This window comes from Lepisosteus platostomus, unplaced genomic scaffold, assembly GCF_059453375.1.
Source record: "Lepisosteus platostomus isolate fLepPlt1 unplaced genomic scaffold, fLepPlt1.hap1 Scaffold_30_H1, whole genome shotgun sequence".
NCBI classification, from domain to species: Eukaryota; Metazoa; Chordata; class Actinopteri; order Semionotiformes; family Lepisosteidae; genus Lepisosteus; species Lepisosteus platostomus.
The window spans coordinates 47379-185412 of NW_028291658.1; the positions used below are offsets into that span (position 1 = coordinate 47379).

At 45.7% G+C, this 138034-nt stretch overlaps 1 protein-coding gene and 50 non-coding genes across 51 annotated transcripts; 14 read left to right on the top strand and 37 right to left on the bottom strand.

The window, feature by feature from the left end:
• Window positions 1-2276: 2276 nt before the first annotated feature.
• LOC148634702 (uncharacterized) lies at window positions 2277-8018 on the bottom strand. The gene is made up of 10 exons (XM_088623623.1): window positions 5908-8018; window positions 5550-5684; window positions 5297-5431; window positions 4982-5047; window positions 4418-4509; window positions 4170-4296; window positions 3955-4075; window positions 3364-3422; window positions 3142-3256; window positions 2277-2576 (listed from the first exon to the last, which is right to left on the bottom strand). Exons 1-10 carry the CDS (start codon window positions 7894-7896, stop codon window positions 2560-2562), a joined length of 2856 nt encoding a protein of 951 aa, XP_088479749.1. The 5' UTR covers window positions 7897-8018; the 3' UTR covers window positions 2277-2559.
• Window positions 8019-19389: 11371 nt separating this feature from the next.
• LOC148634703 (U4 spliceosomal RNA) lies at window positions 19390-19531 on the bottom strand. The gene has a single exon (XR_015933451.1). It is a non-coding gene; the product is annotated as a U4 spliceosomal RNA (small nuclear RNA).
• Window positions 19532-19761: 230 nt separating this feature from the next.
• Window positions 19762-19878, bottom strand: LOC148634704 (U5 spliceosomal RNA). The gene has a single exon (XR_015933333.1). It is a non-coding gene; the product is annotated as a U5 spliceosomal RNA (small nuclear RNA).
• A 5125-nt stretch (window positions 19879-25003) lies between these two features.
• Window positions 25004-25075, bottom strand: trnag-ucc (transfer RNA glycine (anticodon UCC)). The gene has a single exon. It is a non-coding gene; the product is annotated as a tRNA-Gly (tRNA).
• A 5719-nt stretch (window positions 25076-30794) lies between these two features.
• On the top strand, window positions 30795-30876 carry trnas-gcu (transfer RNA serine (anticodon GCU)). Its single transcript has one exon. It is a non-coding gene; the product is annotated as a tRNA-Ser (tRNA).
• A 4245-nt stretch (window positions 30877-35121) lies between these two features.
• On the top strand, window positions 35122-35195 carry trnai-aau (transfer RNA isoleucine (anticodon AAU)). The gene has a single exon. It is a non-coding gene; the product is annotated as a tRNA-Ile (tRNA).
• A 7754-nt stretch (window positions 35196-42949) lies between these two features.
• On the bottom strand, window positions 42950-43021 carry trnag-ucc (transfer RNA glycine (anticodon UCC)). The gene has a single exon. It is a non-coding gene; the product is annotated as a tRNA-Gly (tRNA).
• Window positions 43022-45265: 2244 nt separating this feature from the next.
• On the top strand, window positions 45266-45407 carry LOC148634709 (U4 spliceosomal RNA). Its single transcript, XR_015933425.1, has one exon. It is a non-coding gene; the product is annotated as a U4 spliceosomal RNA (small nuclear RNA).
• A 4403-nt stretch (window positions 45408-49810) lies between these two features.
• Window positions 49811-49881, top strand: trnag-gcc (transfer RNA glycine (anticodon GCC)). The gene has a single exon. It is a non-coding gene; the product is annotated as a tRNA-Gly (tRNA).
• A 6128-nt stretch (window positions 49882-56009) lies between these two features.
• On the bottom strand, window positions 56010-56150 carry LOC148634711 (U4 spliceosomal RNA). The gene has a single exon (XR_015933412.1). It is a non-coding gene; the product is annotated as a U4 spliceosomal RNA (small nuclear RNA).
• Window positions 56151-57442: 1292 nt separating this feature from the next.
• LOC148634712 (5S ribosomal RNA) lies at window positions 57443-57561 on the top strand. Its single transcript, XR_015933289.1, has one exon. It is a non-coding gene; the product is annotated as a 5S ribosomal RNA (ribosomal RNA).
• Window positions 57562-58197: 636 nt separating this feature from the next.
• On the bottom strand, window positions 58198-58361 carry LOC148634713 (U1 spliceosomal RNA). The gene has a single exon (XR_015933279.1). It is a non-coding gene; the product is annotated as a U1 spliceosomal RNA (small nuclear RNA).
• Window positions 58362-61206: 2845 nt separating this feature from the next.
• On the bottom strand, window positions 61207-61370 carry LOC148634714 (U1 spliceosomal RNA). Its single transcript, XR_015933460.1, has one exon. It is a non-coding gene; the product is annotated as a U1 spliceosomal RNA (small nuclear RNA).
• Window positions 61371-63176: 1806 nt separating this feature from the next.
• Window positions 63177-63295, top strand: LOC148634715 (5S ribosomal RNA). Its single transcript, XR_015933284.1, has one exon. It is a non-coding gene; the product is annotated as a 5S ribosomal RNA (ribosomal RNA).
• A 639-nt stretch (window positions 63296-63934) lies between these two features.
• On the bottom strand, window positions 63935-64104 carry LOC148634716 (U1 spliceosomal RNA). The gene has a single exon (XR_015933473.1). It is a non-coding gene; the product is annotated as a U1 spliceosomal RNA (small nuclear RNA).
• A 5262-nt stretch (window positions 64105-69366) lies between these two features.
• On the top strand, window positions 69367-69483 carry LOC148634717 (U5 spliceosomal RNA). The gene has a single exon (XR_015933366.1). It is a non-coding gene; the product is annotated as a U5 spliceosomal RNA (small nuclear RNA).
• A 230-nt stretch (window positions 69484-69713) lies between these two features.
• On the top strand, window positions 69714-69855 carry LOC148634718 (U4 spliceosomal RNA). Its single transcript, XR_015933459.1, has one exon. It is a non-coding gene; the product is annotated as a U4 spliceosomal RNA (small nuclear RNA).
• Window positions 69856-70605: 750 nt separating this feature from the next.
• On the bottom strand, window positions 70606-70722 carry LOC148634719 (U5 spliceosomal RNA). Its single transcript, XR_015933362.1, has one exon. It is a non-coding gene; the product is annotated as a U5 spliceosomal RNA (small nuclear RNA).
• A 198-nt stretch (window positions 70723-70920) lies between these two features.
• LOC148634720 (U5 spliceosomal RNA) lies at window positions 70921-71037 on the top strand. Its single transcript, XR_015933332.1, has one exon. It is a non-coding gene; the product is annotated as a U5 spliceosomal RNA (small nuclear RNA).
• A 523-nt stretch (window positions 71038-71560) lies between these two features.
• Window positions 71561-71677, bottom strand: LOC148634721 (U5 spliceosomal RNA). The gene has a single exon (XR_015933351.1). It is a non-coding gene; the product is annotated as a U5 spliceosomal RNA (small nuclear RNA).
• Window positions 71678-72068: 391 nt separating this feature from the next.
• Window positions 72069-72185, bottom strand: LOC148634722 (U5 spliceosomal RNA). Its single transcript, XR_015933354.1, has one exon. It is a non-coding gene; the product is annotated as a U5 spliceosomal RNA (small nuclear RNA).
• A 391-nt stretch (window positions 72186-72576) lies between these two features.
• LOC148634723 (U5 spliceosomal RNA) lies at window positions 72577-72693 on the bottom strand. Its single transcript, XR_015933301.1, has one exon. It is a non-coding gene; the product is annotated as a U5 spliceosomal RNA (small nuclear RNA).
• Window positions 72694-73084: 391 nt separating this feature from the next.
• LOC148634724 (U5 spliceosomal RNA) lies at window positions 73085-73201 on the bottom strand. Its single transcript, XR_015933363.1, has one exon. It is a non-coding gene; the product is annotated as a U5 spliceosomal RNA (small nuclear RNA).
• A 391-nt stretch (window positions 73202-73592) lies between these two features.
• Window positions 73593-73709, bottom strand: LOC148634725 (U5 spliceosomal RNA). The gene has a single exon (XR_015933373.1). It is a non-coding gene; the product is annotated as a U5 spliceosomal RNA (small nuclear RNA).
• A 391-nt stretch (window positions 73710-74100) lies between these two features.
• Window positions 74101-74217, bottom strand: LOC148634726 (U5 spliceosomal RNA). The gene has a single exon (XR_015933371.1). It is a non-coding gene; the product is annotated as a U5 spliceosomal RNA (small nuclear RNA).
• Window positions 74218-74608: 391 nt separating this feature from the next.
• LOC148634727 (U5 spliceosomal RNA) lies at window positions 74609-74725 on the bottom strand. The gene has a single exon (XR_015933302.1). It is a non-coding gene; the product is annotated as a U5 spliceosomal RNA (small nuclear RNA).
• Window positions 74726-75116: 391 nt separating this feature from the next.
• On the bottom strand, window positions 75117-75233 carry LOC148634728 (U5 spliceosomal RNA). Its single transcript, XR_015933318.1, has one exon. It is a non-coding gene; the product is annotated as a U5 spliceosomal RNA (small nuclear RNA).
• A 391-nt stretch (window positions 75234-75624) lies between these two features.
• LOC148634729 (U5 spliceosomal RNA) lies at window positions 75625-75741 on the bottom strand. Its single transcript, XR_015933364.1, has one exon. It is a non-coding gene; the product is annotated as a U5 spliceosomal RNA (small nuclear RNA).
• Window positions 75742-76132: 391 nt separating this feature from the next.
• On the bottom strand, window positions 76133-76249 carry LOC148634730 (U5 spliceosomal RNA). The gene has a single exon (XR_015933374.1). It is a non-coding gene; the product is annotated as a U5 spliceosomal RNA (small nuclear RNA).
• Window positions 76250-76640: 391 nt separating this feature from the next.
• LOC148634731 (U5 spliceosomal RNA) lies at window positions 76641-76757 on the bottom strand. Its single transcript, XR_015933372.1, has one exon. It is a non-coding gene; the product is annotated as a U5 spliceosomal RNA (small nuclear RNA).
• Window positions 76758-77148: 391 nt separating this feature from the next.
• On the bottom strand, window positions 77149-77265 carry LOC148634732 (U5 spliceosomal RNA). The gene has a single exon (XR_015933375.1). It is a non-coding gene; the product is annotated as a U5 spliceosomal RNA (small nuclear RNA).
• A 390-nt stretch (window positions 77266-77655) lies between these two features.
• Window positions 77656-77772, bottom strand: LOC148634733 (U5 spliceosomal RNA). The gene has a single exon (XR_015933303.1). It is a non-coding gene; the product is annotated as a U5 spliceosomal RNA (small nuclear RNA).
• A 391-nt stretch (window positions 77773-78163) lies between these two features.
• On the bottom strand, window positions 78164-78280 carry LOC148634734 (U5 spliceosomal RNA). The gene has a single exon (XR_015933305.1). It is a non-coding gene; the product is annotated as a U5 spliceosomal RNA (small nuclear RNA).
• A 391-nt stretch (window positions 78281-78671) lies between these two features.
• LOC148634735 (U5 spliceosomal RNA) lies at window positions 78672-78788 on the bottom strand. Its single transcript, XR_015933343.1, has one exon. It is a non-coding gene; the product is annotated as a U5 spliceosomal RNA (small nuclear RNA).
• Window positions 78789-79179: 391 nt separating this feature from the next.
• On the bottom strand, window positions 79180-79296 carry LOC148634736 (U5 spliceosomal RNA). The gene has a single exon (XR_015933347.1). It is a non-coding gene; the product is annotated as a U5 spliceosomal RNA (small nuclear RNA).
• Window positions 79297-79690: 394 nt separating this feature from the next.
• On the bottom strand, window positions 79691-79804 carry LOC148634737 (U5 spliceosomal RNA). The gene has a single exon (XR_015933361.1). It is a non-coding gene; the product is annotated as a U5 spliceosomal RNA (small nuclear RNA).
• Window positions 79805-80195: 391 nt separating this feature from the next.
• Window positions 80196-80312, bottom strand: LOC148634738 (U5 spliceosomal RNA). Its single transcript, XR_015933367.1, has one exon. It is a non-coding gene; the product is annotated as a U5 spliceosomal RNA (small nuclear RNA).
• A 391-nt stretch (window positions 80313-80703) lies between these two features.
• On the bottom strand, window positions 80704-80820 carry LOC148634739 (U5 spliceosomal RNA). The gene has a single exon (XR_015933356.1). It is a non-coding gene; the product is annotated as a U5 spliceosomal RNA (small nuclear RNA).
• Window positions 80821-81211: 391 nt separating this feature from the next.
• LOC148634740 (U5 spliceosomal RNA) lies at window positions 81212-81328 on the bottom strand. Its single transcript, XR_015933312.1, has one exon. It is a non-coding gene; the product is annotated as a U5 spliceosomal RNA (small nuclear RNA).
• Window positions 81329-81719: 391 nt separating this feature from the next.
• LOC148634741 (U5 spliceosomal RNA) lies at window positions 81720-81836 on the bottom strand. The gene has a single exon (XR_015933350.1). It is a non-coding gene; the product is annotated as a U5 spliceosomal RNA (small nuclear RNA).
• Window positions 81837-82227: 391 nt separating this feature from the next.
• On the bottom strand, window positions 82228-82344 carry LOC148634742 (U5 spliceosomal RNA). The gene has a single exon (XR_015933299.1). It is a non-coding gene; the product is annotated as a U5 spliceosomal RNA (small nuclear RNA).
• Window positions 82345-82735: 391 nt separating this feature from the next.
• On the bottom strand, window positions 82736-82852 carry LOC148634743 (U5 spliceosomal RNA). The gene has a single exon (XR_015933327.1). It is a non-coding gene; the product is annotated as a U5 spliceosomal RNA (small nuclear RNA).
• A 6759-nt stretch (window positions 82853-89611) lies between these two features.
• LOC148634744 (U4 spliceosomal RNA) lies at window positions 89612-89753 on the bottom strand. Its single transcript, XR_015933465.1, has one exon. It is a non-coding gene; the product is annotated as a U4 spliceosomal RNA (small nuclear RNA).
• A 1376-nt stretch (window positions 89754-91129) lies between these two features.
• On the bottom strand, window positions 91130-91203 carry trnat-agu (transfer RNA threonine (anticodon AGU)). Its single transcript has one exon. It is a non-coding gene; the product is annotated as a tRNA-Thr (tRNA).
• A 1563-nt stretch (window positions 91204-92766) lies between these two features.
• On the bottom strand, window positions 92767-92839 carry trnav-cac (transfer RNA valine (anticodon CAC)). Its single transcript has one exon. It is a non-coding gene; the product is annotated as a tRNA-Val (tRNA).
• A 15127-nt stretch (window positions 92840-107966) lies between these two features.
• trnas-aga (transfer RNA serine (anticodon AGA)) lies at window positions 107967-108048 on the top strand. The gene has a single exon. It is a non-coding gene; the product is annotated as a tRNA-Ser (tRNA).
• Window positions 108049-118371: 10323 nt separating this feature from the next.
• Window positions 118372-118443, top strand: trnag-ucc (transfer RNA glycine (anticodon UCC)). Its single transcript has one exon. It is a non-coding gene; the product is annotated as a tRNA-Gly (tRNA).
• A 5128-nt stretch (window positions 118444-123571) lies between these two features.
• On the top strand, window positions 123572-123688 carry LOC148634749 (U5 spliceosomal RNA). The gene has a single exon (XR_015933329.1). It is a non-coding gene; the product is annotated as a U5 spliceosomal RNA (small nuclear RNA).
• A 3136-nt stretch (window positions 123689-126824) lies between these two features.
• On the top strand, window positions 126825-126906 carry trnas-cga (transfer RNA serine (anticodon CGA)). The gene has a single exon. It is a non-coding gene; the product is annotated as a tRNA-Ser (tRNA).
• A 2203-nt stretch (window positions 126907-129109) lies between these two features.
• trnat-agu (transfer RNA threonine (anticodon AGU)) lies at window positions 129110-129183 on the bottom strand. The gene has a single exon. It is a non-coding gene; the product is annotated as a tRNA-Thr (tRNA).
• A 374-nt stretch (window positions 129184-129557) lies between these two features.
• On the top strand, window positions 129558-129639 carry trnas-gcu (transfer RNA serine (anticodon GCU)). The gene has a single exon. It is a non-coding gene; the product is annotated as a tRNA-Ser (tRNA).
• The last annotated feature ends 8395 nt before the right edge of the window (window positions 129640-138034 follow it).

Sequence of the window (138034 nt, forward strand, 5' to 3'; positions counted from 1 at the left end):
GTGTTTTACACACCAGACAGGCCCCCAAACCTCATACAACCTTACTGTAGCTGTGGCCCATTTCTTTAATTTTTTATGATTTTCTGAAGATTACACTACAGGTAATACACTGGGACGGGTGGGTCGTCTTCATGGCTCAATAGCATTTCAAATACAGCACCCACTCTGCTGAAACCAAGTGTTTTACACACCAGACAGGCCCCCAAACCTCATACAACCTTACTGTAGCTGTGGCCCCTTTCTTTAATTTTTTATGATTTTCTGAAGATTACACTACAGGTAATACACTGGGACGGGTGGGTCGTCTTCATGGCTCAATAGCATTTCAAATACAGCACCCACTCTGCTGAAACCAAGTGTTTTACACACCAGACAGGCCCCCGAACCTCATACAACCTTACTGTAGCTGTGGCCCCTTTCTTTAATTTTTTATGATTTTCTGAAGATTACACTACAGGTAATACACTGGGACGGGTGGGTCGTCTTCATGGCTCAATAGCATTTCAAATACAGCACCCACTCTGCTGAAACCAAGTGTTTTACACACCAGACAGGCCCCCGAACCTCATACAACCTTACTGTAGCTGTGGCCCCTGTCTTTATTTTGTAATGAGTTTCTGAAGATAACACTACAGGTAATACACTGGGACAGGTGGGTCGTCTTCATGGCTCAATAGCATTTCAAATACAGCACCCACTCTGCTGAAACCAAGTGTTTTACACACCAGACAGGCCCCCGAACCTCATACAACCTTACTGTAGCTGTGGCCCCTGTCTTTATTTTGTAATGAGTTTCTGAAGATAACACTACAGGTAATACACTGGGACAGGTGGGTCGTCTTCATGGCTCAATAGCATTTCAAATACAGCACCCACTCTGCTGAAACCAAGTGTTTTACACACCAGACAGGCCCCCGAACCTCATACAACCTTACTGTGGCTGTGGCCCCTGTCTTTATTTTGTAATGAGTTTCTGAAGATAACACTACAGGTAATACACTGGGACAGGTGGGTGCTATTCATGAGTCAAAAGCTTCATCACAACATCTGAAAATTTTAGATTTTACATTCTTTTTATTTCCCATGTTTCGTTTAGTTTTTTCCTAATTTCACATTTTAAATAAGCTATATCTGTAATCACAATGAAGGTGTGGTATGCAGTCTTGATGATGTGACTGTGTAACCATCAGGCACGAAGGAGAGAAAAACAAAAAACTCCAAAGGAGAAAAAAAATCTCTGGGGGTCCAAGGCCTGATGGTTGACCTCCCCTCCAGGTCCTGGTTGTGTATGACAAATAGTTACTAGAAACAGTTCACATGCACAACCATGCAGATTGACACGGTGAATTCTATTTCATATATTATGTGAGACTAGATGTTAATGTTGAGTGTGTCCCATCCACTGGGTTGAGCAGTACAGGATCTTGAGTTTTGTAGGCTGGGTTCCTTGCTTCAGAAATCCAGGAGGATCCCTTGTCATGGGGGACGGAGCTCAATATCAACCAAAGGCACCGAAGAGAGAACAGTGGCAGGCATGGTGTGGAGAAAAAAAAAGGGTTAGACACAGAAAAAACAATTGCAACGTGGTTGTCTACTTACCCACTTGATATCTATGTTTCTGCACCTCCTAAAGAATTAGATCACTTGGGATAAAGAAGACTACAGAGACGATGTAGAAGACTACAGCATTGTTAAATATGCTTATAGGTATGGGGCATCCTTAAAAAGGTCTGACATATATTTCCACAATTTAGGGGCTGTGTGCCTAAATGCTCTGCTACGTGCTTGCTATTGTTAACATAATCTGTTCATTGATCTAGACAGCATCCTACAACTACCTTAACCTTACTGTAAGAAAAGTATCACTTTGGTGTCTAGGCTGTTCTTTTTCATGAGTCTCCACTCCTGGAGATGTACATGGTACGATATTGAAAGCCAGTGGGGTTCGGACTTCGATGATGCAATTGTGTTTTATTGTTCCGGTTAGAATCCTTTTAGCACTGTGCCCTGTCTGAAGGTAGATAGAGTACTGTTTTGGAAACCTAATAAAAAGGAATCACCCTAGATACACTTCTATTTGATAGAAGCCATTTTTCTTTGATCTTTCTCACAACGGAGTGGAATTTCTTGATTAATCTATCTTACTAGGATGGATACAATTTTATCTGGAAATCTTTCACATAAATCATGTCATGGTGACATACTGTCGTTTTACATTTCTTTGCACTACTACAGTGATGTTAACAGTGTGTAGTGATCATATTTAAAAGGGACTGTGTTGTGTCATGATTAACTTTTTTACTGTTTTCATACAGACTTTGTTTGGTTTCTGGCAATAGATAACAAATGGTTTCTAGTGATTTTGTGTTCTAGTGTTTTTCATTATTGTTTGGCAAAGTGTACGAAAGTTTACTCTTACCCAAGATAAAATTTTTGGGGGGATATTGAAACTTGTACTTACGTGTCTTTTGGGGGTGAATTCTGCTGAGAACACGTTGACAGTCTTCTTGAGTTTCCAGCATGTCTTTTATGTAATGCTCGGGAGTAGGGGGTGGATGCTCACTCATCAACAGTGCCTGAAATATAAAACCGTAAGAAGGGTTACGAACTGCAAAGGATCCAAGGAGTATAAATGGGTCACAAATCAAGATCTAGGTATTTGCACAATTTTCCAGATCTCTCTTAATCAAACTCCTTTTTTCTTACTTTGTGTTTTTACAGCAAGACGTTATATTGTTTCTGTGCTAAATGGCAAGCTCTTTTAGGTGTTCATGGTTGTGTCTTTGTTTCTATACTATTGGAAAGAAACCTAGTAAGTGATTTGATGCATCCATGTCTAATCATTAATCTGACACAGTAATTCTATCTTTGAGATGCCTGTGTCATGTAATAAATTGCACAGATTATCAGTAATCTTTTATGTGTGCCTTCTTTGGTGTGTTTTTTGAAAAGTTATCTCTAATTTATAGAACCATTAATGCCAGAAGACAAGCCTGCAATCCAAACTTCTTAACAATAACAAACAATTATAACGTCCACTGAAATATGTCATCCTACTGTATGTTTCTGCTGAATCTAAAACTACATGTCCTGCTTAAAAAACCCTTTCATAGTGATAGTTTGCATGCAGAGCATACTCACCAAACTGGGGTTGGCAAAATGTACATATCCATGTTACTTCATTCTTTGCGCTTTCATACTCTTCTTTTGAGATGCACAATTCATGGAACCAGTTTTCACAACTGTCACACTGAATCTACACGGACAGTAAACCTTATATCAGTTCAGCTATCACCTTTCACTGGCATGTTTTGTTATTATGTGCTTACATTACACATACAGATAGAGATGATGTTCACTTACCCAGTTTGTCTGCCGCACTGGTGTTTCTCCACACATCAGGCACATGTCCTGGAGAGGAGCTATAATAAACATGCCAAATAGACTGATTTTTCCAATGTTATCTACAGATCATTGTTGCATAATTGAAGACAGTTTGATAGAGACCTTTTCGTATGCACTTTCCTGATTAGGTGTTCTACTGCTTCTTAAACCGCACATTGTCATGTCTCAGAATACTCCTGTCAACACCTGTTACCCTTTTTTGCGTCAGCGTGTGTTGCTATGATTTTAAGGGGGCACATGATAACACAGCTATCATGTTTCAGTTTGCTTTGCTTCACTATGGGCAATTTAGACCCACACTTTTCCCAGACAATGGTTGTGTCAACCACGACGAAGGCCAAAGTGTCATTGAATTTTAACTGTGTGAAATGTGATTTAATTAACTTTTCATCACTGTGTTATATAGTACAAAAAGAATACCCAAATGAGTTCTGCATATAAATAAATTGAGAATCTTTTTCATCCAGACTTGTTACAGAGAGAGAACATGCTTCAGGAAAATAATATACACCAAGAAACGTAGGCAATGAGGATCAAATGGTACAATGCCTAAAGCCTCAAGAATTCTGATTGACAGGTCTTCCCGCAACTTTCTCATTTCTTTGGCACTGCTGTTTATTTCGATATATGTTGGAATATCCGGGAAATTGTTAATGATGTCTGCGCCCATCTAACAGACAAAAGTTTGTTTCAATTATTTCCCTAAAAATCTCTCATACAATAGTTTTAAGTCCAAAATTTAGGCGTGGAAAGGTTATGCTGACCTGCATCACAAAGACCCCACAGCTTGAGGCATCTGCTTGCCTGGTGTGACCAATCACGCTTGGGTGCCAGTTGATATTCAACCAGTCTTCTTTTCCTAGGACATTCCTTCGCATCTTAAAAAAGTCCCTGTGAATCAAAACAATAGGTTATTGATAAATGAGGAAATATTTGTCATGCTGAACTTGAACCTGAAATGTATGTGTGCCCCTGCAGAATTTCACCACGAAACTAATGCTTGATTTCTTACCTGAACCTTTTTGCCGCTGCAGTGGAGTCTCCCATCTCATCACTCCCCATAGGGTCGACCACAAAGACTTTCTGGGATGGAGCATACAGATACTGCAAGAAACAAAGGGCCCATCATCAGACATGAAGTTGCATTTAATGTGGGGCCAGACACACAGGCAGTTTCAGGAGTTTTATGTTGTTTAAACAAAGGTTTTTAATATTTGAATATTTTATATATATAATATTTATATTTATATATTATTTAACATTTAATATTTTGCAAACCTCGGCAAAGACAGTCAGGAAATGACCTAACAGTACTTTTTTTCCTACATGACACTTTGACTTGTTTGGTTGTCTGTTCATTACACAGCAGTATTCACAATAATAATTTAGGAAAAGTGCACTGTCACCATTGCCTTGGACACTCACTATCAATGTCCACCTTTTTTAACAGGAGAGGAACACATACATTGTGACTTTGTAATTTTTTTAGATGCAACAAGGATAATCACTTGAACTGTAATGGTTCCAGGTGTAATTATAAACCTACGCTGTTTTGGATTACCTGCACCACACTTACCAACAATTTCCAGTGGACACCAGTGTTAAAAAAGCTAATAATGGCTTCATAGTTTTCAAAGTTGACCTGTAATGAAAAGAATGACAAGATTAGTACAACAGGCTGCCTCACAGGGATGGTGTGCTACCTTTGAATTTTGATTTCTGACTATAAAGGTAGTTTCTTTAGGCAGCACCATGGGCACAGTTGTGACCTGTTTTGATTGCTTGTAGCTCTCCTTGTTTCTCTATTGATAAAACAATCATCAGTTAGTGAAAAACCATGTTTGCCCCCTCACTAATGTAATCCATCAACATTTGTGTTTGATGTCCTTACCTTGGACAAACGTTGTCTAGCCATGCGCTCTCTATTCCCACTCATGATTACACCAGTTGTGTAGTGGTTCATTAGGAAAACCTTCTTCCCCAAGTCCATGGATTCTTTCGCTACTTGAAAGTAACACTCAATGGTCTTATGGAAAAAGCAAACACAATTGAAGAAGATGTGATTTCACGCACTCACACACATTTGATTACACAAAAGCTCAGAAACCTTAACAAATGCATGCAATCAAACACTTTCATCTTACCTCGCCTATGAGCCACTCATCTGGTTTCAGAGACACAAACTCCGAGTGTCTGAGAATATATGTGTCTGCACTGTGCATGGATGGCAAAACTGCAACCACTAATTCACTCGGATTGATGTTCCAAAGGGCGTGTACCTAAAAAAGATTTACCAAGCCAAAAGCATACACAAGAGATCACTGGACCTAACATAATGAAAATTGAGATTACACACCACAAGTATAACACAAGTATGTCAACAAGTATAACAAGTTAGAGAGAAACGACAAAGAACACCTACAGTAGTAGAAGATGACATTCATAAGCTCTGAAAAAGAAGTGAATGTCCACACAGAGAAATATTTGAAATACAAATCCTACCTTCTTTTTGAAATCTGTTTTCTCTTTTATAAGTTTTGAGATGGGGCGTGCATCACAGTGTGGTGTGATCACTTCAGCCATGCCCACGGCAGCTTGCTTGGGTGACACTTTCCTTTCTTCTTTGTGCTGCCATTCTTTATATTCTGTGGTTCCTGCTTTCCCCTGCTGTACTTGCAGGCCGTTGCTGTCATCTGGCGATTTTTCATTTGTTTCAATATTTCTATTGCTAACTTTTTTTTCCTGTGTTCTCATTTTTTTGGGGATTGGAATTTTCTGTGGTGCGCTGTAGAATTTATTTTTTGTTTCTTTGCCTACACCTGGTGCTCTCTTTGCCCATTGTTCCTGTGCATGTTCATGACGTGTCTTAGTGGTGATCAATGGAGCCGTCAAAACCTTTTTGGGGAGAGCATTTTGGATTATATGTTCTCTGTACCGGCCTTGGAGGGATTGTCTCATTATCGTAATAAACTCTGCTGGCCTCAGTTTCCTCCTGTGCTGAAGTATTGAATGCTTGACAATGCCAAACCAGGTCTCAACATGACAATTAGTGGCTCTTGTTTGTGCTACCTCTGACATTGATATGTCTTTTTTGCTGTCTGAAGCATATCTTGCCAGGTCACCCAACAAAATTCCACTCCACAGTGGAAATAGTGCCATGTATCTTTGCAACAGAAATCTTATTATGTCTTCACAGAAATAGGGGTTCACATTGTGTTGTGTCCCATAGTCATCATGTCCTTGAGCTGATATGCTGTCTTCATAAATACCTTTGAACTCCACAGCGAAAGGAGAGCGGCCCAGGCTGCCTCTCATTTTTGGGTACAGTACCTCATCTGTGTCTTTGACTTCTGCTTCCTTTTCCATCTGGTCTGGTGTGGTTGTTTGAGAAATGTAAGCGTTAAGGAGGCAGACACTAGATTGGACTTCATTTGTGAACCTCCTGCTTGAGAGTACAATACACATGTGTTTGAAAACATTTCTGGCGACACTCAAAGTTGTGCTGTTTTGCAGGATGGCAAAGGAAAATGTTGCAAAGTCTCGCAGTCCTTTGTCTGTTGTTTTTTTACTAATTGCTTGAGAGACAGCCTTTATGACATGGGCAGAGCAAAGGTGCAGAACAGTGAACATCTGAAGTTCTGTGTACTTAAGTTTGCCTTGGCAGACTTTCATTGCACGATTTAAGTATGCATGGATGGTGTCCCCATTGAAGGCAAAAAGAACACTGTGAATCAGGGCCCAGCTGTAGTCAGTTTCTACATGCTGCACTCTCTTGGTAGTACATGTTGAGATGTCAAACATGAATTTCCGTAGCCAACGTTCTATACTGACAATGGTGTGGTCAGTTGTCAACATTTCAGACACTGGTAATGGAGGCTTTCTTTTTCCACCTCCAGGTAACGTAAGACTGTAGTACAAAATTCTTTTGTTCTCCGATGGAATTTTTCTGACTACCCCTCCTGTTGCATCCAGGTAAAGGCTGACTTTCTCCTTCATCTTTAGATGGGCAATAAGAATTCGCATACTCTGTTCTGTGTAAAGATAGGCAGCAAATGTGTCTAACTGCAAAATCTGTATATATCCTGGGAAATGGACAATGTCGAAGTCGCATGCTTTCATATATTTTTGTGCCATATGTAATTCAAACACTGGATCATAGTGAATGCGTTTACTGTTCCTGAACTCTGATGAAATGACTTTCAGGACATTCTGTGTTAGTGGTTTAGATAAATTGCCTGCTGCAATTTCAGCAAGCGGTGTTCTGCTCAGGTTCCTGTAGTACACATTGCTGATTCCTTTTGTGAGGGCACGGGCAATCTTTCGACGATAAGGCTGACGTGCTTGTCGAAATTTTGTTTCCCTTTTACTGTGCTGTATTTGCCCTGCTCGTACAACATCAATTGTGATGTCATCATTGCCCATTGGTTTGTGTCTTGTTGTCATAATGTATTTTACATTGCAGGACCTGAAGGTACAGACTGCTTTTATCATCAGAAAGTTTTTTTTTTTTCTGCTGTTCTCTTTCCTGATGTATTGGTATTTGAAGGCTATTGGGCAACAAGGATTTATCTTCCTGAACTCGTTATATAAGATCTGGGTCCATGGTCGTCTTAGTTTAGATGTACCTTTTAGAGATGCTATTTTTCTCCATTGTTCAGCCTTTAAACATACTTGGAAAGTTTTAGGCACAGACATAATCTTTCTTAATCCCCTTTTATCCTGAGGTGATGTCCCAGATGAGCTTGCCCCCTGGGAATATTCACTGTGCTCTTCAGGCTTTTTTTCTGATTCTACACAGATTTTTTCTCCCTCTAACATGTCACCACTGTCTGTGCTGCCGTGTGCTGCCCATGCATCTTCTGTATCTTCTGATGAACTTCTGAGCTCTGTGTTGCCTTCCAAACTATGTCCCTCACTTTGACTTGAAATATTGACTATAGATTGTGTACTGTCATCTGGTTTGGAATCCCTACCAATACTCTCCTCTTTCTGCGCCCTAAGCACTTTGGTTCTTAGTTGTTTTCTATCTTCATGCCAAATCACTGATAACCATTTCTTGTTGCTGGGGCATTCCTCTCCAAGGAGTCTGTTTGACAGTGTTGACCACATACTGTCATTCCACCTAATTTTTTTTTCGAGTTTAGAAAACTTCAGAAATTCGTTGATCACATTCCCTACTCCACCAGCCCTTGACCACAGGTCTGGCCTTCTACTCCTCTGTCCTCCTTTAACATGTGGCATTGCCAGCAATCTGAAAAATAGAGAACATATCTGAATGGACTGGAAACATAATTGAAATTCAATGCCCAATGGATGTTAATAGTGTAGGAGCGCAACAGATGTACAAGTCCATTAAATGGTTTTAGTTCTGTGTTTAATTTTACGGGCCCTATATTTTGATATAGCATCAATCACAAAACAGCATTCTGTCACTGTCACAACCACCAGCTAGCGGAGAATAACTCACAAAAGAACTAACCACTACCAGCAGCGGGTTAATTATAACAAGCACCGCCGCACGTGTTAATCCATCAGCACACACTCTACTGTGCGGCAAGCAGCACAATTTTAACCATCCAAACCCTCGGTATTGAGTCTTCTCTTTGAGAGCTCTACCTCGCGTTTACTCTAAATCTCGCTTACTGGTTACTGATCTCCCTTTTGCCTCTCGACCTTGGGCCTTGCCTTCTGTTTCGGATTGTTTGCTTCTCTCTGTACTTCCTGGATTTTGATCTACCTTTCGCCGATCGACTATGATCTTGCCTGACGTTTCGGATTGTTCTCTTGTCTCAATAACTACTTGCTCCTGCGTCTGCACAGGATCTGCATACCTTTTCACTGAGGATTCCTGGCAGCCACCACATAAAAAAAAAACTAGAAAAGAAGTATGTGTTTCTTTTAAAAAAATGTTTTTAAAGAAGTCAACATATCTGGGTTGTGTTTGCAAGATTTTTAAAAATTGCAAAGTTTTTGTGGGTATGATTGTAAAAAATCAAATCATAACTGAAGAAGGCTCCATGGTCAAAACATTGTGTTTTCTTTCTTCTCTTTTCAGCATGGAATAAATCTGATTACTGTATTGACCATATACATTTTCTTGCATTAGGACTTCATATTCTGCATACCTCAGCTTGCTCTCCATGAGACACACAGACAGGGAGAAAAGCTGGGAGTCAGAGCACAGGGTCTGCCATTGTACAGCACCCCTGGAGCAGCTGGGATTAAAGGCCTTACTCAGGGGCTCAACAGAGTAGGATTCCTCTGTCAACCATGGGATGTGAACCAGCAACCTTCCAGCCACCGGTGCAGATCCTGAGCCACAGAGCCACTCCTCCGCCTATTGTGCCAATTCTTTAAAATTTGTCCAAAAAGATGCAATTTTGAAAAAAAAAACTGTTGTAAATAACATCAGTGGCTATTGAAAAGTACATAGAAAAAAAGAGACAAGTTAATAAACTTGGAATGACTACTTACAGCTCTGGAAAGATCGAAGATAGTGTTTCAGGTTGTTGTCCTTTAATTGATCCTCAACCAAAACAGAAATCCTCAACAGTCGAACAAGTCCATGTGATGAAAACCCTTATGCTCTTTAAATGGTTTTTAATGGATTGTGCATCTGTACTTAATTTTTTTCCACTCATAAGCTTTTGGATGAGAGATTCTGACCACTGTATAAGATCAGAAGCAACAGAAAAAACAGGCCTCTTTTCTGCTTATTTAACACACTCCTAATGCAAACAACACATTATGAATACAATGGAAAGGTTGCACCCAATGGGATCAAGCAGCTTAAAACATATGTTCTGGGGACAGGAAAGTTGTTATAGAGATAAATGGTATTCATGAAACAAATTATGTAGCAAAAAACTTTGCCAAAAGTCACAACCCATTTAACATATGTCTGACAGGTTAAATGAGTTTGATATCTCTTAGGTTTGAAATGCACTCCAACGGCTGTATGATGCAAGCTCAAGAGTCAAAAGAACAGTAGTGAACTACAGTTCTTACAATTATAACAAGCAGCCGTGTGCTCTTGTGAATGATCTACATCATACACCCTTACAGACTTGGAAGTTTGCACAGTTTGTAGTCTTTCTAATTCAAAATTGGTTAAGTGTGAAATAGACGGAATGGTTTAAATAACCAGACAAAACAAATAGTAACAAACATTCCTTACCTTGGTCTTACATGGCACAGTTTGTTTATTTCAGGCTTTACTTTTTACTTTTAAATCCCTTCTAAACGAAACATGTCCCATAACTCCCTATGTACAGGGTGAGGCCTATTTATAATTTAACTTAATCTTTAAGTTGTTAATTCCTTACAGGAGCAAGCAGCTTGGAGCATGCGTTCTCAGCACTCCACGTGCCACATAGAGAAAGGAAAACTTTTTAATGGTGTTCATGTACATTACAGCTACATGAGTTAAGCTTTTGAAGGCTGATTTGTAGAGAGGTAAAAACAAATTAAACTGGTTCATGACAGTTCAAGAGAAAATTTTTATATTAAACTCTCTCTCAGATATCAGAGTATGCCAGTTTGACTGCTGTAAAAGTATTAAAAAAATAACAATACCTCTTGGTTATATTATATTGCGAAACCCAAGTGTAACTAATATTTAACAAGTAATAGTTTAATTCCATGCTGAAAAGAGAAGAAAGAAAACAAAGTTTCGGCCATGGAGCCTTCTTCAACTGTAACCCTTGAAGAAGGCTCCACAGCCAAAATGTTGTGTTTTCTTTCTTCTCTTTTCAGCATGGAATTAAACTATTACTTGATCCTTTGCAGCCTACACCTGCTGACACAGCTAGCCATCTGAACTAATATTCAACAGGTTCCACTCACATAGAGATTCAAAAATGCTTTATTATCATGACTGTTAAATCACAGAGTTGCCAAGGCCAATACAACATCCAAAAACATCCACAAAGAAAATACAACATAAGCAGATATTCTGCTACAGATTATTGTCTATGTGGCATTCTAGTTTGTGTTATGTTTGTGTACTCCTGTGGTTTTATAAGTGATTTTTCTAGTTTTTTTCTGTGCTGTGGTAGATTTAGAAGTGTGTTATTTTTGTTGTGCTATACTTCCTCCTCTGTATGCAATTGCATTTGACCTCAAGTACAGGCAGCAAAGCTATTATCAAACTTTGGTTTTGATCTTAACATCATCAGAGGGGTTACTGATTTCTGAACAGACTTAGAGTGTGAAAGTCAACAATGTATTATCCAACAACAGGTATTGTTTTACTGGTTCCCCCAAGGATGCATATTGTCTCCGTTACTCTTTGTCCTGTAAGCAAACACCCTCAAGAGCTCTCACCACTCCAGACACTTAATAAAATTTGCAGACGACTCTGTCATTGTTTGTCTGCTGCAAGTAAATGAGTGTAGCTATGGACATGTCAGATGAGTATGATAGGAGGTGTGAAGAAAACTTCCTGAAGACAAATGTGTCCAACATCAAAGAAATGATAACAGGTTTCTGGAAAAAACCCATACCCCCACCCAAACCTAAAGGGGGAGAGAATTAGCTGAGGTGGTAGGAAAAAAAATTAGTAGTTGTGAAATGTTCTGAACCCTAAGTGAAATTTCAAAACAACTTAAAAAAACAGGTCCAATGTGGACATGATCCTCACAAAAGGACAAAATTGTCTTTATTATAAAGGCAACTTAAGCATTGTAATGTTAATGATTCATTGTTGATCTTCTCCTATCGGTCCTTCCTCAATTTGTTTTAATTTTCACTCTGATGTGTGGTTTGGAAATTTCAAGAACCAACTGGGTTGTCTTGTGAAATTATGTCCGTCTATTGTTCACTTGTTCTGCGTACAGCAAAATACATCTGTAACGAATCTTCACACCCCTTGTCTAACTAGTTCCAAGTTCCAACCAACTACAAAACCAATAGATTAAAATTCTGATTCATAGCTGCAGCCATTTCCTTACTTCATACTTGATTTCTGGGCTATTTTTTATATGCATGTTATTGGTAATTTATGTATGTTATTGTTATTGTAGACAGTAGTTAGTACATCACATTCAAACACTTTAAAAAACAACCTTAGGCCTTCAAGGCTTGAAAATATAGAGCTCTAAAATATTGGAATTATTTGAAGACAATATCAGGAGTGCAAGTGGCAGGAAAGAGATGAGCACAACATGTATTCTTATATTATTTAGTATGTTGTTTAAGAATAAAATAAACTGTGGGAAGACTGCAATAACAGCAATAGTACAATAAAAGATGAGAATAACAGTGGAAAAAAAATTACAGGATTACTAAAAAATAAGGAACTTAAAATGCAATCCAACATCAGACAATACTGATAACAGGGAAGAAAGTGCAAGAGACTCAACAGCTGAGGAGAAGGGGAAAATATCACATTGAGATAAATAAGGAAAAATGGGTCACAGGAAAAAATTAAATCAAAGAGCAAAAGGGAAAAACATGGAAAAGCCAGCAGAAATTCTAGCACCAGCACAAAAATAAGGGGACAAAACAGAAAGAATACAAAACAACTGAACAAAGGAACAAGACATGGAAGAAAAGAAAGCCCATGCATTCATGAACCTACACCAAAGAAAAGATAAAAATAGCTTATCTCCACAAAGAGTTAAAACCCATCGTAACCATAAATACTGTAGGGAAAAAAAGTCCCTAGAAAAGCTGTGTCCTGTTTTCTCTGGTTATCTCACCTTTTGGAAAGGGTGATTGTATGCAAAACATTAATGCTAAAACCTGTTTACATATACTGTATCTACCTTCCTGCCTGGGCAGATGGCAGATCCACCACATTCACTTCTGTCAGACCTACCCTTGTAATCCATTACCATGAAAAACTCAAATCAGCCCAGGTCTGGAAACAATGCAAAAGGAGACATACTGTATGGAGAGAGGACCCAGAATCCCCCCTGTAGTAGACTGCTACTGGGCAAGGGGTAAAAAAAATAGAAAACCAACCTATTCCTTTTTTAAAAAAACCCTAGAAGCAGGCACACAGGCGAGCTCAATTTCTAACAACACATAAGCAAAAGAGGCATCTATAAGGGCAGGTGACTGGAGATCTCAATAAGAGTCAACACAAACACAAATGATACAAAAACCAACACAGTCTTCCTAAAATAATTTATGTAAGTATTTTCAAACCGCTTATACTTTCTGAGTACGCTAAAAAAAATCAGTTGTGGACTGTACCTCTTACCCCACATTGAAAGTTTGTATATTTGTTATTTGTTCAAAATAGAGCCTATTGCTTTTTAGAAATCAAAGACACAGGTCACTATTTTTCTGTTCATTTAAAGTGTGTGTTGAGTGCGTATGTGGTCAGATATGTGCCAGCTTCATATGAAGTCGATCTGACTTCTATTCAGGACACTGTATTTGGCAAGCTGCCAGTAATAGGGTATTGAAGATACTGGTGAATAGCTAGCCCAGGTTACTGTTCACACAAATGCTCCGGCAGTTGTTAGGGTCAGGTGATCAGTCCTGGATTCCAGGCCAAAGGAAAACATCCGTACTTCAGGATGGGGTTGAGTATTTTAAACTAGGCTCATCACTAGGCTCATGCAGTTATGTCACATGATGTGGCTGTTTACCCTGTCTACGCCACAGGCCTTTTGTAGTTTAAGGGTATGGAGTTAGTATACTTGCTCCAGCTTTGTGTTTGGGAAATCCAAGGGATATTGGTTGTTTTTTATAGACAATTCAACAATGTTCTTTTTTTAAGACTTTGTACCATACACCGACCCAAGTGATTCTGGTTTAGGTAAGCCAAGGGACAATGATCTTCACATTACCAGGGGGACAGTGGGTGGACAAGTCTCCCCTAAACAATGTATCTTGTCAGATTATGATGTCAGTCCGTTTAATAATGTTGTTGAACTCCCTTCAGCCAAAATACAGAGGAGCCCAGGCCCAGAATGTTACACATACTGACAGAGAGTGATCTCATTATGTGTGTCATGATGGTGCTGTCTGGCTGTCCTGCTGGTCTGGATGAGGGGTGCGTAGTGTGGTGCAGGTACCTGTCCCATCCTGCTCTTGGTCCAGGTTGGAGGGTTGCACCGATTCTGAGTCTTGTTAGCTGGTATGGATTGGTTTGGGGGTGTTGATACCAGAGTGGTCCAAGAGGGGGGTGCAGATGTCTCGGGGGCATTCTTGTTTTTCTATGACTTCACGTTGATTCTGTTGGTTCTGAGTGTCTTGGTTACATACGCTTGTGTGTATAGATGAAAAAGCTATTGAAGAGCACCTCATTCATCTCGGTGGAAGTTCCCATGTTCAAAAAATCCTAAAAAGAGAATTAAAGTTTCACACAACAAAGCATGACTGTGAAAGGTCAGGAGGCCTGACACTTGCACAAGTGCACAACACTTGATTACAGTCAAAAAATCATGAAGCCATGAAGACGACCCACCTGTCCCAGTGTATTACCTGTAGTGTTATCTTCAGAAACTCATTACAAAATAAAGAAAGGAGCCACAGCCACAGTAAGGTTGTATGAGGTTTGGGGGCCTGTCTGGTGTGTAAAACACTTAGTTTCAGCAGAGTGGGTGCTGTATTTGAAATGCTATTGAGCCATGAAGACGACCCACCCGTCCCAGTGTATTACCTGTAGTGTAATCTTCAGAAAATCATAAAAAATTAAAGAAAGGGGCCACAGCTACAGTAAGGTTGTATGAGGTTTGGGGGCCTGTCTGGTGTGTAAAACACTTGGTTTCAGCAGAGTGGGTGCTGTATTTGAAATGCTATTGAGCCATGAAGACGACCCACCTGTCCCAGTGTATTACCTGTAGTGTTATCTTCAGAAACTCATTACAAAATAAAGACAGGGGCCACAGCCACAGTAAGGTTGTATGAGGTTCGGGGGCCTGTCTGGTGTGTAAAACACTTGGTTTCAGCAGAGTGGGTGCTGTATTTGAAATGCTATTGAGCCATGAAGACGACCCACCTGTCCCAGTGTATTACCTGTAGTGTTATCTTCAGAAACTCATTACAAAATAAAGACAGGGGCCACAGCCACAGTAAGGTTGTATGAGGTTTGGGGGCCTGTCTGGTGTGTAAAACACTTGGTTTCAGCAGTGTGGGTGCTGTATTTGAAATGCTATTGAGCCATGAAGACGACCCACCCGTCCCAGTGTATTACTTGTAGTGTAATCTTCAGAAAATCATAAAAAATTAAAGAAAGGGGCCACAGCTACAGTAAGGTTGTATGAGGTTTGGGGGCCTGTCTGGTGTGTAAAACACTTGGTTTCAGCAGAGTGGGTGCTGTATTTGAAATGCTATTGAGCCATGAAGACGACCCACCCGTCCCAGTGTATTACCTGTAGTGTAATCTTCAGAAAATCATAAAAAATTAAAGAAAGGGGCCACAGCTACAGTAAGGTTGTATGAGGTTTGGGGGCCTGTCTGGTGTGTAAAACACTTGGTTTCAGCAGAGTGGGTGCTGTATTTGAAATGCTATTGAGCCATGAAGACGACCCACCCGTCCCAGTGTATTACCTGTAGTGTAATCTTCAGAAAATCATAAAAAATTAAAGAAAGGGGCCACAGCTACAGTAAGGTTGTATGAGGTTTGGGGGCCTGTCTGGTGTGTAAAACACTTGGTTTCAGCAGAGTGGGTGCTGTATTTGAAATGCTATTGAGCCATGAAGACGACCCACCTGTCCCAGTGTATTACCTGTAGTGTTATCTTCAGAAACTCATTACAAAATAAAGACAGGGGCCACAGCCACAGTAAGGTTGTATGAGGTTCGGGGGCCTGTCTGGTGTGTAAAACACTTGGTTTCAGCAGAGTGGGTGCTGTATTTGAAATGCTATTGAGCCATGAAGACGACCCACCTGTCCCAGTGTATTACCTGTAGTGTTATCTTCAGAAACTCATTACAAAATAAAGACAGGGGCCACAGCCACAGTAAGGTTGTATGAGGTTTGGGGGCCTGTCTGGTGTGTAAAACACTTGGTTTCAGCAGTGTGGGTGCTGTATTTGAAATGCTATTGAGCCATGAAGACGACCCACCCGTCCCAGTGTATTACTTGTAGTGTAATCTTCAGAAAATCATAAAAAATTAAAGAAAGGGGCCACAGCTACAGTAAGGTTGTATGAGGTTTGGGGGCCTGTCTGGTGTGTAAAACACTTGGTTTCAGCAGAGTGGGTGCTGTATTTGAAATGCTATTGAGCCATGAAGACGACCCACCCGTCCCAGTGTATTACCTGTAGTGTAATCTTCAGAAAATCATAAAAAATTAAAGAAAGGGGCCACAGCTACAGTAAGGTTGTATGAGGTTTGGGGGCCTGTCTGGTGTGTAAAACACTTGGTTTCAGCAGAGTGGGTGCTGTATTTGAAATGCTATTGAGCCATGAAGACGACCCACCCGTCCCAGTGTATTACCTGTAGTGTAATCTTCAGAAAATCATAAAAAATTAAAGAAAGGGGCCACAGCTACAGTAAGGTTGTATGAGGTTTGGGGGCCTGTCTGGTGTGTAAAACACTTGGTTTCAGCAGAGTGGGTGCTGTATTTGAAATGCTATTGAGCCATGAAGACGACCCACCTGTCCCAGTGTATTACCTGTAGTGTTATCTTCAGAAACTCATTACAAAATAAAGACAGGGGCCACAGCCACAGTAAGGTTGTATGAGGTTCGGGGTCCTGTCTGGTGTGTAAAACACTTGGTTTCAGCAGAGTGGGTGCTGTATTTGAAATGCTATTGAGCCATGAAGACGACCCACCTGTCCCAGTGTATTACCTGTAGTGTTATCTTCAGAAACTCATTACAAAATAAAGACAGGGGCCACAGCCACAGTAAGGTTGTATGAGGTTTGGGGGCCTGTCTGGTGTGTAAAACACTTAGTTTCAGCAGAGTGGGTGCTGTATTTGAAATGCTATTGAGCCATGAAGACGACCCACCCGTCCCAGTGTATTACCTGTAGTGTAATCTTCAGAAAATCATAAAAAATTAAAGAAAGGGGCCACAGCTACAGTAAGGTTGTATGAGGTTTGGGGGCCTGTCTGGTGTGTAAAACACTTGGTTTCAGCAGAGTGGGTGCTGTATTTGAAATGCTATTGAGCCATGAAGACGACCCACCTGTCCCAGTGTATTACCTGTAGTGTTATTTTCAGAAACTCATTACAAAATAAAGACAGGGGCCACAGCCACAGTAAGGTTGTATGAGGTTCGGGGGCCTGTCTGGTGTGTAAAACACTTGGTTTCAGCAGAGTGGGTGCTGTATTTGAAATGCTATTGAGCCATGAAGACGACCCACCTGTCCCAGTGTATTACCTGTAGTGTTATTTTCAGAAACTCATTACAAAATAAAGACAGGGGCCACAGCCACAGTAAGGTTGTATGAGGTTCGGGGGCCTGTCTGGTGTGTAAAACACTTGGTTTCAGCAGTGTGGGTGCTGTATTTGAAATGCTATTGAGCCATGAAGACAACCCACCCATCCCACCTGTAGTGTTATCTTCAGAAAATCCTAAAAAAATAAAGGTTCCATAACCCAAAACAAAGCTGGGAATAGTCAGATGACCTGCTTAGTGTGCAAAACACTTACCTGCAGCATTGTGGGTGCTGTGGTTTAAATGCTATTGGTTTGTGAACAGAATACCCCTATCCCAGTGCATTGTGCCATATTAAATAAAAGCATGAGAAAAAGAGATTCAGAATGCAAAGCTGTGTCAGTGTTCTGTGTAAAAAATCGGTTTGAACATCATGGGAGCTGTTTTTAATAAGATGCTGAGTAAAGAATATTTTAATCTTCCTGCTGTCAGTAGTATTTTCAATATAGTTGACCCTTACCTGAATGAAAACAGGGCGTAAAGGTAGGGTTTCAGAAGTCAAACAAAGCTTTATTCCCGTGCTTACAGTCTGGGTAATGGGAGACTGCGCTGTTCTGCTTCCTATGGTCATATACGGGTTTTTCGCACGAAGCGATTTGAACAGTATTTCTCGCGTTGTGAACGTGTGCACACAGCGGTCCCCCGGGTTCCAGTTCGTGCGTAATTACGCATCGATGAAAAACCGGAGGTTTAAAAAAAGATAATTAGCTCACTGATAGTTTGATGTAAAGAGTGTGGAAATATCCACAAGTCGTGGTCTTTAAAATGCATTTGGTTTGACGGCGTTCTGTGCTTCCATTGCGAAGATATGGACAAAAGAATATTCGTGCTTGGTCAAAAAAATGTCATAAAAACGAAAAAGTAAAGGCTGAGAAAGCATCCACAATGTATTTTATACACAAAACAAGCATTCTCGCAATTCTAAGAGGTTTCGTGAAAGCGCTACAGGCGTGCCAAAATCGTTTTCGAACTTCGAGCTAACTTTACCCCGGTGTAAAACCGTTACATTGAAAGAATGCTTCTGGCAGGTTCAAAAAGGGACCCTTGTTAATTGGAGAAATCAATGATTTCGAATGAATTCTGTATGCGTTAAAAGACAGCTATACACAGAAAACATGCAGGACACTGCTCATGATGTTTCCCGAGCCGAAACACAGTGCGTTTTTCCAAGCCATTTGACAAAGCCCACCCACTGAAAACTGCAGCAGATCGTGTAAAGACGTTCAACTTTGTAACTACTGCACGCACAGGAAGCAGAATAAATTCCTCTTTTCAAACTGTCAAAGGTTTGCTTTGCGAACGCTGCAGGACATCGCACAATCTCTTTTGAATGGGGACAAACGATTTCTTATGGGGCGCAGTAAGTACAGACGTTTAAAATGCTCCACTCATGCCGACGATGCAGCATGAAGAAGCGCAACCTAACGTTTGACAGACAAAAGCCGGGCGCCCTACGAGCAATATGAAATCAAACTGACAGCACACGGCGTTTCGCGCTGACTCAAAAGTGATCTCGACAGACGCTGTTCTCTGCATAACGCTGAAAGAGCTAAAGAGCGTTTCTGTTGAGACGTAAGAAGCTTGTTTCTTTCTACCATGATGTTACCATGACAAAATCTGTCTTTAAACACCTTGCTCAGTCTCTGACGAGACTGTCGAAAATTGTTTTCGCCGATTGTATTGCAAACCGGCGGAAGCGGGGTATTGGGAAAAGTTTTCAACTAGCAATAATCACGCCTCGGCTATACCTCACAGGCTACGATACTGCCACTGCGCAAAGCTGACGGTTGCCAGGCAACCGCGGGGATCCTATGGAAATCGTTATCAATCGTCTCATGGCATGTCGTTGCTGTAACGCTTCATATTTGCGGCCGGACACTTCCCGCCCTCCAAAGAAAAGAGCGCCAATCAGACAGGCGGAGACCGAGGACTCACAGAGCAGACGGCCACAGTCGCCATAATAAGAGCGATTGTGAGCGATTTTGTTTTCTCTCTTTGACCAGCCCAGCTGCGCCCCACCCGAAGGCAGGGAAGCACAAAAATTGTATGGAACTCATTCATGCTCCTCTCCATGGAAATCTTTAGTAAAAGGCAAAAGATTTGTACGAGATGAAGAGAAACCAGAGTGCGTGGCAGCACAGCTGCAGGAGCCCAGGCCGCCTTCAAAGCCTCTGCCCTGCCGGTCGTGGTTGGCAATGCACCTGGCCTTACAAACGAGCCAGTGGGGCCCGTTCAGCTCCGGGCTCATCGCCTGCGGCTCTCGGCTTACCTGGCAGGGGAGATACCTTGATCAGCCTGTAGTTGGAGTAGTTGGATTGTTTTCTTGTTTTGTGGAAGCAGTGTTTGTTTTGCAGTTTGAGATGGCAACCTTTGGATCCCGCAAGAATGCTGTACGTTTTGAGCTTTTGGATGACCTCTTCATGGATCGTATGCAGTTCAGCAGAAAAGTGTTACAGAAGGAACTTGGCTTTGAACCTCGGCACTTGGATTTCATCTTCGCTCTCCCAGGTCAGAAAGCATTTGAGGTTGTTTTTGCTACCTATTCTCTGTTTGAACAATGTGTGGATGTGTTTGAGGCAAAAAAAGGGAAAGTTCCTGCCCTTGAGAAGATCAACTTGCAGCCTCTGACACAGAGAGAGAGGAAAACGGTGCATGTTGTTATGTTCTCGGAACTGGCAAAGACGGAGGACATTCACACCTGGCTTAAGCAGTACTGCACCGTCCACCATGGAACTGAGGTTAGAGATGTTGACGGTATAAAAACAGGAGCAAGGAAATTCGAGGTTCGCTTGCTACCGGACAATGTAAATGGAGGCTTAAGGCACCTGCCCTCTACAATCCGGCTGGGCGCCTGCAAAGGCTATGTTTTTTATGTGGGACAACCAAAGGTGTGTCGGCGCTGTGGTGCTGTGGGACACCTGGCATCGTCCTGCACTGTGAAATGCTGCAAGACCTGTGGCAAACAGGGACATTTAGCCTCTGACTGTTCAATGCTGCCAAAGTGCAATTTATGTGGTTCGGAAGGACACGTTTTTAAGAACTGCCCTCACGCCTACGCCAATAAACTCAAAATGAGAAAGGATGAGGCAGTGCTTGTTTCAGCCAAACCGGCCCGAAAAGCCAAAGCAAACAACAAGTCAAACAAAGAACCCTTGTTGGACAAAGAGTCTCAGCCTCCAGCCAGGATCAGTCCTGCTGTGGCTCCGGGGCCGGTGGAAGAGAAATCCACTACGCTCCCACAACCGCAGACTGCACCAGACAAGCACGAGGGTTTGAAAACCCCCGAGAACAGCGAGGACCCCTCCCCCACTCCTGCTCCTCAGAACGAGGGCCAGTGTGGGGCCCCCCGGTGGAGCGGGTCCAGCGACGATACCCAGGATTCAGCGGAGCTGCTTTTCTTAGACTCTGCAAGTGCTACAGATGCCCTCCTCTCCTCCATCCAGTCCATCACGGAGGATCTGCAACAGCTGGTGGGTGAGGGGGAAGAGGAGACTGGTGCATCGGCTGCACCCCTTTCCCCTCAGTGCTCCCAGGAGCTGGACTTGAGGAAAAGGAAAAATGACTCTGTTTTCTCCCCGAGCGAGGAGGAAGGAGAGCATGGCGATGGGGACAGCTGGAACCCCTCCACCCCTCCCTCTACCCCCTTCCTTGAAATGGACTCCGTGAATGCTTTTACTGCTGCCACCCTGATGAAGGCTCATTCAGAGGATGGCTGGCAGGAAATTGGTAAGAAGAAAAAGAAAAAGAAGAAGGTAACAGGTGAGACCGAAGAGAAATGTGTTTTGTAAAGACTGGTTCCACTTTCTTATGTAATATGGATCTAAACATAATATCTCTTAACACCAGAGGTATCAATGACAGAGTTAAATGCCAGTCTGTCTTTGATTACCTCCAGCAGAGAGAGGGAGATGTGTTGATGTTGCAGGAGTGTGCTTTAGCCTATCAAGAGAGGTATAAAACCTTTGAAGATAGGTGGGATAAAGGGCCTTCTGTTTGGTCAGGGGACAATAACAACAGAGCCTCTGGCGTGGCCATTCTTTTCAAAGGATGGGCTTTCAAATTGAAAAGTATTCAGAGGGTCATAGATGGCAGGTTGCTGTGTGTGGATGTGGAATGGGGGACCGTTAACCTGCGGCTAATCAATGTGTATTGTCCTACTGACGTGGGAGGAAGGGTGGAGCTACTCAAGGCACTCTCTCCCCTATTGTTAAGTAGCACAGACGTGATAGTGGGAGGGGATTTTAATTGTATCTTAGAGCACACAGACAGGCAGTCTAGCTCTCCGATAAAATTGGATTCCAGCTCACTGGCCCTGCAAAACTTAGTTCAAGACTTTAAACTCTCAGACACATATAGATGTATATATCCCACAACAGCAGGATATAAATGGTCAAGGAGGAATAGCAGCTCCAGAATTGACTATTGCTTTGTCTCAGAGAGAGTGAAAGTTGTTGGGGTCACTCTTCAGCCTGTCTTCTTCTCAGATCATCAGGCTTTAGGGTGTAGAGTGGAACTCAAGGGCGGGACTGTCTTTGGCCCAGGCCTCTGGAAACTCAACACTAAGCTGCTAGAGAACGAGGGGGTAGTATCCCGCTACAAGGAGAAACTATCACAGTGGCTGTCCTTGCAGTGTCTGTACGGGTCAGTAGGAGAGTGGTGGGAGGAGGTGAAGATGAGGACAAAGGCCTTTTTCATGGCTGAGGGAAGGAAGGCTGCTGCCAGATGGAGAGGAGTGCTAGCCAGGAAACAGAGGCAGCTGCAGCGTCTCTACACGATGCTGCACAGTGGCTTCGCTGTGCTCGAGGATATCACCCTTTTAAAAAAGGACATCCGGAGCATAGCCGAAGAAAGTAGTCGAGGAGTGCTGTTAAGAAGCAGAGTGCAGTTCTTGGAAGAAAATGAGAAGTGTACTCGCTTCTTTTTCAGGAAAGTGGTAGGCTCCAAGTCTGTCATGGAAAGTGTAGTTGATGAGGAGGGACGAGAGAGAACAGAGCCGAGTGCTATCCTCTCCTGCACCAAGGCCTTCTACTCAAGACTGTACAGCTCTACAGAGGTAAAGGATGAAGAAATTCATTTTTTTACCTCAAAGCTAGAAAACGTTTTGAGTGAAGAAGATAGGGAAGTACTTGAGAGGGATTTGACAATAGAAGAGCTGAGACAGGCTATGGAGAGCTTACAGAAGAGGAAAACTCCGGGTGCTGACGGGCTCCCTAAAGAATTTTATTGCACCTTTTGGGATCTGCTTCAGGATCCGCTACTGCTCCTATTCGAGGGAAGCTATAAGACAGAATTGCTGCCTGACTCCTTAAGAGAAGGCACTATCTCTCTCTTGTTTAAGAAAGGAGCAAAGAATGACATAAAGAACTGGAGACCCCTCAGCCTGTTAGGCGTGGACACTAAGATCCTGTCCAAAGCCCTTTTCCTGCGCCTACAAAATGTAGTGGCCTCACTGGTAGGGAAAGAACAGACTTGTGGGATAGCAGGACGCCTGATGAGCGACAACCTGGCCTTGTTGAGGGATGTCTGTCTGTACTCAGAGGATCGCTCCCTCCCTCTGTGCATTTTAGGTGTAGACCTAGAAAAGGCCTTTGACCGCCTAAACCGGCAGTACTTAACATTGGTACTTGAGCACATGAATTTTTGCCCCATCATGAGAAAGTGGATTAACCTGCTGTACACAGGTAGCAACAGCAGAGTAATGGTTAATGGCAATAGATCACGCCCCTTTGAAGTCTGTTCAGAGGTGAGGCAGGCCTGCCCATTATCCCCCTTGTTATTCGTTTTGGCTATGGAGCCCTTAGCCTGTGCCTTGCGCCAGGATCAGGCCATTAATGGGATACCAGTGCCTGGAAGTGGGGGAGGAGAGGTAAAGACCTCTATACATGGATGACCCTGCTCCTCTCTGACAATGCCTCAATTAGCAGAGCTCTGCAGTGCTGTGATCGTTTCTCTTTGGCTTCATCCGCAAAAATTAACAAATCTAAGAGTGAGATTTTTTATCAGAACTGGAGGGAGCCAAAAGAAGGACATGATCTCAGGCTGCAAGAGAAGAGAATTAATTTACAGGTGCCATTCCCCGGCATTGTGGCCATTGTCGGTGCTCACACGCGATAAGATAAGGCGGAGGAGAGTGGGGCATGCCCAGCGGCAGACATTCAAGGAGGGGGCAGTGCGAGGTGAGGTGAGGTGAGGTGCGACACCCCGGAGCCCTGACGCAGCTAATGCGGAGCACTTGTTGGACTGGCATCGAAAGGACGTGTGCGCACGGAGCGAGCCTTCCCTGCGGCGGAGCGCGGGAACTTTCTCCCCCCCTCCCGCTGCAGGAGTTGTGTGCGCTGCAGCGGTGCCGAGAGAAAAGCACAGAAGGCAGCAGGCTCTGGAGAGCAGGTAAGAGACGGAGCCTTGTGGGCAGGCGAGCAGGCCCGTTTTTTGGAAATTGCTGAAAAGGTTTGTTCGGTGTGTGGCAGGCGCACGTCGCGAGCTTGCGTGGCGATCTGCCGGTCTGGAGTTATGCAAATGAGGCCGAATTGCATCCCGGGACATGCTGCGAATGCGCAACGGTGACTGCAGATGTGTAGGAAACGGTGCGCTCGTTTTCTTGTTTTGCCCACACTTTTGAGTGTTAGTGTGGCGTGTGAGTGTGCGAAAGAGTGGGCCCAGCAGGAGGCGGTGGCGTGCAGGGCGAGGAGGTGGCCTAGGCTGCGCAATTTGTGCTGTGGGTGCGGGCCTCTTGCAACTTGGTTTATTTGGTTTATTTATGGTTCGCATAAATAAAACCGGAAAAGAGGAAATTATTCTGCTTCCTGTGCGTGCAGTAGTTACAAAGTTGAACGTCTTTACACGATCTGCTGCAGTTTTCAGTGGGCGGGCTTTGTCAGATGGCTTGGAAAAACGCACTGTGTTTCGGCTCGGGAAACATCATGAGCAGTGTCCTGCATGTTTTCTGTGTATAGCTGTCTTTTAACGCATACAGAATTCATTCGAAATCATTGATTTCTCCAATTAACAAGGGTCCCTTTTTGAACCTGCCAGAAGCATTCTTTCAATGTAACAGATTTACTCCGGGGAAAGGCAGCATGACATTGAGAGTAGCTCAAGCTTTCAGCACCCGTATCGGACTGCGTGTATGCAGACACCGCTCAGAATCCCCTGTAAGATTCTCCTTCAATTCCGTTTTGCATTCCGTTTTTCAAAAGGCTGCGCTTTGCTAGTCACAATCCAAGGCTCATGACAGCATTTGAAACCAATCGCCACTGCGTTGGCCAGGAATCGAACCCGGGTCAACTGTTTGGAAGGCAGCCATGCTCACCACTATACCACCAACGCACGCCCACAGGTGCCCTGCAGGACACCACCAGAGAATGCTCACGATTTCGGAAGCTGTCTCCGGGACGTGCTGATTCCACACATCCTGAATAAATCATGATATTGTTAGTTGCTGTAGCTAGACGTTCAAATGAGTTTCATGGCCAGATGGACTGTATCCTCCAGCGGTATAGTATTGCAGTGAGACAGCACGATGCCTGCAAGACTATGTCACGCTAAACGCCACAGATTGTGTTTGTGTTGGACAGTTGGACCCTACAGTTGGACCCTCGTCGACAACCTGAATAGCTTATTCAGAAGCAGTGCTGGACCGGGAACGAACCAGCTTCTTCCCAGGCACAAGAGTGACTTGTGAGGACTCGCGGTCACACTCTGTGCATAGAGACTTTCTACCAGCCAGCCGGACTGCTGGTAGATCCCCTCGGAGCAACGACTGCCCTGCGCGCCGCAGTCAGATTCCTCCGCCCGTCCTACTCCGAGCTGCACCTTGACTGGTTGGCCGGTAGCCAGAGGACGCCGGGACAACGCCCATTGGACAACCGCTGGAACAGAGGCTGCAACAGAGCCTGTCAGCTGGTTTGGTGTTCGTGCCGGGAAATTCCAAATCCATACACAGTGGATAAGTAAACCCCATGTTCTACATTGCGTCTCGAGAATTTAATTGTACCTCAACACAAGTTGTTATCAATTTAATTCATGAGTAATGTATTTACTTCCGAGTTTAGAGTAACAGTGGGTAATAACACTGATTAGCGATTTGGTAACCGAACGATATATATTGACATATATTCTCTGTTGTGTATCTCTTTGTGTTTGCATCTCTTCGGGATTATATACCTTGTATATTGATAACCCTCAAAGTAAGGTCTGCCACTCGTATCCAGGCAGACTAGTATATGTTTGGTGCACAATTTATATTAATAAATGTATCTAGTGTATTGAACCCCTGTGTGTGCGTTGTTAGTTGTTCTGACGATTGATTTTCTAAAAGCCCCAACGAACAACCTTGTGATTACTGCTACAATTAATAATTGTCTCAGTAAACCCATCAAACCATTACATTTAATGGCGTCCCTGGGTGGGCGAGTTTAGAATGAAATGAGAATCAGTCGCACAGAATAACTGAAGTTCAGCACAGCACCGCGGCTTCTATACGCGAATACCGGGTATGCTGATAACTGCGTAAAGAAATCCCCCTGTTTTCTAGCGTTTAGTGTAACATGTGCTGATTGGAAATCCATCTGCTTGGGTGTCTAGATTCCATACTGTATTTTGGAAAAAGAAAAAAAAAAGTAATACTCTTAAAGTTTCTCTGACGTAATGACAATGGCTGCTAAAATGTCTGAAGTGGAGTCGCTTATAAGTACTATTTCTAGCGACGACAATCCTGGTTACTGGAGTGGTATCGAAAAGTTGAACTTTGATGATATTGAGAAGCTGCAAGTAGATTTAGTAGCTAAGGTAGCGAACCAGCTTAACACAGGAGTGTCTGTGAACGCAGTTCTGGTCCTATCGAGTTTCACCTTAAATCTAGCTAAACAGCTGGAACTGTCTTTGTCCGAGCTGACAAAGTTTCAAAAGCTTCAGGGAACGCTAGAAAGATATAAGGTGGAGCGAGTCGAGTTGTTGGATATAATCAGAGAAAAGAGAGTGAAAAATGAGGAAAGTGAAGACTGACTCAGGGAAGTTTTAGGTAAATTAGATGACTTGTCTGCTAGAGAAACTGCGGCTGAGGTAGCTAGGAGAGACCTGGAAGGGAGCTCGAAAGAAAAAGAAAAAGAAATTGAGAGTTTAAATGAGCTCAGCCAGGAAAGGCAAAAGGAGTCAGATGCTGCCGTACTGGAAGCAAAATAGACTAGATCCCACTTGCATGCCAGCCCACCTAGCAGCCCGGAGCGCTCACCCAGCGCGCCGGGAGGAGGTTTCTCCCGGCCAGGGTCTGTGGTCGGATCGGCATGGGGGAGATCGCTGAGTCCTGCGCGAAACGCAAGGGCGAGTCAGTTCAGGCATAGACCCCCTGCTCCTGATCACGGCCGTCTCCCTGCCCGCGGAGAAACCGTAAAAATTAACCTCCACTCCCTGAGGCAGTTAGCCAAAGATGTAGAAAGGTTTGACCCGTCAGTGTCAGGGAATAATGTGGAGACCTACATCGATGAGCTGAGATATACTTTGCAGTTTATGCCCGAAGCGTCCGAACAGGAAAAGTCTATGTAAGTAAGGAAAACTACCAGCCGAGCGGTCCACGAGTGGATGTCTAGACAAGGACCGGAAGTCTGTAATAGCTTTGAGGAGCTGTGTCAGGCAATGATCGGAGAATTTTCGGCTTTTATCGATCCCATAGCTGCCGTGGCTGCTGTGCACCATATTAAGCACGAAAAAGCTGAAGCCCCTCGCGACTATTATCAGAGGCTTAGGCGCACTTATTTTGCAGGGCGGAATGAAGAGGGTTGCGAAGAGAACGTGAATTTCAAAGGTTTATTCATTGCTAATCTGCATCCCTCAGTCAGGAAAATGATTGTGATGCACACACAGCGATGAAAATGGCTGACATTAGAAGGTTGGCTCAAAAAGCCTGGGGAGCTGAAGTCTCTGCTTCCTCAGAGCGAAAACCTGCTAAAACGGCCGTGTTCCCCACTAAAGCCAGCAGGGTTGACGACTCGCCTCAGCTCGAGGCAGCTGAGGTTCCTGAGCTCGCTAAGCCCCGGCACAAAATAGGCAGGCAGGACCGCACTAAGCGTCAGAGCCGCCGTGAGCGCTACGGGGAAGGCAAGGGCTCAGGCAGAGCCTATCATAAGACTGGACGAAGGGAGTCGACTGCAGCCCGCCTGGCCAGGCTTGAACAAGCCCTGCCTGAGAGATCAGGACAGGGTAAACCTTCCGCACCGAATGCCAGAAGTGTGAATGAGCTTAGGGGGACCACGCCCCTTCTCACTGGAGGAGGCGGGGATCCGTCCCAAGCCCCTCCCTCAGTCTATCTGATTGGGTGGGAGGGTTCCTGCCTGGAAGAAGGCTGTGACTCTGAGTTGGGCGCTGACCCCGCCCCTAAAGTCAAAGAAAAGGCAGGCTTCCAACAATTCTTAGGGAATCTCAGCCAGAAAGGCAAAGCAAGGCGTATTTATATCAAGGTTTCTCTTGAAAACGTCTTAGATAGAGAAGCACTGATTGACACTGGGGCTGAAATTAGTTTGATGTCAGCCGATCTACTCAGCGAGCTCAAACGATTAGCGAAAGGAAAAGGCATCAGACTTAAGGTAGAACCGTGTAAGATAGATATTTCCAGCTATACCCAGGATCATGCCAGGATCCTCTAGGTTAAAAACAGAGCCACTACTCATTGGCCAAGACCTGCTTGACAGGCTGGAGCCTCTGGTGGACTGCCAGCGTGGAAAATTGTGGGCTCAGGTCAAAAACCCTAAGCCTGTTGCACAGCAAAAAGGGGGATTCAGTGGTTATGCTGTGATCACACAGTGCCCACTGAACACTATAGCTGAGTTGGAGGTTCCTCCTGGTTCCTCTGGACGAGAATAAATGTCTCTTCTTGCTTTCCAAAACTACAGGGAAGTCCTGCCCAGGCCAGCACTCCCACGGTCTCCCAACTACAGGAGCAGTGCTCCGAGCAGCTGCTTGACCCGCCAGGTAAAGCACACCCCCTTTTCATCCCTGAAGAAGAGTGGATCTCCCTGTCCGGTAATGAATGGGAGTCCTTTCTGTGCACCCTGGTACCTCAGGGGGTCCAGGACTACCACCCCATGGTGGTGGGAGGGGGTCCAGGTGGCAGAAGTGCAGGTTGATGATGTAATTCTTAGCCTCAGCTCTGAGAAGTCCATAATCAGTGAAGGTCTGTTCGAGGACCTGTCGCGAAGCTGTCAGGTGACCCTGGTGACGCAGTCACAGGTTCTGTGGTGGGCACCCCCACCTCATAGGTCCATTTGGAGCAAAGGAAGCTGTGTAGCTTCCATCTCCATCGGAAAAAGGAAGTTTGCTCACTACTTCCAGGTAGCACCTCAGCTGACCCATTCGGTCTGCATTGGTGCAGACCTATTGGTTCGACTGGGCGCCCAGCTGGACACAGTAAACAGTGTGCTGTGGAAACGGGTGGACCCAGATGCCCACTCTCTAAGCGGTGACCCCGAGAACATTCGGTCAGGTCAGACGATTCCTCAGGCCTGCCAGGTAGTAAACGAATCGGACCTGATCGTTCCTGCGTCAACAGCAGGGTTTCCAGTACGCCTTGTCCTAAAGAAGGGACAGAGAATGGACGCTGAGATGGTTTTCTTCCAACCATCAGCTCAGTTTATCAGACTGAACCTAGCAGTCTGTTGTACCCCCAGACTGGAACGGAATGGCCGAGCCACCTGCCTGTTGGTGCAGAACATAGCAAAACAAGATGTCAAAATCCCTGCTCGCACTGACATGGGACTGGAATTGACAATAGTTTCTATGATTTCGAACTGGCCATCCCAGTACTGGGGCAGCTCCCTGGTCCCTTGGCTTCATAAAAGCGCCACTGTAATAAAGAAATTAAATCCAAAATCAAGAGGGCAGTTGCCTACTGAAATACAAGAAGTCATCAATTTTAACCTAGCAACACATTAAAGGCTGCATCTATACAAGTACGATTCTAGAAATGCTCACCAGATTACGTTTTAAGAAGGAACTGCGCTTCAGGTTCTGCCGAGATCTTAACTCGGATGGCAGGATTCAGAGTCCGGAGTGCGGACTGATTGCGCACGGAGGGTCCATATACTGTGGATCCCTCAGTGATCTTCCGCGTGTTCAAACAGCCAGCGTGTGACTCCCCTGTCCCCGTGACCTCATTGCTCTGCTCTCTCCTCTGTGCAGCCGAGCCCGATTCACGGTAAAGTGAAAAAAAATATGCCCTCAACGTGAGATTTACTCTGGAGCGAGGATAGATGTTACCTTTTTATCATTGAACAGGATGTATGTGATGTGGCGACTAGGTTCAATTTTGTATCCTCTTTAAAAGATTAAGGACTGGGGTGAGCGTGATTTACCACCCTTTCAGCTAAGAACCCGACGTGTGCACCGTTTAAGCTGCATAGACTCGGTCGTTTAACTCTTCTCCATTAGCAGGGTTAAGGTTAAAGAAAAAAAACATTGCTGACTTCTTTTTTTTTGCCAGCTGCTAGCGCTGATTAGCAAGGTTTGTATTTCATGTTTTGCAAGTTGCATCCATTTTAAGAAAAACAAGTCGTGTTAAAGACAGGAAATGAATACTTGCATTTAATTAAGTCTAGCCGTAGGTGGTTATCCACTGGGATTCAGACCCAGGGCCTCCTGTTTACTAGACAGGCGCTTTAACCAACTAAGCCACAGCGCCCCGGGAGTGCTGTCCTTTTGCAGCCACTTGGACACACCACTCAGACACATCTGCATTGGGTGTGTGCTCCGCCTGCTCGCTGAGCAAGTTGCCACCTTTACATACAATAGCAACATCGACACCAAGAGAAAGGATGACAAATGGCTTTTATCTGGAACTTTTCATGTCCAAGGAGCTCAATGTGCTTTCTGTGTACAACAGGGCCACTGAACTCCACGCTGGCCACTGAACCACAGCAGTGGCTTGCTGGCTTGACATCTCCCAAGGAAAATGTTGAAATCGCATGTGGAACAGGAAAATGACCCTCGAGTACGAGGGAAAAAAAAGAAAAAGATCATCTGGAGCGCGCCAACCCAGTTGAGACAGCCCAGTTTTGTTAATGAGGTGGCCGAGTGGTTAAGGCGATGGATTGCTAATCCATTGTGCTTTGCACGCATGGGTTCAAATCCCATCCTCGTCTGTTTCCATTCTGTTTTTGATCCCTATTGCTCAATGCACAGTGAAAGCATTGCATACATGTGTCTGACAATGAGAAATGGGCCCCTGAGACAGTCATTTGCCTGTTTCACAAATGATCGTATTTTACTAGAGATTCTGTTTGGGATTCAGATGTGCATTCGGACAGCAATCCCTTTCAAGAAATGATACGTTCTGGATGAGGTCAAAGGTGCATCATTTGGACACTTTGTGGGCTTGAAATACAAAGAAAATCATGTTCTATGGTACAAGATAAATACAAAACTTAAGCTTTTATTATAATTAGATTTGTTTATAAAGCATAAGCAATCATTTATTACATTAATATATGTAAAAATAACATTTTAGCATCATACGTTTAGTATATTTAGTCCCTAATGCTGAAAGAAATGATCATAGAACATGACTTCTAACCTTACCTGCGGTGTTTTTGATCCCTATTGCTCAATGCACAGTGAAAGCATTGCATACATGTGTCTGACAATGAGAAATGGGCCCCTGAGACAGTCATTTGCCTGTTTCACAAATGATCGTATTTTACTAGAGATTCTGTTTGGGATTCAGATGTGCATTCGGACAGCAATCCCTTTCAAGAAATGATACATTCTGGATGAGGTCAAAGGTGCTGGAACACTGTATTTAGGATGTGTTTGCAGTTATTCTGTGTTTCTAGCTTCAACCCAGTGATATATATATATATGCTCACTGCTTTTTTGGTACATGCCCAGGACAATAATCATTATGAGGATTTATTTCCATATGTGCTAGAGGTAGTGTTGTGAAATTCTTCAACACACTGGATCGCAGGTTTAAACCTGCACTCTTACTCCTTAAATACCAACAAATGCAGATATGTAGCAATCATATTGTAGCTGACACTCATTTGCCTGTTTCACAAATGATCATATTTTACTAGAGATTCTGTTTGGGATACGGATGTGCATTCTGACAACAATCTCTTTCAAAAAATGATTTTACCTTATCGCAGCTTTGCCCCTCTTGCCTCTTTGGAAAATATCTCCATCTTGTGGTCGTTGTTGGTAATGTCTAGACAATATCTCCATCTTGTGGTCGTTTTTGGTAATGTCTAGACAATATCTCCATCATGTGGTCGTTGTTGGTAATGTCTTCTTATGCCCTTTTTTTATTTCAATTCTTTATTAGTTGATTTTAGAATCTCTACAATAGAGCTGAAAATATCAGTTTTGTAGCAGACAATATGACATTAGTTATAGCCCAATTAAGACTTTATTACCCTGTTTTTAACATAACAAATTAAAATTGATTAAAACTAAGTTTGGAACACCAGGGAACATAAAAAATGATTTTTAGGAAAACCATGAGGTTCTCTGTGTCCGATGCCTGCAAGGGGAGAAAGCTAGAATCCTTTGCTTTTTCAAAATTTGAAAATAAACATCATATAACAACAGCTTTCATTCCTAGGAGTGAAAAATAACCATTTTTGAAGACATATTAGTTTCTAAAACACTACAATAAAGTTAAAAACATCCGTTTTATATTACTTTTAGTATTTTTAGTGAAATTAGTCATTTATTGCACTATTTTTAATATAATCTCTAATTAAAAGTGAATAGAATTAAGTTTGGAGCAACAAGGAACACAAAAAAAAAAGATTTTAAGGAAAAAAATGATGTCTTCTGTGCCAGGTGCCTGCAAGGGGAGAAAGCTAGAATCCTACCCAGGCTCCTGGAGCTCTGTCCTGGCTAAAGGAGGGTGAATCCATCCCCTTCAAAGCTCCATGAAAAAATGATCATTTAAAATTTGAAAAAAAAAACATCATATAACAACAGTTTTCATTCATAGGAGTGAAAAACAACCATTTTTGAAGACATATTAGTTTCTAAAACACTACAATAAAGTTGAAAACATCCGTTTTATATTACATTAATTTTTGTGAAATTAGTCATTTATTGCACTATTTTTAATAAAATCTCTAATTAAAAGTGATTAAAATTAAGTTTGGAACAACAAGGAACACAAAAAAAAAGATTTTAAGGAAAAAAATATTGTCTTCTGTGCCAGGTGCCTGCAAGGGGAGAAAGCTAGAATCCTACCCAGGCTCCTGGAGCTCTGTCCTAGCTAAAGGAGGGTGAATCCATCCCATTCAAAGCTCCATGAAAAAATGATATTTTTAAATTTGAAAAAAAAAAACATTATAGAACAACATCTCTTGGTCCACAGAGTGCAAAAATCCAACTTTGAAGAAAATCCATTGACTGATCCCCGAATCCTGAAGTTTCTTCACATGATATTGGGCTTGCAACCACTTTCTGGAAAATGATGAAAAATGCCAAAAATGAAAAAAAAGTTATCAATTCTAGAGCCTAAGAGGGAAATAAGAGAAATGTATATCTCCAAATAATTTTATGTGCTTCAGAAGAGCCCAGGAAAGTTTTTTGCATACATGAAACCACGCCCGTTTGCACGTAAGCAGACATGGTTGCACACACGACTGCATGAAAGCACACGTGCATGCAAAATCATCCTGTTAAGCATTTGAAAAGCCGCACCACGGCGCACTTGAAATAGCTCTTACATTAGTGGTCGACACAGGAATCGCCTTTTTATTTACGCTCTTACCAACGCGATGGAAAGCAAAACAAAGCAAAGCAGAGCAAAACAAAACGAACAAACGCAAAACCCTCACGTCCCGCACTTGCATATAACGCCGTTACGTGCCCAAGCGGTATTGTACGTCATCCTAGCACTGCACCCCGGGGCGTACGGTATATGGGAATGAGCACACGCCACGAATCGTCTGAAATCACTCCCTACAGCTGTAAGGCGCCTTGAAGCGTGCACCCCCAACATTCTTCTTTGCGCATCTGTGAAAGGTAAACTCTTGAGCAAACTCTGAACCAGCTCTAAGGAAACTAATCCGATTAGACGTTACTTTGACTCATCCTTTAACAGTTTTCAGTCTCTGTCTTTAAACACCTTGCTCAGTCACATTCAAGCCACAAGTACTCTTCTCGGATGTTGCACAAACAAATCCTAATGTCTTGAAAGCATTGCAGCATGTTTGTGTCCCACTTCCCGTGGCTGCAGGACAACTGACACGAACGGACAAACACAATCCCGGGCGTTTAGCGTGACATAGTCTTGCAGGCATCGTGCTGTCTTACTGCAATACTATACCACTTGAGGAAACAGTCCATCTGGCCATGAAACTCATTTGAACGTCTAGCTACAGCAACTAACAATAACATGATTTATTCAGGATGTGTGGAATCAGCACGTCCCGGAGACAGCTTCTGAAATCGTGAGCATTCTCTGGTGGTGTCCTGGAGGGCTCCCCCGGGCATGTGTTGGTGGTATAGTGGTGAGCATAGCTACCTTCCAAGCAGGTGACCCGGGTTCGATTCCCGGCCAACGCAGTGGCAAGTGTTTTCAAATGCTGTCACAAGCCTTGGATTGTGACTAGCAAAGCGAAGCCTTTTGAAAGAGCTAAAGCACTGCAAAACGGAATTGAAGGAGAATCTTACAGGGGATTCTGAGCGGTGTCTAAATAAATAAATTCACAGCGTCCGCGGATGGCATTTTGCAGCTGGAAGTAGATGTCGACGCTTTTTGCACACAGCACCAAAAAAGCGTCTTTTTTGAAGGTACAGGCATTGAGCATTGGTGGTTCATTGTTAGAACTCTCGCCTGCCACGCAGGAGGCTTGGTTTCGATTCCTGGCCAATGCAGTGGCTTTTGCAGCGAACGGCTCCATCACTTGCATCCCAACTTTTGCAACTCGCAACTGAAAACCCACTGAAGCTAAGCAGGTGTGAGCCAGGTCAGTACCTGGATGAGGGTGAGCTACAGGGAAAAACAAAGCTTCCAGCTGGAAGTGGTGTTAATAGGGCCAGCGGGGAGGCGCTCACCCTGAGGTCTGTGCGGGTCCCAATCTCCCAATATAGTGACGGAGAAGCTGTGTTGTAAAAGGGCGCTGTCTTTTGGATGAGATGTAAAACCGAGGTCATAGTGCTCTGTGGTCATTAAAAATGACCACCAAAACCTTTGACAAAAGCTCTTGGTAATTGATGGTCTTCAATAATGTTTCTCCTTTAGGTACATTTAAAATCAGCTGAATAATGCTGTGAAACCATGAAACTGCATGAGAAAGCCCGTACACTGAATTACACGGCTTTCTATTCAAAGGAGGACAAAAGAAATTCCCTGAGTTCGATTTTTTGCAGCACAGAGAGGGGCACTGTCACGAGGCCGGTTAGCTCAGTTGGTTAGAGCGTGGTGCTAATAACGCCAAGGTCGCGGGTTCGAGCCCCGTATGGGCCATGTCCTTTTCTCCTCTCTTACCAAAGCTGTTAGGTTCCTTTCCGTGGTGAGATGGGTTGTCCTGCAACGCTGCCACACAGTGCCGACAGACAAGAGTGTTGCGGGAGAAGAGAAAAGTGTTTGAAGATTTAAGAGTGTCTTAGGTGGAGCCAAAATCAAGTGTCACAAATGCAAGTGGGAAGATTTCCAATGTTTAATATGGTCAAAATAAGCGGAAGTTACCAGCTGGTCCGGCACAGTCTGCCATGTTTTTGTCATATACTGTAAAGTGGTGTCGAACTGGAGCCTCACCATTTGCATATGTGAGGCTCCAGTTATACATCGATTGTCACATTAAATGACAAAAATGAAGAGAGGTAAAGCAGCTGGAGAGGTTTTCTTACAACTTTTGAGCACAGTTTTGGAAAATGTTTCCTTCACGCTGCACTGTACAATATAGGCAGCCAAGAGTCTCCAAAACAAAACAGAATTGACAGATAGGAGAAAATTCCCACTCGTCCTGAAGTTCCCAAAATCCAGCACTGAGTGTAAACAAAGTGTCTAAGTAGCGTGGGAATGTTAAACCTAACCCTAGCTGGAGTTTGAGCAATCCAGCACTGAGAGTAAAAAGATGAGTCAAAGTAACGTCTAATCAGATTAGTTTCCTTAGAGCTGGTTCAGAGTTTGCTCAAGAGTTTACCTTTCACAGATGCGCAAAGAAGAATGTTGGGGGTGCACGCTTCAAGGCGCCTTACAGCTGTAGGGAGTGATTCGAGACGATTCGTGGCGTGTGCTCGTTCCCATATACCTTACGCCCCGGGGTGCAGTGCTAGGATGACTACAATACCGCTTGGGCACGTAACGGCGTTATATGCAAGTGTGGGACGTGAGGGTTTTCGTTTGTTCGTTTTGTTTTGCTCTGCTTTGCTTTGTTTTGCTTTCCATCGCGTTGGTAAGAGCGTAAACCATGTCTGCTTATGTGCAAACGGGCGTGGTTTCATGTATGCAAAAAACTTTCCTGGGCTCTTCTGAAGCACATAAAATTATTTGGAGATATACATTTGTCTTGTTTTCCTCTTAGGCTCTAGAATTGATAACTTTTTTTTAGGATTCTAGCTTTCTCCCCTTGCAGGCATCGGGCACAGAGGACCTCATGGTTTTCCTAAAAATCTTTTTTTTTTGTGTTCCTTGTTGTTCCAAACTTAATTTTAATCACTTTTAATTAGATATTTTATTAAAAATAGTGCAAAAAATGACTAATTTCACTAAAAATAATGTAATATAAAACTGATGTTTTTAACTTTATTGTAGTGTTTTAGAAACTACTATGTCTTCACAAATGGTTATTTTTCACTCCTAGGAATGAAAGCTGTTGTTATATGATGTTTATTTTCAAATTTTGAAAAAATCAAAGGATTCTAGCTTTCTCCCCTTGCAGGCATTGGACACAGAGAACCTCATGGTTTTCCTAAAAATCATTTGTTATGTTCCCTGGTGTTCCAAACTTAGTTTTAATCAATTTTAATTTGTTATTATGTTAAAAACAGGGTAATAAGTTTCTAATTGGACTATAAATAATGTCATATTGTCTGCTATAAAACTGATGTTTTCATCTCCATTGTAGAGATTCTAGAATCAACTAATAGAGAATTAAAATAAAAAAGGGCATAAGAAGACATTACCAACAACGACCACAAGATGGAGATGTTGTCTAGACATTACCAATAACGACCACAAGATGGAGATATTGTCCAAAGAGGCAAGAAGGGCAAAGCCGCGATAAGGAGATTGCTGTCAGAATGCACATCCGGATCCCAAACAGAATCTCTAGTAAAATATGATCATTTGTGAAACAGGCAAATGAGTGTCAGCTACAATATGATTGCTACATATCTGCATTTGTTGGTTTTTAAGGAGTAAGAGTGCAGGCGGTTTAAACCTGCGATCCAGTGTGTTGAAGTATTTCACAACACTACCCCTAGCACATCAGGAAATAAATCCTCATAATGATTATTGCCCTGGGCATGTACCAAAAAATCAGTGAGCATATACATATATCGCTGTGTTGAAGCTAGAGACACAGAATAAGTGCAAACACATCCTAAATACAGTGTTCCTGCACCTTGACCTCATCCAGAATGTATCGTTTTTTGAAAGCGATTGCTGTCAGAATGCACAACTGAATCCCAAACAGAATCTCTAGTCAAATATGATCATTTATGAAACAGGCAAATGAGTCTCTCAGGTGCCCATTGCTCATTTTCAGACACATTTATGCAATACTTTCACCATGCGTTGAGCAATAGGGATTAAAGATACCAGAGGTAAGGTTTAAAAGTAATTCTGAGGTGCAACACATCAGCAAAACAGCTAGGCATCTGAAATGTGGGGTTTGAGAGCCCTTCAGGGAACACCGTACCCTAAAGGTACCAGAAGTCCACTAGTATAAGCATTAAGTCACTGTCAGCCCTGTTGCAATGTGATTGCTACATATCTTCATTTCTTTGGTTTTTAAGGAGTAAGAGTGCAGGGGGTCTAAATCTGCGATCCAGTGTGTTGAAGTATTTCACAACACTACCTGTAGCCCGTCTGGAAATAAATCCTCATTCTGATTATTGACCTGGGCATGTACCAATAAATCACTGAGTATATATATCACTGTGTTGAAGCTAGAGACCTGTATGTAATAATATGATGCTAAAATGTTATTTTCACATGTAAGAAAACCGGCTCAGGGATGCCAAATATGTAATGTTGCCATATCAAAATTAAATGTAGTGGCTCTCTGAAGGCACCAGTTCTGTAGGGTTTGGGCATTTACTGAGACAATTATTAATTGTAGCAGTAAATCACAAAGTTGATTCTTTTGATGGCTTTAGAATCCAACCATGTGACATAACTCAAACAACGCGCACACACAGGTACTAATACACGAGGATACATTTATTAATACATAAAATATGCATGTAAACCTAACAGATCTTATCGAGAGGGTTATCAGAATACAAAAGATATATATTCAGTCAGTTACGAAGTGTTACACATATCAAGAGGACATACGTTCAGTATATCATTCATTAAGACCGTTTCGTTAATGAACTTGGTTATAACTTCTACATTAGATACTCAAACAAGTACATAACTCTTAGGAATTAAATTGATATCAACTGGTTGGGATAACAATTGAATTCTCGAGCTCCAATGCATTGAAGTTGAATACTCATCCAATCTTTGGGGATTCAGATCTTCCTGCGGGCACAAAGAAACAGTTGCAGGCTGTTGCTGTCCAATCCGCGCTCTCTGGCTCCGTGCCAGGCTGTGCTGTGCGGCTTGCGACGCTGCGCTGCTGATGCTCACTGTGGGCTTTAACTAGCAAAGTTTGTGCACAGGAGAAAAGATGACTGTGGGTCCCAGCAAGTCAGGAAGAGGACCGGTTCGTTTCTGATGAAGAGCTAGTTCTGAATAGTGATTCAGCTGTCCACAGTTCCGACCTGTTCACGAGGCCTGCTGCTGGTGCTAACCTCGGGTGGATCCTCTGGTTATTCTCTGGCAACCTCCGCTCTAGACTCTTAGAACAAAGGAAAGTTCTGGCACTCGGACACACTGGCCGTTCCGTGGTTGTCCGGGCTGAGTCTCAGGATGGTCAGGAGGCGCGCTGCGAGAATGTCCTGCCCTTGGGAGCCTTCTGCTCCTGGGCCGCCCTGCCCTGGAATTCTCCTTTGAATTCCCTTTAGAATTGTTCACAGAATCCTCTGAATCCTCCCTTCTGAATCTTACTGAATCTCACAGGCTCTCTGTGTTGCCTGTTTTTACCTGGAGGAACTTCAGCTCATTGATTGGCTGAAAGTTCCATGGGCATCAGAGTCCCACGTGGGTTACTCGGCCCTACCAGTCCCTGATTGATTGATCAAGGTGAGATATGAGTCACTTAGTCCTGACACTTAGTAATGCAGTCCAGATGTCCAACTGGCACTCCCTAGACAGAAAGGCGCCAATGGATGACCATTGATCATGATAGCCAGGCTTAGCTAAGTGCATCCCCCTTTGGGAGCTGTCCTAGGACCTTAAATCACCCTGCATGAATAGTCTCTCTGTGGCTGCACCACAGAGATGAACAGAGAAATGGGGCCTCATTTGGGAAGGCTCAGAACACTTAATTCTGCCTTATTAATAAGCCTCGCCGCTACACACATATATTAATATAATAAATGATTGCTTATGCTTTATAAACAAATCTAATTAAAATAAAAGCTTAAGTTTTGTATTTATCTTGTACCATAGAACATGATTTTCTTTGTATTTCAATCCCACAAAGTGTCCAAATGACGCACTACATGATATAAGGAAGATTATCACATGCATATCGGTATTATCTTTCTTACGAAAATGCATTCCTTTCATTACCTTTTACTTTTTAAAATGAACTCAAATTGTGTATAATGTAATAATTTAAGTAGAATAGATTCTAATAATATAATGATCCAGTGTGTTGCACTACTTCACTGCTTCACTGCTCTATGCCGTCTGGAAATAAATCCTCAGACTGCTTACTGCCCTGGGCATGTACCAATGAATTACAGGAGCACATCTATTTCTCACTGCGTTGAAGCAGGAGACACACAGTCTCTGCAAACACATCCTAAATACAGTGTTCCAGCACCTTTGACCTCATCCAGAACATATCATTTCTTGAAAGGGATTGCTGTCCGAATGCACATCTGAATCCCAAACAGAATCTCTAGTAAAATACGATCATTTGTGAAACAGGCAAATGACTGTCTCAGGGGCCCATTCCTCATTGTCAGACATATGTATGCAATGCTTTCACCGTGCATTGAGCAATAGGGATTAAAAACACAGCAGGTAAGGTTAGATGTCATGTTCTATGATCATTTCTTTCAGCATTAGGGACTAAATATACTAAACGTATGATACTAAAATGTTATTTTCACATATATTAATGTAATAAATGATTGTTTATGCTTTATAAATAAATCTAATTAAAATAAAAGCTTAAGTTTTGTATTTATCTTGTCCCATAGAACATGATTTTCTTTGTATTTCAAGCCCACAAAGTGTCCTTTGATCTCTATTCTGTGGTAATCCACGATGACCCCGTTCTTCAGGTGATTCATCATGTCCTCCCTCGCCTGTTGAGAGGCCACCTGATCTCTTCTGCCGTGGCGTGCTTCATACACGCCCTCTTGAAGTGAGCAGGAAGCTGATCAAAAGTATTCAGGCACATCTTGCACACCAGGGGAATCCTCACGGGTTTCCTTTGAAAATAAATAATACCATCTGTGTATAGAAACAAGCTAAGACTGATTTCTTAAATTATCCTTAAAATTCTCTCTCATAGTTTGAGCATAATGATTTTATTGCATTTATATAAGAATTGCTCATTGCTCCTAAATAAATAATGGTCTCAGTCACAGACTTTCCAATAGAAGCCATTGTGGAGTTCAGCAACTGCAGGTCCTAGAAGTGGGGAAGGAATTTTAAAAGAGAAATTGAATTACAATACAGAAGGAATGGCTGAGGGTTCACTGAAATGTATAAATATACAAATTCCAAAGACTGAGTCCATATAGAAACAACTACTTTTCATTTTCAGTATAAGAAAAAAAAAAACTATCTTCCAAAGCATCATAAAATTGTCCCTTCTTCCAGACCCTACTTCTCTCTTGTAGTAGTACAGCAGACCTTTCCAGGTGAGCAGATCACAGAGTCCGAAATGAGCTTCCTCCATCAAGCAAAGTACCTGAACATGACTCTGTCTTCATAAAAGCGCCCCTGTAATAAAGAAATTAAATCCAAAATCAAGAGGGCAGTTGCCTACTGAAATACAAGAAGTCATCAATTTTAACCTAGCAACACATTAAAGGCTGCATATATACAAGTGCGATTCTAGAAATGCTCACCAGATTACGTTTTAAGAAGGAACTGCGCCTCAGGTTCCGCCGAGATCTTAACTCGGATGGCAGGATTCAGAGTCCGGAGTGTGGACTGATGGCGAGCGGAGGGTCCACATACTGTGGATCCCTCAGTGATCTTCCGCGTATTCAAACCGCCAGCGTGTGACTCCCCTGTCCCTGTGACCTCATTGCTCTGCTCTCTCCTCTGTGCAGCCGAGCCCGACTCACGGTAAAGTGAAAAAAAAGATGCCCTCAACGTGAGATTTACTCTGGAGCGAGGATAGATGTTACCTTTTTATCATTTAACAGGATGTATGTGATGTGGCGACTAGGTTCAATTTTGTATCCTCTTTAAAAGATTAAGGACTGGGGTGAGCGTGATTTACCACCCTTTCAGCTAAGAACCCGACTTGCGCACCGTTTAAGCTGCATAGACTCGGTCGTTTAACTCTTCTCCGTTAGCAGGGTTAAGGTTAAAGAAAAAAAAAATAGCTGACTCCTTTTTTTTGCCAGCCGCTAGCGCTGATTAGCAAGGCTTGTATTTCATGTTTTGCAAGTTGCATCCATTTTAAGAAAAACAAGTCGCGTTAAAGACAGGAAATGAATACTTGCCTTTAATTAAGTCTAGCCGTAGGCGGGGATCTCCTGTTTACTAGACAGGCGCTTTAACCAACTAAGCCACGGCGCCCCAGGAGTGTTGTCCTTTTGCAGCCACTTGGACACACCACTCAGACACATCTGCATTCGGTGTGTGCTCCGCCTGCTCGCTGAGCAAGTTGCCACCTTTACATACAATAGCAACATCGACACCAAGAGAAAGGATGACAAATGGCTTTTATCTGGAACTTTTCATGTCCAAGGAGCTCAATGTGCTTTCTGTGTACAACAGGGCCACTGAACTCCACACTGGCCACTGAACCACAGCAGTGGCTTGCTGGCTTGACATCTCCCAAGGAAAATGTTGAAATCACATGTGGAACAGGAAAATGACCCTCGAGTACGTGGGGAAAAAAAAAAAAAGATCATCTGGAGCGCGCCAACCCATGTCCGGACAGCCCAGTTTCGTCGACAAGGTGGCTGAGTGGTTAAGGTGATGGACTGCTAATCCATTGTGCTCTGCAGGCATGGGTTCGAATCCCATTCTCATCGCTCTCCATGTTTGACACGTGTGCCTGTTCGACATTGGCCCTCCTGTTGTTTGCTCCGGTGCTAGAGCCGTACATTTTCTAGCAGTGGCTGAACATGGTATAGTAGGCCAACGTCGGTATCGAGCAGTGACAGTAACAGTACTTACTGCGCCCCATAAGAAATCGTTTGTCCCTGTTCAAAAGAGATTGTGCGATGTCCTGCGGCGTTCGTAAAGCAAACCTTTGACAGTTTGAAAAGAGGAATTTATTCTGCTTCCTGTGCGTGCAGTAGTTACAAAGTTGAACGTCTTTACACGATCTGCTGCAGTTTTCAGTGGGCGGGCTTTGTCAGATGGCTTGAAAAAACGCACTGTGTTTCGGCTCGGGAAACATCATGAGCAGTGTCCTGCATGTTTTCTGTGTATAGCTGTCTTTTAACACATACAGAATTCATTCGAAATCATTGATTTCTCCAATTAACAAGGGTCCCTTTTTGAACCTGCGAGAAGCATTCTTTCAATGTAACAGATTTACTCCGGGGAAAGCCAGCATGACATTGAGAGTAGCTCAAGCTTTCAGCACCCGTATCGGACTGCGTGTATGCAGACACCGCTCAGAATCCCCTGTAAGATTCTCCCTCAATTCCGTTTTTCAGTGCTTTAGCTCTTTCAAAAGGCTTCGCTTTGCTAGTCACAATCCAAGGCTCATGACAGCATTTGAAAACATTCACCACTGCGTTGGCCGGGAATCGAACCCGGGTAAACTGCTTGGAAGGCAGCTATGCTCACCACTATACCACCAACGCACACCCACAGGAAGCCTGCAGGACACCACCAGAGAATGCTTTTTTTATTTTTTTTTTTATTAAACAGAATTTACAAATACAAATACAACAAGAGGATCAGAGTCATGTACAAGAGAAAAGAAACGCAGCAGAAAAAAGCATTTAACTACCAGAGGTAATTAAGTAATTATGTGATCAAATTGTATATTTTACACGTATCATATTTTCCTTGCTTTAATATTTCTCAATTATTTATAAACTTTAGTTTCAACATGCATGCGTTTCCTGTAAAAAATAAAACTCAGCACACAGTTTTTCTTTTAACAACATTTCGAGTACCTCTGGCATTCATGAAAAAGACATACACAAAAGCAAATAACTAACTCTAAGACTGTCTAAACTATTGAGTTTTTCAAAGAACCAGAACTATAACAGTCCTTAACACTTAACTACACCATTCCAAACTAACACTAAAGAAACACTAGTATATACTGGTATAACAAATATAACCAAACATAATCATTAACTGAGCAGTCACTGGGAGCAAATCTCCTTCCCGTCCACAAAGGCCCTCGCTCCCACAAAGTAGGCTCTCCTCCCCTCTCTTCTGGCAGCTTCAACCTGGGGCCACAGCTGGTTCCTGGTACTCCTGTCCGTGGCAGACAGGTCCTCTGCAAACCTCAGTTTGTTCCCATTCAAATACTCATTCCCCCTCGCCGCTCGCCACAGCATGTCCCTCGCCGTCCTCTTGGTGAACTGTATTATAATCGATCTGGGGCGCACTTGCCCAGACATGTTCGCTCTCCCGAGCCTGTGAAAAAAGTCAATGGCCGATATTACGTCCTCCTGGTCCGGCAGGGTCCTTTTACAGATACCCTTCACTGTTGCAACAAGGTCCTTATCACGTTCCTCTTTAACTCCAAATAATTTTAAATTCCATCATCGACGGTATCTATCTACATCGTTCACTTTCAATTCAAGTTCTTTAATATGCTTTTCTTGTTTGGTATTTACTTGTTTAAGAACTTTTACTTCACTCTTTAAGTCTTCAACCTCTTTAAACACACAGTCCATGGACTTTTTAAGACTTTCGATTGCGACTGTATTAGATCAAATCATTTCCTTCAGCTCACCCATGCTCTGTGCCATCATGTTGAAGATGTTGGTCTGGAGCTCCTCCAGCGTCAGGTCGTCCCTTCCCCTCTTGGCTGCCGGGGTTTTCACAGGTGTGCTGGGCAGGGACTCCGGCTCTTCCTCTGGCAGCTGAGTCTCACTTGGGCTGCGAACGCTCGCGTACGAGCGCATCTCCAGCACTCTTTCCACGTCCCCTCCAGCTGCTTCACTTTTCCCTTTAGTTGCCATCAATTTTCTTGTAGTGCTATACATATACGATTGAGGTTTCTTAGACTTCTCCTTCGAAGACCCAGCACTCTCTTTTCTTTTCCCAGTGTTACTCATATCGAAATTCTTAAACCTAAAAAAAATCGTTTTTTTTTCTTTCAATTATAACTGAAGTTTAAACAAGTAGTGTTTAGTCCTTATTTTTCTGTAGTCAAAAAAAGCAAAAATTAACATTCAGGTCATGAAAAACTCAAAAAAAATCCTCAAACACTAAACTTTACCTCCCACCTGAGCGTCATCTTGAACGCCCCTACCACCAGAGAATGCTCACGATTTCGGAAGCTGTCTCCGGGACGTGCTGATTCCACACATCCTGAATAAATCATGATATTGTTAGTTGCTGTAGCTAGACGTTCAAATGAGTTTCATGGCCAGATGGACTGTTTCCTCCAGCGGTATAGTATTGCAGTGAGACAGCACGATGCCTGCAAGACTATGTCACGCTAAACGCCACAGATTGTGTTTGTCCGTTCATGTCAGTCATCCTGCAGCCACGGGAAGTGGGACACAAACATGCCGCAATGCTTTCAAGACGTTAGGATTTGTTTGTGCAACATCCGAGAAGAGTACTTGTGGCTTGAATGTGAACTGTACGTGCCCGCCCCCTTTCCTCTGTAGTGCATGAGTTCCTCCCGGCATGCCCTTCGTCATTGTTCTGTCATCTTGTATTTAAAGGGTTGTATTTCTGCTGCTGAAAAGAATCAACGGGTTTCTTTGTTCCCAACGGAGCCCTTGTCTGTCATGAAATTCTTCAAAACCTCAAGCTAGAAGAAGACGACAAATATGAAGCGTTACAGCAACGACATGCCATGAGACGATTGATAACGATTTCCATAGGATCCCCGCGGTTGCCTGGCAACCGTCAGCTTTGCGCAGTGGCAGTATCGTAGCCTGTGAGGTTTAGCCGAGGCGGGATTATTGCTAGTTGAAAACTTTTCCCAATACCCCGCTTCCGCCGGTTTGCAATACAATCGGCGAAAGCAATTTTTGACAGTCTCGTTAGAGACTGAGCAAGGTGTTTAAAGACAGATTTGGTCATGGTGACATCATGGTAGAAAGAAGCGAGCTTGTTCCCAGTGGGCATTGATTCGTCGAATATACGTATATTTACGGTGAAATTACGGCTATACGTATATATACGTCGCCTCGAAGTATAATCAACGTCGAATTGCAACCGTAAAATTGACGACATTAACAAACGCATATATAACGTCGAAAACACATCTAACACAGTGCCTGAGGCTTTTTACTGTATGTATCGTGTGTGCCGCAACTAGGAGTATACGGCACTCTGCACAGTGTACGAAGTAAATTATTTTCGCAGCAATTAATTTACACGTGTATAATAAATATAGTAAATATAATAAATTAATTACTGCGAAAATAATTTACTTCGTACACTGTGCAGAGTGCCGTATACTCCTAGTTGCGGCACACACGATACATACAGTAAAAAGCCTCAGGCACTGTGTTAGATGTTTTTTCGACGTAATATATGCGTTTATTCATGTCGTCGATTTTACGGTTGCAATTCAACGTTGATTATACGTCGAGGCGACGTATATATACGTATAGCCGTAATTTCGCCGTAAATATACGTATATTCGACGAATCAATGCCCACAGCTTGGCATACAAGGGTTTTGCTGAGGGGGTCTTGCCACCTGCCTGAAAAAAAACAGTAAAATGTTTGAGTGCCTATAGAGTTTCTATTTTTATTTTCTTGACAAAAGTCCCCCATCAGTGCGCGGTGCCCGAGGAAAAATCTGTAGGGGGGTGTCTGAAATTCTGAGGGGGGAGTGATATTTCGGTTGAAACGGAGCTGTACGGTGCAGCTACCCAAATGAAATCTTGCAGCTATGCCATTGATTAGTGCTTCATGATAGAAGATAACGACTAGCAATCTGGTATTTGCGATGAAGTTCAGTTTCACATTTTTCGTCACTCTCAAGGTTTGTATTGCCTGGAGCGAAAAGTACCATAAGCGTTCATTTTTGCAGCTACATGGACGTTCTGAATCGTTAAGAAAAAAATGTTGTAAAACCAACAGAAAGCACAGACTGCTATAACTAGTCCTAGTTATATAACGATTTTAAGTATAATGATAAACTACTGCAAGGAATCGGTCCACCTGAGCAAACAGGATCGTAATGTTGACACTCAATAATATGCGCAGTTCCTGGACGGATAGCCCTTCTGCCCATCAAACAGACTGAGTGACTGTTCGTGTCATTTAGTGTTGTCTGACCATTGACAAAGTACAACTATTTTTTTAGGGTGCAAATTAAGTTAGGTAAAACTTTTTGCCCAAAACTGAAGGGGCGACATTCCCCCCTCCCCCCGTGATGCCAGGCCTGTCCCCATCCTATTCCATAATGTCATTATATATAATACCATACAACAGTGACCGATCCTTACTTATTGCATGCGTTAAAATTGCACATCAGCTCATAGCAGCGATGTATTATCAATGTTAAATTTCAACCATAATATCGACAACATTAATAAACGCATACGTTGAGAAAATATCGAACCCAGCATATTTTCCGGTTATATACCACAATGCATTGCTAGTATTCGTTGGTCACCATTTTGGACACGTTTTTCAAACGTAGAAGTATATCCGAAAATATCTCAGCAATCCTCTTTTGACGAGTAAGTATGAACAATAATAATACTATCTGAATACATACAGATCTTTCTTAATATTATTTTGATTAAAATAGTATGTGAATAAGCAAAAAAATGGCACATAAAATAGTGTGAATGGGGAAGATGACACAAAATCGTTTTGCCGTTTCTCTTATTCTTATTCTATGTTGTACTTTCAAACTTTGGGTACTCATTAATTAGGACAGACTTTATTGCTCAACTGCTATGATGCAAGCCAAATTTTATACATTTATTTCAGCTTTGAGCTTAGTAAACCGTTCATTTTTTAGATTATACTAAAGAAGATATTAATCATCATTTATTTGGGAAGTAATATTATATAATTTTCTCCTAGCTGCGGTGCTGAAGTCCCACCCTACATCAACAGAAAAAGAAATAAAGGAGCACGCAATGTGTTACTTGAAGAATGCATATGCAAGGCAGGGGGCCAAGAGATCTGGACTCTGAAAATAATAGGTTTTTGGTTCTAACTGTTAGGACAATTAGACAGGGTTTGCAAATAGTGGACAAAAATCGTCTTAACTTCCATTGTAATATTTTATATTTTATGTAATATTTTTTTCTTGGAAATATAGAAGTTGTACATTTTAAAATGTATATTTGAATCAAAATGTGGTTTTGAGTTAGTGTGTTAATGTAATTAGTTTTGTGTTTGTCATTACTATACTGTATATTGCCATGTTACCAGAATTTGTAGCTGAAGTTTAAGACTAGTTGTGTTTTTATGATTATTGCCCATATGTTGATTGTTGATTGATTGTATACAATGTATAATTTGAAATACATATGTTTCAGGTGTGAATGTGTATTTTCAGAATACATTTCTAAACCTAATCATTGGCTTGTTTTACTTGTTTCTACACCTATAAAATCTATCTTTGATGTATAATAGACCTCTACCCATATACGTATAATAGACCTCTAATGTTATCCGTATAATAGACCTCTAACCATATACGTATAATAGACCTCTAAAGTTATACGTATAATAGACCTCTAACCATATACGTATAATAGACCTCTAAAGTTATCCGGAACTCCAACCATATATGTATAATAGTCCTCTAAATGTATCCGTATAATAGAACTCCAACCATTTATGTATAATGAACGTCTAAATATAGACGTATAATTGACGTTTTACTTTAGACGTATATTAGAATTTCATTCTAGACGAATTGTAGACCACATTTAGACGTATAAGATATGCGTTTAATAGACGTATATTATACGTCTTTTGCCCAATGGGTTACGTCTCAACAGAAACGCTCTTTAGCTCTTTCAGCGTTATGCAGAGACCATCGTCTGTCGAGATCACTTTTGAGTCAGCGCGAAACGCCGTGTGCTGTCAGTTTGATTTCATATTGCTCGTAGCGGCGCCCGGCTTTTGTCTGTCAAACGTTAGGTTGCGCTTCTTCATGCTGCATCGTCGGCATGAGTGGAGCTTTATAAACGTCTGTACTTACTGCGCCCCATAAGAAATCGTTTGTCCCCGTTCAAAAGAGATTGTGCGATGTCCTGCAGCAAACCTTTGACAGTTTGAAAAGAGGAATTTATTCTGCTTCCTGTGCGTGCAGTAGTTACAAAGTTGAACGCCTTTACACGATCTGCTGCAGTTTTCAGTGGGCGGGCTTTGTCAAATGGCTTGGAAAAACGCACTGTGTTTCGGCTCGGGAAACATCATGAGCAGTGTCCTGCATGTTTTCTGTGTATAGCTGTCTTTTAACGCATACAGAATTCATTCGAAATCATTGATTTCTCCAATTAACAAGGGTCCCTTAAAGGATGAGTCAAAGTAACGTCTAATCGGATTAGTTTCCTTAGAGCTGGTTCAGAGTTTGCTCAAGAGTTTACCTTTCACAGATGCGCAAAGAAGAATATTGGGGGTGCACGCTTCAAGGCGCCTTACAGCTGTAGGGAGTGATTCGAGACGATTCGTGGCGTGTGCTCGTTCCCATATACCGTACGACCCGGGATGCAGTGCTAGGATGACTACAATACCGCTTGGGCACGTAACGGCGTTATATGCAAGTGCGGGACGTGAGGGTTTTCGTTTGTTCGTTTTGTTTTGCTCTGCTTTGCTTTGTTTTGCTTTCCATCGCGTTGGTAAGAGCGTAAATAAAAAGGCGATTCCTGTGTCTACCACTAATGTAAGAGCTATTTCAAGTGCGACGTGGTGCGGCTTTTCAAATGCTTGTGGGCATTTCTCTGTTGTTGATTCTTTTTTTGTGTGTAACAAAGTGGCATTTTCATGTCCGGACGGGGAGACTTTATCATTCCGACATGAAGCCACCCTTAAGTCCTCTGAGGCGTGTCTGTCTGCAAGGCTTGTATTTTGGAAATGTTTTTTTGAAACGGAGAACGACTTTGAAATAGGCTTCCGCCGGCGCCTCGCGATCCAGGTAAGATTGTAGCAAGAACGCAGCGGCGGTGGGGCTTGCTGTAGTCGTGGCTGAGTGGTTAAGGCGGTGGACTAGAAATCCATTGGGGTCTCCCCGCACAGGTTCCAATCCTGCCGACTACGTTGTCCGCCTTCAGTCGGTGTGTTTCGGCACAAGCAAAGAAGCGCGCCTCTTTGCTGTTCCTGGTGGTTTTAAAACGCCCAATCGCTTGTACCCGCTGCCTTGGAAATAAGTTCCTCAGCGTCCGCAAATGGCATTTTGCAGCTGGAAGCAGATGTCAACGCGTTTTGCACAGAGCACCAAAAAAGCGTCTTTTTTGAAGGCCCAGGCACTGAGCATTGGTGGTTCAGTGGTAGAATTCTCGCCTGCCACGCGGGAGGCTCGGGTTCGATTCCCGGCCAATGCAGTGGCTTTTGCAGCGAGCGGCTCCATCACTTGCATCCCCTTGCAACTCGCAACTGAAAACCCACTGAAGCTAAGCAGGTGTGAGCCAGGTCAGTACCTGGATGAGGATGAGCTACAGGGAAAAACAAAGCTTCCAGCTGGAAGCGGTGTTAATGGTGCCGGCGGTGGGGCGCTCACCCTGAGGTCTGTGCGGGTCCCAATGCCCCAGTATAGTGACGGAGATGCTGTGTTGTAAAAGGGCGCTGTCTTTTGGATGAGATGTAAAACCGAGGTCACAGCGCTCTGTGGTCATTCAAAATGACCACCAAAACCTTTGACAAAAGCTCTTGGTAATTGATGGTCTTCAATAATGCTTCTCCTTTAGGTACATTTTAAATCAGCTGAAAAATGCTGTGAAATGGGGGGGCACTTCAGGCCAGTGTAGGATTTGGGTTACAAGAACCATGAAACTGCACGAGAAAGCCCGTACACTGAATTACACGGCTTTCTATTCAAAGGAGGACAAAAGAAATTCCCTGAGTTTGATTTTTTGCAGCACAGAGAGGAGCACTGTCGTGAGGCCGGTTAGCTCAGTTGGTTAGAGCGTGGTGCTAATAACGCCAAGTTCGCGGGTTTGAGCCCTGTACGGGCCAGGTCTAGGTCCAGGTTCCTGTTTGTGAAACAGGCAAATGACTGTCTCAGGGGCCCATTCCTCATTCTCAAGACACATGTATGCAGTATGTACACCGTGCATTGAGCAATAGGGACTGAATACACCACAGGTAAGGTTAGAAGTCATTCTGAGGTGCCACATGTGAGGGATACAGCTAGGCATCCGAAATGTAGGGTTTGAGACCCTTCAGGAGTACTGCATCCTTTGAGACAGACCCGTGCATGTTAAACAAATGATCATTTCTTTCGGCATTAGGGACTAAATATACTAAACATATGATGCTAAAATGTTATTTTCACATATATTAATGTAATAAATGATTGCTTATGCTTTATAAACAAATCTAAATAAAATAAAAGCTTAAGTTTTGTATTTATCTTGTACCATAGAACATGATTTTCTTTGTATTTCAAGCCCACAAAGTGTCCAAATGACGCACTACATGATATAAGGAAGATTATCACATGCATATCGGTATTATCTTTCTTATGAAAATGCATTCCTTTCATTACCTTTTACTTTTTAAAATGAACTCAAATTGAGTATAATGTAATAATTTAAGTAGAATAGATTCTAATAATATAATGATCCAGTGTTTTGCACTACTTCACTGCTTCACTGCTCTATGCCATCTGGAAATAAATCCTCAGACTGCTTACTGCCCTGGGCATGTACCAATAAATTAAAGGAGCACATCTGTTTATCACTGCGTTGAAGCAGGAGACACACAGTCTCTGCAAACACATCCTAGATACAGTGTTCCAGCACCTTTGACCTCATCCAGAACGTATCATTTCTTGAAAGGGATTGCTGTCCGAATGCACATCTGAATCCCAAACAGAATCTCTAGTAAAATACGATCATTTGTGAAACAGGCAAATGACTGTCTCAGGGGCCCATTCCTCATTGTCAGACACATGTATGGAATGCTTTCACCGTGCATTGAGCAATAGGGATTAAAAACACCACAGGTAAGGTTAGATGTCATGTTCTATGATCATTTCTTTCAGCATTAGGGACTAAATATACTAAACGTATGATGCTAAAATGTTATTTTCACATATATTAATGTAATAAATGATTGCTTATGCTTTATAAACAAATCTAATTAAAATAAAAGCTTAAGTTTTGTATTTATCTTGTACCATAGAACATGATTTTCTTCGTATTTCAAGCCCACAAAGTGTCCAAATGACGCACTACATGATATAAGGAAGATTATCACATGCATATCGGTATTATCTTTCTTATGAAAATGCATTCCTTTCATTACCTTTTACTTTTTAAAATGAACTCAAATTGAGTATAATGTAATAATTTAAGTAGAATAGATTCTAATAATATAATGATCCAGTGTTTTGCACTACTTCACTGCTTCACTGCTCTATGCCATCTGGAAATAAATCCTCAGACTGCTTACTGCCCTGGGCATGTACCAATAAATTAAAGGAGCACATCTGTTTATCACTGCGTTGAAGCAGGAGACACACAGTCTCTGCAAACACATCCTAGATACAGTGTTCCAGCACCTTTGACCTCATCCAGAACGTATCATTTCTTGAAAGGGATTGCTGTCCGAATGCACATCTGAATCCCAAACAGAATCTCTAGTAAAATACGATCATTTGTGAAACAGGCAAATGACTGTCTCAGGGGCCCATTCCTCATTGTCAGACACATGTATGGAATGCTTTCACCGTGCATTGAGCAATAGGGATTAAAAACACCGCAGGTAAGGTTAGATGTCATGTTCTATGATCATTTCTTTCAGCATTAGGGACTAAATATACTAAACGTATGATGCTAAAATGTTATTTTCACATATATTAATGTAATAAATGATTGCTTATGCTTTATAAACAAATCTAATTAAAATAAAAGCTTAAGTTTTGTATTTATCTTGTACCATAGAACATGATTTGCTTTGTATTTCAAGCCCACAAAGTGTCCAAATGTTCTATGATCATTTCTTTCAGCATTAGGGACTAAATATACCAAACGTATGATGCTAAAATCCTGAAAAAAGGATGTGCTCCATCTCGTCAGTAGATTGGATTCCAAAACTGATTTGGGTCAATATACATTACCTTTGAAATTAAAGTACAGTCTACTGTAGGGAACCATCAACTTAGAAAGCATTGGCCTTCCCTGGGGGTCAGGTAGGTGCAAAAGATAAACCTTTATCCTATCTTTATCTTAAGATAAGTGGCCAAGCAGTATTTTTCCAAGTTTCACCAAGCACATCATGTTGCCATAGTAGACAAAGTTCTATAAAATGTTAAATAACTTTTAAAAAAAGTATCTTGGTCTTACAGTACTGTACAAGGTGAATTAAACTGTCCCTGGTAATAAAAAGTAATTAGAAGCATCTCAGAAACTTTATCTCTAGAAACATTAGCTGTTTTATATCATGTAATTTAGTGTGATGTTGTCAGAATTCAAGGACATTATCACACACAGAAATTGGTTCAGTTAAATCTAAAAAACACAGCTAAACATGGGTTTAAATGTAACAGAAGTCTTACCTCTTGTCAAAAGATTTAATTCAAGAAGCGATGTAATAAATGATTGCTTATGCTTTATAAAGAAGCTTAAGTTTTGTATTTATCTTGTACCATAGAACATGATTTTCTTTGTATTTGAAGCCCACAAAGTGTCCAAATGATGCACTACATGATATAAGGAAGATTATCACATGCATATCGGTATTATCTTTCTTATGAAAATGCATTCCTTTCATTACCTTTTACTTTTTAAAATGAACTCAAATTGTGTATAATGTAATAATTTAAGTAGAATAGATTCAGGTAGGAAATATAGAGTCATGATGTTTATGGCTGACATCATTTCACATGGGTGAATTTTAAGCTAAGAAATAAAAACATTTACAATGAAGATACCATTGCTTAATTTTAAATGCCTTTAAAAAATAAATACCTCCTGAGAATAATTTGCCACTCCCAGATCCTTGGTAAGGTACTGTTTGAATCCAATCAGGAGAGGAGCATCCAGGGAGTGCTTTCTATAGAGTCCAGCTTGGGCCACTCTCTTCCGGCCTGCTGATACTTTTTAACTACTCAGGGCCTGTAAGGATATAAAACACCGGTTTAAACATTTTATACCTATAAGACAAATTAGAATTTTAGTAAAAAATAGATACATCTGAAAAATAAAAAAGTCTTACTGCTGATAGAGTTCTTCAGAGCTCACATCTTCCCCTTCCTTATGCGCTTCTGTTTCAGTTTCTAGAGCAGCCTCTGGCATCTCTTCCTCCTGGACAGCGGCCTCTTGCTCAGGGCCGCTGGAATGCAGGTAGATTCTTTTCAACATGCTTTTACATAATATGTTGTAACAATGATTTCAAAAAGAAACTACAGAAGCCTTACAGATTAAAAATATCTCACCTTGCCAATGTGTCTTCAGGCTTCCCATGTACAAAAAGGCCCAAGGACTCTAGCAGTCTTACAACCACTATCCTGTTTGCCTCACCAGACACGATCTCTATTCTGTGGTAATCCACGATGACCCCGTTCTTCAGGTGATTCATCATGTCCTCCCTCGCCTGTTGAGAGGCCATCCTGATCTTTTCTGCCGTGGCGTGCTTCATACACGCCCTCTTCAAGTGAGCAGGAAGCTGATCAAGAGTATTCAGGCACATCTTGCACACCAGGGGAATCCTCGCGGGTTTCCTTTGAAAATAAATAATACCATCTGTGTATAGAAACAAGCTAAGACTGATTTCTTAAATTATCCTTAATTTTCTCTCTCATAGTTTGAGCATAATGAACACTTACTTGGTCTCAGTCACAGACTTTCCAATAGAAGCCATTGTGGAGTTTAGCAACTGCAGGTCCTAGAAGTGGGGAAGGAATTTTAAAAGAGAAATTGAATTACAATACAGAAGGAATGGCTGAGGGTTCACTGAAATATATAAATATACAAATTCCAAAGACTGAGTCCATATAGAAACAACTACCTTTCATTTTCAGTATAAGAAAAAAAAACATTATCTTCCAAAGCATCATAAAATTGTCCCTTCTTCCAGACTCTACTTATCTCTTGTAGTAGTATAGCAGACCTTTCCAGGTGAGCAGATCACAGAGTCCGAAATGAGCTTCCTCCATCAAGCAAAGTACCTGAACATGACTCTGTCTTCATAAAAGCGCCCCTGTAATAAAGAAATTAAATCCGAAATCAAGAGGGCAGTTGCCTACTGAAATACAAGAAGTCATCAATTTTAACCTAGCAACACATTAAAGGCTGCATCTATACAAGTACGATTCTAGAAATGCTCACCAGATTACGTTTTAAGAAGGAACTGCGCCTCAGGTTCCGCCGAGATCTTACCTCGGATGGCAGGATTCAGAGTCCGGAGTGCGGACTGATGGCGCACGGAGGGTCCATATACTGAGGATCCCTCAGTGATCTTCCGCGTATTCAAACCGCCAGCGTGTGACTCCCCTGTCCCCGTGACCTCATTGCTCTGCTCTCTCCTCTGTGCAGCTGAGCACGACTCACGGTAAAATGGAAAAAAATATGCCCTCGACGTGAGATTTATTCTGGAGCGAGCCAGTGTTGCGCATAGCTGCCTTCAAAGCAGTTAACCCAGGTTCGATTCCCGGCCAACGCAGTTGCGAATGTTTTCAAATGCTGTCATGAGCCTTGGATTGTGACTAGCAAAGCGAAGCCTTTTGAAAGAGCTAAAGCACTGCAAAACGGAATTGAAGGAGAATCTTACAGGGGATTCTGAGCAGTGTCTGCATACATGCAGTCAGATAAAGGTGCTGAAAGCTTGAGCTACTCTCAATGTCATGCTGCCCTTCCCCGGAGTAAATCTGTTCCATTGAAAGAATGCTTCTGGCAGGTTCAAAAAGGGACCCTTGTTAATTGGAGAAATCAATGATTTCGAATGAATTCTGTATGCGTTAAAAGACAGCTATACAAAGAAAACATGCAGGACACTGCTCATGATGTTTCCCGAGCCGAAACACAGTGCGTTTTTCCAAGCCATTTGACAAAGCCCACCCACTGAAAACTGCAGCAGATCGTGTAAAGACGTTCAACTTTGTAACTACTGCACGCACAGGAAGCAGAATAAATTCCTCTTTTCAAACTGTCAAAGGTTTGCTTTGCGAACGCTGCAGGACATCGCACAATCTCTTTTGAATGGGGACAAACGATTTCTTATGGGGCGCAGTAAGTACAGACGTTTAAAATGCTCCACTCATGCCGACGATGCAGCATGAAGAAGCGCAACCTAACGTTTGACAGACAAAAGCCAGGCGCCGCTATGAGCAATATGAAATCATACTGACAGCACACGGCGTTTCGCGCTGACACAAAAGTAATCTCGACAGACGCTGTTCTCTGCATAAAGCTGAAAGAGCTAAAGAGCGTTTCTGTTGACACGTAACAAGCTCGTTTCTTTCTACCATGATATCACCGTGACCAAATCTGTCTTTAAACACCTTGCTCAGTCTCTGACGAGACTGTCAAAAATTGCTTTCGCCGATTGTATTGCAAACCGGTGGAAGCGAGTATTGGGAAAAGTTTTCAACTAGCAATAATCGCGCCTCGGCTAAACCTCACAGGCTACGATACTGCCACTGCGCAAAGCTGACGGTTGCCGGGCAACCGCGGGGATCCTATGGAAATCGTTATCGATCGTCTCATGGCATGTCGTTGCTATAACGCTTCATATTTGTCGTCTTCTTCTTCTTCTAGCTTGAGGTTTTGAAGAATTTCATGACAGACAAGGGCTCCGTTGGGAACAAAGGGCGTTGTGAGAAAACCGTTGCTTATTTTCAGCAGCAGAAATACAACCCTTTAAATACAAGATGACAGAACAATGACGAAGGGCATGCCGGGAGGAACTCATGCACTACAGAGGAAAGGGGGCGGGCACGTACAGTTCACATTCAAGCCACAAGTACTCTTCTTGGATGTTGCACAAACAAATCCTAACGTCTTGAAAGCATTGCAGCATGTTTGTGTCCCACTTCCCGTGGCTGCGGGACGACTGACACGAACGGACAAACACAATCTGTGGCGTTTAGCGTGAAATAGTCTTGCAGGCATCGTGCTGTCTCACTGCATTATTATACCGCTGGAGGAAACAGTCCATCTGGCCATGAAACTCATTTGAACGTCTAGCTACAGCAACTAACAATATCATGATTTATTCAGGATGTGTGGAATCAGCACGTCCCGGAGGCAGCTTCCGAAATCGTGAGCATTCTCTGGTGGTAGGGGCGTTCAAGATGGCGCTCAGGTGGGAGGTAAAGTTTAGTGGTTGGGGAGTTTTTTTGAGTTTTTCATGACCTGAATGTTAATTTTTGCTTTTTTTGACTACAGAAAAATAAGGACTTAACACTAGTTGTTTAAACTTCAGTTATAATTGAAAGAAAAAAAAACGATTTTTTTTTAGGTTTAAAAAGTCCGATATGAGTAACACTGGGAAAAGAAAAGAGAGTGCTGGGTCTTCGAAGGAGAACTCTAAGATACCTCAATCGTATATGTATAGCACTACAAAAAAATCGATGGCAACTAAAGGGAAAAGTGAAGAAGCTGCAGGGGCAGCAACAGGGCGGAGGCGCCGCGCGCCCGGCCGATATGTTGGACCGGTGCGCTTTACGTGCTGAAATAAACACGCGACAGCCCCGAAATGTTTCCAGAGTGCTGTGCACTGAAGACTTGCCTGGTGCTCTTCCGTGCAGATTGTTTGTCCTCCTCCAGTGCGGGACGAGCCAACACAAGGGAGCGCATTCGCCAACATCCAGGCACGCAATGCGATTTGGAAAGCAGCTCCTTTCCAAAGAGTTGCACACGAACGATCCTTCAGTCCCGCTCGGGGGGCACGGAACCCCCGCCACACACAGCTTCAAGTAGCGAGTCAGGCGCCAGGGCTTTTGCTTACGGCCACACCACCCTGAACACGCCCGATCTCGTCTGATCTCGGAAGCTAAGCAGCGTCGGTCCTGGTTAGTACTTGGATGGGAGACTGCCTGGGAATACCAGGTGCTGTAAGCTTTTGCTCTCCCGGCCAGCAGGGGTCGCTGTTGGTGCCATAGGCTTTGGGAGGAAAACCTGCAGGATGGAAAGGTGATCTATAGCCTCATCTCTAGAGATGTTTTGTTGCTGTGGCATGTGTGTGACCCATATTCAAAAAAAAAAACCCGTCTGTAAAACGAATATCGAAGCTGCCTCTAAATCTGCAAATGAAGATGAGTCGATAAACCACTCGTTTTTCGTATAACTAGACATATATTCATTTGTTACCGATTTCATTCATTGAGCACGGATACAATAGAGGTACAGCCATTCACTGTTTGACATGTCTGCACTGGTACAGAACCGAGCAATCAGAAAACGGGTGAAACTGTCTTTAGACTCAGCATACAGTACCGAGGCCCCCCATGACCAAATAAAGGCTAACCTCGATAATCAGCCTAAAGAACGCAGACTACAGCAAAACGACTGACTTTGAAAAGGGAATGAACGTCCGGAAGGAGTAGTGGAACTAGCTTGAGATGCTTCTCCGGACCCCTAACTAAAAGCCAGCGAGAACCAGCAGCGGCGTCCACTCCTGTCGAACCGGGATCCTTCCGCAGCCACGCAGCTCGTGGTGTCCTAACCCTCCCGTATCTGATTTTGGACCAAGCACATCAGGGGAGAGCGCGAACGCAGTCCCCCACTACCAGAAATTATGCAGTCGAGATTCCCACATTTGGGGAATTCGCAGGGGTCAGCACAGCCGGAGTGCAATGGCCGAGCCTCGCCCTGGGTGAACCTCCTTCTTGATCAAGGTTTCTCCCCTGCCAGGTAAGTATAAGTTAAACAGGCCCCTGCAAGCGGCCCGCACCCACAGCACAAATCGCGCAGCCTAGGCCACCTCCTCGCCCCGCACGCCACCGCCTCCTGCTGGGCCCACTCTTTCACACACTCACACGCCACACTAACACTCAAAAGTGTGGGCAAAACGAGAAAACGAGCGTGCCGTTTCCTACACATCTGCAGTCGCCGTTGCGCATTCGCAGCATGTCCCGGGATGCAATTCGGCCTCATTTGCATGACTCCAGACCGGCAGATCGCCACGCAAGCTCGCGACGTGCGCCTGCCACACACCGAACAAACCTTTTCAGCAATTTCCAAAAAACAGGCCTGCTCGCCTGCCCACAAGGCTCCGTCTCTTACCTGCTCTCCAGAGCCTGCTGCCTTCTGTGCTTTTCTCTCGGCACCGCTGCAGTGCACACAACTCCTGCAGCGGGAGGGGGGGAGAAAGTTCCCGCGCTCCGCCGCAGGGAAGGCTCGCTCCGTGCGCTCACGTCCTTTCGATGCCAGTCCAACAAGTGCTCCGCATTAGCTGCGTCGGGGCTCCGGCGTGTCGCACCTCACCTCACCTCGCACTGCCCCCTCCTTGAATGTCTGCCGCTGGGCATGCCCCGCTCTCCTCCGCCTTATCTTATCGCGTGTGAGCACCGACAATGGCCACAATGCCGGGGAATGGCACCTGTAAAGTGTTAATTGGGGCACAGGAACAGCCCATCTCGTCTCGGGGGGGCCGGCTTCAGAGACAATACAGCAAACACAGCGGGGCGGGGGAAGAAGACGACACCACACATGCGGGTACATTCAGCTCCGGCGGGAACGAGACATTTGTCGGTCTTTTCAAGTGCCGAGAGCCGAGCAATCCTTCACTTGTATCGTTTCTCCCCGGTGACTAGATCTGGCCCTGCGACTCTCGACTGGGCTCACCCCCGGGGCAGCCCAGCAGGTGTGAGCCTGGCCGGCACCCGGATGGGAGATTCCACCCCGGAAAAGCTCCGGTTGCTGCTGCTCCTGCAAGAGGTGTGACTGGGACCAGTAGGGAGCGCTCACCCTGCGGGCTGTGTGGCTCTCTTACGCCCCAGCCTCCTGATGGCGACATTCTGCTGCACAAACAGGCGCCGTCCTTCGGGGGAGGCGTCAAACCGAGGTCCCGACCCTCCTTGGCCATTAGGAAACCCCAGGGCGTCTCTCAAAAAGAGACGCCGGGGGTGTCCCTCTGGTGTTAGTGCTCCCCTTTACCCATCAGTCGGGGTCTCCTCCTAATCCCCGTCTCACCTGTAACAATCAATGACGAGGCCCCCCTGTCCGTGAGATTTAGTACTCGCGCAAGAGACCGGGGGCAGAGCGCGAACGCGGTCACCCGCCCCCCACAAAGTGCGCGCTCCGGGTTCCCTCTCGGGGCCCTGCAACACAGCGGAAGGGCAGCGAGAAGGAGCCTCTTGCTCTGACGCCGCAAGGCCACAAGAGGGCGGAGGCGCCGCGCGCCCGGCCGACGTGTTGGACCGGTGCGCTTTACGTGCTGAAATAAACACGCGAAAGCCCCGAAATGTTTCCAGAGTGCTGTGCACTGGAGGTTTTTGTCTGGTGAAGACTTGCCTGGTGCTCCTCCGTGCAGATTGTTTGTCCTCCTCCAGTGCGGGACGAGCCAACACAAGGGAGCGCATTCGCCAACATCCAGGCACGCAATGCGATTTGGAAAGCAGCTCCTTTCCAAAGAGTTGCACACGAACGATCCTTCACCCCCAGGGCAGCCCAGCAGGTGTGAGCCTGGTCGGCACCCGGATGGGAGATTCCACCCCGGAAAAGCTCCGGTTGCTGCTGCTCCTGCAAGAGGTGTGACTGGGACCAGTAGGGAGCGCTCACCCTGCGGGCTGTGTGGCTCTCTTACGCCCCAGCCTCCTGATGGCGACACTCTGCTGCACAAACAGGCGCCGTCCTTCAGGGGAGGCGTCAAACCGAGGTCCCGACCCTCTTTGGCCATTAGGAAACCCCAGGGCGTCTCTCAAAAAGAGACGCTGGGGGTGTCCCTCTGGTGTTAGTGCTCCCCTTTACCCATCAGTCGGGGTCTCCTCCTAATCCCCGTCTCACCTGTAACAATCAATGACGAGGCCCCCCTGTCCGTGAGATTTAGTACTCGCGCAAGAGACCGGGGGCAGAGCGCGATTAGTACTTGGATGGGAGACTGCCTGGGAATACCAGGTGCTGTAAGCTTTTGCTCTCCCGGCCAGCAGGGGTCGCCGTTGGTGCCGTAGGCTTTGGGAGGAAAACCTGCAGGATGGAAAGGTGATCTATAGCCTCATCTCTAGAGATGTTTTGTTGCTGTGGCATGTGTGTGACCCATATTCAAAAAAAAAAACCCGTCTGTAAAACGAATATCGAAGCTGCCTCTAAATCTGCAAATGAAGATGAGTCGATAAACCACTCGTTTTTCGTATAACTAGACATATATTCATTTGTTACCGATTTCATTCATTGAGCACGGATACAATAGAGGTACAGCCATTCACTGTTTGACATGTCTGCAGTGGTACAGAACCGAGCAATCAGAAAATGGGTGAAACTGTCTTTAGACTCAGCATACAGTACCGAGGCCCCCCATGACCAAATAAAGGCTAACCTCGATAATCAGCCTAAAGAACGCAGACTACAGCAAAACGACTGACTTTGAAAAGGGAATGAACGTCCGGAAGGAGTAGTGGAACTAGCTTGAGATGCTTCTCCGGACCCCTAACTAAAAGCCAGCGAGAACCAGCAGCGGCGTCCACTCCTGTCGAACCGGGATCCTTCCGCAGCCACGCAGCTCGTGGTGTCCTAACCCTCCCGTATCTGATTTTGGACCAAGCACATCAGGGGAGAGCGCGAACGCAGTCCCCCACTACCAGAAATTATGCAGTCGAGATTCCCACATTTGGGGAATTCGCAGGGGTCATCACAGCCGGAGTGCAATGGCCGAGCCTCGCTCTGGGTGAACCTCCTTCTTGATCAAGGTATCTCCCCTGCCAGGTAAGTATGAGTTAAACAGGCCCCTGCAAGCGGCCCGCACCCACAGCACAAATCGCGCAGCCTAGGCCACCTCCTCGCCCCGCACGCCACCGCCTCCTGCTGGGCCCACTCTTTCACACACTCACACGCCACACTAACACTCAAAAGTGTGGGCAAAACGAGAAAACGAGCGCGCCGTTTCCTACACATCTGCAGTCGCCGTTGCGCATTCGCAGCATGTCCCGGGATGCAATTCGCCTCATTTGCATAACTCCAGACCGGCAGATCACCACGCAAGCTCGCGACGTGCGCCTGCCACACACCGAACAAACCTTTTCAGCAATTTCCAAAAAATGGGCCTGCTCGCCTGCCCACAAGGCTCCGTCTCTTACCTGCTCTCCAGAGCCTGCTGCCTTCTGTGCTTTTCTCTCGGCACCGCTGCAGCGCACACAACTCCTGCAGCGGGAGGGGGGGAGAAAGTTCCCGCGCTCCGCCGCAGGGAAGGCTCGCTCCGTGCGCACACGTCCTTTCGATGCCAGTCCAACAAGTGCTCCGCATTAGCTGCGTCGGGGCTCCGGCGTGTCGCACCTCACCTCACCTCGCACTGCCCCCTCCTTGAATGTCTGCCGCTGGGCATGCCCCGCTCTCCTCCGCCTTATCTTATCGCATGTGAGCACCGACAATGGCCACAATGCCGGGGAATGGCACCTGTAAAGTGTTAATTGGGTCACAGGAACAGCCCGTCTCGTCTCGGGGGGGCCGGCTTCAGAGACAATACAGCAAACACAGCGGGGCGGGGGAAGAAGACGACACCACACATGCGGGTACATTCAGCTCCAGCGGGAACGAGACATTTGTCGGTCTTTTCAAGTGCCGAGAGCCGAGCAATCCTTCAATTGTATCGTTTCTCCCCGGTGACTAGATCTGGCCCTGCGACTCTCGACTGGGCTCACCCCCGGGGCAGTCCAGCAGGTGTGAGCCTGGCCGGCACCCGGATGGGAGATTCCCCCCTGGAAAAGCTCCGGTTGCTGCTGCTCCTGCAAGAGGTGTGACTGGGACCAGTAGGGAGCGCTCACCCTGCGGGCTGTGTGGCTCTCTTACGCCCCAGCCTCCTGATGGCGACACTCTGCTGCACAAACAGGCGCCGTCCTTCGGGGGAGGCGTCAAACCAAGGTCCCGACCCTCCTTGGCCATTAGGAAACCCCAGGGCGTCTCTCAAAAAGAGACGCCGGGGGTGTCCCACTGGTGTTAGTGCTCCCCTTTACCCATCAGTCAGGGTCTCCTCCTAATCCCCGTCTCACCTGTAACAATCAATGACGAGGCCCCCCTGTCCGTGAGATTTAGTACTCGCGCAAGAGACCGGGGGCAGAGCGCGAACGCGGTCCCCCGCCCCCCACAAAGTGCGCGCTCCGGGTTCCCTCTCGGGGCCCTGCAACACAGCGGAAGGGCAGCGAGAAGGAGCCTCTTGCTCTGACGCCGCAAGGCCACAAGAGGGCGGAGGCGCCGCGCGCCCGGCCGACGTGTTGGACCGGTGCGCTTTACGTGCTGAAATAAACACGCGACAGCCCTGAAATGTTTCCAGAGTGCTGTGCACTGGAGGTTTTTGTCTGGCGAAGACTTGCCTGGTGCTCCTCCGTGCAGATTGTTTGTCCTCCTCCAGTGCGGGACGAGCCAACACAAGGGAGCGCATTCGCCAACATCCAGGCACGCAATGCGATTTGGAAAGCAGCTCCTTTCCAAAGAGTTGCACACGAACGATCCTTCAGTCCCGCTCGGGGGGCACGGAGCCCCCGCCACACACAGCTTCAAGTAGCGAGTCAGGCGCTTGGGTTTTCGCTTACGGCCACACCACCCTGAACACGCCTGATCTTGTCTGATCTTGGAAGCTAAGCAGGGTCGGGCCTGGTTAGTACTTGGATGGGAGACCGCCTGGGAATACCAGGTGCTGTAAGCTTTTGCTCTCCCAGCCAGCAGGGGTCGCCGTTGGTTCCGTAGGCTTTGGGAGGAAAACCTGCAGGATGGAAAGGTGATCTATAGCCTCATCTCTAGAGATGTTTTGTTGCTGTGGCATGTGTGTGACCAGTATTAAAAAAAAAAACCCGTTTGTAAAACGAATATCGAAGCTGCCTCTAAATCTGCAAATGAAGACAAGTCGATAAACCACTTGTTTTTCGTATAACTAGACATATATTCATTTGTTACTGATTTCATTCATTGAGCACGGATACAATAGAGGTACAGCAATTCACTGTTTGACATGTCTGGTACAGAACCTACAGAACCGAGCAATCAGAAAACGGGTGAAACTGTCTTTAGACTCAGCATACAGTACCGAGGCCCCCCATGACCAAATAAAGGCTAACCTCGATAATCAGCCTAAAGAACGCAGACTACAGCAAAACGACTGACTTTGAAAAGGGAATGAACGTCCGGAAGGAGTAGTGGAACTAGCTTGAGATGCTTCTCCGGACCCCTAACTAAAAGCCACCGAGAACCAGCAGCGGCGTCGACTCCTTTCGAACCGGGATCCTTCCGCAGCCACGCAGCTCGTGGTGTCCTAACCCTCCCGTATCTGATTTTGGACCAAGCACATCAGGGGAGAGCGCGAACGCAGTCCCCCACTACCAGAAATTATGCAGTCGAGATTCCCACATTTGGGGAATTCGCAGGGGTCAGCACAGCCGGAGTGCAATGGCCGAGCCTCGCCCTGGGTGAACCGATTTCGATTTTTAAGAACTTTATTTTCTTTTCACAAAAAAATACAGGACATCACAAATCAGAAAGCTTTACATTAATATACATACTTAAAAAAGTATATATGATCACATCTCATTACATTTTGACACGGTAACAGTTACATAGCAACAATTTTCTTTTTTTCTGGTGCAAATCACATTCTTTACTTAAACTTGATAATGTTTTTCACAGTTTCTTGAGATATTGACCTATGCTCTCTATTTCCCACAGATTTTCTGCTTCCTCCCTCCCTTCTCTCCACAGATCTCTGAGGTAATAGATTTCTCTCAGGTGATGAACAAGGCCAGGCTACCTGCAGCCTTGACTGGAATCTTGATGCCTTTGAACAGCCCCATGTTCCTCACTCTCCACAGGGCATCTTTCCCACTGTTCACCACGGCCCAGATCCTGTCAAACACGTCAGGAGGAAGTTTGACAGGAGAGATGCCGTATATGACGAAAGCAGCAGTCAGGGTAAATTGGGACGAGAGAGCCTGCAACCAATCTTCAAACTGTGCCCAGAAGGCCTTTGCAAAAAAGCAGGACCACAGGAGATGGGATACAGTCTCCTCCTCGCCGCAGCCCACCCTAACGCAGCGAGGGCTGGGGGTGAGGCCCCTACGGTACAAGAAAGTTCGTACCGGTAAGCACTGGTGGACGACACTCCAGGCTAAATCTCTGTGAATGTTGCACAGAAACTTAGAGGATGTGTGTTTCCACACCTTCCTTGTTTGGGCTGATGTTAAAATGCCCACATGGGTCTGCCTATTGTTCTGGGGTGCAACGAAATCTTCCAGTTTTTGGACCCTGACATCTCGGAGGGGAATATGGCCAATTGGGTGAGATCTTAGAAAACTTTTAACTGTCCCATAAATTGCAGGGCATGTGTCAGAGAGTTGGACGTCCAGCTTGGGTCTGACACCCCACACTCTGAACACCTCCCTACCTACCCAGAGCCTGGAAAAATAAGTCCAGGTACGCGCTGCAGGTGCTGTTGCAAAGCCTCTCAGCACAGAGGCCAGGAAAATGCACAGCAGCTTCGTAGCAATATCTGGGACAGACTTCCCCCCTGAGGGTAGCGGCTTGTACATTATTTCCCTTCTGAGTCTTTCCTGCTTCCCACCCCATAGAAATTGAAACATCAATCTCCTCATCACCGCCGCAACACGTTGTGGGATTGGGAAGGTAGAAGCCAGAAAATTCAAGACAGGCAAGAGCTCGGCTTTGATGACCAGCACCTTCCCTGTCATGGTGAGGTCTCGGTTCTTCCATTGCATCAGTTTTTTGTTTAAGATTGGCAATTTGTTCTGCCAATTTACTGTTCCCATCTCTTCTCCAAAATACACCCCCAGGACCTTAATTCTCTTCTCTTGCAGCCTGAGATCATGTCCTTCTTTTGGCTCCCTCCAGTTCTGATAAAAAATCTCACTCTTAGATTTGTTAATTTTTGCGGAGGAAGCCAAAGAGAAACGATCACAGCACTGCAGAGCTCTGCTAATTGAGGCATTGTCAGAGAGGAGCAGGGTGACGTCATCCATGTATAGAGATGTCTTTACCTCTCCTCCCCCACTTCCAGGCACTGGTATCCCATTAATGGCCTGATCCTGGCGCAAGGCACAGGCTAAGGGCTCCATAGCCAAAACGCATAACAAGGGGGATAATGGGCAGCCCTGCCTCACCCCTGAACAGACTTCAAAGGGGCGTGATCTATTCCCATTAACCATGACTCTGCTGTTGCTACCTGTGTACAGCAGGTTAATCCACTTTCTCATGATGGGGCCAAACTTCATGTGCTCAAGTCCCGATGTTAAGTACTGCCGGTTTAGGCGGTCAAAGGCCTTTTCTAGGTCTACACCTAAAATGCAAAGAGGGAGGGAGCGATCCTCAGAGTACAGACAGACATCCCTCAACAAGGCCAGGTTGTCGCTCATCAGGCGTCCTGCTATCCCACAAGTCTGTTCTTTCCCTACCAGTGAGGCCACTACATTTTGTAGGTGCAGGAAAAGGGCTTTGGACAGGATCTTAGTGTCCAAGCCTAACAGGCTGAGGGTCTCCAGTTCTTTATGTCATTTTTTGCTCCTTTCTTAAACAAGAGAGAGATAGTGCCTTCCCTTAAGGAGTCAGGCAGCAATTCTGTCTTATAGCTTTCCTCGAATAGGAGCAGTAGCGGATCCTGAAGCAGATCCCAAAAGGTGCAATAAAATTCTTTAGGGAGCCCGTCAGCACCTGGAGTTTTCCCCTTCTGTAAGCTCTCCATCGCCTGTCTCAGCTCTTCTACTGTCAAATCCCTCTCAAGTACTTCCCTATCTTCTTCACTCAAAACGTTTTCTAGCTTTGAGGTAAAAAAATGAATTTCTTCATCCTTTAGCTCTGTAGAGCTGTACAGTCTTGAGTAGAAGGCCTCGGTGCAGGAGAGGATAGCACTCGGCTCTGTTCTCTCTCGTCCCTCCTCATCAACTACACTTTCCATGACAGACTTGGAGCCTACCACTTTCCTGAAAAAGAAGCGAGTACACTTCTCATTTTCTTCCAAGAACTGCACTCTGCCTCTTAACAGCACTCCTCGACTACTTTCTTCGGCTATGCTCCGGATGTCCTTTTTTAAAAGGGTGATATCCTCGAGCACATCGAAGCCACTGTGCAGCATCGTGTAGAGACGCTGCAGCTGCCTCTGTTTCCTGGCTAGCACTCCTCTCCGTCTGGCAGCAGCCTTCCTTCCCTCAGCCATGAAAAATGCCTTTGTCCTCATCTTCACCTCCTCCCACCACTCTCCTACTGACCCGTACAGACACTGCAAGGACAGCCACTGTGATAGTTTCTCCTTGTAGCGGGATACTACCCCCTCGTTCTCTAGCAGCTTTGTGTTGAGTTTCCAGAGGCCTGGGCCAAAGACAGTCCCGCCCTGGAGTTCCACTCTACACCCTAAAGCCTGATGATCTGAGAAGAAGACAGGCTGAAGAGTGACCCCAACAACTTTCACTCTCTCTGAGACAAAGCAATAGTCAATTCTGGAGCTGCTATTCCTCCCTGACCATGTATATCCTGCTGTTGTGGGATATATACATCTATATGTGTCTGAGAGTTTAAAGTCTTGAACAAAGTTTTGCAGGGCCAGTGAGCTGGAATCCAATTTTATCGGAGAGCTAGACTGCCTGTCTGTGTGCTCTAAGATACAATTAAAATCCCCTCCCACTATCACGTCTGTGCTACTTAACAATAGGGGAGAGAGTGCCTTGAGTAGCTCCACCCTTCCTCCCACGTCAGTAGGACAATACACATTGATTAGCCGCAGGTTAACGGTCCCCCATTCCACATCCACACACAGCAACCTGCCATCTATGACCCTCTGAATACTTTTCAATTTGAAAGCCCATCCTTTGAAAAGAATGGCCACGCCAGAGGCTCTGTTGTTATTGTCCCCTGACCAAACAGAAGGCCCTTTATCCCACCTATCTTTAAAGCTTTTATACCTCTCTTGATAGGCTAAAGCACACTCCTGCAACATCAACACATCTCCCTCTCTCTGCTGGAGGTAATCAAAGACACACTGGCATTTAACTCTGTCATTGATACCTCTGGTGTTAAGAGAAATTATGTTTAGAGCCATTTTACATAAGAAAGTGGAACCAGTCTTTACAAAACACATTTCTCTTCGGTCTCACCTGTTACCTTCTCTTTCTTTTTCTTCTTACCAATTTCCTGCCAGCCATCCTCTGAATGAGCCTTCATCAGGGTGGCAGCAGTAAAAGCGTTCACGGAGTCCATTTCAAGGAAGGGGGTAGAAAGAGGGGTGGAGGGGTTCCAGCTGTCCCCATCGCCATGCTCTCCTTCCTCCTCGCTCGGGGAGAAAACAGAGTCATTTTTCCTTTTCCTCAAGTCCAGCTCCTGGGAGCACTGAGGGGAAAGGGGTGCAGCCGATGCACCAGTCTCCTCTTCCCCCTCACCCACCAGCTGTTGCAGATCCTCCGTGACGGACTGGATGGAGGAGAGGAGGGCATCTGTAGCACTTGCAGAGTCTGAGAAAAGCAGCTCCGCTGAATCCTGGGTATCGTCGCTGGACCCGCTCCACCGGGGGGCCCCACACTGGCCCTCGTTCTGAGGAGCAGGAGTGGGGGAGGGGTCCTCGCTGTTCTCGGGGGTTTTCAAACCCTCGTGCTTGTCTGGTGCAGTCTGCGGTTGTGGGAGCGTAGTGGATTTCTCTTCCACCGGCCCCGGAGCCACAGCAGGACTGATCCTGGCTGGAGGCTGAGACTCTTTGTCCAACAAGGGTTCTTTGTTTGACTTGTTGTTTGCTTTGGCTTTTCGGGCCGGTTTGGCTGAAACAAGCACTGCCTCATCCTTTCTCATTTTGAGTTTATTGGCGTAGGCGTGAGGGCAGTTCTTAAAAACGTGTCCTTCCGAGCCACATAAATTGCACTTTGGCAGCATTGAACAGTCAGAGGCTAAATGTCCCTGTTTGCCACAGGTCTTGCAGCATTTCACAGTGCAGGACGATGCCAGGTGTCCCACAGCACCACAGCGCCGACACACCTTTGGTTGTCCCACATAAAAAACATAGCCATTGCAGGCGCCCAGCCGGATTGTAGAGGGCAGGTGCCTTAAGCCTCCATTTACATTGTCCGGTAGTAAGCGAACCTCGAATTTCCTTGCTCCTGTTTTTATACCGTCAACATCTCTAACCTCAGTTCCATGGTGGACGGTGCAGTACTGGTTAAGCCAGATGTGAATGTCCTCCGTCTTTGCCAGTTCCGAGAACATAACAACATGCACCGTTTTCCTCTCTCTCTGTGTCAGAGGCTGCAAGTTGATCTTCTCAAGTGCAGGAACTTTCCCTCTTTTTGCCTCAAAGACATCCACGCATTGTTCAAACAGAGGATAGGTAGCAAATACAACCTCAAATGCTTTCTGACCTGGGAGAGCAAAGATGAAATCCAAGTGCCGAGGTTCAAAGCCAAGTTCCTTCTGTAACACTTTTCTGCTGAACTGCATACGATCCATGAAGAGGTCATCCAAAAGCTCAAAATGTACAGCATTCTTGCGGGATCCAAAGGTTGCCATCTCAAACTGCAAAACAAACACTGCTTCCACAAAACAAGAAAACAATCCAACTACTCCAACTACAGGCTGATCAAGGTATCTCCCCTGCCAGGTAAGCCGAGAGCCGCAGGCGATGAGCCCGGAGCTGAACGGGCCCCACTGGCTCGTTTGTAAGGCCAGGTGCATTGCCAACCACGACCGGCAGGGCAGAGGCCTTGAAGGCAGCCTGGGCTCCTGCAGCTGTGCAGCCACGCACTCTGGTTTCTCTTCATCTCGTACAAATCTTTCGCCTTTTACTAAAAATTTCCGTGGAGAGGAGCATGAATGCGTTCCATGCAATTTTTGTGCTTCCCTGCCTTCGGGTGGGGCGCAGCCTGGCTGGTCATAGAGAGAAAACAAAAACGCCCGCAATCGGTCTTGTTATGGCGACTGTGGCTGTCTGCTCTGCCAGTCCTCGGTCTCCGCCTGTCTGACTGGCGCTCTTTTCTTTGGGGGGCGGGAAGTGTCCGGCCGCAAATATGAAGCGTTACAGCAACGACATGCCATGAGACGATTGATAACGATTTCCATAGGATCCACGCGGTTGCCTGGCAACCGTCAGCTTTGCGCAGTGGCAGTATCGTAGCCTTTGAGGTTTAGCCGATGCGCGATTATTGCTAGTTGAAAACTTTTCCCAATACCCCGCTTCCGCCGGTTTGCAATACAATTAGCGAAAGCAATTCTTGACAGTCTCGTCAGAGACTGAGCAAGGTGTTTAAAGACAGATTTTGTCATGGTAACATCATGGTAGAAAGAAACAAGCTTGTTACGTCTCAACAGAAACACTCTTTAGCTCTTTCAGCGTTATGCAGCGTCTGTCGAGATCACTTTTGAGTCAGCGCGAAACGCTGTGTGCTGTCAGTTTGATTTCATATTGCTCGTAGCGGCGCCAGGCTTTTGTCTGTCAAACGTTAGGTTGCGCTTCTTCATGCTGCATCGTCGGCATGAGTGGAGCTTTTTAAACGTCTGTACTTACTGCGCCTCATAAGAAATCGTTTGTCCCCGTTCAAAACAGATTGTGCGATGTCCTGCAGCGTTCGCAAAGCAAACCTTTGACAGTTTGAAAGAGGAATTTATTCTGCTTCCTGTGCATGCAGTAGTTACAAAGTTGAACGTCTTTACACGATCTGCCGCAGATCTTACAAACGAGCCAGTGGGGCCCGTTCAGCTCGGGGCTCATCGCCTGCGGCTCACGGCTTGCGAGCGTGCCCAATCCGTGCGATAACTCGGAAAACACCCGGCCACACTGTGCCGGAAACGACGCACTCTGGGAAGCCGCTATGCAAAGCGAGGTCCCAAGATCCCCTGCGGCCGGACACTTCCCGCCCCCCAAAGAAAAGAGCGCCAATCAGACGGCCGGAGACCGTGGACTCGCGGAGCAGACTGCCACAATCGCCATAACAAGACCGATTGCGGGCGGTTTTGTTTTCTCTCTTTGACCAGCCAGGCTGCGCCCCACCCGAAGGCAGGGAAGCACAAAAATTGCATGGAACGCATTCATGCTCCTCTCCATGGAAATCTTTAGTAAAAGGCGAAAGATTTGTACGAGATGAAGAGAAACCAGAGTGCGTTTCCGGCACAGTGTGGCCGGGTGTTTTCCGAGTTATCGCACGGATTCGGCACGCTCGCAAGCCGTGAGCCGCAGGCGATGAGCCCGGAGCTGAACGGGCCCCACTGGCTCGTTTGTAAGGCCAGGTGTATTGCCAACCACGACCGGCAGGGCAGAGGCTTTGAAGGTGGCCTGGGCTCCTGCAGCTGTGCAGCCACGCACTCTGGTTTTTCTTCATCTCGTACAAATCTTTCGCCTTTTACTAAAGATTTCCGTGGAGAGGAGCATGAACGAGTTCCATGCAATTTTTGTGCTTCCCTGCCTTCGGGTGGGGCGCAGCCTGGCTGGTCAAAGAGAGAAAACAAAAACGCTCGCAATCGGTCTTGTTATGGCGATTGTGGCAGTCTGCTCCGCGAGTCCTCGGTCTCCGGCCGTCTGATTGGCGCTCTTTTCTTTGGGGGTTGGGAAGTGTCCGGCTGCAGGGGATCTTGGGACCTCGCTTTGCATAGCGGCTTCCCAGAGTGCGTCGTTTCCGGCACAGTGTGGCCGGGTGTTTTCCGAGTTATCGCACGGATTGGTCACGCTCGCAAGCCGTGAGCCGCAGGCGATGAGCCCGGAGCTGAACGGGCCCCACTGGCTACACCCGGCCACACTGTGCCGGAAACGACGCACTCTGGGAAGCCGCTATGAAAAGCGAGGTCCCAAGATCCCCTGCGGCCGGACACTTCCCACCCCCCAAAGAAAAGAGCGCCAATCAGACGGCCGGAGACCGTGGACTCGCGGAGCAGACTGCCACAATCGACATAACAAGACCGATTGCGGGCGTTTTTGTTTTCTCTCTTTGACCAGCCAGGCTGCGCCCCACCCGAAGGCAGGGAAGCACAAAAATTGCATGGAACGCATTCATGCTCCTCTCCACGGAAATCTTTAGTAAAAGGCGAAAGATTTGTACGAGATGAAAAGAAACCAGAGTGCGTGGCTGCACAGCTGCAGGAGCCCAGGCCGCCTTCAAAGCCTCTGCCCTGCCGGTCGTGGTTGGCAATACACCTGGCCTTACAAACGAGCCAGTGGGGCCCGTTCAGCTCCGGGCTCACCGCCTGCGGCTCACAGCTTGCGAGCGTGCCGAATCCGTGCGATAACTCGGAAAACACACGGCCACACTGTGCCGGAAACGACGCACTCTGGGAAGCCGCTATGCAAAGCGAGGTCCCAAGATCCCCTGCGGCCGGACACTTCCCAGCCCCCAAAGAAAAGAGCGCCAATCAGACGGCCGGAGACCGAGGACTCGCGGAGCAGACTGCCACAATCGCCATAACAAGACCGATTGCGAGCGTTTTTGTTTTCTCTCTTTGACCAGCCAGGCTGCGCCCCACCCGAAGGCAGGGAAGCACAAAAATTGCATGGAACTCATTCATGCTCCTCTCCACGGAAATCTTTAGTAAAAAGCGAAAAATTTGTACGAGATGAAGAGAAACCAGAGTGCGTGGCTGCACAGCTGCAGGAGCCCAGGCCGCCTTCAAGGCCTCTGCCCTGCCGGTCGTGGTTGGCAATACACCTGGCCTTACAAACGAGCCAGTGGGGCCCGTTCAGCTCCGGGCTCATCGCCTGCGGCTCACGGCTTGCGAGCGTGCCCAATCCGTGCGATAACTCGGAAAACACCCGGCCACACTGTGCCGGAAACGACGCACTCTGGGAAGCCGCTTTGCAAAGCGAGGTCCCAAGATCCCCTGCGGCCGGACACTTCCCGCCCCCCAAAGAAAAGAGCGCCAATCAGACGGCCGGAGACCGTGGACTCGCGGTGCAGACTGCCACAATCGCCATAACAAGACCTATTGCGGGCGTTTTTGTTTTCTCTCTTTGACCAGCCAGGCTGCGCCCCACCCGAAGGCAGGGAAGCACAAAAATTGCATGGAACTCATTCATGCTCCTCTCCACGGAAATCTTTAGTAAAAGGCGAAAGATTTGTACGAGATGAAGAGAAACCAGAGTGCGTGGCTGCACAGCTACAGGAGCCCAGGCCGCCTTCAAAGCCTCTGCGCTGCCGGTCGTGGTTGGCAATGCACCTGGCCTTACAAACTAGCCAGTGGGGCCCGTTCAGCTCCGGGCTCATCGCCTGCGGCTCACGGCTTGCGAGCGTGACCAATCCGTGCGATAACTCGGAAAACACCCAGCCACACTGTGCCGGAAACGACGCACTGTGGGAAGCCGCTATGCAAAGCGAGGTCCCAAGATCCCCTGCGGCCGGACACTTCCCAACCCCCAAAGAAAAGAGCGCCAATCAGACGGCCGGAGACCGTGGACTCGCGGTGCAGACTGCCACAATCGCCATAACAAGACCGATTGCGGGCGTTTTTGTTTTCTCTCTTTGACCAGCCAGGCTGCGCCCCACCCAAAGGCAGGGAAGCACAAAAATTGCATGGAACGCATTCATGCTCCTCTCCACGGAAATTTTTAGTAAAAGGCGAAAGATTTGTACGAGATGAAGAGAAACCAGAGTGCGTGGCTGCACAGCTGCAGGAGCCCAGGCCGCCTTCAAAGCCTCTGCGCTACCGGTCGTGGTTGGCAATGCACCTGGCCTTACAAACTAGCCAGTGGGGCCCGTTCAGCTCCGGGCTCATCGCCTGCGGCTCACGGCTTGCGAGCGTGACCAATCCGTGCGATAACTCGGAAAACACCCGGCCACACTGTGCCGGAAACGACGCACTCTGGGAAGCCGCTATGCAAAGCGAGGTCCCAAGATCCCCTGCAGCCGGACACTTCCCAACCCCCAAAGAAAAGAGCGCCAATCAGACGGCCGGAGACCGAGGACTCGCGGAGCAGACTGCCACAATCGCCATAACAAGACCGATTGCGGGCGTTTTTGTTTTCTCTCTTTGACCAGCCAGGCTGCGCCCCACCCGAAGGCAGGGAAGCACAAAAATTGCATGGAACGCATTCATGCTCCTCTCCATGGAAATCTTTAGTAAAAGGCGAAAAATTTGTACGAGATGAAGAGAAACCAGAGTGCGTGGCTGCATAGCTGCAGGAGCCCAGGCCGCCTTCAAGGCCTCTGCCCTGCCGGTCGTGGTTGGCAATACACCTGGCCTTACAAACGAGCCAGTGGGGCCCGTTCAGCTCCGGGCTCATCGCCTGCGGCTCACGGCTTGCGAGCGTGCCCAATCCGTGCGATAACTCGGAAAACACCCGGCCACACTGTGCCGGAAACGACGCACTCTGGGAAGCCGCTATGAAAAGCGAGGTCCCAAGATCCCCTGCGGCCGGACACTTCCCACCCCCCAAAGAAAAGAGCGCCAATCAGACGGCCGGAGACCGTGGACTCGCGGAGCAGACTGCCACAATCGACATAACAAGACCGATTGCGGGCGTTTTTGTTTTCTCTCTTTGACCAGCCAGGCTGCGCCCCACCCGAAGGCAGGGAAGCACAAAAATTGCATGGAACGCATTCATGCTCCTCGCCACGGAAATCTTTAGTAAAAGGCGAAAGATTTGTACGAGATGAAAAGAAACCAGAGTGCGTGGCTGCACAGCTGCAGGAGCCCAGGCCGCCTTCAAAGCCTCTGCCCTGCCGGTCGTGGTTGGCAATACACCTGGCCTTACAAACGAGCCAGTGGGGCCCGTTCAGCTCCGGGCTCACCGCCTGCGGCTCACGGCTTGCGAGCGTGCCGAATCCGTGCGATAACTCGGAAAACACCCGGCCACACTGTGCCGGAAACGACGCACTCTGGGAAGCCGCTATGCAAAGCGAGGTCCCAAGATCCCCTGCAGCCGGACACTTCCCAACCCCCAAAGAAAAGAGCGCCAATCAGACGGCCGGAGACCGAGGACTCGCGGAGCAGACTGCCACAATCGCCATAACAAGACCGATTGCGAGCGTTTTTGTTTTCTCTCTTTGACCAGCCAGGCTGCGCCCCACCCGAAGGCAGGGAAGCACAAAAATTGCATGGAACTCATTCATGCTCCTCTCCACGGAAATCTTTAGTAAAAGGCGAAAGATTTGTACGAGATGAAGAGAAACCAGAGTGCGTGGCTGCACAGCTACAGGAGCCCAGGCCGCCTTCAAAGCCTCTGCGCTGCCGGTCGTGGTTGGCAATGCACCTGGCCTTACAAACTAGCCAGTGGGGCCCGTTCAGCTCCGGGCTCATCGCCTGCGGCTCACGGCTTGCGAGCGTGACCAATCCGTGCGATAACTCGGAAAACACCCAGCCACACTGTGCCGGAAACGACGCACTCTGGGAAGCCGCTATGCAAAGCGAGGTCCCAAGATCCCCTGCGGCCGGACACTTCCCAACCCCCAAAGAAAAGAGCGCCAATCAGACGGCCGGAGACCGTGGACTCGCGGTGCAGACTGCCACAATCGCCATAACAAGACCGATTGCGGGCGTTTTTGTTTTCTCTCTTTGACCAGCCAGGCTGCGCCCCACCCGAAGGCAGAGAAGCACAAAAATTGCATGGAACTCATTCATGCTCCTCTCCACGGAAATCTTTAGTAAAAGGCGAAAGATTTGTACGAGATGAAGAGAAACCAGAGTGCGTGGCTGCACAGCTACAGGAGCCCAGGCCGCCTTCAAAGCCTCTGCGCTGCCGGTCGTGGTTGGCAATGCACCTGGCCTTACAAACGAGCCAGTGGGGCCCGTTCAGCTCCGGGCTCATCGCCTGCGGCTCACGGCTTGCGAGCGTGCCGAATCCGTGCGATAACTCGGAAAACACCCGGCCACACTGTGCCGGAAACGACGCACTCTGGGAAGCCGCTATGCAAAGCGAGGTCCCAAGATCCCCTGCGGCCGGACACTTCCCGCCCCCCAAAGAAAAGAGCGCCAATCAGACGGCCGGAGACCGTGGACTCGCGGAGTAGACTGCCACAATCGCCATAACAAGACCGATTGCGGGCGTTTTTGTTTTCTCTCTTTGACCAGCCAGGCTGCGCCCCACCCAAAGGCAGGGAAGCACAAAAATTGCATGGAACGCATTCATGCTCCTCTCCACGGAAATTTTTAGTAAAAGGCGAAAGATTTGTACGAGATGAAGAGAAACCAGAGTGCGTGGCTGCACAGCTGCAGGAGCCCAGGCCGCCTTCAAAGCCTCTGCGCTACCGGTCGTGGTTGGCAATGCACCTGGCCTTACAAACTAGCCAGTGGGGCCCGTTCAGCTCCGGGCTCATCGCCTGCGGCTCACGGCTTGCGAGCGTGACCAATCCGTGCGATAACTCGGAAAACACCCGGCCACACTGTGCCGGAAACGACGCACTCTGGGAAGCCGCTATGCAAAGCGAGGTCCCAAGATCCCCTGCAGCCGGACACTTCCCAACCCCCAAAGAAAAGAGCGCCAATCAGACGGCCGGAGACCGAGGACTCGCGGAGCAGACTGCCACAATCGCCATAACAAGACCGATTGCGGGCGTTTTTGTTTTCTCTCTTTGACCAGCCAGGCTGCGCCCCACCCGAAGGCAGGGAAGCACAAAAATTGCATGGAACGCATTCATGCTCCTCTCCATGGAAATCTTTAGTAAAAGGCGAAAAATTTGTACGAGATGAAGAGAAACCAGAGTGCGTGGCTGCATAGCTGCAGGAGCCCAGGCCGCCTTCAAGGCCTCTGCCCTGCCGGTCGTGGTTGGCAATACACCTGGCCTTACAAACGAGCCAGTGGGGCCCGTTCAGCTCCGGGCTCATCGCCTGCGGCTCACGGCTTGCGAGCGTGCCCAATCCGTGCGATAACTCGGAAAACACCCGGCCACACTGTGCCGGAAACGACGCACTCTGGGAAGCCGCTATGAAAAGCGAGGTCCCAAGATCCCCTGCGGCCGGACACTTCCCACCCCCCAAAGAAAAGAGCGCCAATCAGACGGCCGGAGACCGTGGACTCGCGGAGCAGACTGCCACAATCGACATAACAAGACCGATTGCGGGCGTTTTTGTTTTCTCTCTTTGACCAGCCAGGCTGCGCCCCACCCGAAGGCAGGGAAGCACAAAAATTGCATGGAACGCATTCATGCTCCTCGCCACGGAAATCTTTAGTAAAAGGCGAAAGATTTGTACGAGATGAAAAGAAACCAGAGTGCGTGGCTGCACAGCTGCAGGAGCCCAGGCCGCCTTCAAAGCCTCTGCCCTGCCGGTCGTGGTTGGCAATACACCTGGCCTTACAAACGAGCCAGTGGGGCCCGTTCAGCTCCGGGCTCACCGCCTGCGGCTCACGGCTTGCGAGCGTGCCGAATCCGTGCGATAACTCGGAAAACACCCGGCCACACTGTGCCGGAAACGACGCACTCTGGGAAGCCGCTATGCAAAGCGAGGTCCCAAGATCCCCTGCAGCCGGACACTTCCCAACCCCCAAAGAAAAGAGCGCCAATCAGACGGCCGGAGACCGAGGACTCGCGGAGCAGACTGCCACAATCGCCATAACAAGACCGATTGCGAGCGTTTTTGTTTTCTCTCTTTGACCAGCCAGGCTGCGCCCCACCCGAAGGCAGGGAAGCACAAAAATTGCATGGAACTCATTCATGCTCCTCTCCACGGAAATCTTTAGTAAAAAGCAAAAAATTCGTACGAGATGAAGAGAAACCAGAGTGCGTGGCTGCACAGCTGCAGGAGCCCAGGCCGCCTTCAAGGCCTCTGCCCTGCCGGTCGTGGTTGGCAATACACCTGGCCTTACAAACGAGCCAGTGGGGCCCGTTCAGCTCCGGGCTCATCGCCTGCGGCTCACGGCTTGCGAGCGTGCCCAATCCGTGCGATAACTCGGAAAACACCCGGCCACACTGTGCCGGAAACGACGCACTCTGGGAAGCCGCTTTGCAAAGCGAGGTCCCAAGATCCCCTGCGGCCGGACACTTCCCGCCCCCCAAAGAAAAGAGCGCCAATCAGACGCCGGAGACCGTGGACTCGCGGTGCAGACTGCCACAATCGCCATAACAAGACCGATTGCGGGCGTTTTTGTTTTCTCTCTTTGACCAGCCAGGCTGCGCCCCACCCGAAGGCAGGGAAGCACAAAAATTGCATGGAACTCATTCATGCTCCTCTCCACGGAAATCTTTAGTAAAAGGCGAAAGATTTGTACGAGATGAAGAGAAACCAGAGTGCGTGGCTGCACAGCTACAGGAGCCCAGGCCGCCTTCAAAGCCTCTGCGCTGCCGGTCGTGGTTGGCAATGCACCTGGCCTTACAAACTAGCCAGTGGGGCCCGTTCAGCTCCGGGCTCATCGCCTGCGGCTCACGGCTTGCGAGCGTGACCAATCCGTGCGATAACTCGGAAAACACCCAGCCACACTGTGCCGGAAACGACGCACTCTGGGAAGCCGCTATGCAAAGCGAGGTCCCAAGATCCCCTGCGGCCGGACACTTCCCAACCCCCAAAGAAAAGAGCGCCAATCAGACGGCCGGAGACCGTGGACTCGCGGTGCAGACTGCCACAATCGCCATAACAAGACCGATTGCGGGCGTTTTTGTTTTCTCTCTTTGACCAGCCAGGCTGCGCCCCACCCGAAGGCAGGGAAGCACAAAAATTGCATGGAACTCATTCATGCTCCTCTCCACGGAAATCTTTAGTAAAAGGCGAAAGATTTGTACGAGATGAAGAGAAACCAGAGTGCGTGGCTGCACAGCTACAGGAGCCCAGGCCGCCTTCAAAGCCTCTGCGCTGCCGGTCGTGGTTGGCAATGCACCTGGCCTTACAAACTAGCCAGTGGGGCCCGTTCAGCTCCGGGCTCATCGCCTGCAGCTCACGGCTTGCGAGCGTGACCAATCCGTGCGATAACTCGGAAAACACCCGGCCACACTGTGCCGGAAACGACGCACTCTGGGAAGCCGCTATGCAAAGCGAGGTCCCAAGATCCCCTGCAGCCGGACACTTCCCAACCCCCAAAGAAAAGAGCGCCAATTAGACGGCCGGAGACCGAGGACTCGCGGAGCAGACTGCCACAATCGCCATAACAAGACCGATTGCGAGCGTTTTTGTTTTCTCTCTTTGACCAGCCAGGCTGCGCCCCACCCGAAGGCAGGGAAGCGCAAAAATTGCATGGAACTCATTCATGCTTCTCTGCACGGAAATCTTTAGTAAAAGGCAAAAGATTTGTACGAGATGAAGAGAAACCAGAGTGCGTGGCTGCACAGCTGCAGGAGCCCAGGCCGCCTTCAAGGCCTCTGCCCTGCCGGTCGTGGTTGGCAATACACCTGGCCTTACAAACGAGCCAGTGGGGCCCGTTCAGCTCCGGGCTCATCGCCTGCGGCTCACGGCTTGCGAGCGTGCCCAATCCGTGCGATAACTCGGAAAACACCCAGCCACACTGTGCCGGAAACGACGCACTCTGGGAAGCCGCTATGCAAAGCGAGGTCCCAAGATCCCCTGCGGCCGGACACTTCCCAACCCCCAAAGAAAAGAGCGCCAATCAGACGGCCGGAGACCGTGGACTCGCGGAGCAGACTGCCACAATCGCCATAACAAGACCGATTGCGGGCGTTTTTGTTTTCTCTCTTTGACCAGCCAGGCTGCGCCCCACCCGAAGGCAGGGAAGCACAAAAATTGCATGGAATTCATTCATGCTCCTCTCCACGGAAATCTTTAGTAAAAGGCGAAAGATTTGTACGAGATGAAGAGAAACCAGAGTGCGTGGCTGCACAGCTACAGGAGCCCAGGCCGCCTTCAAAGCCTCTGCGCTGCCGGTCGTGGTTGGCAATGCACCTGGCCTTACAAACTAGCCAGTGGGGCCCGTTCAGCTCCGGGCTCATCGCCTGCGGCTCACGGCTTGCGAGCGTGACCAATCCGTGCGATAACTCGGAAAACACCCGGCCACACTGTGCCGGAAACGACGCACTCTGGGAAGCCGCTATGCAAAGCGAGGTCCCAAGATCCCCTGCGGCCGGACACTTCCCAACCCCCAAAGAAAAGAGCGCCAATCAGACGGCCGGAGACCGAGAACTCGCGGAGCAGACTGCCACAATCGCCATAACAAGACCGATTGCGAGCGTTTTTGTTTTCTCTCTTTGACCAGCCAGGCTGCGACCCACCCGAAGGCAGGGAAGCACAAAAATTGCATGGAACTCGTTCATGCTCCTCTCCACGGAAATCCTTAGTAAAAGGCGAAAGATTTGTACGAGATGAAGAGAAACCAGAGTGCGTAGCTGCACAGCTGCAGGAGCCCAGGCCACCTTCAAAGCCTCTGCCCTGCCGGTCGTGGTTGGCAATACACCTGGCCTTACAAACGAGCCAGTGGGGCCCGTTCAGCTCCGGGCTCATCGCCTGCGGCTCACGGCTTGCGAGCGTGCCGAATCCGTGCGATAACTCGGAAAACACCCGGCCACACTGTGCCGGAAACGACGCACTCTGGGAAGCCGCTATGCAAAGCGAGGTCCCAAGATCCCCTGCGGCCGGACACTTCCCGCCCCCCAAAGAAAAGAGCGCCAATCAGACGGCCGGAGACCGTGGACTCGTGGAGCAGACTGCCACAATCGCCATAACAAGACCGATTGCGGGCGTTTTTGTTTTCTCTCTTTGACCAGCCAGGCTGCGCCCCACCCGAAGGCAGGGAAGCACAAAAATTGCATGGAACGCATTCATGCTCCTCTCCACGGAAATTTTTAGTAAAAGGCGAAAGATTTGTACGAGATGAAGAGAAACCAGAGTGCGTGGCTGCACAGCTGCAGGAGCCCAGGCCGCCTTCAAAGCCTCTGCGCTGCCGGTCGTGGTTGGCAATGCACCTGGCCTTACAAACTAGCCAGTGGGGCCCGTTCAGCTCCGGGCTCATCGCCTGCGGCTCACGGCTTGCGAGCGTGACCAATCCGTGCGATAACTCGGAAAACACCCGGCCACACTGTGCCGGAAACGACGCACTCTGGGAAGCCGCTATGCAAAGCGAGGTCCCAAGATCCCCTGCAGCCGGACACTTCCCAACCCCCAAAGAAAAGAGCGCCAATCAGACGGCCGGAGACCGAGAACTCGCGGAGCAGACTGCCACAATCGCCATAACAAGACCGATTGCGAGCGTTTTTGTTTTCTCTCTTTGACCAGCCAGGCTGCGCCCCACCCGAAGGCAGGGAAGCACAAAAATTGCATGGAACTCATTCATGCTCCTCTCCACAGAAATCTTTAGTAAAAGGCGAAAGATTTGTATGAGATGAAGAGAAACCAGAGTGCGTGGTTGCACAGCTGCAGGAGCCCAGGCCGCCTTCAAGGCCTCTGCCCTGCCGGTCGTGGTTGGCAATACACCTGGCCTTACAAACGAGCCAGTGGGGCCCGTTCAGCTCCGGGCTCATCGCCTGCGGCTCACGGCTTGCGAGCGTGACCAATCCGTGCGATAACTCGGAAAACACCCGGCCACACTGTGCCGGAAACGACGCACTCTGGGAAGCCGCTATGCAAAGCGAGGTCCCAAGATCCCCTGCGGCCGGACTCTTCCCAACCCCCAAAGAAAAGAGCGCCAATCAGACGGCCGGAGACCGAGGACTCGCGGAGCAGACTGCCACAATCGCCATAACAAGACCGATTGCGAGCGTTTTTGTTTTCTCTCTTTGACCAGCCAGGCTGCGCCCCACCCGAAGGCAGGGAAGCACAAAAATTGCATGGAACTCGTTCATGCTCCTCTCCACGGAAATCTTTAGTAAAAGGCGAAAGATTTGTACGAGATGAAGAGAAACCAGAGTGCGTGGCTGCACAGCTGCAGGAGCCCAGGCCACCTTCAAAGCCTCTGCCCTGCCGGTCGTGGTTGGCAATACACCTGGCCTTACAAACGAGCCAGTGGGGCCCGTTCAGCTCCGGGCTCATCGCCTGCGGCTCACGGCTTGCGAGCGTGCCGAATCCGTGCGATAACTCGGAAAACACCCGGCCACACTGTGCCGGAAACGACGCACTCTGGGAAGCCGCTATGCAAAGCGAGGTCCCAAGATCCCCTGCGGCCGGACACTTCCCGCCCCCCAAAGAAAAGAGCGCCAATCAGACGGCCGGAGACCGTGGACTCGCGGAGCAGACTGCCACAATCGCCATAACAAGACCGATTGCAGGCGTTTTTGTTTTCTCTCTTTGACCAGCCAGGCTGCGCCCCACCCGAAGGCAGGGAAGCACAAAAATTGCATGGAACTTGTTCATGCTCCTCTCCACGGAAATCTTTAGTAAAAGGCGAAAGATTTGTACGAGATGAAGAGAAACCAGAGTGCGTGGCTGCACAGCTGCAGGAGCCCAGGCCGCCTTCAAGGCCTCTGCCCTGCCGGTCGTGGTTGGCAATACACCTGGCCTTACAAACGAGCCAGTGGGGCCCGTTCAGCTCCGGGCTCATCGCCTGCGGCTCACGGCTTGCGAGCGTGCCCAATCCGTGCGATAACTCGGAAAACACCCAGCCACACTGTGCCGGAAACGACGCACTCTGGGAAGCCGCTATGCAAAGCGAGGTCCCAAGATCCCCTGCGGCCGGACACTTTCCGCCCCCCAAAGAAAAGAGCGCCAATCAGACGGCCGGAGACCGTTTACTCGCGGAGCAGACTGCCACAATCGCCATAACAAGACCGATTGCGAGCGTTTTTGTTTTCTCTCTTTGACCAGCCAGGCTGCGCCCCACCCGAAAGCAGGGAAGCACAAAAATTGCATGGAACTCATTCATGCTCCTCTCCACGGAAATCTTTAGTAAAAGGCGAAAGATTTGTACGAGATGAAGAGAAACCAGAGTGCGTGGCTGCACAGCTGCAGGAGCCCAGGCCGCCTTCAAAGCCTCTGCGCTGCCGGTCGTGGTTGGCAATGCACCTGGCCTTACAAACTAGCCAGTGGGGCCCGTTCAGCTCCGGGCTCATCGCCTGCGGCTCACGGCTTGCGAGCGTGACCAATCCGTGCGATAACTCGGAAAACACCCAGCCACACTGTGCCGGAAATGACGCACTCTGGGAAGCCGCTATGCAAAGCGAGGTCCCAAGATCCCCTGCGGCCGGACACTTCCCGCCCCCCAAAGAAAAGAGCGCCAATCAGACGGCCGGAGACCGTGGACTCGCGGAGCAGACTGCCACAATCGCCATAACAAGACCGATTGCGGGCGTTTTTGTTTTCTCTCTTTGACCAGCCAGGCTGCGCCCCACCCGAAGGCAGGGAAGCACAAAAATTGCATGGAACTCATTCATGCTCCTCTCCACGGAAATCTTTAGTAAAAGGCAAAAGATTTGTACAAGATGAAGAGAAACCAGAGTGCGTGGCTGCACAGCTGCAGGAGCCCAGGCCGCCTTCAAAGCCTCTGCGCTGCCGGTCGTGGTTGGCAATGCACCTGGCCTTACAAACTAGCCAGTGGGGCCCGTTCAGCTCCGGGCTCATCGCCTGCGGCTCACGGCTTGCGAGCATGACCAATCCGTGCGATAACTCGGAAAACACCCGGCCACACTGTGCCGGAAACGACGCACTCTGGGAAGCCGCTATGCAGGCAAGGTCCCAAGTTCCCCTGCGGCCGGACACTTCCCGCCCCCCAAAGAAAAGAACGCCAATCAGACGGCCGGACCCAACAACCTTGGCGTTATTAGCACCACGCTCTAACCAACTGAGCTAACTGGCCTCGCAACAGTGCCCCTCTCAGTGCTGCAAAAAATCGAACTCAGGGAATTTCTTTTGTCCTCTTTTGAATAGAAAGCCGTGTAATTCAGTGTACGGGCTTTCTTGTGCACTTTCATGGTTCTTGTAACCAAAATCCTACACTGGCCTGAAATGCCCCCCATTTCACAGCATTTTTCAGCTGATTTAAAATGTACCTAAAGGAGAAGCATTTTTGAAGACCATCAATTACCAAGAGCTTTTGTCAAAGGTTTTGGTGGTCATTTTTAATGACCACAGAGCGCTGTGACCTCGGTTTTACATCTCATCCAAAAGACAGCGCCCTCTTACAACACAGCATCTCCGTCACTATACTGGGGCATTGGGACCCGCACAGACCTCAGGGTGAGCGCCCCCCCGCCGGCACCATTAACACCGCTTCCAGCTGGAAGCTTTGTTTTTCCCTGTAGCTCACCCTCATCCGGGTACTGACCTAGCTCACACCCGCTTAGCTTCAGTGGGTTTTCAGTTGCGAGTTGCAAAAGCCACTGCATTGGCTGGGAATCAAAACCAAGCCTCCCGCGTGGCAGGCGAGAATTCTAACACTGAACCACCAATGCTCAATGCCTGTACCTTCAAAAAAGACGGAGGACATTCACACCTGGCTTAACCAGTACTGCACCGTCCACCATGGAACTGAGGTTAGATATGTTGACGGTATAAAAGCAGGAGCAAGGAAATTCAAGGTTCGCTTGCTACCGGACAATATAAATGGAGGCTTAAGGCACCTGCCCTCTACAATCTGGCTGGGCGCCTGCAATGGCTATGTTTTTTATGTGGGACAACCAAAGGTGTGTCGGCGCTGTGGGACACCTGGCATCGCCCTGCACTGTGAAATGCTGCAAGACCTGTGGCAAACAGGGACATTTAGCCTCTGACTGTTCAATGCTGCCAAAGTGCAATTTACTTGGCTTGGAAGGACACGTTTTTATAAACTGCCCTCATGCCTACGCCAATAAACTCAAAATGAGAAAGGATGAGGCAGTGCTTGTTTCAGCCAAACCGGCCCGAAAAGCCAAAGCAAACAACAAGTCAAACAAAGAACCCTTGTTTGATAAAGTCTCAGCCTCCAGCCAGGATCTGCCCTGCTGTGGTTCCGGGGCCGGTGGAAGAGAAATCCACTACGCCCCCACAACAGACTGCACCAGACAAGCACGAGGGTTTGAAAACCCCCGAGAACAGCGAGGACCCCTCCCCCACTCCTGCTCCTCAGAACGAGGGCCAGTGTGGGGCCCCCCGGTGGAGCGGGTCCAGCGACGATACCCAGGATTCAGCGGAGCTGCTTTTCTCAGACTCTGCAAGTGCTACAGATGCCCTCCTCTCCTCCATCCAGTCCATCACAGAGGATCTGCAGCAAATGGTTGGTGAGGGGGAAGAGGAGACTGGTGCATCGGCTGCACCCCTTTCCCCTCAGTGCTCCCAGGAGCTGGACTTGAGGAAAAGGAAAAATGACTCTGTTTTCTCCCCGAGCGAGGAGGAAGGAGAGCATGGCGATGGGAACAGCTGGAACCCCTCCACCCCTCCCTCTACCCCCTTCCTTGAAATGGACTCCGTGAATGCTTTTACTGCTGCCACCCTGATGAAGGCTCATTCAGAGGATGGCTGGCAGGAAATTGGTAAGAAGAAAAAGAAAAAGAAGAAGGGACCAGGTGAGACAGAAGAGAAATGTGTTTTGTAAAGACTGGTTCCACTTTCTTATGTAATATGGCTCTAAACATAATATCTCTTAACACCAGAGGTATCAATGACAGAGTTAAATGCCAGTCTGTCTTTGATTACCTCCAGCAGAGAGAGGGAGATGTGTTGATGTTGCAGGAGTGTGCTTTAGCCTATCAAGAGAGGTATAAAAGCTTTGAAGATAGGTGGGATAAAGGGCTTTCTGTTTGGTCAGGGGACAATAACAACAGAGCCTCTGGCGTGGCCATTCTTTTCAAAGGATGGGCATTCAAATTGAAAAGTATTCAGAGGGTCATAGATGGCAGGTTGCTGTGTGTGGATGTGGAATGGGGGACCATTAACCTGCGGATATTCAATGTGTATTGCCCTACTGACGTGGGAGGAAGGGTGGAGCTACTCAAGGCACTCTCTCACCTATTGTTATGTAGCACAGACGTGATAGTGGGAGGGGATTTTAATTGTATCTTAGAGCACACAGACAGGCAGTCTAGCTCTCTGATAAAATTGGATTCCAGGTCACTGGCCCTGCAAAACTTAGTTCAAGACTTTAAACTCTCAGACACATATAGATGTATATATCCCACAACAGCAGGATATACATGGTCAGGGAGGAATAGCAGCTCCAGAATTGACTATTGCTTTGTCTCAGAGAGAGTGAAAGTTGTTGGGGTCACTCTTCAGCCTGTCTTCTTCTCAGATCATCAGGCTTTAGGTCGTAGAGTGGAACTCCAGGGCTTTGGCCCAGGCATCTGGAAACTCAACACAAAGCTGCTAGAGAACGAGGGGGTAGTCTCCCGCTACAAGGAGAAACTATCACAGTGGCTGTCCTTGCAGTGTCTGTACGGGTCAGTAGGAGAGTGGTGGGAGGAGGTGAAGGTGAGGACAAAGGCCTTTTTCATGGCTGAGGGAAGGAAGGCTGCTGCCAGACGGAGAGGAGTGCTAGCCAGGAAACAGAGGCAGCTGCAGCGTCTCTACACGATGATGCACAGTGGCTTCGATGTGCTCGAGGATATCACCCTTTTAAAAAAGGACATCCGGAGCATAGCCGAAGAAAGTAGTCGAGTGCAGTTCTTGGAAGAAAATGAGAAGTGTTCTCGCCTCTTTTTCAGGAAAGTGGAAGGCTCCAAGTCTGTCATGGAAAGTGTAGTTGATGAGGAGGGACGAGAGAGAACAGAGCCGAGTGCAATCCTCTCCTGCACCGAGGCCTTCTACTCAAGAATGTACAGCTCTACAGAGGTAAAGGATGAAGAAATTCATTTTTTTACCTCAAAGCTAGAAAACGTTTTGAGTGAAGAAGATAGGGAAGTACTTGAGAGGGATTTGACAGTAGAAGAGCTGAGACAGGCTATGGAGAGCTTACAGAAGGGGAAAACTCCGGGTGCTGACGGGCTCCCTAAAGAATTTTATTGCACCTTTTGGGATCTGCTTCAGGATCCGCTGCTGCTCCTATTCGAGGAAAGCTATAAGACAGAATTGCTGCCTGACTCCTTAAGAGAAGGCACTATCTCTCTCTTGTTTAAGAAAGGAGCAAAGAATGACATAAAGAACTGGAGACCCCTCAGCCTGTTAGGCGTGGACACTAAGATCCTGTCCAAAGCCCTTTTCCTGCGCCTACAAAATGTAGTGGCCTCACTGGTAGGGAAAGAACAGACTTGTGGGATAGCAGGATGCCTGATGAGCGACAACCTGGCCTTGTTGAGGGATGTCTGTCTGTACTCAGAGGATCGCTCCCTCCCTCTGTGCATTTCAGGTGTAGACCTAGAAAAGGCCTTTGACCGCCTAAACCGGCAGTACTTAACTTCGGTACTTGAGCACATGAAGTTTGGCCCCATCATGAGAAAGTGGATTAACCTGCTGTACACAGGTAGCAACAGCAGAGTAATGGTTAATGGCAATAGATCACGCCCCTTTGAAGTCTGTTGTGAGGCAGGGCTGGCCATTATCCCCCTTGTTATTCGTTTTGGCTATGGAGCCCTTAGCCTGTGCCTTGCGCCAGGATCAGGCCATTAATGGGATACCAGTACCTGGAAGTGGGGGAGGAGAGGTAAAGACATCTCTATACATGGATGACGTCACCCTGCTCCTCTCTGACAATGCCTCAATTAGTAGAGCTCTGCAGTGCTGTGATCGGTTCTCTTTGGCTTCCTCTGCAAAAATTAACAAATCAAAGAGCGAGATTTTTTATCAGAACTGGAGGGAGCCAAAAGAAGGACATGATCTCAGGCTGCAAGAGAAGAGAATTAAGGTCCTGGGGGTGTATTTTGGAGAAGAGATGGGAACAGTAAATTGGCAGAACAAATTGCCAATCTTAAACAAAAAACTGATGCAATGGAAGAACCGAGACCTCACCATGACAGGGAAGGTGCTGGTCATCAAAGCCAAGCTCTTGCCTGTCTTGAATTTTCTGGCTTCTACCTTCCCAATCCCACACCGTGTTGCGGCGGTGCTGAGGAGATTGATGTTTCAATTTCTATGGGGTGTGAAGCAGGAAAGACTCAGAAGGGAAATAATGTACAGGCCGCTACCCTCAGGGGGGAAGTCTGTCCCAGATATTGCTACGAAGCTGCTGTGCATTTTCCTGGCCTCTGTGCTGAGAGGCTTTGCAACAGCACCTGCAGCGCGTACCTGGACTTATTTTTCCAGGCTCTGGGTAGGTAGGGAGGTGTTCAGAGTGTGGGGTGTCAGACCCAAGCTGGATGTCCCACTCTCTGACACATGCCCTGCAATTTATGGGACAGTTAAAAGTTTTCTAAGATCTCACACAATTGGCCATATTCCCCTCCGAGATGTCAGCGTCCAAAAACTGGAAGATTTCTTTGCACCCCAGAACAATAGGCAGACCCCTGTGGGCATTTTAACATCAGCCCAAACAAGGAAGGTGTGGAAACACACATCCTCTAAGTTTCTGTGCAACATTCACAGAGATTTAGCCTGGAGTGTCGTCCACCAGTGCTTACCGGTACGAACTTCCTTGTACCGTATGGTCCTCACACCCAGCCCTCGCTGCGTTAGGGTGGGCTGCAGCGAGGAGGAGACTGTGACCCATCTCCTGTGGTCCTGCTTTTTTGCTAAGGCCTTCTGGGCACAGTTTGAAGATTGGTTGCAGGCTCTCTCGCCCCAATTTACCCTGACCGCTGCTTTCGTCATATACGGCATCTCTCCTGTCAAACTTCCTCCTGACGTGTTTGACAGGATCTGGGCCGTGGTGAACAGTGGGAAAGACGCCCTGTGGAGAGTGAGGAACATGGGGCTGTTCAAAGGCATCAAGATCCCAGTCAAGGCTGCAGGTAGCCTGGCCCTGTTCATCACCCGAGAGAACTATTACCTCAGAGATCTGTGGAGAGAAGGGAGGGAGGAAGCAGAAAATCTGTGGGAAATAGAGGGCATAGGTCAATATCTCAAGAAACTGTGAAAAACACTATCATGTTTAAGTAAAGAATGTGATTTGCTTCAGAAAAAAGAAATTGTTGCTATGTAACTCGTACCGTGTCAAAATGTAATAAGATGTGATCATATATACTGTTTTAAGTATGTATATTAATGTAAAGCATTTGTGATGCCCTGTATTTTATTGTGAAAAGGAAATAAAAGTTCTTAAAAATCGAAATCGCTGGAGGAAACAGTCCATCTGGCCATGAAACTCATTTGAACGTCTAGCTACAGCAACTAACAATATCATGATTTATTCAGGATGTGTGGAATCAGCACGTCCCGGAGACAGCTTCCGAAATCGTGAGCATTCTCTGGTGGTGTCCTGCAGGGCACCTGTGGGCGTGCATTGGTGGTATAGTGTTGAGCATAGCTGCCTTCCAAGCAGTTGACCCGGGTTCGATTCCTGGCCAACGCAGTGGCAATTGGTTTCAAATGCTGTCATGAGCCTTGGATTATGACTAGCAAAGCGAAGCCTTTTGAAAGAGCTAAAGCACTGCAAAACGGAATTGAAGGAGAATCTTACAGGGGATTCTGAGCGGTGTCTGCATACACGCAGTCCGATACGGGTGCTGAAAGCTTGAGCTACTCTCAATGTCATGCTGCCTTTCCCCGGAGTAAATCTGTTACATTGAAGGAATGCTTCTCGCAGGTTCAAAAGGGACCCTTGTTAATTGGAGAAATCAATGATTTCTAATGAATTCTGTATGTGTTAAAAGACAGCTATACACAGAAAACATGCAGGACACTGCCCATGATGTTTCCCGAGCCGAAACACAGTGCGTTTTTCCAAGACATCTGACAAAGCTCGCCCACTGAAAACTGCAGCAGATCGTGTAAAGACCTTCAACTTTGTAACTACTGCACACACAGGAAGCACAATAAATTCCTCTTTTCAAACTGTCAAAGGTTTGCTTTGCAAACGCTGCAGGACATCGCACAATCTCTTTTGAACGGGGACAAACGATTTCTTATGGGGCGCAGTAAGTACAGACGTTTAAAAAGCTCCACTCATGCCGACGATGCAGCATGAAGAAGCGCAACCTAACGTTTGACAGACAAAAGCCGGGCGCCGCTACGAGCAATATGAAATCAAACTGACAGCACACGGCGTTTCGCGCTGACTCAAAAGTGATCTCGACAGACGCTGTTCTCTGCATAACGCTGAAAGAGATAAAGAGCGTTTCTGTTGAGACGTAACAAGCTCGTTTCTTTCTACCATGATGTCACCATGACAAAATCTGTCTTTAAACACCTTGCTCAGTCTCTGACGAGACTGTCAAAAATTGCTTTCGCCGATTGTATTGCAAACCAGCGGAAGCGGGGTATTGGGAAAAGTTTTCAACTAGCAACAATCGTGCGTGCTAATTAGAACAACAGCAACGCTGAGCTCTCAGCACCGTACTGAGCCCAGGTGTTATTCTAAAGCTGTCAGGTGCAGTTCATTTATATGAAGGAAATCTCTTACTGGGTACGATTACAATGCAGTAAGTAGCACAGGCTACTTGGGGAATAGCCCGATGTGTTTTAAAACGACCCGAGCCAGGTAGGAGTCGAACCTACAATCTCCTAATCCGTAGTCAGATGCATTATGCATTGCGCCACTGTCCCTGGTGTGACACTACAGGACTGTAACCCAGTGATCTCAGCCCTGCAACTAGTAAAATATTACCCCCGGTCCATTCTTTTCCAAAAGTGAGAAACACCTGTTTTCTACATTTTGTCTGTTTTAAAACCATATCTCTTTAAACCAAACCAAGAGTTTGTCTTTTGCACTGATATTCTGATTCATTTCGATTTCAAAGAAAAAAAAGCATTACCTTCCAAAGCATCATAAAATTGTCCCTTCTTCCAGACTCTACTTCTCTCTTGTAGTAGTACAGTAGACCTTTCCAGGTGAGCAGATCACAGAGTCCGAAATGAGCTTCCTCCATCAAGCAAAGTACCTGAACATGACTCTGTCTTCATAAAAGCGCCCCTGTAATAAAGAAATTAAATCCGAAATCAAGAGGGCAGTTGCCTACTGAAGTTCAAGAAGTCATCAATTTTAACCTAGCAACACATTAAAGGCTGCATCTATACAAGTACGATTCTAGAAATGCTCACCAGATTACGTTTTAAGAAGGAACTGCGCCTCAGGTTCCGCCGAGATCTTAACTCGGATGGCAGGATTCAGAGTCCGGAGTGCGGACTGATGGCGCACGGAGGGTCCACATACTGTGGATCCCTCAGTGATCTTCCGCGTATTCAAACCGCCAGCATGTGACTCCCCTGTCCCCGTGACCTCATTGCTCTGCTCTCTCCTCTGTGCAGCCGAGCCCGACTCATGGTAAAGTGGAAAAAAATATGCCCTCAACGTGAGATTTACTCTGGACGAGGATAGATGTTACCTTTTTATCGTTGAATAGGATGTATGTGATGTGGCGACTAGGTTCAATTTTGTATCCTCTTTAAAAGATTAAGGACTGGGGTGAGCGTGATTTACCACCCTTTCAGCTAAGGAGCCGACATGCGCACCGTTTAAGCTGCATAGACTCGGTCGATTAACTCTTCTCCATTAGCAGGGTTAAGGTTAAAGAAAAAAAACATTGCTGACTTCTTTTTTTTTTGCCAGCCGCTAGCGCTGATTAGCAAGGTCTGTATTTCATGTTTTGCAAGTTGCATCCATTTTAAGAAAAACAAGTCGCGTTAAAGACAGGAAATGAATACTTGCATTTAATTAAGTCTAGCCGTAGGCGGTTGTCCATAATGACCAGTACTGTTCGAGAAGACAGAACAAAGAAGGCACCGCTGGGATTCGGACCCAGGATCTCCTGTTTACTAGACAGGCGCTTTAACCAACTAAGCCACGGCGCCCCAGGAGTGTTGTCCTTTTGCAGCCACTTGGACACACCTTTAGAAAAACATTTTGTTAACAGGCATTCTGCCTCAGCCTAAACACCTATAGCTTGCAAAGTGCATGCTATTAGACAGGCACCTCTGCAAGACCTTAAGAGTCTCTTAAACTAGTGATAGTAAGTTGTTCCCAACGGGTGATGTTCGGCTTTCAAATCATCTCTCCGTGGAAGCGCCGAGATGCAGCTGTTTAAGGCTTAGAAGCAGCTGACTGTTTCACTACCTAGCTGATCACTGTCAGTCAGGGAGCTCAGAGGTGAAAAGCCTGTCTGAGAGACAATTCGCCGTCGATCAGTTCAATATGTTCCGTACCAGCTCGGCGCACCTGAGATCATCTTGGTAGCCGTGTAGCTCATATAGGTGAGAGCGTGTGTGTGTACCACCGTGATTGGATGCCGGCCCTTCTCAGGTCACAGTAAACCTTCTGCTCAAAAAAAGTGAGGTTTTATTTAATCTCTGACCAAGGGAAACGTTTCATTTTTTCAAAGAAATGTTTGTTAAAAAATAAAGTCATAGTTCAATGGGATTCAATCATAGACCGTGTGATATGGAAGTCAGGAACCTAACCCACAGCACCACCAGCACAGTCACGTGCTGAGTGCTGAAAAAGCACTACAGAAACATTATCGACAGACAATGTACAGCGTGTACTATTCTTGTGTTGCGGTACATGAATATAATTATATCGTTATTAATTTCTAATTTATAACTTTATTAACTTTATAAATTAACTTTATAAATTTATTAACGTTATTAATTAATTTCACGACGCACAGACAGGGCGCGGGGAGCCGCCGCCTGCAAACACAGCTCCAGGCAGGACTTCACTCCGCAGGAGCCGCAGAGCAGAGGAGATGGGGGCAGCTTAGCTCCTGTGCAGAGACCTGAGCTGCTGTTGCTGCAGACACTGTCTTTTCTGCACTCGGGGTAGGAGTGAATGTTGAGTTGCCCTTAGAAATGAAGCAGAGCACTTCAACAGCACGGGTGTGTGTGTGTGCGCCCTGGTGATTCTGGGAGACAGATTGAACCTGGGCTAAAAGAGAGGGGGCTTAGCCCTCTTCCATTTGCTAGTTCAAAGTTGTACAACCCATTTGTATCTGCTAGGCGGCGCAGTCGTCGTGCACAAAGAACGCTTTGAAAAGCGTCAAAGGCAAGTCATTCCGAGTTGGTCGTTTGTGTTTTCCGTTCAGACGCGAAATGCTGAAATGATCTCTCGGCTCCTCGGTTGTCATTTCTGCTCCTTAAAGGAATCACAGCACCCGTCGGCTTCCAGCACGGTGGTTCGGGACACAATGCCGGGGGTCGGAGAGAGCGATGTCTTCCTCGTTAGTATAGGACCTGTCACCTGTCCCCACCTGTCATGCGGGAGACCGGGGTACATCAGGACGCGCATTGAAGTGAAAGCAGGATGCGCTGCGACATGCACTGTGCAGATCCCGCCACACTAAGGGGTGAGTGGGTCTGTTCGATCACAGCGCTAGGCGAATCCCCAATCCCCTTTTGTGCGTGGCGACAAAAGAAGTCTGTTTCCGCCCGGTTTCGAACCGGGGACCTTTCGCGTGTGAGGCAAACGTGATAACCACTACACTACGGAAACGGTGGTAAGATATGCCCAGCGGCCCAGTGTTGAGCTTCGCCATTGCGATTCAGCTGCTTCCAGTGCCTTTATTGGAGTGCGCTGATGGACCGTGCTCTCTCTCCAGAGACCAGCACGCCTGTCATGGACGGAGCAGGAAAGGCGCTGCCACATTCTACAGCCCTCTCCACGCAATCGACGAAATCTGGCTACTGAAGTGGAGAAAATCGCCTCTCCAGAAAGTGCAAATATCATCTTGGAGAGTATAAATCCTATTGCCGAAGGTCAGCTCTGTCTACCAGAGTGACCCTCCCACCTCCTGCAGCGATGGTCAGCTCGTCTCACACGCGAGAAGTTTTGGCTGGAAACAAGCGCCCCCTCTTCTCGCACGTTTTGCACGTTCGAGAAGGATCTTCTTCACATTCGCCCATGCAGTTCCCAGTCTTGTGGACGAGGACAAAAAGAACACACAAGGGCTCATCCAGGAGTTGAACCCAGGACCTCCCACACCTTAAGCGAGACTCATACCCCTAAACCAATGAGCCACGGCAGCACTTTCCATTTTATTCTGTCAGCGAGCTTGAGGACGGGGGAGAGGCGTCATTCGCTCGTCCAGTCAGACCTTCATCAATAAGTCAAGAAAGCTGCAATTACACGACTGCCTTGCAGACGAAGGGCAGTGAACTGCACCCGGTAAGAGGGGAACAAGCGGCACTAGGTGACACCGAGGCATAACCCCAGCGAGGGGGGTTAGCTTGCATGGTACAGCGCTCGCTTTGCATGCGAGAGATAACGGGATCATTTCCCACGTCCTCCAGGTGTGTGCTTAGAGCTTGATGTGCCGAAAGGTGTCCTTTAGCCTGTGGTCACGCCTTGCATGGAGAGCGTCATGCAGCTGTCAATCATTTTGCAGCCACGCCCCCTCTTCATCTTCTCTCTGCCTTAAGCGTCTCCGCCACTCTCTCTTGACATTTCATGTCAGCATGTCAGAAGTCCGAGTGACGTTTTTAATGGCTGAGTGAGGGCACGATGCTGAAGCAGAGAGGCCACTTCAGCCAGAGAGACTTGTGCTAGGTGAGATCTGAAAAACGGACTCGCAACAGAAACAGACCAAAAAAGTATCGGTGAGATCAAAAGGCAAATGCAACATCCAGCAGAGGGCGTCTAAAGATTAGGGAACGGGCGACTGAAATCCATATGAGGCAAACTTTCCAGCTGTGTACTGCAGCTGGCCTCGTTGGTGTAGTTGGTAGCGCGTCAGTCTCATTGTCTGAAGGTCCTGAGTTTGATCCTCACACGGGGCAGGGCTGCTTCCTCTCTTGCTCTTTTCAAACACTTGCGGCAACTGTTCGCTCATAACCACGTCTGGAATGCGTGACCTTTACACGGGGGAGAAGCAACGCCGCATCCCTTTTCTAAAGAACATTCACATTCAGAAATAAGTCAAGAAATTTGCCATTACTTTAGCTCGCGCTGCTGTCAGCCTGCCCATGTTGCCAAAGAAAGATTCACTCGGCGTCAACATGACAGAACAGCGATCACTTGAAAACACTGTTCCACACTCCGTAAGCAAGAACTTCAGTGTTTGCAGTCACCCGATATGCCGATAGTCAAAGGAGTACAAAACATGAAGCGTCAAAAGACAAGATGAGTTGATGGAAAGAGCCTTGAATTGATGAGCACAAAAGTTCAGCTCGTACAATAGGCAACGAAGGTCCCGGCGTCATCATCGCACTTGAAAGGACTGCCTTGCAGACTAAGGGCAGTGGGAGGTTGCTGTTTTCAGATGGAGGCATTGGGATGGTGGGCCGAGATCTATTCTTCTTAAGGAATTCTTCATCGTGAAAGATCGGTCCACAGGTCATCCAAAGAACTTACAAATTTTTTGGACTCAGGGAATCACGTGCTTCCGGAAGGGAGTGAAGTGCTCAAACACATGACATGCCCCCTTGATCTCACATGCACAATTCTGCTGCAACATGCACAGCTACCGTCCACACCAGGCAGTGGGGCTTCAGCAGAATTTGCTACGCCACCTGCAATAACATATCCAGCTGCACACATATACATGGCCCCTCTGTCCTTTTCAGGATCTCAAAAAAAAGCATAGCATGGTTTTCCTGCAACCTGATTGACCGCATCTCCCTCAGAATGTGCCCCGTTGCATTCATTGCTGAAGCAGGACGGAGGCTAACGGACATGCCAGAACAGTTAGGCTCAGCGATCTCTCCAAAATATTGTGGTTGTAGTGGAAGAAATATGGTTTAAATTGTACCTTGGTATTTCAAACTCTCTCTAGAATGTTATCCTTTTCTATTTTATTTTGACAGGAACTGGCTAATGACACTAGATGAAAAGAGAAGAAAGAAAACACAACGTTTCGGCCGTGGAGCCTTCTTCAGGTGTGAGGGCTCCACGGCTGAAATGTTGTGTTTTCTTTCTTCTCTTTTAAGCATGGAATAGACCTATTACTTGTTCCTTTGCAGCCTACGCATGCTGACACAGCTCCCCACCTGAACTGCTTATGATGCCTGGTAGTTTGTGGTACTTGGGTATTGTCTTATGTTTGCTCAAACTGCATATGTGTGATTGCATATTTTTGGGTATTTTCATATGTCAATATTTAATTCACTGACATTCCTGTATGCTTGGAAGAAAGGTAGATTGGATTTGGCACAGGACGCCTGCCCATATTTGTTGATCATTGTTGGGCTGGAAAAACAACGATAAAAAGTGTATGAAAAAAGCTCTCTCCAATATTTCCCTTCTCTTCGCCATGGTTACACTGCCTGTTCTTTCCGTCTTTTGTCCTTCTACAAAGATTCCAGGGCTCTTTTTCCACCATAATATCAGAAGCCAAAAAATAACCATCTAATGTGTAAACAGCATTTGTAATGTTGGTAGCTGGAAGAGGTTAAGTATGTTTGCAAGACCTAGTTGATTACACCAGACTTACTTTGTTGTTGTCAGTTTTTTTTTTCTCTTTTAAAGGCTGTAGGTGGGGTGTGATGGACTGTACCACTATCATAGAAGATTTTTTCAGGACACATCGCAGTTCCATAGTAGAATTTATCAATAGTAGAATTCCATAGGACATTATTTACCAACATATTACCCAGTGTGAGACTCTGCCAGTAAACCTCAGAGCATTGAGTTCTCCACTGATAAAGATGGCTGTCTGAAGTCATGAAATCCACTGCTGGGATGCCTGAGAGACAGTAATTGAATCTTGGCTGGAATTAGGCTTTCTATTAGTGTTGATCTTTGGGAATTATGTGGTAAAAAGGGAAAACTCCTTTACTTTAGTCACTTTGAATGTTCAAATGTACAGAACCTGCAAAACTAAGCAATGAAAAAAATCCATCACCACTCTCATGATAGCATAACTCATAGTCTCTGCTGTTGTGTAACAATACACACTTTCAATTTTCTTATCGCCTGTCTCCAGAGAGAATCTTGTTAGTGCTGATGACCTTGAATTAGACCTTGTTGACTCTGTAAAACAATCTTCCTCTGCTTAGAATTTCACTCAGATTGATTATGTTCTCAGATTATTCCTGGCAGGACTGAGTTTCCAGGAAATGAAAAGTGAAAGAAAAAGTACAGAAGATCAGCCCTTGAATATACAACATTGTGCAGTGAGATTGTTAAATGTATTAGCTGCTATCCCGTGCTAGAGCCTGTCGTGGTAAGCAGTGGATGACAGGATCTAGCATAGATACTAATGAAACACTGTTAATGAAAGATAAAACACTTGAGTCTTATTTTAGTTTTCCATTTCCCTTTCATTTGTGATGTACTGTACAACAGGCCACAGAACATGCACAAAAACAGATATGCACACATTCACACCAGGCAATGACAGTCTGCCCAGTCAGAATCTGAGCTGAGGTATCAGAATTCTGAATTCCCTGAATTCTGTCATGGATCATCCACAATAAGGGCAATGTTTGAACACGAGGATCCCCAGGAGAGAGCCTAGTAACACAAATCTTGGAGCAAAAGCAGATGATTAACTTCATAGTTTGTGTGGTTGAGCCAAAGTTGAGCATGAGGATATGTGAGTCACCATTCTTAGAAATGGATCCAACTTCAGACAGGCGTCAAAAGTAAGAGTATACAGTGCTGGGGCAATGACACTTCAATGATCAGAAGGATAACAAGAGTTTTAATGCATTGAAATTGATTTTCTGGTGATGCACACTGTCATGGAACTATTAATTTTTTAAGGATCACTTACTGACGTCAGACAGCTGCCAATTCTCCAGACTGGAAGGATGAACAGTTTATCCCCCTAGGTACCATATTTCCATATTTCGAAGCATTGGAATAATACATGTCATACAGCAACATAAAAACAGGAAGACAAGTATCACAGCCCCTATAATCGGTGTTAGTAACTTAAAAGAAAAACATTCCCCCTGGCCCAAACAGTGATTCTAACCAGGAGAGAAAAGCCAGTGTATCTTTTATGCCTCTCTCTTTATTCACCTTGTCTTTTAGTTCTTTCAAATGCTGAATAGCGAGCGTAATATTTCCGTAATCATCGTCATTAGCTGGAATATATGTACAACAGGAGTCTCCTACTAAAGCATAGACTCCTCCAGATGCTGCATTTTGAAGGTCCAGCACAAACCTGTTCTGAAGTACCATTAATCTAACTCCCCTTAATTCTTGTTTGATAGCGTCTAAGCCTTCTAACGTGATATTAATAAAAGAGTACATTTCATAAAAAGTCGCATGGGTGAGGCTGTAGAATGAGGCATTAAAGCACATATATAACAAGATGCATTAAATTTCTTTAACTTTACAGCATGATTTATAAATTTATACCACAAATTACTCATATCCCCCTCATTATCAGTTTCATTCAGCCAGTTTGTATACAAAGAGGCTTCGTGTTTAGATTCTTCCTCTTTTGGGGTGGTGACAGGCTTCTACATAAAAAGGAAAAAGGCTGTGCACATCAGTCCCACGCAGGTTAGCCCCATCTGTCCTTGTGGAGACATCACTCCTGCGCTTTGCTCAGTTCGTTTGTGACCTTTTTACAGTGGGAAGCATGAATCCAGGGCACCATTTCTGTGACCTTCACAGCAGTGGCAGTGGTCAGAAGCACCTGGTACAGCCCCCTCCACCTGAGTGAACACCATTTCTTTTTCCTGAAGTCTTTCACCAGAATCCAGTCTCCTTATTCACTCATTAGTTCTTACAGCACAGGTAAATCCCTGTGGGCTGGAGCCCAGCATAATCTTAGGCTTTTTTGGTCAACATTGGTCAACAGATTGGTCAACAACTGGGTAATAACTCTTAGAAAAATCTACACATTGTTCCCCTGCCTCAGCTGTGACGTTTTGCAGAACAATTCTAGCTGAAGTTGTAAAATTTCTCTTTGTTCCGTTCCTGCAAAACATCTTATTATGAGCAAACAAACCACAATAATCATTTGCATCTAGGGGAATCACTCCCAAGGGTAACCCCCCTTAAAGCTATATTGTTCTACCCATCAGGTTCTGCCACTAGATAAGAGAACCTTTCCCATGAAATCATTTTTTGACCTTCATGATCCCTTCAGGGTGTACAATTAGCACAGAAGCAGCAGCTTTAGTCCACATGTTTTTCAAACAGGATATTAACGATATGATCATAACGAATAATACCAGACCCACAAATATGTATTGAACCAGAGACCCTCTCCATGTTCCTAGCACAGACTGTAGCCATGTACCAATGCCCCAATCATCTGGATTATAATTATGATATATATTTTTCTTCATCATAGATGTGCTTTGCTAAGTCCTAGCAACCTACAATACTACAATAGAGAATTAGCAAATTCAACAATCCATTCCTCCAGCTAAATTCATCCCTCCAGGAAGTTTCATTGATTGGCCCGTGATGATATCAAACAGGCTGTTACACAGTTCTGTTTGATCCAGCCCGCATCCCATGGCGTTCCTTCAGTCTGATGTCTAGTCGATCTTTCAGAGATCTGTTCCTTCATTCCACTGTTCCAGCAGACTGAGGGTGATCTCAGTCCATCTCACTCCGAACAATGCAGCCACAGCCTGACACACCTTCCCTGTGAAGTGTGTTCCTTGATCATAATACAAGGGGCAGGGCAGTGCCCACCGAGGGCTTATCTCTGTTATCAAGTGTTTGGTAGACACAGAGGCAGTGGCAGCAACCCACCAGGAAAACAGATTATAAGAGCCCAGGTTTCCCTTTACAATTTTCAATTTCCCAGGTTTGAAAGGTTCCTCAGTAGCAGGCCTTTTGAGCTGTTGCACCCGCACCTGAACTGTAGTTGAGTTCCTTTGATAAACATTACATCCAGATACCACATAAGTGGTTACGGCTTCAAACCCGGTTCTCACCCAGTTTTGGGTAACCGGCACACCATTTGACTCCCACCTGGGTGTCCAACAGAGTGCATTTGTCGGGCTATAAAGGGCATTAGGCTGTGAGGGCATGCAGGGCGTCTGGTGTGCTGTCAGCTCCACACCCCATCATCATGCAGCCCCACAATCTTTTCTAACCATGTCCATTTCTCTGCTTCACAGAGGTCTCAGACTACTGTTCTACAAGTATTGCTCACCTGACAGTTGCATCTGCAAAGTTGTTCCCTCGAGTTACTGGAAACATTTCTTTATTATGTGATTTACACATTACCACAGCTACTTCAGTCAGTAGCTGCAAAGCTTCTAACAGTTCAGAGATAAACCCAGCATTCTTAACTGGAGTCCCTGCTGTGTTGAGAAAATCCCTATTCCTCCACCACCATCCAAAATTGTGGCATGCACCAAATGTATATATAGAGTCTATATACATATGCAGCCATTCAAAACAAGCGGGGTACGCTGCGGTATAACACGGTGGGCATGTCGCAGTATACCGCATCATACCGGACGCAAATTAGATTATGTTAATAGTATCCGGAATCACCTTGTAAAATCGCCAGGTGGAGCTAATAAAGGTTAACCTCTCCTGTACAGCATTTGAGCTGTCACCAGAAAACGTCAGTTTTGAATCCTGATCACTGCTGAGGGACAATCTTTATTCAATTAAGAATTTAAGGTGTATACTCTTTAGACTTTAAATTTAAACAGTGTATTACAGCATGTTAATCATTAAACATTAAAAAGGCGGTATATTTTATAAAAGCAAGATTGTTCTGTTGGACAAAAGTACACAACCTACCACCTTTATCATAAATATTTTAATTATGCAGGAATATTTTATGCATCAAAGTCTTTACTGAAGATATTACTAAGAGTATTAATAATGAATGACCTTGGACAAGCTGTAAGCTCAAAGTATTACCCTGGTCCACATTCTTTGTAACCGTCTTTGTAAACGAAAATAGTTTATTTTTTCATTGACAAAAAGTAACACCACAGCATTTAGTTGATCCGATCACGCATTCATTTCTAATCATACAATGTAATTCTTGAGAATCTCCGATTCACCATGCCTTTCACATGCTCATAAACGATTTTAATTTAGGAATATAAACATATTAATGTATGTAAACTGTACTGTATATTGCTGGTCTTGGTAGTTTAAAGAAAAAATACACACCAGTATTCCATTTCTCCCTAAACATTTTAAGCATCAAAGTCTTACATGTTGTTATTTGGGAAACATTTTTACGTGCTCCTTCTGACCATATTAGGATTATATACTTTGTGAAAAGTGATAGTATTTAACCTTTTCTGTGAATTCGCTTGTTATCTAACAAATGCATACTTTTAGAATTTGATTAACAGGGAATATAATATGGAATTGCGTATCTAAACAACTTAATAATGATATAATTATAATAATGTACTGTCTGGCGGAATAAACTGAAGAGGTTAGTTAATGCGACACGGAATTATTAAGAATTATCACCTCTTTTTACACTTGAGAACAAATGAGAACATTCCACTCAGTGGGATGTTATCTCAAGCACCTGCTAATTCGTTTTACACCACTGGACGACAGGAGAATGTGACTGTACTGTATCTGTACAGAATGTATCTTTCAATCAATACAGTAATTGATTAAAATCGCAATCGTGCGTTTAATTAAATGCCTTTTTTGATTCACAATCTGAAAATGAAAACAGCGGTAAAGTCACCTTGAATTTAAAAAAAACGATTTTGGCACGCCTGTAGCATTTTCACGAAACCTCCTAAAGTTATGAGAACACTTGCTTTGTGTATAAAGTACATTGTGAATGTTTTCACAGCCTTCACTTTGTTGTTTTTATGCCATTTTTTTGACCACACACAAATATTCCTATGTCCGTATCTTCGCAAGGGAATCAGTGCGAATTTTAATACTAATTAAATGACCGCGGGCACTTTCCACCCCCGCTACATTCTCAGAGTAGAACAGACTAACCTTCTAATGAAAGACGGTCCACCTCCCACGGACAGGAAAAGTGCCCACAGGCACTTAAACTTAATATGGTCAGTAACAGTAAAGAGTAACATGGTCAGAATGTTTAGGGAGAAAGTGGAATACTGGTCTGTATTTTTTCTTTAAACTACCAATACTAGCCATATACAGTCTGTAATGTAGGGATTTCTATATGTCTTTATTTAGTGGTTACATTAGTGAAAAGGCTAAACTTTTAGCTTCAGTAACGCGTACGCGTACGCGTACGCGTACGTATGGTGTACATGTTTGTTTTGGGTTTTGCTTGTTCACATATCTCCCCTTTTTATAAAACAACGTGGTTGAAAACTGTTCCAGAGACACTGTTGTTTCATCAGTTAAAAGTACATCATGAAATGCCTCTCCCTGTTCAATCTACTGTTAAAAAGAAAAGGAGCATAAAGCGTCTGATGGTCATAAACGATATTCATTTAGGAACAGCATCAGAGATATGTTTTTAACTGCACTGCATCGGAGAGAATACCATAGTGTGTTTTTTTTTTTTACTCCCTGGCGGAAATTGGCTTCCATAAGAATCAATATGGCTCAGAGATTAAATAAAACTTCACTCGCACCAAACAAATGTATATTTCTAATCACAACATGATCGAATTTAAGTCATTTTAATAACAATGAATAGTCACCTATGCGTTACAATATAAACATTTATATTGATTTAAATCGCGTTTAAATCGCCGTTATTTAAAACCCATAAATAAAGCTGATACTGTTTAGACTTTTAATTATTTAAAACTGTATTACAGCAGCACAATGCACAATGCAACGTAAATCGCTATCTTTGTCTTCTGTGTAATAATGTTCACCTCTCTGTCCAGCAAATTAACAATAGTAATAATAATGAACTTTATTGTATATGGCGCCTTTAAAGGTGGCTCCTCAAAGCACTTTACAGGTTAAAAACAATAACAACAATACTGTTTGACTGGGCAAACGATTTTTTTTTTAAGAACTACAAAATGAGATATAATGATGTGTTCCGGTTTAGACATAAACGAAGAGCATAACACGTGGGCGGCGTAGCGGTCGGCTCTGGCTTTCCCATCTACTGTATACCGATACGCTGCATACAACCCCCCTCTCTGCGGGAGTTCTGGCTGTGGCGAATTAAACCGGTTTCACAAGTATTTTCAAAGTAGAAGGGGGCGAGATTTCCAGCAAAAGACACCTCCCCCCCTCAAAAACCAAGGAAGTACAGTACTTACTAGTTAAGAAAGCTAGACTCCTCAATGAAATCGCTTTAACATGCTAATGCTTTGGTGTAACAGTCCGGGCGTGGCCAGCTTCTAATGTCAACCTGACTATGGCGAAAGGAACCCTCCTTTCATTGGAAGACTATGAACATATTCTAGCCATAAATGAATTAATAGCAAACATGGTTTACATAAAATACATTTTTCCAAGAAAGTTTAGCCTTTGTTACTAATGAAACCACAAAATAAAGACATAAATATAGAAATCTTAATATTTTTTAAAATACATGACTTTGCTAAAATTTATTTGAAAATAAAAACGATTACAAACGCCAGCGGATAGAGAGAACAGGGGAGGGATGTTGGTTTTGCATAAGGGGTGGGGCTATAGAAATGAGGTCTATTTGAGAATGTGGAGTTACATGTTCTGGCTGTTGGTGAATTATCGTTGTTGAGTATGGCGTGTTGAGGTATTGATTTTGTGTAATGCTTTATGTTGAAAATTTAGGTGGATTTTGTTTATAATAACGAGGATAAACTGGGATGGGAGGAGGATTTGGTTTTGCATAAGGGGCGGGAATATGATAATTTGAGGAATTTGAGAGAGATTCACAGAGATTCCCTCTGCTGTGACCCAGGGAACCTGCAGTCAGGTAACATTATTTCTCACAACTACCAGGTAGTGAGTGAGATTGACCTGATTGTTCCTGCCTTAACGGCAGGGTTGCCAATACACCCAGTCCCCCAGAAGGGACAGGGAATGAAAGCCAAGCCGGTTTTCTTACAGCCACCAGCTCAGTTTGTCAGTCTGAGTCTGACCAACAGTGGTTCAGCCAGACTGGAGCTGGATGGGCAAGCCACCCGACTGTTAGTGCAGAACATGGAAAAGGGGGGTGTCAGAATCCCCGCCTGCACTGACATGGGCCTGGTGGGTGATGGTGAGTTCGAAGACAGTGAACTAGCTATCCCAGTGCTGGGGCAGCTCCCTGAACCCCTAGAGAGGGAAGGGGGGAGCGAGCAGGTGTCCTACACCCACGTCCAGCGAACGATTGTAAACATGCCGATAGAGGGATTCCTCAATCAGGAAGTGTGCAGGGTGGACCTGAACAGTGAGAATGGAGTAACAATCCCAGATCCCTCAGGTGCTCCAGATAACCACTAAGCCAAGGGTCAGGCATGCTCCACCGCTGCACCACCCCCTGCAGGGTTCCTAGAGCACAGGCATGAACAAATCGAAAAAGCAGATGTCCTGGAAATGGAGGAGCAGCATCAGCAGCTGCGTCAGATCTCCTCAGATTTCCAGGATGTTGGTGCCCAAGATGCCACATGGCATACTGAGAAAGAGACCATGTACATGCTGCGCCAGCTTAGAAAGGGGACAGTCACTCAGAAGGAGATGACTGGGATCAGCCACCCGAAAAGACTTTTGGGAGGACTGATTGCTGCCGCCACTGTTGTGTGTTTGCTATTTCTGGTAGGTTTGTGTGCTACTGGCACTCTCACCCTGACTGCCCCAAGAAGGCAGGTGTCAGAGGTGCCAGAGGGTAGTGACAGACTGTATCAACAGCAGCAAAAGTTGGAAAGCTTAGGGAAAACCCTACAGGCAACTTCCTATGCAACAGGGTTGAATCTTATCCCCCACCTAGTGGACATGATTGTTGGTGTTATACAGTGGGTTTATGCTTGTGTGCAACAGGCCAGAATGTTGACACAAGACCTGTTAAGGGAGCTTAGTGCCACTGTAGCCAGTCTAGCCATAGCACAAATCCTAACCCACTTGATTTCACTCTTCTCAGTAGAGGAGTATGTGACATTAAACCCATTGCTCATAGCTCACCCAGAAGGCAATCCAAGATTGAATTCGGTTCCAAATCTTGAGATGGGTATGGCTACCAAAGCTATCCATTGGCTGTGTCTAACTGATCCACCAATGAAGGGTGTAAAGCTACTAACGAGCAGAGGGAGGTTAATGAACCCCATGAAGAGCAGGTGGGAAGTAAATGGCTGGTCAGCACACCACATTTAACTGTCACTATAACTTGTGACAGGCATGATACAGCTACCACAATGCAGCTACCTAACCAACAGTTTCCTGCAAGTTCCCAAGGAGGCCATAGTACAGCATGGTAACTTAACACTGTACGGTCTGCAACCAGACAACATAAGACCAAACTTGAGGTCGTGGATGCCTTCAGGTGCCACACTATTGAATTGGATAGAAATCCAAGAAACAGTAAGCCCTGAAGATGTACAGGTAGTTAGTTTGCTTTAATGGAACAAACCTCCAAACCACCCTGGCAGGTGCCCAACACAGGTGTCATGGTTCATCAGGGGGGCTGGGAACAGGAACCGGTGTTATTGTAACACTGGTGCTGGGAAGCTGGATCATGACTGACAATGTACTCTGAATGCTGTACTCTTACATCAAGATGTACTCCGGGTAGCACGAATGAGTCAAAGGTAGCATTTCAAAAGAAAGGAAGTTACCTCTTCCCCAAATATCTGCCTACAGAGGTATCAGATACTGACAGTGAACTTCCTGATTTGTAATGCCTAGACTGAGATGATGTCTCCTACCTTGTTTATACATACTCCAGATGTTATTCATCCTGTTTGTTCCCAATGCTGGTTCCGGTATGAATTCTCGAGGAGTAATGTGGACATTTAAGGTTAATGTTCTAATGACAAGGGACATCACTTAACTCTGTTTTGTTTTGAAGGCAACAACGCCTCAGGACCTCGTGACCTTCAAAAAGGGGGGATATGTAGAGGCAATGCTTGTTAATAAGACAGAATTAAGTGTTGCTGTGCTTTCCCAAATGAGGCCCCATCTCTCTCTTCATCTCTGTGGCTGCACCACAGAGAAACTATTCATGCAGGCTGATTTAAAGATGTTTTCTTTTGATAAGGGACAGCTCCCAAATGGGGATGCACTTAGCTGAGCCTGGCTATCATGATCAATGGTCATCCATTGGCGCCTATCTGTCTAGGGAGTGCCAGATGGACATCTGGATTGCATTCCTAGGTGTCAGGAGTAAGTGACTCATATCTCACCTTGATCAACCAGTCAGGGATTGGTAGGGCCATGTAACCCATGTGGGACTCTGATGCCCATTAAACTTTCAGCCAATGACAAGCTGAAGTTCCTCCAGGTAAAAACAGGCAACAGAGAGCCTGGAGAAGGAGAACTAGTAGGACTATTCCAGTAGGAGAATTCTAAGGAGAATTCCAGGGGTGCAAGACAAATCCATGGCAGGACGGCCCAGGAGCAGAAGGCTCCCAAGGGCAGGACATTCTCACAGCGCGCCTCTTGACCATCCTGAGACTCAGCCCGGACAACCACGGAACGGCCAGTGCGTCTGAGTGCCAGTACTTTCCTCTGTTCTAAAAGTCGAGAGCGGAGGTTGCCACGAGTAACCAGAGGATCCACCCGAGGTTAGCATCAGCAGCAAACCTCGTGAACAGGTCAGAACTGTGGACAGCTGAATCACTATTCAGAACAAGCGCTTCATCAGGAACGAATCGGTCCTCTTCCTGACCTGCTGGGACCCACAGTCATCTTTTCTCCTGTGCACAAACTTTGCTAGTTAAAGCCAACACTAACTAGCCGGTCAGTGAGCATCAGCAGCGCACCGTCGCAAGCAGCACAGCACAGCCTGGCACCTAGCCAGAGAGTGCGGATTGGACAGCAACAGCCTGCAACTGTTCCTTTGTGCCCACAGGAGATCTGAATCCCGAGAGATTGGATGAGTATTCAACTTCACTGCATTACAGCTCGAGAATTCCATTGTTATCCCAACCAGTTGATATCAGTTTAATTCCTAAGAGTTATGTACTTGTTTTGAGTATCTAATGTAGAAGTTGTAATCAAGTTCAATTATGAAACGGTCTAGATGAATGATATACTGAACGTATGTCCTCTTGATATATGTAACTCTTTGTAACTGAATGAATATATACCTTTTGTATTCTGATAACCCTCTCGATAAGATCTGTTAGGTTTACATGCATATTCTATGTATTAATAAATGTATCCTCGTGTATTAGTACCTGTGTGTGTGCGTTGTTTGAGTTATATCGCATAGTTGGATTCTAAAGCCATTAAAATAATTATTTTTGTGACTTACACAAAAATAATTTTTGGCTACAATTAATAATTGTCCCCGTAAATGCCCAAACTCTACAGAACTGGTGCCTCGTGAGAGCACACTACACCAGCTTCCGCGGGCTTGCAATACAATCGGCGAAAGCGAAAGCGAGAGCAAGGTGTTTAAAGACAGATTTTGTCGTGGTGACATCATGGTAGAAAGAAACGAACTTGTTACGTCTCAACAGAAACGCTCTTTAGCTCTTTCGGCTTTATGCAGAGAACAGCGTCTGTCGAGATCACTTTTGAGTCAGCGGGAAACGCCCTGTGCTGTCAGTTTGATTTCATATTGCTCGTAGCGGCGCCCGGCTTTTGTCTGTCAAACGTTAGGTTGCGCTCCTTCATGCTGCATCGTCGGCATGAGTGGAGCTTTTTAAACGTCTGTACTTACTGCGCCCCATAAGAAATCGTTTGTCCCCGTTCAAAAGAGATTGTGCGATGTCCTGCAGGGTTCGCAAAGCAAACCTTTGACAGTTTGAAAAGAGGAATTTATTCTGCTTCCTGTGCGTGCAGTAGTTACAAAGTTGAACGTCTTTACACGATCTGCTGCAGTTTTCAGTGGGCGGGCTTTGTCAGATGGCTTGGAAAAACGCACTGTGTTTCGGCTCGGGAAACATCATGAGCAGCTATACTGTGTATAGCTGACTTTTAACGCATACAGAATTCATTAGAAATCATTGATTTCTCCAATTAACAAGGGTCCCTTAAAGGATGAGTCAAAGTAACGTTTAATCGGATTAGTTTCCTTAGAGCTGGTTCAGAGTTTGCTCAAGAGTGTACCTTTCACAGATGCGCAAAGAAGAATGTTGGGGGTGCACGCTTCAAGGCGCCTTACAGCTATAGGGAGCGATTCGAGATGATTCGTGGCGTGTGCTCGTTCCCATATACCGTACGCCCCGGGGTGCAGTGCTAAGATGACGTACAATACCGCTTGGGCGCGTAACGGCGTTATATGCAAGTGCGGGACGTGAGGGTTTTCGTTTGTTCGTTTTGTTTTGCTCTGCTTTGCTTTGTTTTGCTTTCCATCGCGTTGGTAAGAGCGTAAATAAAAAGGCGATTCCTGCGTCTACCACTAATGTAAGAGCTATTTCAAGTGCGACGTGGTGCGGCTTTTCAAATGCTTGTGGGCATTTCTCTGTTGTTGATTCTTTTTTTGTGTGTAACAAAGTGGCATTTTCATGTCCGGACGGGGAGACTTTATCATTCCGACATGAAGCCACCCTTAAGTCCTCTGAGGCGTGTCTGTCTGCAAGGCTTGTATTTTGGAAATGTTTTTTTGAAACGGAGAACGACTTTGAAATAGGCTTCCGCCGGCGCCTCGCGATCCAGGTAAGATTGTATCAAAAACGCAGCCGCGGCGGGGCTTGCTGTAGTCGTGGCCGAGTGGTTAAGGCGATGGACTAGAAATCAATTGGGGTCTCCCCGCGCAGGTTCGAATCCTGCCGACTACGTTGTCCACCTCCTGTCGTTGTGTTCCGGCGCAAGCAAAGAAACGTGCCTCTTTGCTGTTCCTGGTGGTTTTAAAACGCCAAATCGCTTGTACCCGCTGCCTTGGAAATAAATTCTTCAGCGTCTGCGAATGGCATTTTGCAGCTGGAAGCAGATGTCGACGCTTTTTGCACAGAGCACCAAAAAAGCGTCTTTTTTGAAGGCCCAGGCACTGAGCATTGGTGGTTCAGTGGTCGAATTCTTGCCTGCCCCGCTGGAGGCTCGGGTTCGATTCCCGGCCAATGCAGTGGCTTTTGCAGCGAGCGGCTCCATCACTTGCATCCCCTTGCAACTCGCAACTGAAAACCCACTGAAGCTAAGCAGGTGTGAGCCAGGTCAGTACCCGGATGAGGGTGAGCTACAGGGAAAAACAAAGCTTCCAGCTGGAAGCGGTGTTAATGGTGCCGGCGGGGGGGCGCTCACCCTGAGGTCTGTGCGGGTCCTAATGCCCCAGTATAGTGACGGATATGCTGTGTTGTAAAAGGGCGCTGTCTTTTGGATGAGATGTAAAACCGAGGTCACAGCGCTCTGTGGTCATTCAAAATGACCACCAAAACCTTTGACAAAAGCTCTTGGTAATTGATGGTCTTCAATAATGCTTCTCCTTTAGGTACATTTTAAATCAGCTGAAAAATGCTGTGAAATGGGGGGGCACTTCAGGCCAGTGTAGGATTTGGGTTACAAGAACCATGAAACTGCACGAGAAAGCCCGTACACTGAATTACACGGCTTTCTATTCAAAGGAGGGCAAAAGAAATTCCCTGAGTTTGATTTTTTGCAGCACAGAGAGGAGCACTGTCGTGAGGCCGGTTAGCTCAGTTGGTTAGAGCGTGGTGCTAATAACGCCTAAACGTACGGGCCAGGTCCTTTTCTCCTTTCTTACCAAAGCTGTTAGGTTCCTTTCCGTGGTGAGATGGGTTGTCATGCAACACTGCCACATAGTGCCGACAGACAAGAGTGTTGCGGGAGAAGAGAAAAGTGTTTGAAGATTTAAGAGTGTCTTAGGTGGAGCCAAAATCAAGTGTCACAAATGAAAGTGGTTGGATTTCCAATGTTTAATATGGTAAAAATAAGCGGAAGTTATTTGCCGGTCCGGCACAGTCTGCCATGCTTTTGTCATATACTGTAAAGTGGTGTCGAACTGGGTGTCGAACTGGATCCTCACCATTTGCATATGTGAGGCTCCAGTTATACATCGAGTGTCACATTAAATGACAAAAATGAAGAGAGTTAAAGCAGCTGGAGAGGTTTTCTTACAACTTTTGAGCTGACACAGTTTTGGAAAATGTTTCCTTCACGCTGCACTGTACAATATAGGCAGCCAAGAGTCTCCAAAACAAAACAGAATTGACAGATAGGAGAAAATTCCCACTCGTCCTGAAGTTCCCAAAATCCAGCACTGAGCGTAAACAAAGTGTCTAAGTAGCGTGGGAATGCTAACACTAACCCTAGCTGGAGTTTGAGCAAACCAGCACTGAGCGTAAAAAGATGAGTCAAAGTAACGTCTAATCGGATTAGTTTCCTTAGAGCTGGTTCAGAGTTTGCTCAAGAGTTTACCTTTCACAGATGCGCAAAGAAGAATGTTGGGGGTGCACGCTTCAAGGCACCTTACAGCTGTAGAGACTGATTCGAGACGATTCATGGCGTGTGCTCGTTCCCATATACCGTACGCCCCGGGGTGCAGTGCTAGGATGACGTACAATACCGCTTGGGCACGTAACGGCGTTATATGCAAGTGCGGGACGTGAGGGTTTTCGTTTGTTCGTTTTGTTTTGCTCTGCTTTCCTTTGTTTTGCTTTCCATCGCGTTGGTAAGAGCGTAAATAAAAAGGCGATTCCTGCATCTACCACTAAGGTAAGAGCTATTTCAAGTGCGGCGTGGTGCGGCTTTTCAAATGCTCAACAGGATGACTTCGCATGCACGCGTGCTTTCATGCAGTCGTGTGTGCAACCATGTCTGCTTACGTGCAAACGGGCGTGGTTTCATGTATGCAAAAAACTTTCCTGGGCTCTTCTGAAGCACATAAAATTATTTGGAGATATACATTTGTCTTGTTTTCCTCTTAGGCTCTAGAATTGATAACTTTTTTTTCATTTTTGGCATTTTTCATAATTTTCTAGAAAGTGGTTGCAAGCCCGATATCATGCAAAGAAACTTCAGGATTCGGGGATCAGTCAATGGATTTTCTTCAAAGTTGGATTTTTGCACTCTGTTGACCAAGAGATGTTGTTCTATAATGTTTTTTTTTTCAAATTTAAAAATATCATTTTTTCATGGAGCTTTGAAGGGGATGGATTCACCCTCCTTTAGCCAGGACAGAGCTCCAGGAGCCTGGGTAGGATTCTAGCTTTCTCCCCTTGCAGGCACCTGGCACAGAAGACAATATTTTTTTCCTTAAAATCTTTTTTTTTGTGTTCCTTGTTGTTCCAAACTTAATTTTAATCACTTTTAATTAGAGATTTTATTAAAAATAGTGCAATAAATGACTAATTTCACAAAAATTAATGTAATATAAAACGGATGTTTTCAACTTTATTGTAGTGTTTTAGAAACTAATATGTCTTCAAAAATGGTTGTTTTTCACTCCTATGAATGAAAACTGTTGTTATATGATGTTTTTTTTTTCAAATTTTAAATGATCATTTTTTCATGGAGCTTTGAAGGGGATGGATTCACCCTCCTTTAGCCAGGACAGAGCTCCAGGAGCCTGGGTAGGATTCTAGCTTTCTCCCCTTGCAGGCACCTGGCACAGAAGACATCATTTTTTTCCTTAAAATCTTTTTTTTTTGTGTTCCTTGTTGCTCCAAACTTAATTCTATTCACTTTTAATTAGAGATTATATTAAAAATAGTGCAATAAATGACTAATTTCACTAAAAATACTAAAAGTAATATAAAACGGATGTTTTTAACTTTATTGTAGTGTTTTAGAAACTAATATGTCTTCAAAAATGGTTATTTTTCACTCCTAGGAATGAAAGCTGTTGTTATATGATGTTTATTTTCAAATTTTGAAAAAGCAAAGGATTCTAGCTTTCTCCCCTTGCAGGCATCGGACACAGAGAACCTCATGGTTTTCCTAAAAATCATTTTTTATGTTCCCTGGTGTTCCAAACTTAGTTTTAATCAATTTTAATTTGTTATGTTACAAACAGGGTAATAAAGTCTTAATTGGACTATAACTAATGTCATATTGTCTGCTACAAAACTGATATTTTCAGCTCTATTGTAGAGATTCTAGAATCAACTAATAAAGAATTGAAATAAAAAAAGGGCATAAGAAGACATTACCAACAACGACCACATGATGGAGATATTGTCTAGACATTACCAACAACGACCACAAGATGGAGATATTGTCTAGACATTACCAACAACGACCACAAGATGGAGATATTTTCCAAAGAGGCAAGAGGGGCAAAGCTGCGATAAGGTAAAATCATTTTTTGAAAGAGATTGTTGTCAGAATGCACATCCGTATCCCAAACAGAATCTCTAGTAAAATATGATCATTTGTGAAACAGGCAAATGAGTGTCAGCTACAATATGATTGCTACATATCTGCATTTGTTGGTATTTAAGGAGTAAGAGTGCAGGTTTAAACCTGCGATCCAGTGTGTTGAAGAATTTCACAACACTACCTCTAGCACATATCTAAATAAATCCTCATAATGATTATTGCCCTGGGCATGTACCAAAAAAGCAGTGAGCATATATATATATATCACTGGGTTGAAGCTAGAAACACAGAATAACTGCAAACACATCCTAAATACAGTGTTCCAGCACCTTTGACCTCATCCAGAACGTATCATTTCTTGAAAGGGATTGCTGTCCGAATGCACATCTGAATCCCAAACAGAATCTCTAGTAAAATACGATCATTTGTGAAACAGGCAAATGACTGTCTCAGGGGCCCATTTCTCATTGTCAGACACATGTATGCAATGCTTTCACTGTGCATTGAGCAATAGGGATCAAAAACACCGCAGGTAAGGTTAGAAGTCATGTTCTATGATCATTTCTTTCAGCATTAGGGACTAAATATACTAAACGTATGATGCTAAAATGTTATTTTTACATATATTAATGTAATAAATGATTGCTTATGCTTTATAAACAAATCTAATTATAATAAAAGCTTAAGTTTTGTATTTATCTTGTACCATAGAACATGATTTTCTTTGTATTTCAAGCCCACAAAGTGTCCAAATGATGCACCTTTGACCTCATCCAGAACGTATCATTTCTTGAAAGGGATTGCTGTCCGAATGCACATCTGAATCCCAAACAGAATCTCTAGTAAAATACGATCATTTGTGAAACAGGCAAATGACTGTCTCAGGGGCCCATTTCTCATTGTCAGACACATGTATGCAATGCTTTCACTGTGCATTGAGCAATAGGGATCAAAAACAGAATGGAAACAGATGAGGATGGGATTTGAACCCATGCGTGCAAAGCACAATGGATTAGCAATCCATCGCCTTAACCACTCGGCCACCTCGTTAACAAAACTGGGCTGTCCCAACTGGGTTGGCGCGCTCCAGATGATCTTTTTCTTTTTTTTCCCTCGTACTCGAGGGTCATTTTCCTGTTCCACATGCGATTTCAACATTTTCCTTGGGAGATGTCAAGCCAGCAAGCCACTGCTGTGGTTCAGTGGCCAGCGTGGAGTTCAGTGGCCCTGTTGTACACAGAAAGCACATTGAGCTCCTTGGACATGAAAAGTTCCAGATAAAAGCCATTTGTCATCCTTTCTCTTGGTGTCGATGTTGCTATTGTATGTAAAGGTGGCAACTTGCTCAGCGAGCAGGTGGAGCACACACCGAATGCAGATGTGTCTGAGTGGTGTGTCCAAGTGGCTGCAAAAGGACAGCACTCCCGGGGCGCTGTGGCTTAGTTGGTTAAAGCGCCTGTCTAGTAAACAGGAGGCCCTGGGTCTGAATCCCAGTGGATAACCGCCTACGGCTAGACTTAATTAAATGCAAGTATTCATTTCCTGTCTTTAACACGACTTGTTTTTCTTAAAATGGATGCAACTTGCAAAACATGAAATACAAACCTTGCTAATCAGCGCTAGCAGCTGGCAAAAAAAAAGAAGTCAGCAATGTTTTTTTTCTTTAACCTTAACCCTGCTAATGGAGAAGAGTTAAACGACCGAGTCTATGCAGCTTAAACGGTGCGCACGTCGGGTTCTTAGCTGAAAGGGTGGTAAATCACGCTCACCCCAGTCCTTAATCTTTTAAAGAGGATACAAAATTGAACCTAGTCGCCACATCACATACATCCTGTTCAATGATAAAAAGGTAACATCTATCCTCGCTCCAGAGTAAATCTCACGTTGAGGGCATATTTTTTTTCACTTTACCGTGAATCGGGCTCGGCTGCACAGAGGAGAGAGCAGAGCAATGAGGTCACGGGGACAGGGGAGTCACACGCTGGCTGTTTGAACACGCGGAAGATCACTGAGGGATCCACAGTATATGGACCCTCCGTGCGCAATCAGTCCGCACTCCGGACTCTGAAACCTGCCATCCGAGTTAAGATCTCGGCAGAACCTGAAGCGCAGTTCCTTCTTAAAACGTAATCTGGTGAGCATTTCTAGAATCGTACTTGTATAGATGCAGCCTTTAATGTGTTGCTAGGTTAAAATTGATGACTTCTTGTATTTCAGTAGGCAACTGCCCTCTTGATTTTGGATTTAATTTCTTTATTACAGTGGCGCTTTTATGAAGCCAAGGGACCAGGGAGCTGCCCCAGTACTGGGATGGCCAGTTCGAAATCATAGAAACTATTGTCAATTCCAGTCCCATGTCAGTGCGAGCAGGGATTTTGACATCTTGTTTTGCTATGTTCTGCACCAACAGGCAGGTGGCTCGGCCATTCCGTTCCAGTTTGGGGGTACAACAGACTGCTAGGTTCAGTCTGATAAACTGAGCTGATGGTTGGAAGAAAACCATCTCAGCGTCCATTCTCTGTCCCTTCTTTAGGACAAGGCGTACCGGAAACCCTGCTGTTGACGCAGGAACGATCAGGTCCGATTCGTTTACTACCTGGCAGGCCTGAGGAATCGTCTGACCTGACCGAATGTTCTCGGGGTCACCGCTTAGAGAGTGGGCATCTGGGTCCACCCGTTTCCACAGCACACTGTTTACTGTGTCCAGCTGGGCGCCCAGTCGAACCAATAGGTCTGCACCAATGCAGACCGAATGGGTCAGCTGAGGTGCTACCTGGAAGTAGTGAGCAAACTTCCTTTTTCCGATGGAGATGGAAGCTACACAGCTTCCTTTGCTCCAAATGGACCTATGAGGTGGGGGTGCCCACCACAGAACCTGTGACTGCGTCACCAGGGTCACCTGACAGCTTCGCGACAGGTCCTCGAACAGACCTTCACTGATTATGGACTTCTCAGAGCTGAGGCTAAGAATTACATCATCAACCTGCACTTCTGCCACCTGGACCCCCTCCCACCACCATGGGGTGGTAGTCCTGGACCCCCTGAGGTACCAGGGTGCACAGAAAGGACTCCCATTCATTACCGGACAGGGAGATCCACTCTTCTTCAGGGATGAAAAGGGGGTGTGCTTTACCTGGCGGGTCAAGCAGCTGCTCGGAGCACTGCTCCTGTAGTTGGGAGACCGTGGGAGTGCTGGCCTGGGCAGGACTTCCCTGTAGTTTTGGAAAGCAAGAAGAGACATTTATTCTCGTCCAGAGGAACCAGGAGGAACCTCCAACTCAGCTATAGTGTTCAGTGGGCACTGTGTGATCACAGCATAACCACTGAATCCCCCTTTTTGCTGTGCAACAGGCTTAGGGTTTTTGACCTGAACCCACAATTTTCCACGCTGGCAGTCCACCAGAGGCTCCAGCCTGTCAAGCAGGTCTTGGCCAATGAGTAGTGGCTCTCTTTTTAACCTAGAGATGTAAACAGGATGCACCATGTTCATTGGCCCGAACCTAAGTGCCACCCACACTCGGTGTGTGATCCTGGCATGATCCTGGGTATAGCTGGAAATATCTATCTTACACGGTTCTACCTTAAGTCTGATGCCTTTTCCTTTCGCTACTCGTTTGAGCTCGCTGAGTAGATCGGCTGACATCAAACTAATTTCAGCCCCAGTGTCAATCAGTGCTTCTCTATCTAAGACGTTTTCAAGAAAAACCTTGATATAAATACGCCTTGCTTTGCCTTTCTGGCTGAGATTCCCTAAGAATTGTTGGAAGCCTGCCTTTTCTTTGACTTCAGGGGCGGGGTCAGCGCCCAACTCAGAGTCACAGCCTTCTTCCAGGCAGGAACCCTCCCACCCAATCAGATAGACTGAGGGAGGGGCTTGGGACGGATCCCCGCCTCCTCCAGTGAGAAGGGGCGTGGTCCCCCTAAGCTCATTCACACTTCTGGCATTCGGTGCGGAAGGTTTACCCTGTCCTGATCTCTCAGGCAGGGCTTGTTCAAGCCTGGCCAGGCGGGCTGCAGTCGACTCCCTTCGTCCAGTCTTATGATAGACTCTGCCTGAGCCCTTGCCTTCCCCGTAGCGCTCACGGCGGCTCTGACGCTTAGTGCGGTCCTGCCTGCCTATTTTGTGCCGGGGCTTAGCGAGCTCAGGAACCTCAGCTGCCTCGAGCTGAGGCGAGTCGTCAACCCTGCTGGCTTTAGTGGCGAACACGGCCGTTTTAGCAGGTTTTCGCTCTGAGGAAGCAGAGACTTCAGCTCCCCAGGCTTTTTGAGCCAACCTTCTAATGTCAGCCATTTTCATCGCTGTGTGTGCATCACAATCATTTTCCTGACTGAGGGATGCAGATTAGCAATGAATAAACCTTTGAAATTCACGTTCTCTTCGCAACCCTCTTCATTCCGCCCTGCAAAATAAGTGCGCCTAAGCCTCTGATAATAGTCGCGAGGGGCTTCAGCTTTTTCGTGCTTAATATGGTGCACAGCAGCCACGGCAGCTATGGGATCGATAAAAGCCGAAAATTCTCCGATCATTGCCTGACACAGCTCCTCAAAGCTATTACAGACTTCCGGTCCTTGTCTAGACATCCACTCGTGGATCGCTCGGCTGGTAGTTTTCCTTACTTACATAGCCTTTTCCTGTTCGGACGCTTCGGGCATAAACTGCAAAGTATATCTCAGCTCATCGATGTAGGTCTCCACATTATTCCCTGACACTGACGGGTCAAACCTTTCTACATCTTTGGCTAACTGCCTCAGGGAGTGGAGGTTAATTTTTACGGTTTCTCCGCGGGCAGGGAGACGGCCGTGATCAGGAGCAGGGGGTCTATGCCTGAACTGACTCGCCCTTGCGTTTCGCGCAGGACTCGGCGATCTCCCCCATGCCGATCCGACCACAGACCCTGGCCGGGAGAAACCTCCTCCCGGCGCGCTGGGTGAGCGCTCCGGGCTGCTAGGTGGGCTGGCATGAAGTGGGATCTAGTCTATTTTGCTTCCAGTACGGCAGCATCTGACTCCTTTTGCCTTTCCTGGCTGAGCTCATTTAAACTCTCAATTTCTTTTTCTTTTTCTTTCGAGCTCCCTTCCAGGTCTCTCCTAGCTACCTCAGCCGCAGTTTCTCTAGCAGACAAGTCATCTAATTTACCTAAAACTTCCCTGAGTCAGTCTTCACTTTCCTCATTTTTCACTCTCTTTTCTCTGATTATATCCAACAACTCGACTCGCTCCACCTTATATCTTTCTAGCGTTCCCTGAAGCTTTTGAAACTTTGTCAGCTCGGACAAAGACAGTTCCAGCTGTTTAGCTAGATTTAAGGTGAAACTCGATAGGACCAGAACTGCGTTCACAGACACTCCTGTGTTAAGCTGGTTCGCTACCTTAGCTACTAAATCTACTTGCAGCTTCTCAATATCATCAAAGTTCAACTTTTCGATACCACTCCAGTAACCAGGATTGTCGTCGCTAGAAATAGTACTTATAAGCGACTCCACTTCAGACATTTTAGCAGCCATTGTCATTACGTCAGAGAAACTTTAAGAGTATTACTTTTTTTTTTCTTTTTCCAAAATACAGTATGGAATCTAGACACCCGAGCAGATGGATTTCCAATCAGCACACGTTACACTAAACGCTAGAAAACAGGGGGATTTCTTTACGCAGTTATCAGCACACCCGGTATTCGCGTATAGAAGCCGCGGTGCTGTGCTGAACTTCAGTTATTCTGTGCGACTGATTCTCATTTCATTCTAAACTCACCCACCCAGGGACGCCATTAAATGTAATGGTTTGATGGGTTTACTGAGACAATTATTAATTGTAGCAGTAATCACAAGGTTGTTCGTTGGGGCTTTTAGAAAATCAATCGTCAGAACAACTAACAACGCACACACAGGGGTTCAATACACTAGATACATTTATTAATATAAATTGTGCACCAAACATATACTAGTCTGCCTGGATACGAGTGGCAGACCTTACTGTGAGGGTTATCAATATACAAGGTATATAATCCCGAAGAGATGCAAACACAAAGAGATACACAACAGAGAATATATGTCAATATATATCGTTCGGTTACCAAATCGCTAATCAGTGTTATTACCCACTGTTACTCTAAACTCGGAAGTAAATACATTACTCATGAATTAAATTGATAACAACTTGTGTTGAGGTACAATTAAATTCTCGAGACGCAATGTAGAACATGGGGTTTACTTATCCACTGTGTATGGATTTGGAATTTCCCGGCACGAACACCAAACCAGCTGACAGGCTCTGTTGCAGCCTCTGTTCCAGCGGTTGTCCAATGGGCGTTGTCCCGGCGTCCTCTGGCTACCGGCCAACCAGTCAAGGTGCAGCTCGGAGTAGGACGGGCGGAGGAATCTGACTGCGGCGCGCAGGGCAGTCGTTGCTCCGAGGGGATCTACCAGCAGTCCGGCTGGCTGGTAGAAAGTCTCTATGCACAGAGTGTGACCGCGAGTCCTCACAAGTCACTCTTGTGCCTGGGAAGAAGCTGGTTCGTTCCCGGTCCAGCACTGCTTCTGAATAAGCTATTCAGGTTGTCGACGAGGGTCCAACTGTAGGGTCCAACTGTCCAACACAAACACAATCTGTGGCGTTTAGCGTGACAGTCTTGCAGGCATCGTGCTGTCTCACTGCAATACTATACCGCTGGAGGAAACAGTCCATCTGGCCTGAAACTCATTTGAACGTCTAGCTACAGCAACTAACAATATCATGATTTATTCAGGATGTGTGGAATCACCACGTCCCGGAGACAGCTTCCGAAATCGTGAGCATTCTCTGGTGGTGTCCTGCAGGGCACCTGTGGGCGTGCGTTGGTGGTATAGTGGTGAGCATACCTGCCTTCCAAGCAGTTAACCCGGGTTCGATTCCCGGCCAACGCAGTGGCGATTGGTTTCAAATGCTGTCATGAGCCTTGGATTGTGACTAGCAAAGCGCAGCCTTTTGAAAAACGGAATGCAAAACAGAATTGAAGGAGAATCTTACAGGGGATTCTGAGCGGTGTCTGCATACACGCAGTCCGATACGGGTGCTGAAAGCTTGAGCTACTCTCAATGTCATGCTGCCTTTCCCCGGAGTAAATCTGTTACATTGAAAGAATGCTTCTGGCAGGTTCAAAAAGGGACCCTTGTTAATTGGAGAAATCAATGATTTCGAATGAATTCTGTATGCGTTAAAAGACAGCTATACACAGAAAACATGCAGGACACTGCTCATGATGTTTCCCGAGCCGAAACACAGTGCGTTTTTCCAAGCCATCTGACAAAGCCCGCCCACTGAAAACTGCAGCAGATCGTGTAAAGACGTTCAACTTTGTAACTACTGCACGCACAGGAAGCAGAATAAATTCCTCTTTTCCGGTTTTATTTATGCGAACCATAAATAAACCAAATAAACCAAGTTGCAAGAGGCCCGCACCCACAGCACAAATTGCGCAGCCTAGGCCACCTCCTCGCCCTGCACGCCACCGCCTCCTGCTGGGCCCACTCTTTCGCACACTCACACGCCACACTAACACTCAAAAGTGTGGGCAAAACAAGAAAACGAGCGCACCGTTTCCTACACATCTGCAGTCACCGTTGCGCATTCGCAGCATGTCCCGGGATGCAATTCGGCCTCATTTGCATAACTCCAGACCGGCAGATCGCCACGCAAGCTCGCGACGTGCGCCTGCCACACACCGAACAAACCTTTTCAGCAATTTCCAAAAAACGGGCCTGCTCGCCTGCCCACAAGGCTCCATCTCTTACCTGCTCTCCAGAGCCTGCTGCCTTCTGTGCTTTTCTCTCGGCACCGCTGCAGCGCACACAACTCCTGCAGCGGGAGGGGGGGAGAAAGTTCCCGCGCTCCGCCGCAGGGAAGGCTCGCTCCGTGCGCACACGTCCTTTCGATGCCAGTCCAACAAGTGCTCCGCATTAGCTGCGTCGGGGCTCCGGGGTGTCGCACCTCACCTCACCTCACCTCGCACTGCCCCCTCCTTGAATGTCTGCCGCTGGGCATGCCCCACTCTCCTCCGCCTTATCTTATCGCGTGTGAGCACCGACAATGGCCACAATGCCGGGGAATGGCACCTGTAAATTAATTCTCTTCTCTTGCAGCCTGAGATCATGTCCTTCTTTTGGCTCCCTCCAGTTCTGATAAAAAATCTCACTCTTAGATTTGTTAATTTTTGCGGAGGAAGCCAAAGAGAAACGATCACAGCACTGCAGAGCTCTGCTAATTGAGGCATTGTCAGAGAGGAGCAGGGTCATCCATGTATAGAGATGTCTTTACCTCTCCTCCCCCACTTCCAGGCACTGGTATCCCATTAATGGCCTGATCCTGGCGCAAGGCACAGGCTAAGGGCTCCATAGCCAAAACGAATAACAAGGGGGATAATGGGCAGGCCTGCCTCACCTCTGAACAGACTTCAAAGGGGTGTGATCTATTGCCATTAACCATTACTCTGCTGTTGCTACCTGTGTACAGCAGGTTAATCCACTTTCTCATGATGGGGCAAAAATTCATGTGCTCAAGTACCAATGTTAAGTACTGCCGGTTTAGGCGGTCAAAGGCCTTTTCTAGGTCTACACCTAAAATGCACAGAGGGAGGGAGCGATCCTCTGAGTACAGACAGACATCCCTCAACAAGGCCAGGTTGTCGCTCATCAGGCGTCCTGCTATCCCACAAGTCTGTTCTTTCCCTACCAGTGAGGCCACTACATTTTGTAGGCGCAGGAAAAGGGCTTTGGACAGGATCTTAGTGTCCACGCCTAACAGGCTGAGAGGTCTCCAGTTCTTTATGTCATTCTTTGCTCCTTTCTTAAACAAGAGAGAGATAGTGCCTTCTCTTAAGGAGTCAGGCAGCAATTCTGTCTTATAGCTTCCCTCGAATAGGAGCAGTAGCGGATCCTGAAGCAGATCCCAAAAGGTGCAATAAAATTCTTTAGGGAGCCCGTCAGCACCCGGAGTTTTCCTCTTCTGTAAGCTCTCCATAGCCTGTCTCAGCTCTTCTATTGTCAAATCCCTCTCAAGTACTTCCCTATCTTCTTCACTCAAAACGTTTTCTAGCTTTGAGGTAAAAAAATGAATTTCTTCATCCTTTACCTCTGTAGAGCTGTACAGTCTTGAGTAGAAGGCCTTGGTGCAGGAGAGGATAGCACTCGGCTCTGTTCTCTCTCGTCCCTCCTCATCAACTACACTTTCCATGACAGACTTGGAGCCTACCACTTTCCTGAAAAAGAAGCGAGTACACTTCTCATTTTCTTCCAAGAACTGCACTCTGCTTCTTAACAGCACTCCTCGACTACTTTCTTCGGCTATGCTCCGGATGTCCTTTTTTAAAAGGGTGATATCCTCGAGCACAGCGAAGCCACTGTGCAGCATCGTGTAGAGACGCTGCAGCTGCCTCTGTTTCCTGGCTAGCACTCCTCTCCGTCTGGCAGCAGCCTTCCTTCCCTCAGCCATGAAAAAGGCCTTTGTCCTCATCTTCACCTCCTCCCACCACTCTCCTACTGACCCGTACAGACACTGCAAGGACAGCCACTGTGATAGTTTCTCCTTGTAGCGGGATACTACCCCCTCGTTCTCTAGCAGCTTAGTGTTGAGTTTCCAGAGGCCTGGGCCAAAGACAGTCCCGCCCTTGAGTTCCACTCTACACCCTAAAGCCTGATGATCTGAGAAGAAGACAGGCTGAAGAGTGACCCCAACAACTTTCACTCTCTCTGAGACAAAGCAATAGTCAATTCTGGAGCTGCTATTCCTCCCTGACCATTTATATCCTGCTGTTGTGGGATATATACATCTATATGTGTCTGAGAGTTTAAAGTCTTGAACTAAGTTTTGCAGGGCCAGTGAGCTGGAATCCAATTTTATCGGAGAGCTAGACTGCCTGTCTGTGTGCTCTAAGATACAATTAAAATCCCCTCCCACTATCACGTCTGTGCTACTTAACAATAGGGGAGAGAGTGCCTTGAGTAGCTCCACCCTTCCTCCCACGTCAGTAGGACAATACACATTGATTAGCCGCAGGTTAACGGTCCCCCATTCCACATCCACACACAGCAACCTGCCATCTATGACCCTCTGAATACTTTTCAATTTGAAAGCCCATCCTTTGAAAAGAATGGCCACGGCAGAGGCTCTGTTGTTATTGTCCCCTGACCAAACAGAAGGCCCTTTATCCCACCTATCTTCAAAGCTTTTATACCTCTCTTGATAGGCTAAAGCACACTCCTGCAACATCAACACATCTCCCTCTCTCTGCTGGAGGTAATCAAAGACACACTGGCATTTAACTCTGTCATTGATACCTCTGGTGTTAAGAGAAATTATGTTTAGAGCCATATTACATAAGAAAGTGGAACCAGTCTTTACAAAACACATTTCTCTTCGGTCTCACCTGTTACCTTCTCTTTTTCTTTTTCTTCTTACCAATTTCCTGCCAGCCATCCTCTGAATGAGCCTTCATCAGGGTGGCAGCAGTAAAAGCGTTCACGGAGTCCATTTCAAGGAAGGGGGTAGAGGGAGGGGTGGAGGGGTTCCAGCTGTTCCCATCGCCATGCTCTCCTTCCTCCTCGCTCGGGGAGAAAACAGAGTCATTTTTCCTTTTCCTCAAGTCCAGCTCCTGGTAGCACTGAGGGGAAAGGGGTGCAGCCGATGCACCAGTCTCCTCTTCCCCCTCACCCACCAGCTGTTGCAGATCCTCCGTGACGGACTGGATGGAGGAGAGGAGGGCATCTGTAGCACTTGCAGAGTCTGAGAAAAGCAGCTCCGCTGAATCCTGGGTATCGTCGCTGGACCCGCTCCACCGGTGGGGGCCCCACAATGGCCCTCGTTCTGAGGAGCAGGAGTGGGGGAGGGGTCCTCGCTGTTCTCTGGGGTTTTCAAACCCTCGTGCTTGTCTGGTGCAGTCTGCGGTTGTGGGAGCGTAGTGGATTTCTCTTCCACCGGCCCCGGAGCCACAGCAGGACTGATCCTGGCTGGAGGCTGAGACTCTTTGTTCAACAAGGGTTCTTTGTTTGACTTGTTGTTTGCTTTGGCTTTTCGGGCCGGTTTGGCTGAAACAAGCACTGCCTCATCCTTTCTCATTTTGAGTTTATTGGCGTAGGCTTGAGGGCAGTTCTTAAAAACGTGTCCTTCCGAGCCACATAAATTGCACTTTGGCAGCATTGAACAGTCAGAGGCTAAATGTCCCTGTTTGCCACAGGTCTTGCAGCATTTCACAGTGCAGGACGATGCCAGGTGTCCCACAGCACCACAGCGCCGACGCACCTTTGGTTGTCCCACATAAAAAACATAGCCATTGCAGGCGCCCAGCCGGATTGTAGAGGGCAGGTGCCTTAAGCCTCCATTTACATTGTCCGGTAGCAAGCGAACCTTGAATTTCCTTGCTCCTGTTTTTATACCGTCAACATCTCTAACCTCAGTTCCATGGTGGACTGTGCAGTACTGCTTAAGCCAGGTGTGAATGTCCTCCGTCTTTGCCATTTCCGAGAACATAACAACATGCACCGTTTTCCTCTCTCTCTGTGTCAGAGGCTGCAAGTTGATCTTCTCAAGGGCAGGAACTTTCCCTCTTTTTGCCTCAAACACATCCACACATTGTTCAAACAGAGAATAGGTAGCAAAAACAACCTCAAATGCTTTCTGACCTGGGAGAGCGAAGATGAAATCCAAGTGCCGAGGTTCAAAGCCAAGTTCCTTCTGTAACACTTTTCTGCCTAACTGCATACGATCCATGAAGAGGTCATCCAAAAGCTCAAAACGTACAGCATTCTTGCGGGATCCAAAGGTTGCCATCTCAAACTGCAAAACAAACACTGCTTCCAGAAAACAAGAAAACAATCCAACTACACCAACTACAGGCTGATCAAGGTATCTCCCCTGCCAGGTAAGCCGAGAGCCGCAGGCGATGAGCCCGGAGCTGAACGGGCCCCACTGGCTCGTTTGTAAGGCCAGGTGCATTGCCAACCACGACCGGCAGGGCAGAGGGCTTGAAGGCGGCCTGGGCTCCTGCAGCTGTCCAGCCACGCACTCTGGTTTCTCTTCATCTCGTACAAATCTTTTGCCTTTTACTAAAGATTTCCATGGAGAGGAGCATGAATGAGTTCCATACAATTTTTGTGCTTCCCTGCCTTTGGGTGGGGCGCAGCTGGGCTGGTCAAAGAGAGAAAACAAAACCGCTCACAATCGCTCTTACAATGCAGTAAGTAGCACAGGCTACTTAGGGAGTAGGCTGATGTGTTTAAAAACAACCAGCGCCAGGCAGGAGTCGAACCTCCAAACTCCTAATCCATAGTCAGACACATTATCCATTGCACCACTGACCCTGGTGTGACATTGCAGGACTGTAACCCAGTGAGCTTAGCACTGCAACTAGTAAAATATTACCCCCGGTCCATTCTTTTCCAAAAGTGAGAAACACCTGTTTTCTACATTTTGTCTGTTTTAAAATCATATCTCTTCAAACCAAACCAAGAGTTTGTCTTTTGCACTGATATTCTGATTCATTTCGATTTCAAAGAAAAAAAAACATTACCTTCCAAAGCATCATAAAATTGTCCCTTCCTCCAGACTCTACTTCTCTCTTGTAGTAGTACAGCAGACCTTTCCAGGTGAGCAGATCACAGAGTCCGAAATGAGCTTCCTCCATCAAGCAAAGTACCTGAACATGACTCTGTCATCATAAAAGCGCCCCTGTAATAAAGAAATTAAATCCGAAATCAAGAGGGCAGTTGCCTACTGAAGTTCAAGAAGTCATAAATTTTAACCTAGCAACACATTAAAGGCTGCATCTATACAAGTACGATTCTAGAAATGCTCACCAGATTACGTTTTAAGAAAGAACTGCGCCTCAGGTTCCGCCGAGATCTTAACTCGGATGGCAGGATTCAGAGTCTGGAGTGTGGAATGATGGCGCACGGAGGGTCCACATACTGTGGATCCCTCAGTGATCTTCCGCGTGTTCAAACCGCCAGCGTGTGACTCCCCTGTCCCCGTGACCTCATTGCTCTGCTCTCGCCTCTGTGCAGCTGTGCCCGACTCATGGTAAAGTGGAAAAAAATATGCCCTCAACGTGAGATTTACACTGGAGTGAGGATAGTTGTTACCTTCTTATCGTTGAAACGGATGTATGTGATATGGCGACTAGGTTCTTCTCCATTAGCAGGCTTAAGGTTAAAGAAAAAAACATTGCTGACTTCTTTTTTTTTTGCCAGCCGCGAGCGCTGATTAGCGAGGTTTGTATTTCATATTTTGCAAGTTGCATCCATTTTAAGAAAAACAAGTCGTTCAAGACAGGAAATGAATACTTGCATTTAATTAAGTCTAGACGTATGCGGTTGTCCATAATGACCAGTTCTGTTCGAGAACACAGAACAAAAAAAGGCACCACTGGGATTCAGACGCAGGATCTCTTGTTTACTAAACAGGCGCTTTAACCAACTAAGCCACGGCGCCCTGGGAGTGCTGTCTTTTTGCAGCCACTTGGACACACCACTCAGACACATCTGCATTCGGTGTGTGCTCCGCCTGCTCGCTGAGCAAGTTGCCACCTTTACATACAATAGCAACATCGACACCAAGAGAAAGGATGACAAATGGCTTTTATCTGGAACTTTTCATGTCCAAGGAGCTCAATGTGCTTTCTGTGTACAACAGGGCCACTGAACTCCACACTGGCCACTGAACCACAGTAGTGGCTTGCTGGCTTGACATCTCCCAAGGAAAATGTTGAAATCGCATGTGGAACAGGAAAATGACCCTCGAGTATGAGGGAAAAAAAAGAAAAAGATCAACTGGAGTGCGCCAACCCATGTCAGGACAGCCCAGTTTTGTTGACGAGGTGGCCGAGTGGTTAAGGCGATGGACTGCTAATCCATTGTGCTCTGTACACATGGGGTCGAGTCCCATCCTTGTCGCTCTCCTTGTCTGACACTTGTGCCCGTTCGGTGTTGGCCCTCCTGTTCTTTGCTCCGGTACTAGAGCCGTTCATTTTCTAGCGGTGGCTGAACATGGTATAGTAGCCTAACGTCGGTATCGAGCAGTGACAGTAACAGTATTTACATGCCCGTGCTGCCAAGTGGCTCTGGGTTGATACCGCGTTTTCACTTACTTGCAACGCAAACGGAGAAAGCGATTTTTGACAGTCTCTCGAGAGACTGCACTAGGTGTTTAGGGATAGACTTTGTCAGTTCCCCCTGGGATGATGGCCTCTCAAATAGTTTGTGATTCCTCTAGACGTTTATACAGTAGAAGCCTGCTTCGTGGCTTAAATCCAAGCTAATGTAACGAGTTAGAGGTCTGATGCAGAACTGCGAATTCAATGAACGGGAACAGTACAGTACATTGCACTGTATGTGTGAGGAAAGCTGCCCCCTTCTGTCCTTGTCGACCGAACAGAGGACTGTAAAGGATACCGCCAAGAAACTTTAGGATGCTGGTTGGAATACAGCTCCAAAGAAGCCCCTTTGGGTGTTATGTCATCAAAAAGTAAGAACAGCGACTCTCCCTTTGATCAAATGCGCAACAGAGCTGTTTTCCGTGGAGCAGGTTTCAGACCCGTAGACCTGTTTTATTTGTAGGGCAGGGCGCATTCCCAAATGCGAATCTCCTGTTTTAGAAATGCTTTGGGCGGCGTGAAGTGAAAATAAGAAATGGACTCCAGATGCACATGGAAGCAATCAAGTGTTTCATCCGAGCTGTTTCAAAGACTGCTCAAGAGCTTTCCTTTCACAGAGGCCCAACGATTAATGATGGGGGTGCACCCTTCAATGCGCCTTACGACTCTAGGGAGTGATTGAGACGATTCGTAGCGTGTGCTAATTTCCCTCTATTCCCCGTGTTGCAGTGGTAGGATGACGTAAATTCCTGCTTCGACACGTAATGGCATTATAATCAAGTGCAAGAGCTGAGGGCTTTAGTTTTGTTTCGTTTTCCATGGCGTTTGTAAGCACGCAAATCAAAGGCAATTCCTGTGTCTAACAGGAATGTAAATGCTTTTGAAAGTGCAGTGTGGTGCAGCTTGTAAAATCCTTATCCACATTTGTGGTTTGTTGCTGTTTTTTTTGTCTGCCAAAACTGCATTTTGACATCCGGACGGGGAGACTTTATCATTTGAACGTGAAGCCAGCCTTAAACCCTCTGAGGCGTGTCTGTCTGCCGGCACGTATTTTGTCAAAGGTATTTATTTTTTTTTAACGGAGAGCGACTTTGAAAAGGTTTCCGCAGCCACGTCGCACTCCGTGTTAGATTAAAGGAGGAATGCGGCGATGGCGAACTCGCTGTAGTCGTGGCCGAGTGGTTAAGGCGATGGACTCGAAATCCGTTGGGGACTCCCCGCGCAGGTTTGAATCCTGCCGACTATGGCGTCTGCCGCACGTCTCCTTATGCCTGCGCGGCAAAGGCGAAGTGCCGCTTCTCCTTTCCTGGTACTATAAAAACGCTAAATCGCTTGGCCCCGCTGCCATGGAAATGAGTTCTTCAGATAACCACACATCTTGCGTTCGCACCTCTGGTGTTGTACTTATGCCTTTGAAAACCTAATGAATAAAACTGAAAGAACCGACACAATATATAGGTGCTCGTAAAGCACGCATTAAAGAACTGTTAACAGCAAGGGTTTCAGTGGGTTAACTGAGGAGAAGGCGTGATCGCTAATTGTTGACTTTTTATTTGGTGTTAGAAACACTCTTACTGTGCATGACGTGCAACAAATGTAGCCACAGAAATTGCATCACGCTTTCATGTATGCTATCGCAGACACCAACGTTGCCTAGATAGAAAACCGAAATAGCCGTGGGTTTGCTTGCTGGTCTGAAGGATCTCTCTTCGAATCTCTATCATTTGTCAATGGAAGTAAAAGGCGCTGCAATCTCATACGTTCAGAATCAAACTCGCAGCTGTTGTTCGACTTTATTTCTTGACTAATTACAACTTAGTGTCGCAAGAGCAGTTACATAAACTTGTCTGGTATATTTGAACACAAATGCCGTTCTTCAATTAAAACTAACAGTACATTGTCAGGGACATTCAGTTCTATACAAACAAGAGACAGACAAGAGAATATTTCTACCTTTCATGTGGACTACGTGTTGACTTACTGATCGGAATAATTGAAAAGTTCGGGTTCATAGCCGATGCAGTGCGTGCTAATTAGAACAAAAGCAACGCTGAGCTCTTAGCACCGTACTGAGCCCAGGTGATTTCCTAAAGCTGTCAGGTGCAGTTCATTTACATGAAGGAAATCTCTTACTGAGTACGATTACAATGCAGTAAGTAGCACAGACTACTTAGGGGAGTAGCCCGATGCGTTTAAAAACGACCCGAGCCAGGCAGGAGTCAAACTTACAATCTCCTGATTCGTAGTCAAACGCGTTATCTATTGCGCCACTGGCCGTCGTGTGACATTGCAGGACTGCAACCCGGTGAGCTCAGCACTGCAACTAGTAAACTATTACCCCCGGTCCATTCTTTTCCAAAAGTGAGAAACACCTGTTTTCTACATTTTGTCTGTTTTAAAACCATATTTCTTTAAACCAAACCAAGAGTTTGTCTTTTGCACTGATATTCTGATTCATTTCGATTTCAAAGAAAAAAAAACCTACCTTCCAAAGCATCATAAAATTCTCCCTTCTTCCAGACTCTACTTCTCTCTTTTAGTAGTACAGCAGACCTTTCCAGGTGAGCAGATCACAGAGTCCGAAATGAGCTTCCTCCATCAAGCAAAGTACCTGAACATGACTCTGTCTTCATAAAAGCGCCCCTGTAATAAAGAAATTGAATCTGAAATCAAGAGGGCAGTTACCTACTGAAATACAAGAAGTCATCAATTTTAACCTAGCAACACATTAAAGGCTGCATCTATACAAGTACGATTCTAGAAATGCTCACCAGATTACGTTTTAAGAAGGAACTGCGCCTCAGGTTCCGCCGAGATCTTAACTCGGATGGCAGGATTCAGAGTCCGGAGTGCGGACTGATGGCGCACGGAGGGTCCATATACTGTGGATCCCTCAGTGATCTTCCGCGTATTCAAACCGCCAGCATGTGACTCCCCTGTCCCCGTGACCTCATTGCTCTGCTCTCTCCTCTGTGCAGCCGAGCCCGATTCACGGTAAAGTGAAAAAAAAGATGCCCTCAACGTTAGATTTACTCTGGAGCAAGGATAGATGTTACCTTTTTATCATTGAACAGGATGTATGTGATGTGGCGACTAGGTTCAATTTTGTATCCTCTTTAAAAGATTAAGAACTGGGGTGAGCGTGATTTACCACCCTTTCAGCTAAGAACCCGACGTGCGCACCGTTTAAGCTGCATAGACTCGGTTGTTTAACTCTTCTCCATTAGCAGGGTTAAGGTTAAAGAAAAAAAACATTGCTGACTTCTTTTTTTTTTTGCCAGCCGCTAGCACTGATTAGCAAGGTTTGTATTTCATGTTTTGCAAGTTGCATCCATTTTAAGAAAAACAAGTCGCGTTAAAGACAGGAAATGAATACTTGCATTTAATTAGGTCTAGCTGTAGGCGGTTGTCCATAATGACCAGTTCTGTTCGAGAACACAGAACAAAAAAGGCACCGCTGGGATTCGGACCCAGGATCTCCTGTTTACTAGGCAGGCGCTTTAACCAACTAAGCCACGGCGCCCTGGGAGTGCTGTCGTTTTGCAGCCACTTGGACACACCACTCAGACACATCTGCATTCGGTGTGTGCTCCGCCTGTTCGCTGAGCAAGTTGCCACCTTTACATACAATAGCAACATCGACACCAAGAGAAAGGATGACAAATGGCTTTTATCTGGAACTTTTCATGTCCAAGGAGCTCAATGTGCATTCTGTGTACAACAGGGCCACTGAACTCCACAATGGCCACTGAACCAGTGGCTTGCTGGCTTGACATCTCCCAAGGAAAATGTTGAAATCGCATGTGGAACAGGAAAATGACCCTCGAGTACGAGGGAAAAAAAAGAAAAAGATCATCTGGAGCGCTGCAACCCATGTCTGGACAGCCCAGTTTCCTAGACGAGGTGGCCGAGTGGTTAAGGCGATGGACTGCTAATCCATTGTACTCTGCACGCATGGGTTCGAGTCCCATTCTCGTCACTCTCCATGTGTGCCCGTGTGCCTTTGGCCCTCCTGTTGTTTGCTCCAGTACTAGAGCCGTACATTTCCTAGCGGTGGCTGAACATGGTATAGTAGGCTAACGTCAGTATCGAGCAGTGACAGTAACAGTATTTACGTGCCGCTGCTGCCAAGTGGCTCTGGTTTGAGACCGCGTTTTCACTTACTTGCAACGCAAACGGAGAAAGCGATTTTTGACAGTCTCTCGAGAGATTGCGCTAGGTGTTTAGGGATAGACTTTGTCAGTTCCCCTGGGATGATGGCCTCTCAAATAGTTTGTGATTTCTCTAGACGTTTATAGACTAGAAGCCTGCTTCATGGCTTAAATCCAAGCTAAGGAAACGAGTTAGAGGTCTGATGCAGAACTGCGAATTCAATGAACGGGAACACTACAGTACATTGCACTGTGTGTGTGAGGAAAGCTGCCCCCTTCTGTCCCTTGTCGACCAAACAGAGGACTGTAAAGGATACCGCCAAGAAACTTTAGGATGCTGGTTGGAATCCAGCTCCAAAGAAGCCCCTTTGGGTGTTATGTCATCAAAAAGTAAGAACAGCGAATCTCCCTTTGATCAAAAGCGCAACAGAACTGTTTTCCGTGGAGCAGGTTTCAGACCCGTAGACCTGTTTTATTCGTAGGGCAGGGCGCATTCCCAAACACGAATCTCCTGTTTTAGAAATGCTTTGGGCGGCGTGAAGTGAAAATAAGAAATGGGCTCCAGATGCACATGGAAGCAATCAAGTGTTTCATCCGAGCTGTTTCAAAGACTGCTCAAGAGCTTTCCTTTCACAGAGGCGCAACGATTAATGATGGGTGTGCACCCTTCAATGCGCCTTACGACTCTAGGGAGTGATTGAGACATACGTAGCGTGTGCTCATTTCCCTCTATTCCCCGTATTGCAGTGGTAGGATGACATAAATTCCTGCTTCGACACGTAACGGCATTATAATCAAGTGCAGGAGCTGAGGGCTTTAGTTTTGTTTCGTTTTCCATGGCGTTCGTAAGCGCGCAAATCAAAGGCAATTCCTGCGTCTAACAGGAATGTAAATGCTTTGGAAAGTGCAGTGTGGTGCAGCTTGTAAAATCCTTGTCCACATTTGTGGTTTGTTGATGTTTTTTCTGTCTGCCAAAGTTCCATTTTGACATCCGGACGGGGAGACTTTATCATTTGAACGTGAAGCCAGCCTTAAACCCTCTGAGGCATGTCTGTCTGCCGGCACGTATTTTGTCAAAGGTATTTATTTTTTTTTAACGGAGAGCGACTTTGAAAAAGTTTCCGCAGCCACCTCGCACTCTGTGTTAGATTATAGGAGGAATGCGGCGGGGGTGAGCTTGCTGTAGTCGTGGCCGTGTGTTTAAGGCGATGGACTTGAAATCCGTTGCGAACTCCCTGCACAGGTTTGAATCCTGCCGACTATGGCGTCTGCCACACGTATCCTTGTGCCTCCCCGGCAAAGGCGAAGTGCCGCTTCTCCATTCCTGGTACTATAAATACGCTGAATCACTTGGCCCTGCTGCCATGGAAATGAGTTCTTCAGATAACCACACATCTTACGTTCGCGCCTCTGGTGCTCTACTTATGCCTTTGAAAACCTAATGAATAAAGCTGAAAGAACTGACACATTATGTAGGTGTTCTTAAAGCACGCAGTAAAGAACTGTTAACAGCAAGGGTTTCAGTGGGTTAACTGAGGAGAAGGCGTGATCGCTAATTGTTGACTTTTTATTTGGTGTTAGAAACACTCTTACTGTGCATGACGTGCAACAAATGTAGCCACAGAAATTGCATCACGCTTTCATGTATGCTATTGCAGACACCAACGTTGCCTAGATAGAAAACCGAAATAGCCGTGGGTTTGCTTGCTGGTCTGAAGGATCTCTCTTCGAATTGCTATCATTTGTCAATGGAAGTAAAAGGCGCTGCACAGAGAGGACCACTGTCGTGAGGCCGGTTAGCTCAGTTGGTTAGAGCATGGTGCTAATAACGTCAAAGTCGTGGGTTCGAGCCCCTTACTGGCCAGGTCCTTTTCTCCTCTCTTACCAAAGCTGTTAGGTTCCTTTCCGTGGTGAGATGGGTTGTCATGCAACGCTGCCACATAGTGCCGACAGACAATTAAATGACAAAAATGAAGAGAGTTAAAGCAGCTGGAGAGGTTCTCTTACAACTTTTGAGCTGACACAGTTTTGGAAAATGTTTCCTTCACGCTGCACTGTACCATATAGGCAGCCAAGTGTCTCCAAAACAAAACAGAATTGACAGTCATATAATGTCCATTAACCCCGGTTTTAAACGCAGCATCATGTCTGCCATCATAAGAATATGAGTCCAATATTTTAGAATATAGTCAGAATGAATTCTAACCTTACCTGTGGTGTCTTTGATCCCTTTTGCTCAATGCATGGTGTACGTACTGCATACATGTGTCTTGAGAATGAGGAATGGGCCCCTGAGACAGTCATTTGCCTGTTTCACAAATGATCGTATATTACTAGAGATTCTGTTTGGGATTCAGATGTGCATTCAGACAGCAATCCCTTTCAAGAAATGATACGTTCTGGATGAGGTCAAAGGTGCTGGAACACTGTATTTAGGATGTGTTTGCAGTGATTGTGTGTCTCCTGCTTCAACGCAGTGATATATAGATGTGCTCCTGTAATTTATTGGTACAAGCCCAGGGCAGTAAGCAGTCTGAGGATTTATTTCCAGACGGCATAGAACAGTGAAGCAGTGAAGTAGTGCAACACACTGGATCATTATATTATTAGAATCTATTCTACTTAAATTATTACATTATACACAACTTGAGTTCATTTTAAAAATTAAAAAGTAATGAAAGGAATGCATTTTCATGAGAAAGATAATACCGATTTTTCATGTGATAATCTTCCTTATATCATGTCGTGCATCATTTGGACACTTTGTGGGCTTGAAATACAAAGAAAATCATGTTCTATGGTACAAGACAAATACAAAACTTAAGTTTTTATTTTAATTAGATTTGTTTATTAAGCATAAGCAATCATTTATTACATTAATATATGTGAAAATGACATTTTAGCACCATAATATTACATACAGGTCTCTAGCTTCAACACAGTGATATATGCTCAGTGATTTATTGGTACATGCCCAGGGCAATAATCAGAATTAGTATTTATTTCCATACGGGCTACAGGTAGTGTTGTGAAATACTTCAACACACTGGATCGCAGATTTAGACCCCCTGCACTCTTACTCCTTAAAAACCAAAGAAATGAAGATATGTAGCAATCACATTGTAACAGGGGTGACAGTGACTTAATGCTTATACTAGTGGACTTCAGGTACCTTTAGGGTACGGTGTTCCCTGAAGGGCTCTCAAACCCCGCATTTCAGATGCCTAGCTGTATCGCTGATGTGTTGCACCTCAGAATCACTTTTAAACCTTACCTCTGGTATCTTTAATCCCTATTGCTCAACGCATGGTGAAAGTATTGCATAAATGTGTCTGAAAATGAGCAATGGGCACCTGAGAAACTCATTTGCCTGTTTCACAAATGATCATATTTGACTAGAGATTCTGTTTGGGATTCAGTTGTGCATTCTGACAGCAATCTCTTTCAAAAAATGATTTTACCTTATCGCAGCTTTGCCCTTCTTGCCTCTTTGGACAATATCTCCATCTTGTGGTCGTTGTTGGTAATGTCTAGACAATATCTCCATCTTGTGGTCGTTGTTGGTAATGTTTTCTTATGCCCTTTTTTATTTCAATTCTCTATTAGTTGATTCTAGAATCTCTACAATAGAGTTGAAAACATCAGTTTTATAGCAGACAATATGACATTATTTATAGTCCAATTAGAAATTTATTACCCTGTTTTTAACATAATAACAAATTAAAATTGATTAAAACTAAGTTTGGAACACCAGGGAACATAAAAAATGATTTTTAGGAAAACCATGAGGTTCTCTGTGTCCGATGCCTGAAAGGGGAGAAAGCTAGAATCCTTTGATTTTTCAAAATTTGAAAATAAACATTATATAACAACAGCTTTCATTCCTAGGAGTGAAAAACAACCATTTTTGAAGACATATTAGTTTCTAAAACACTACAATAAAGTTAAAAACATCCATTTTATATCACATTATTTTTTGTGAAATAATTAAATTGGCTTATTTCTCTCGCATTAAATTGGCTACAAATGCAAGAATTCAACCAGATATTCTTGTAAAATGTATAGTGTTGCATTGCAGTTAGTTAATGTAGTTAGTCCATAGTCAGCAATCTAAACTTTATTGTTAAGCTTTAATGATTGATGTTGTACCAGTAACCTTTAGAAATACTATAGTACTTCACAAATGCTTTGTGTGTTTGGAAATCTTTTGAGTAAAAGCCTTATAAAAATAGGTTTAGTTTTTACAGGATATCACAAAGAAGTAGGATGGTATAATTCTTATAATTGCTTAGTGATTGTATTTGGAAGATTATGCACTAAACAGACTTCAGGGATGCCAGTGGATCATTGTGCTATTTGGAATTATTCCAAAAATCAAGTGACCTATTTGCTGAAGTATTTTTAGTATTATTTATTTAGTATTAATAAAGAATAGATTTATTAAAGTCATGCGATGTGCAAGCGGGATATGTAAAATAATTGAAAATAAAGTTTTTTATTATTGTTATAGAGAAACATGATCAGATTTTCCCTGGTTCAGAAAAAAGACGATTAAAATCTGTAATCTTTCCACTTGTATGTCATCAGACATTAACGAGTACAACCCCCCTCTCTGCCGGAGTGCTGGCTGTGACGAATTAAACCAATTTCACAGGTATTTTCAAAGTAGGAAGTACAGTGTTAACTAGTAGATGGCCTCCTCAATGAAATCGCTTCAACATGCTAATGCGTTGGTGTAACAGTCCGGGCGTGGCAAGCTTCCAATGTCAACTCGACTCGATTGGAAGACAATGAACGTATTTTAGCCCTAAATGAATTAATAGCAAACATGGTTTACATAAAAGACATTTTTCCAAGAAAGTTCATAATAATACGATCTATAGTTGAAATCTGAGCCTAAATATAAAGAAAAAAACATTTTCAGAGAGCAATCACGCTGTGTTTATGTAGAAAAAGCGATTAGGTTTATGAGCAATCTAATTACCTATTCGCTTAAAACGCTATATAAAATAAAGTTTATTTAAAGATGAATGATAAGTGTCGCAGTTTAAATAATTTTCATAGTAGGGCTAGGATAGATTCCAAGTGCATTTTTGCAATTTACGTTGCATTGTCCAATGTGATGTTGTAATACAGTTTAGAATACAGTAAGTCTAAACTGTATCAGCTTTATTTATGGGTTGCAATTTAGAAAAAGTCAAAAACCGCACTCAAAATGCAATTTAGAGCTTTCTGGCAAGAGGAGACACCCAAATTATAATGTAACATGCCACTGTTTGTGCATGAACAAAGTTATACTGCAATTTTCCTTAGATACGCGATTAAAAAAAATATTTTTTTTGAATCCCCGGCCGAACACATTCCATAAGAATCAGCGCTTTTATACAGTATATCGCCTTTAAACACATATATTTAAACACGCGTTTACGATTTAAATCAAAACGCAATTCAAATCAATATAAATGTTTATTTTGTAACGCATAGGTGACTATTCATTGTTATTAAAAAGACGTAAATTCGATCATGTTGTGATATTTAGAAATATAAATTTGTTTTGATGCGAGTGAGGTTTTATTTAATCTCTGACCAAGGGAAATGTTTCATTTTTTCAAAGAAATGTTTGTTAAAAATTAAAGTCATAGTTCCATGAGATTCAACCACAGACCATGTGACATAGGAGTCAGGAACCTAACCCACAGCACCACCAGCGCAGACACATGCTGAGGGCTGAAAAAGCACTACAGAAACATTATCGACTATAAAATAATGTAATTAGGCACAGAATAAGTTTACAGCACAGTACAATAATAAATGCTGACCATGACTTTAGAAGCATAAATTACCTTACACTCAATTTAAACACAAGCTGTCTTTAGCCCTCTAAGCTGGTTCATACAGAAATGTAGAGAACCAGGCTCAGAAAAACACAGCTTCATTAGCGAATACATATGCAGAACAACTAGAGAAGATGTTTTACAGAGGATGGATTTTTAGAAACATCCCATCAGTGACATCACTGAAGTCAACTCCTAGGTAACTGTCGTGTGGATAGTTTCACAAGAATCAGACAAAGGTTTAAGCATCGCTTATTTTAGATAAAACTGCAAAAAAACAACAACAACCCATAATGTACTTCTTTGCGGCTCTGTTTGCCCAAATCATATATTCACAACGTGAAATTAGAAAATAATATTACGTAACCAAAAACCGCAATATGGAAACAGAACCTGTGTAATTGTTGACAGATGATGTACTCGTAACATTTTTACAAGACGAACTACAACATTTAAAAAATGACTTGTATGTACTTGATATCTCTAATCAATCCACTGCACTGCATTAAAACAAAACGAAAACTAAAACGCCCTGGGCATACCGTTTCGCGCTTCTTATCAGTTGCTCAAAAGCAATTTGACCGTATGAAATGCATAATATAAACCTAGAAACATATACGTGAGGAGTATTTACGTAGTATCGGTGTCAAGACATACCTCTCAAATACTGTAAATCAAGTTAAAAATATCTCAAGACCGATTCTGGTCATAATGAAACCATGTTTCGTGTATGTTTTCTTTAAAGTACCGAGACCAGCCATATACTGTATGTTTATGTTCCAAAATTAATATCGTTTATGGCCTTCACACGTGTTCCAGTATGCTCCTATTCTTTTTATGCTCAGGCACTAAGATTTCCCTTCAGTGGTAAAATTCCATATAAATATTCAATACTTAAACGGGCACAGTTAAGACATTAAATATACATATACATATACATATACAAACTGTATACAGTACAGTTTGCATACGGTAATATGTTTATGTTCCTAAATCAACCTCTTTTATGAGCATGTGAAAGGCATGGTGAATCGATTCTCAAAAATTACTGTACTTTGCATGATTGGAAAAAAATGCGTGATTGCGAAATGCTGTGGTGTTACTTTTACAAAGACGGGCAATGAAAAAAATAATGTGGACCAGGGCAATACTTTGAGTTTACAGCTTGTCCAAGGTCATTTCTTATTAATACTATTAGTAATATCTTCATTAAAGACTTTGATGGCTACAGCTCAAACATGAGAAGTTGAGCTTTATTAGCTCCACCTTGCGGAAATTCCGGATACTATTATTTTGCTAGCGGTATTTACCGGTAACTCGCGGTATTTACCGGTAACTTGTGGTAGACTGCGTACAGCGTACGCCCGCGCATTTTGAATGGCTGCACCTGTAGCAATCATATTGTAGCAGACACTCATTTGCCTGTTTCACAAATGATCATATTTTACTAGAGATTCTGTTTGGGATACGGATGTGCATTCTGACAGCAATCTCTTACAAAAAATGATTTTACCTTATCGCGGCTTTGCCCTTCTTGCCTCTTTGGACAATATCTCCATCTTGTGGTCGTTGTTGGTAATGTCTAGACAATATCTCCATCTTGTGGTCGTTGTTGGTAATGTCTTCTTATAGATAGATACTTTATTGATCCCGTGAGGGAAATTGCAGTGCAACAGCAGCTTAACACACACAACACAGCCACAGTGTAACGAATTATATAATAATAGTACAATACTGTATATATACTGTATATATATATGAAACAGAAATAGAAACAGAAACAGGAATCACTTACTCACCTGGAGAATCTCTGAAGGAATATCTAGCATTTATCAATGGAAATAAAAGCTGCTTAAATACAGTGCATGTTCAAACTCAAACCCTCAGCTGCTGTTCTTGTTTGTTTTGGGACAAATTGCAACTGAGCATCGCATGAGCCGTTACGTACCCTTATCTGTTTGGCAATTTCAAGGGAGGAGTTAGGTCAGAATGGGTAGGCTGAAAAACAACAAGTAAAGATTTATTCCAAGATGAAACGTTGTGGCGGTTTTCTTATCTTTCAGCATGGACTAAACTTTTACGTGTTCCTTATATGCTATATATGTATATATTAGCACCAATGTCGTTCTTAAAAACTAACATGAAATATACAAAGATGAGACAGACAAAGTAATAATTCTATATTAACGTGGCCTACATATTGACGCAATGATCGAACTAACTGACGTGTTCTGATTCAGATCCCCTGCAGTTCATGCCAATTAGAACAATAGCAATGCTGAGTCCTCCCCACCCTACTGAGCACAAATTCAGCTGCTCTCCAGTTCTGTTCTGCATGTTTTTTCATTGCAATTGAGCTCGGAGCTGGAGATGATCTCCATACAGTTCT

Excerpts from the sequence above, each read along its gene's own strand:
- LOC148634702 (XM_088623623.1), bottom strand. The coding sequence starts at position 7,896 with ATGATAAAAGCAGTCTGTACCTTCAGGTCCTGCAATGTAAAATACATT. Across the intron at positions 5,432-5,549 it reads ATGAGTGGCTCATAGGCGAG|ACCATTGAGTGTTACTTTCA; the intron begins GTAAGATGAAAG and ends TTTTTCCATAAG. Across the intron at positions 4,510-4,981 it reads GTGTCCACTGGAAATTGTTG|TATCTGTATGCTCCATCCCA; the intron begins GTAAGTGTGGTG and ends TGTTTCTTGCAG.